The sequence below is a fragment of the Salmo salar genome, chromosome ssa13 (genome assembly GCF_905237065.1).
Source record: "Salmo salar chromosome ssa13, Ssal_v3.1, whole genome shotgun sequence".
Classification (NCBI taxonomy): domain Eukaryota; kingdom Metazoa; phylum Chordata; class Actinopteri; order Salmoniformes; family Salmonidae; genus Salmo; species Salmo salar.
Window position 1 is genome coordinate 60,262,263 of NC_059454.1, and position 108,263 is coordinate 60,370,525.

At 43.1% G+C, this 108,263-nt stretch overlaps 3 protein-coding genes across 15 annotated transcripts; 1 reads left to right on the forward strand and 2 right to left on the reverse strand.

Annotated features, from left to right (window-relative positions):
* The first annotated feature begins 8,611 nt into the window (after positions 1-8,611).
* On the forward strand, positions 8,612-76,751 carry LOC106567524 (transcription factor 7-like 2). 12 transcript variants are annotated; one of them, XM_014136871.2, is made up of 13 exons: positions 8,613-9,017; positions 9,174-9,243; positions 10,017-10,120; positions 51,095-51,218; positions 56,142-56,229; positions 61,541-61,627; positions 62,676-62,795; positions 63,061-63,223; positions 68,167-68,274; positions 69,029-69,076; positions 72,124-72,172; positions 72,756-72,828; positions 74,912-76,751. In XM_014136871.2, the coding sequence occupies exons 1-13, from the start codon at positions 8,835-8,837 to the stop codon at positions 75,159-75,161; spliced, it is 1,467 nt and encodes a 488-aa protein (XP_013992346.2). In that variant the 5' UTR covers positions 8,613-8,834; the 3' UTR covers positions 75,162-76,751. The 12 variants fall into 12 exon arrangements, with proteins under 12 accessions (XP_013992348.2, XP_013992346.2, XP_013992349.2 ...); XM_014136875.2 differs by having other exon boundaries at positions 8,615-9,017; positions 74,889-75,165; XM_014136873.2 differs by lacking the exon at positions 61,541-61,627 and having other exon boundaries at positions 8,612-9,017.
* Positions 76,752-76,814: 63 nt separating this feature from the next.
* LOC106567526 (S-phase kinase-associated protein 1) lies at positions 76,815-83,513 on the reverse strand. The gene is made up of 6 exons (XM_014136881.2): positions 83,206-83,513; positions 82,291-82,387; positions 79,832-79,905; positions 78,634-78,777; positions 77,697-77,837; positions 76,815-77,470 (listed from the first exon to the last, which is right to left on the reverse strand). Exons 2-6 carry the CDS (start codon positions 82,385-82,387, stop codon positions 77,435-77,437), a joined length of 492 nt encoding a protein of 163 aa, XP_013992356.1. The 5' UTR covers positions 83,206-83,513; the 3' UTR covers positions 76,815-77,434.
* An 823-nt stretch (positions 83,514-84,336) lies between these two features.
* LOC106567527 (serine/threonine-protein phosphatase 2A catalytic subunit alpha isoform) lies at positions 84,337-101,947 on the reverse strand. Of its 2 annotated transcripts, none has more exons than XM_014136883.2 (7): positions 101,538-101,947; positions 89,257-89,478; positions 88,761-88,934; positions 86,336-86,425; positions 85,952-86,113; positions 85,630-85,748; positions 84,337-85,082 (listed from the first exon to the last, which is right to left on the reverse strand). In XM_014136883.2, the coding sequence occupies exons 1-7, from the start codon at positions 101,637-101,639 to the stop codon at positions 85,010-85,012; spliced, it is 942 nt and encodes a 313-aa protein (XP_013992358.1). In that variant the 5' UTR covers positions 101,640-101,947; the 3' UTR covers positions 84,337-85,009. The 2 variants fall into 2 exon arrangements, with proteins under 2 accessions (XP_013992358.1, XP_013992359.1); XM_014136884.2 differs by having other exon boundaries at positions 89,257-89,466; positions 101,538-101,836.
* Between the last annotated feature and the right edge of the window lie 6,316 nt (positions 101,948-108,263).

Sequence of the window (108,263 nt, forward strand, 5' to 3'; positions counted from 1 at the left end):
GCGCTTCCAGGGTGCCATCACTTGAAATTATTTTGAGCCAATCAGAAGGCCTGGGAGAATAATGTTTGTTCCCAAGATTGATTCCCAACTAGATGATATACTGTGAGAAGCAGCCCATTCAAATCTATTTCTCACACATATACAGACAAACTCTCACCAAACTCTCACTCTCCCAAATACACAAGTATGGTTTAGGGTTGAGTTTCCCCTGTCATTACAGAGACAAGGTTAGTTGACTATGAATCATACTCTTCAAGGGTCATTGTTTCTTTTCTGCAAGGATATAACTACCACACTATTATCACAACATCATCCTCCAGCTTCCTGTGTAACACGGTCGTAGATTTGCCTCCTGATAGTAGTTCCATGTAGTAACATCCCAGATTAAAGAAAATCTCAGCTACATGAATCCAGACGTCATAAAAATTCAAATACAATGTGAACATTTGCATTTTGATGGGTTGCTGAAAGATATGTCAATCTTTCAATAGGCATCAGCGTACATCATTTTTTTCATCCCTGTTTGAGTTTAAAAAAAGGCAAATCAGTTCAGCACCAGTTGGGACATCCAATCTCTGTTCTCAGTCTCTGAATCAAGTCAAAACCATCAAAGCCTAAAGTTTAGGAATTTAAAGTCGGTTCAATCTCAGAACGTTTCCCGCAGCCTTTCATGGGTTGCCAAACATTTATTTGTTTTGGATTAGTTTAATTAACCCCGCCTTTCCCAGTATCACACAGAATAGCCCCAGTCACAGCGAAAAGATTACAAGGCCCTCCCTCATATATCCAGCTCAACAACCGTATTGTACCGTGCACAGCGGCAAAATATCTAATATCACTGGATAATATTTTGTTTTTGTTTGACAAGTAAATGGCCCTCTGAGCTGACAGTTCCCATGAGCAAAGACCTGTGCCCTTGGTGTCACCGTGGCAAAATGTTCATGATATCTTGACTTTACTGTACTTAAAAGCTCTATAATATAAAGTGTAAGGGCACCAAAGAAACTGTTAAGTATTTTTAGTCCCAAGGCATTGAGTAGATTGGGCTATTCTCATTCAATGTAAAATAAATTAGAGATGATGAAATTATGAATTATAGATATTTTTTGGAGGGAGAATTTTGAGATGATTTCTATAGGTGTCTTGGTAATAAACATATAATCAAACACCACAAACAGTTGTCATAACATTATTGTATTGGAAAGTGGTTCACTATTGAGGAAAAAGGTTGGGGGATTAAAAAAAACACGAAGGCAGACTCATCATTTGAGGCATAGTTCTTTTGGCGTCAATATCTTTTCACATGACAAAAGTCATGATAAAAATGACGTGTGAGTATGTAAAGTATTAGTGTTCTAACTATAGCGAAATGTTGAATAAATACAATTGTTTTTCTATTTCAAACTATATCTCTTTCCATGGGTAAAAAAAATATATCTGTTGCAGGGAATTGGGATCAATCCCAGATGGGAACAAATCATTTTTCAAAATGTGGTAAAATGAATCCCGTGGCTTCTAATATAGCACTATAGCACATGCAAGTTCAGTTTGAGAGAACTTTCCTTTGAATGCTCACAAAGAGACACAGACAAGAACAATAATTAAGACTTTAAAGCACTGTTCCTAAGTAATCATATCAAACCAAAAACAGAACAAATCACATATTTTCTTTGTTTAAATTCGAAAGTTGGCATTGTGCTCTCTGAGCCTGAGCTGTGTTTTTACAGTCATACCATGGGGCAAAAATCAAGTGTTTGTCCATCGGTAGACAAGACCAGGTTGGTAATGTACAGTAGGCTACTGTACAACCAGTTTCCACTAATTCCCTTCTTGTTCCTCAAGGGGTCAGCCTTATTCACTTTGCTGAGTCCTTGGTCCTATCAATTATGAAGTAAGCTCACTGACCAGTTCCGCACAGTACATTGGTACAATAAACGTGTTCTGCAGTTCTAAAAGAAGCAGTAGAATATTGCTCGTATAAACACATGAAATGGTTGACATGTTGACTACTTTGTGCGATGGTGTAATCCATGTGAATAATATGGAACACAACAGAGCTCTTGTTAGCCTACATTGATTAGCACCATTGACACAGCCATGTACAGCACATGTATCTACAGTGGTCTCGTTTCATCACACATCTCATCGTCATTTACTTAGCCTTCGCGCCACTAATTCTGTCCCTGAGTGAGAAGTCAAGTCTGATCCTTGGCTTTCATCACTCCTCAGGCAGCCAATTAGCAACAGCTCTCTTAGTATTTTCCTTGTATTTCCATGGCTTTTGCCAGCTGGTTAAAAAAATCTGGGATGTTTTCTTTCTTTTTTTTCTTTCTGTGCGACACTCCCCACTTTTGACCTTGGCTTCAGAGAGGATGTTTGGAGCCCAGTCTCTCATAAGGCTTGGAAATGAACAAGATCACACAGAGGAGTTTTCACTGTGTTCTTTATGATTCTGTGCTTGTAATAATCTCCCCACACTTTCAATCCATTAACTTGTAAACACTACTGGTGCTGGCAGGATAAAGAGCTGAAAATCCACCCCTTTATTCATCTTCATGCGATTATTCTTTTATGAATGGCTCGTATCCATTGCTTCTTGTGTCGGACAAAATCTGTGCAGAGCACAGGGGACATGTTATACGATTTTCTCTATTCCTTTTCATGTTGATTGATGCTCATGTATGATCTTTGTTGATGTCTTGTCTTGAAGTGAGACCCTGTGAACAGGAGTCTAATGGGGGATGTCCCCCCTGAGGACGGGCATGCGGTCTGCCAAGTCATCTCATTAGCCTAAAGCAGGAATAACAGCAATCAGAACACATGAACAATTGCTTTCTTGCCTCTTGGTATCTTGGCAGGTATCAATTGGTGGCTTCTCTATAGGTCTTGTGAAACATTAATACCCAGATCATTGGTGCGCGTGTGTGTGTGTGTGTGTGTGTGTGTGTCTGTGTGTGTGTGTGTGTGTGTGTGTGTGTGTGTGTGTGTGTGTGTGTGTGTGTGTGTGTGTGTGTGTGTGTGTGTGTGTGTGTGTGTGTGTGTGTGTGAGACTAAGCATGTATCCCCTTGATAGATGTATACATCCTCTACTTTGCCACAACAGTCCACTAACAGCGGAAAAACTGATCCCGGGATCTGCTGTGAACTGTCAACTCAAAAAATCCAACCCGCCCACTCACCACTAGAAAGCGACCACCGTGAACGCACACATTTAATAGCCGTGCCATAAGTCCCGTGAAAGGCCACTCTGATCTTTTTCTATGTATGACATTCATGTGTTTCACTCTCCAAACCAAGAAAAAAGAAACAACGCAATTGCGGAATTATAACTGTCATTATTTCATTCATTGCGACGTATGACGCTGAGGTGAGATGGCTTATTTAGGTGGCTTTCTAAGGGACGTCATATTAATCTCCACGCAGTTTCAGAAACTGAAGTAATAACAAAAGTAAATCATCAGTGTGTGCGGTGTGCGGGCGCGCGTGTGATTTGTGCGGCGATCTAATGAGCCACTTAACTACATTGTAATAACTATATAGCTAAAAAGTGGTCACATATTTTCTTGTTAGTTGTTCTCACTGTACCACTGTTGCCACTCCACTAACATGCTGAAGTACACTAATTCCTTTTGAGTTTCCTGACGTCCGCTGATGCCTGAGGCCCCCCCTGACTTCCATTTATGGTTTGACTGGGGAAGGGAGTCAGGGGGTCCTCAGGCATCAACCTTCAGCTGCCCACCACTGTGGTCAGAGCCTGCTGCTGTCCCACCAGGCACAAGCCCCAGAGCCCTGGCCACACACACACACACACACACACACACACACACACACACACACACACACACACACACACACACACACACACACACACAAGGTAATATATACTGTGCATAAACACACACACATATGACACATGGTCATACATAGAGACGCACACAAATACACATGTAGGAGCTTTATGCACACACAAGCACATAGAGCACACACATTTTCATACACTCATACACAAATGTTTCTTTTCAATGTAAAATGTGACCTAAATCCTGAGGGACAGACTGTAGAGAGAACATATCAAAACCAAATCAGACGTGACTTTGAAGATTGATTAGCAATTGAATGAAGCTCATCTGAGTCAATGGCACTCAAGCAACAATCCAAAGTGTTTATTAGCAGAGACTGATGAGGTTAAATTAGGGCTTTCAGGGTATCTGTGATGTAGTTAGATTGTGCCTGGGTGAAAACGTAATCAGGAAGAGTTATTTAACCACCCACGGAAGACCTTGCTGGACTGTGGTAACAAAACAAATGCTAATATCAGTAAAACCGCTAATATCATGTTAGGTGCCGAGGCAAGGCAGGGCTGACTCACACACTTTAGAGCAAATCCAAGGTACTATTTTGTTAATGAAAATATCTGAAATTGAAGCTCTGCATGTCAGTGATCTTAGTGTACTGTGGTGAAGTTGTGGGGAGGTGCCAAAAAAGCTGCACTTAAAAAAAGGAAAAAAGAATTGCAACATTGGCATGTTAGCATAAGTTCAACAAGTAATGGAATAAATTCAACGAGGGGAAAAGGTGCTGTAGAAAAAAATATCTTTCCACTGAAGCAACTTGCTGCTTGTGCCACATCTTTGTACAAACGTACATCGTTGTTTCAATCTAGTGTGTCTTTAAATAGCAGTGTGTGTGTGTGTGTGTGTGTGTGTGCACAAGCGTGTGTGCGTGCGTACGTACATATGTTTGTGTGAGTGTGCACATATATGTGTGTGTGTGTGTGTGTTTGTGAGTATGTGTGTGTGTGGTGTGCACGCACGCCTGTGTGTGTGGAAGGAGCGAGGAGTGAATGGCTTGGCTCCACATCAAAGGCCCCTGCAAGACTCTGCATTAACGAGGCCCTTTGTTTCCTGCCTCACAGATTACAACAGGTTTCTCCCTCCACTGCAATGGTTCAGGCTCTGCTAGGGAGAGCACAGTAACCTCAGGACCCAGGCTTTTTCCTCAGTAACAGCCAACACTACAGCCCAGTAGAGTAGGGGAGGTTTAGGGTAGAACAGTTATCACAATACCCCACTCATAGAAATGAATAAGGATCATTGTGATTGAACTACTATCCCTACATCTGGTCCATAGCAGATTCACCCGTCCATAAACTTCCCTATCCCTCATTAACTCTGCAACAGCAAATGGCTGCTCCTTCAGCAAACGTTGTGTGATGTGAGACAGTTGGGTTGCGTCCCAAGTGACACCCTATTCCCTATACAGCGTACTACTTCTGACCAAAGCCCTATGGGCCCTGGTCAAATGTAGTGCACTATATAGGGAATAGAATGCCATTTGGAACGTAGAGGTATGGTAGCTCCCATCAGAGAGCATTTTTAATGAGCCAGTCCAGCTCTTTTAACTGTAACATCTTTAGAAGCACATGAGCCAAAGCAGTCGTGAGACAAGATGGAACATCTCCAATAATGGTGTGCTGCTTTCTTCTCCTCAAAAAAGTCCTCCCTTAACTCAAAATGAGGCAGAAGTTTAGCTTACTTTTTACATAGCATTTTACCTGCCTTCTTAACCTTTTTGTGAAATGATTGGTCCAGCATTTAAAGTAACATCACTTTATTGAGCACATTGCATAATCACTGATACATTCCTTATGGCTCCTTTTATGTGTTAATTATCTTCAGTTTGGCTCGGCCTTACAACGTACTCAGAGGGGACATAATGTATCAATAATGTAGACTTCGGAGATGTATTCAAATAGCGTTTGTGTAAAAGTCCTAGATATAACGTCTAAAAACTGTCCTGCATTCTAGAGGAGATAAACAGACAGAAAGGTCATTTTTCAGCAAACTCCAGTTTAGAAAAGGAGAGAGAACTGACCAGGTCACAGCGACAATGTAGTAACCATGTATGCATCCCAAATGGCACCCTATTCCCTGTATAGTGCACCACCTACAGTAGGGAATATGGTGTTATTTGGGATGCATACAATTTACATTAACAATTCACTCATCCAATTGAATTATTGTCATTTACAGGGTTTCACATTCAAGGGTGCTTCATACTTCATTCATACTTGTGTTGAAGGGTGGAATATTTCATGGGGGAAAACCTACATAAAAATGTAGGCTGTCGAAAAGATTTGCTAAGGTTCAGTTTTGCACGTTGAATGTTGCTTGAGAGAACATGTTTTTGGTTGAAGGGAAACCAATAAAGCGCATACAAATGGCTACAGTTAAGAACTGTTTCCTTCGATGTGGCCTAACCTCAATGAAAGGATGTGATTTAATTAGTTTGCTGCTTTAATGTGCCTGAAGTTTATTTAGAAAGCAGAGTATATAATTTTTTTGTAGGAACTGCAATTTATCCTTTGTGCCATAAAAATCTGTGCAAGAGAGAATGGTTTCCCTTGCAAATGATTAAGAAATGGAAAAGGGATTAGTCAAATCCAAGTTTTCACTTGAAACCATTCCATGATTCCAAATTGTTTGAGCTTACTGATATCTGAGAAGGGAAAATGAAAGAACTTTGGATTTTTGTTTGGTATTCGTCTTCTCTATCTAATTTCCCTCTCTGTTCAATATGGACTCTATGCATTTCAGCTGATGTTCAAAGCTTCATTCCGACTTAGACAAAAGTATTACATAAGTGGTTTAAAACATGACGGAAGTTTACAGAAGACTGCTCACAGGACCTTTGACTGGTGTGTAGGGTAGGAGGAGTTTGCACGTTTGGGACTATTCCATTGCTTCAATAGTACCAGTCAAGCTAAATCAAGCGCACCTGAAGTATTTGATAAATGTATTTGACTCGTGTCTGCCCTGCTCAATGACTAAATGTAAATGAAATGTCACTTGATATGTCAACGTACTAGGAATGACATATTACATATAACAAACACGTTTGACGTATGTGAAACTTGAGAAATGTACGTTGCAGGATTCCACATCATTGTAAAGCCACATAATTAGGTTGCTTGTAAAGTGTACAACATCACCACCCCAGACATATTTCGGTCTTAGAAACTTGCTCTAAATTTAACCCCTAAACATTCAAGTGACTAATTAATGTGCCATTAATATTTGCATTGAGTTTGCATGAACTGTTGCCTGAGGTAATATTACCAATTGTACATATTTTTCTCTCGACATGAAGCGCTAGTGTCGGCAGACAGTGATTTTTGTTGTCTGTTTTCTTTCCTTTTTTGGTGTTTCCTGCCCCTAAGACAGAGCAGAGAGTAGAATTTACTGACATCTGACGTCATGTCTCCAATTCCCATAGAGGAGATAAGAGATGGGGATACAGAGGCTGGTGTGTGAGTGAGTAATGCACACACAAACACTGATAAGGAACGATTTGGAGTCCGACAAAGATAGATCTATCATATTAATCAAATCCAAAACTCACACACAGTCAAGTCCAACAAAGGAACGAGTGCATACGCCACCTCAAGGATATTTGAAACCAATGTGAGCACATAGAGAGACACACACACACAAAAAGTGCCAAAGAATCAAGAACTTGTGAAGTAAGCCACATAGTGAAACTGGTTCGATGAAAAACAGCTGTGTATATTTAATCAAAGCGAATAAACAAGGAGTTTAAACAACTCATTTATAATTTAGATTTGCATACATTAAGCAGCTCATTTTAATCTTTTTATTCATATGCATGGCCGATATTGTATAAATATGCAGCTTTATGCAAATACTAGGCACATTTTCTGTTTGTATTTAATTCTATTTCCCAGTTGTGGTTCATCATTTTCATTCAAGGCAACAGATTAAGCCAAATATTAAGTCACAGCATGGGAGCGTATAAATATTTCTCAATTAAAACTCAGAAGACCATGCTACTGTATCAGCATAAAAAATGCGTTGATGTGAAAAAATTGAAAAGACAGATACTTGTTTGACAAGATACCAGACTCCCAGTCTACATCTTTTCCCTTCCAAATTGTGTTTTTCCATCAATCAAAATCCAAGTGCTGTAGAGACTAGCGAGCCATGTCTCTCTTATTGATGAGATTGAGTCTTTTTCAGATGGTTTACAGGGGATGTCCTACATGTCTCTGATGTTCTCACTACATAAATACAAATGTCAAATAAATATTTCTACAACTTCACAAATGTTGGGATAAGATGGTTTTAGGTTTTGTATCTGTATATGATACAGATACAGATACATACTATGAAGGAATCATGTTTTACACTCTACATCCCCGATCTCTGTGTGTGTGTGTGTGTGTGTGTGTGTGTGTGTGTGTGTGTGTGTGTGTGTGTGTGTGTGTGTGTGTGTGTGTGTGTGTGTGTGTGTGTGTGTATTTATATATAACAATATATAACAATGTTACACACTAGATAACGTTGTGGGAAATATCTATCAATGCACAATAATCTGAAAGATTACAAAGTGTCCCCTTTGTTAAAAAAACAAGTAACTCTATCCATGATGAGGTGATAAACGTCATGAATGGGCTAATGCCCAGCGGGTTCTTAGGTGATGTCTCTTTAAGAACTGTACCCTCTGCGGAAACAATTGTACAACCCCCAACAAGTCATTGAATCTGTCAATCACCGGTCGGCGCTCTTTGATGTTGGGAGTCCTCGCCTTGTCTTGAGCTCAAATGCGCTATTTGTTGCTGCCTGGCTGCATTACATTCAACGTGCAGGGCCGCTCCACAGCAGAGCAACTTTTGTTTAGTTTTATACTTTGACCGTATCTGAGTGCAACAAACTTGGGAGGTTTAGGTTAATAGAAAGTTTCGTTTCTTTTTTTTTTTTTCCTAAGGAGCGCACCGCTGATTAGGCTAGGACAATATTTTTTATTTTCAAAGCAACATGCCTCAGCTCAGTAGCGGCGGAGGAGATGATCTCGGAGCGAACGATGAAATGATATCCTTTAAGGATGAAGGCGATCAAGATGAGAAAATTCAAGAAAACGCTTTCACAGAAAGGGACTTAGCTGACCTCAAGTCGTCTCTGGTGAATGAATCCGAGACAAATCAAAGTCCGAACGCAGCGGTAGGTACAAGAGAGATAATTCTTATGCGCTGTTGGCAAGGTCGAAAGTGGTTGTTATTAAGGGGTCTTGGTACGAAACTTTTGTCGCCTGGCCTGTTCAAAGTTATTCTCAGGTTACTAATCTATGTTTACTGTCATTGCTTTGGACACTTTCAGGCGGTCAGACGGGGACAGCAAAACGAACACAGAGGTTATCAAGAGAAACACCGGGAGCATCTTGACGGCGGTAAGAACTAACGTTAACAGGCTCGCGTATTCTCAGACATCAGCTGAGGTGAAATAAGTTTCATGGGATTTCTGACAATATTGTGTGACCATGCATTCCCTGGGCTACATAGGTTATGACGTGGTAATAATGTTTCAAGTAACTTCATTCTGAAAGACCTAACGAAAACCAAAAGCATAAAGTAAGCATAAGCTTAGGTTTAGGTTTATTTCTTGCCCCTATATGGGACCAATTCTGTCAACAACAAAAAAACAAATAGATTTTTGGCTGTGCTGAACCTCACATTTCAGGGCAGGTAAGTTAAACGCTATTTAAAGTTTATAATGAGCTCTAGTTCAGTAGAAATGTTTGAATATGATAAATCACAAAGATTTGTCCACTCATGCGATTACCTAAAAGGGAGTTTTTTTTGGACAGCCTGTAAAGATGCATCACACATTTTGTTACCATCAACAGTCAAGACTTGAGAGATCAGTGGTTAGACCACTGTGGTGTGTGACAAACAACAACAACAGCAAGGCATTGGGGTTTGGCTGTTTTTGTAATGCAAGATTAGGGCTGTCACTTTGTCACACAAATATGTGACAGTAGTAAAACAAGCCTGTAACCTAGAATCTGTCAAAGAACTCTCGGTCATTATTTGTTGAAAATACTTTTGCTTATTATACCAGTTTTAACTCCAGTAGGCAACAACAACAAAAAATGAAAGTCATTTGGACGGTAAGTGAACATGAGTAAACATGTTATCTCACATTTGTTGTCTCACTCCACAGTTTCCAAACATCAAGATGGAGGAATGTATAAAACAGCGTATCCGGGGTACCCGTTTCTCATGCTGCCTGACCCATACATCCCCAACGGATCAGTGTCACCATCTGTAAGTCCACGTCACGTTACCGTCCACATCGCAATGTAGAGTTAATCACTCTGTTGCGTTATAATGGATTGTTATTCTAGGTCTCAGAAGGAGTCAATTTGCGATAACAGGTGCACGATCAGTTAAACATCTATACCTGAAAGTCAAATGCAAGGACAACAAACTGTAAGGAAATTAGAAAGTCTGGAAAAAATGATTCAAAGCCATGTGTACACCAGTAGATTTTGATTGTTGTATTGCCATGGTATTACTCTGATATGAAGTATACATCCGCACCCTTATACAAGTTTGAGTATGGCCTGAATCGGTAGCACATCAAAAAACAAATCTTATTTTGCTCACACATTTGTATGCTTTCTGTGTATCGGTAGCTTATAACATTAACAAGGAACTATGCCTCTTTGATTAGGTGAAGCACATTCTGTTAAATCTGCGAAAACAGAAAAGAAACGCTCATATTAGGCATGACGTTTTCAAAAAGCATACTTTTTTTTCGGGTCATAACGTTTCTGTCATCAACACTCCAAGGGTTCTGAAAGAAACGCTAGCACAATCAGAAGCTCAGGTTTAAACAGGGTTGGGTATGAGGCCTAGTCATGTTGCCACTCAAATTTCCCAAAAGTGTCAAGTGTGTGTGTCTGTGTGTGTGTGAGACATCTAATTGTATACAGACCAAAAACAGTCTTCCATTTGTTAGGCCCTACGTAGTGGCTTTATATGCCTCCAAATGCATCAGATCATTTATAAAATAATTAACACATTTTATTGAGACATTATAAAGTTGTCATTACAAAGTAGACACAATACTCTGAATTATTTTCAGTGTTATGCCCAGAAACGAATGTGTTGCTACCTGTTTCTTCTTATAAATGAATTCCCCCGTTCTATCCTTAAATGCCCCGCAGTGCAAAGCATATAGGTTCTAAAGATTGTTTTGGGAATAAAGAGCACTTTCTTCCTTGTGTGTGTGTGTGTGTGTGTCTCCACGGCTCCACACAATGCTCACTTGTTGCTTCCCTTGTAATTACCCGGCAGCAATAGCAGTACTGTAGCTGCAGATCTATCTACCTGCCACTTCAAAAGGAAGGGAGGATGGTGGAGATGGTGATTATAGCATGGGACATGGCAGTGGGGCGCGAGGGGAAACAGGGCTGTGGATCCCCTCCTGTTTGGTGTACCAGTTCTGATGTTTACGTTGAACAAGGTGATGCCTGTCTTCACCTCGCCTCACCCAGAGGCAGGCACTCTGCTTCTATCTCAGCTCAGGCACTCTGCTTCTATCTCAGCTCAGGCGCTCTATCACCTCATTGTTTTAGCTGGGTTCATTTGTCGGTTTTCACTTGGTTGATGCCTTTCTTTGTTATTTGTTTTGGTAGCAATTTGTGAATTTACCTCCCGGGAAACTATGAAAGAAATATTCTCTTTTCTTTCCATTTATTTTTGTCTGTTGAACTTTTGTTTAGACATGTCAAATGTCCTTGTAAAAACTCTAGACTATCCACAGGGTAACAATTCATTTTGTTAAAATATATAAGACTATTATAAGACTAGTATTCGACTATTGAAAGGAGAATTTGAAACCATTTTGTTACAAAATTTGTACATTTCTTCAATTAGTTGAAAGGCCTCACTAAACAGATTGTCTAATTAGCTGATTCTTCCCCCAGACAGTTGAATCGCACTCCTTTTTTGTTTTGGAATTAATGTTATTAACCCTTCAAAAGAATTTCACTAAAAATCTATTCTCTTTACAGAAATCATTTTACAATGTCTAAAAAGAAAACACATGAGGCTGGAAAGCGTGTTCCTTCTAAGCCCAACGGGTCCTAATACAATTATTACAGCGTCGTTTCATGGGACATGCCAGGGAATTATGTTCTGGCTGTAACATTAATGTAGATATCAGTTGTCCTTCCAGAAAAAGTGTCAAAAGAAGGCGATTTGAGACAATCCCAGATGCTTTACTAGATTCCCCTAGCTTTTCTGCGAACAAAGCTTTTCTCCTGAGTGTGTAGCTGTGACGCCAGAAGGGTTAGGGTGTGTGTAATGCTGTGGATTACCAGAAGACATTGTTTCATTTGAGGGGATCAGTAGAAGAGGGTCGTTTGAAGGAGCCAAACTCCTGCGGATGAAGGGCTCCAAATGAGAGCCACCAGAATACACTCCTCCAGATCTGTGTATTTCTCTCCTCTCTCTCTCCCTCTTCATGGTATCCTCGCCATAATGCACTCCTCCTCATCTCCCCACCCGTCTCTCTCCGCCCTTCGTCTCTCTCTTCTAATCTCCTTTGCGATCACCCCTCTCCTTCCCTTCCTTACCTTCTGTCTCGCTTCCATAAATACACCTGTTTGCTCTCCCCTCTCCTTCATTCCCTCTCCTCTTCTCCTTCTGCTCTCTATCCTCTTTCCTCCCAGGTGGCACTCTCCTCTTTATCTCCCCTCCTCTTTCCTCTCCCTCTCTATCTCCTCTCTTTCTCTCCCTCTCCTCTCTGGCGGCCTTGCATCCCAGCGGGTGGTGAGGCCCCGGGTGGAGGATGTTTCTGGTGGGCTGTGCTCATGGAGGGCAAGAATGTCAGGACAATCATCAGAGCCCAGAGAGCCTGTGATGTGGAAGATGTGGTTCACCGTGTGGATCACAGGCGCTAACATGTCTAGCGGACAGACTGGGGCGGCTGTAAGTCATATCCCACTTACCCTGTTCAATTAGAACGTAACGAACAGTTCATGGCGGACGTGTTCACAGCGTTTCTTCATTGTATTGAATGTCGAGCAAGTGAACATTATTAAAAGGCCAGCTCGTTGTTTCAAATATTTGATAGTGAATTTTCACGAATACTCTTAACTGAGCTTTTTGGTGCGCCGCTTAAATTCCGTCAGTCGACGTTTTGAGTATCGTCATACAGGAAACAGGATACAATCTTAAAAAAAAACTTTACCAGTTCAGCCCTCTCTCTCCGTATCTCTCCCTCTTTCTGTCTGTGGGTGTGCCTCTGCATTGCTTCTGTGCTGAACTATCTGTGCCTTAAGTGTTAGTCCTTCCCCAGATCAAGGGATTCATTACAAGCAAAGCCCAGGATCGCACGTCCCCAGATCACACATCCTTGTCTGGCATTGTGAAGTGCTGTTTACACTGGCTTGTTCAACTAGCCCCTAGTCCCTAGGTAAACAATAGCAGAACACTGACTTAGGCCCTGTAATCCCTGCATACAAGCCCATGGGCTGGGGCTCTGTGCCTCTGACTGACAACGATAAGAAACAGTGGTGCTGGATTATGCTCCTCTAAAGAAAAGCAGCTTTTCCCGGCCCGCTTGTGTGTGCGTGTGTGTGTGCACGTGCGTGTGTGTGTGCGCGTGCGTGCGAACAAACTTCTTGGAAATTTGTGACTGCCCCAAAACGGCTCCTTAGTATGTAATTTAACATTATAAGCATGAGAATATTGAAATGAACAAGGATGATGGTGGCGGTGTGGCAGAGTAGCCGAATAAAATCAAATCTAACTTTATTTGTCACATGCGCCGAATACGCCGAATACCGTGAAATGCTTACTTACAAGCCCTTAACCGACAGTGTGGTCCTAATAGATGTATGGACCGCAGTAGAACATTCAGAGAAAGCCGTGTCAGTCAGAGAATGTTGAGGACAGCAGGAAATGACAGAGAGGCTGCAGATTTAAATACAAATGATGATAAGGGGCCCTCATCCTCAGCTCTTTGAAGTGGTTGGCTATAAAGAAGCATCAAGAGATAATATGTACAAGCCTATTTTAAGAGGCGGAAACATTTAGAAAATATTAGAAACCTGTTGAATCCCCTGAGGCATTATAGGTGTAATTATTCATGCACTTATTTCCTTGTTCCTCCCCACCCCAATTTTGAGTCCATTAAAGAGCTCTCCTGAAAGGTGGATGTTCCAGCATCTGCTGCAGAGGTTTCTCTTTTATGGTCTTCGACTCAAAATCACAGTTTCGATGACTAACATGTTTTATAACTCCACCGCTTTTTACAAGAGTGCTACTCACGAATCTGAGAGTCTCAGTTGGAAATGAGCGTCTCTAATAACCCTTCTCTTTAGTCTACTAGAGGCTTCCGCCATGAGTCGCTCGCTGCTTGGTCCTTCTTTGGGTCCCTGTTTGTATTTGTCTGCGAGGTCTTTACAGGTGGGGGGGGGTGAAGGGATGTTGCACCCTGGTGACTCACTGGCTGGCGGGAGCAAACCAAACGGCGTCTCAATTGCTGTTGTTGACAGCCCAGATGCTCAGCTTCTCAGACTGCAGTTAATAAACTACAGGAAGATGATCATCACACAGGCAGTCACAGCACGGGGGGTTTAAATAGAACGGCTTCCTTCCTAGTCTCCACCTTGCAAGCAGGACTAAATATAGGCCTCAGGAACATGCGGTAACCTGCTTTGTACACCTTTGATGTGTAATTATCGAATCGTTGACTTTTCCAAATTCCAATCCGGGGCTGAGGTACCCCGTGTTACTAGGACACTGTAGTTGTAGACATCTTCATATTGCTTCCTGTTGACCTAACTGGAAATAAATGACAAGGGTGTCAGATAGGTAGCTCGTAGGTTAATGGTCATGTGACATATGGGAAGCAGGTTTTGTATCATTTCTTGTTACTGTACTTCATAGTGCCGTTACATGGCACTTTCATACAGCATCACCTTCCCCAGATGAATCATATTTTAAGTATATACACACAGCCTGTACTTTTTCATCAAAAGAGAGAGAGAGAGAAAAATCCCCCGGCTTATATAACCATAACTTTTGATTCTTGATGTCAGAGGGTGGTATCACTTTGATGTTTCAGGATGATGTTTCTGAAAAAGAGTGATTGCCGGGGAGGAAAAGCAAGAGGAAAGAAGATGAAGGTGGCTGAACAAAACATGCGGGCAACTTTGAGTTGGCCGAGCTCTGTGCTATAGGGGACTGTAGATTAACAGTTAAGGTAGATAGCTAGATAGGGAGGAGACGGTTCGGGTCTGGGATGGGACTCCATGGAGCTGCGGTGTCCAGGCTGGGGACACTGTAACCTGGGTAGAGTGAGTGACAGTCTCCTGGGCCACTTGGCTGATTGACTCAGTTTTAATGGCCTGCCTTCCTGGGCCACAGCTGTCTCATTCTCACCCTGTTGTCTCTGTGTCCCTGGCCAATTGGTATTTGTCAGGCTGGGGTGAGAACTCAGCAGCGTGACCCACCACTGGTGGAGGGCCAGGGGGGAGATGGAGGAGGGTGGTGCCTGGGTGGGGGTGATGGTGGGAAGCTAGGCCCTGGAGGGAGGTGTGAAGTTCAGGCAGGTCACCGTTGTTTTCCTGGGCGCTAGCTAGTAGAACATGACTGACTGAGGCCTCCGTTGTGAATGAACCCGTTGTTCTTGGCCCATCCACTGTGATGTCATCTCATCCACAGCATCTGGACCTGGGTTAGGATAGGAAATCAGTCTTCTGTTTTTCCAGCTATGAAATACCAGTGTGTTGGGTGATGGGGTATGTCTGTTCACAAAACCTGTTTGAGAGCGAGAGAGAGAGAGAGTTGTTATTGTGGGGTTTGTTGTCTTCTCTCAATCAATCACATTTATTTATAAAGCCCTTTTTACATCAGCAGTACAGAAACCCTGCCTAAAACCCCAACGATCAAGCAACGCAGATGTAAAAGCACAGTGGCTAGGAAAAACTCCCAGGAAAGGCAGGAACCTAGGAAGAAACCTAGAGAAGAACCAGGCTCTGAGAGGTGGCCAGTCCTCTTCTCTCTTGTTGACAGGCATTTTATAGATGGGTGGCTGAATGGTGTGTGCATGGCCCTAGATGACAGTTTGCCATGTGCTCTCTCTTTTATCTGGCTCTGTAAGGAACTTTACGACCTGTTTGCGCTCGTGAGTCTTCTGTCTTGCATCCAAACTACTATGTGTGCTCAGAGAAGGGTGGAACTTTCATCTTGATGTGCTTTGTTTGTTCAGGCCTGCTCGGGTGGAATTTTTCCCCATCACATGAAAACTGGGTCCGTTATTACTGTTGCCCTAATCACTGTCATTTCACAGAAGGCCATAGCATCACACAGTGAAGCATGTAACTGAATGCTGCTCGATGTTTCGTCTGAATTGGTTGAGAGGAAAGTCTTAGTGGGTTGAGCTGTGTTGGACACACACGTAATACTGTGTTGCTTGCTTCTACCCAATGTGGATGAGGCGTGTTCTAAATGTGTGTGTCATGGACGTCATTCACAGTATTACAATTATGTGTTTGGGTGTAGGGCCTATCTTATTCTAAATGGTTATAGTTATAACAAATGACTAGAAATGCATATATTACATAAATGAATTCTGTCACATGATTATAAATCACTGTAAATGATTACAAGCTGTTTTGGTGCCTTTCAAGAGGCCACACAGGAACTCAGCCCTCTGTCACAGGTTGTTCTGCCCACTTCTGCTGTGGTCATGTGACGTGCGTCCCCTGCTGGGACAGGCCCAGCCGTGGCGGAGCAGAGTGGCAGAACCACACAGCAGCAGCAGGAGAGAACCAGACCAGAGCTGAGGAGTGGTGGTGGGTGGGTGAGGCTGTGGGTGGAGCTGCTGGTAGATGGGTATCAGATGGGGCAGGATTAGGCCACTGTGATCGCACCCATGTGTGCCTGCCCCATGCGGCTGGGGTGGCTCCACCGGGTCTGGGGCTGGGCACTGGCTCACTCGGGGTGTGGGGCCCAGCCTGGTGGATGGGTGGGGGAGCTGGGCAGTGCTGGTGGGCCGTGGCTTGACCCCAGCAGTGGGAGGTTCAGCCCAAGGTCTTTGCTGCATCCCAAATGGCACCCTGTTCCCCTATATATAGTTTCTACTTTCCACCAGGCTATATAGGGAATAGGGTGGGCGTTTGGGACACACTCCTTGTCCCAGAGCTGCGCTGGGTAGCTGCACTGGCATTGGAAGTTGAAAAATGGAATGGTCTACTTTCAAAGTTACATGTTGAACTGTATTGTGTTGAAGGGGAGGTGGGAAGTGAAATCTGTGGTGACATGCAAGGCTGGTGGATTTCTTGGGTTCAGCCTAGCCATCCAAGAAAGAATAGGCATGTTAGAGTATGTATCAGTAGCATCTAATCAGAACAAATCGAATCACTTTTTATTTGTCACATGCGCTGAATTCAACAGGTGTAGACCTTACAGTGAAATGCTTACTTACAAGGCCTTAACCAACAATGCAGTTTTAAGAAAAAATAAAGTATTAATAAAAAAATAGACAAGTAAAAAATACAAATAAAAATAACAAATAATTAAAGAGCAGCAGTGAAATAACAGTAGCGAGGCTATATACAGGGGGTACTGGTACAGAGTCAATGTGCGGGGGCACCAGTTACTCGAGGTAATTGAGGTAATATGTACATGTAGGTAGAGTTTAAGTGACTATGCATAGATAATAACAGAGAGTAGCAGCGTAAAAGGGGGGGGGGGTGACAATGCAAATAGTCTGGGTAGCCATTTGATTAGCTGTTCGGGAGTCTTATGGCTTGGGGGTAGAAGCTGTTAATAAGAAGCCTTTTGGACCTAGACTTGGCACTCCGGTACCGCTTGCTGTGCGGTAGCAGAGAGAACAGTCTATGACAAGGGTGGCTGGAGTCTTTGACAATTTTTCGGGGCCTTCCTCTCACACCGCCTGGTATAGAGGTCCTGGATGGCAGGAAGCTTGGCCCCAGTGATGTACTGGGCCGTACGCACTACCCTCTGTAGTGCCTTGCGGTCTGAGGCCGGGCAGTGATGCCACGAGTCAGGATGCTCTCGATGGTGCAGCTGTAGAACTTTTTGAGGATCTGAGGACCCATGCCAAATGTTTTCAGTCTCCTGTGGGGGAATAGACTTTGTTGTGCCCTCTTCACGACTGTCTTGGTGTGTTTGGACCATGATAGTTTGTTGGTGATGTGGACACCAAGGAACTTGAAGCTCTCAACCTGCTCCACTACAGCCCCGTCGATGAGAATGGGGTCGTGCTCTGTCCTCTGTTTTCTGTAGTCCACAATCATCTCCTTTGTCTTGATCACATTGAGGGAGAGGTTGTTATCGTGGCACCACACGGTCTCATCGTTGTCGGTGATCAGGCCTACCACTGTTGTGTCATCGGCAAACTTAATGATGGTGTTGTAGTCGTACCTGGCCATGCAGTCGTGGGGGAACAAGGAGTACAGGAGGGGACTAAGCACGCACCCCTGAGGGGCCCCGTGTTGAGGATCAGCGCGGTGGATGTGTTGTTACCTACCCTTACCACCTGGGGCCGGCCCGTCAGTAAGTCCAGGATCCAGTTGCAAAGGAAGGTGTTTAGTCCCGGGGTCTTTAGCTTGGTGATGAGCTTTGAGGGTACTATGGTGTTGAACGCTGAGCTGTAGTCAATGAATAGCATTCTCACATAGGTGTTCCTTTTGTCCAGGTGGGAAAGGGCAGTGTGTAGTGCAATAGAGATTGCATCATCTGTGGATCTGTTGGGGCGGTATGCAAATTGGAGTGGGTCTAGGGTTTTTGGGATAATGGTGTTGATGTGAGCCATGACCAGACTTTCAAAGCACTTCATGGCTACAGACGTGAGTGCTATGGGTCGGTAGTCATTAAGGCAGGTTACCTTAGTGCTCTTGGGCACAGAGACTATGGTGGTCTGCTTGAAACATGTTGGTATTACAGACTCAGTCAGGGACAGGTTGAAAATGTCAGTGAAGACACTTGCCAGTTGGTCAGCGCATGCTCGGAGTACACGTCTGGTAATCCGTCTGGCCCTGGAGCTTTGTGAATGTTGACCTGTTTAAAGGTCTTACTCACATCGGCTGCGGAGAGCGTGATCACACAGTCGTCCAGAACAGCTGATGCTCTCATGCATGCTTCAGTGTTTCTTGCCTGGAACCGAGCATAGAAGTAATTTAGCTCGTCTGGTAGGCTTGTGTCACTGGGCAGCTCATGGCTGTGCTTCCCTTTGTAGTCTGGAATAGTTTGCAAGCCCTGTCACATCCGACGAGCGTCATAGCTGGTGTAGTACGATTCAATCTTAGTCCTGTATTGACGCTTTGCCAGTTTGATGGTTCGTCGGAGGGCATAGCGCGATTTCTTATAAGCTTCCGGGTTAGAGTCCCGCTACTTGAAAGCAGAAGCTCTAGCCTTTAGTTCAGTGTGGATGTTGCCTGTAATCCATGGCTTCTGGTTGGGGTATATACGTACAGTCACTGTGGGGACGAAGTCATCAATGCACTTATTGATGAAGCCAATCACTGATGTGGAGTACTCCTCAATGCTATCAGAAGAATCCCAGAACCTATTCCAGTCTGTGCTCGCAAAACAGTCCTGTAGTTTAACATCTGCTTCATCTGACCATTTCTTTATTGACCGAGTCACTGGTGCTTCCTGCTTTAGTTTTTGCTTGTAAACAGGAATCAGAAGGATAGAATTATGGTCAGATTTGCCAAATGGAGGGCGAGGGAGAGAGCTTTGTACGCGTCTCTGTGTGTGAAGTAAAGCTGGTCTAGAGTTGTTTTTCCTCTGGTTGCACATTTAATATGCTGGTAGAAGGTAAAACGGATTTATGTTTCCCTGCATTAAAGTCCCCGGCCACTAGGAGCACTGCCTCTGGATGAGCATTTTCCTGTTTGCTTATGGCCTTATACAGCTCATTGAGTGCGGTCTTAGTGCCAGCATCGGTTTGTGGTGGTAAATAGACAGCTTCAAAGAATATAGATGAAAACTCTCTTAATAAATAGTGTGGTCTACAGCTTATCATGAGATACTCTACCTCAGGCGAGCAAAACCTCGAGACTTCCTTCCTATTAGATTTCGTGCACCAGCTGTTGTTTACAAATATATACAGACCGCCACCCCTTTTCTTACCGGAGGCGGCTATTCTATCTTGCCGATGCAGCGTAAAACCCGGCACCTGTATGTTGTTCATGTCGTCGTTCAGCCACGACTCGGTGAAACATAAGATATTATAGTTTTTAATGTCCCGTTGGTAGGATATTCGTGATCGTAGTTTGTCTATTTTATTATCCAATGATTGTACGTTGGCTAATAGTACTGATGGAAGAGGCAGATTACCCACTCGCCATCGGATCCTTACAAGGCTCCTCGATATCTCTGTCTCTTTCTCATGCGAATCACGGGGATGTGGGCCTTGTCGGGTGTCTGAAGTAAATCCTTCGTGTCCGACTCGTTAAAGAAAAAAAATCTTCTTCCAATACGAGGTGAATAATCCATGTCCTGATATCTAGAAGCTCGTTTCGGTCATAAGAGACGGTGGCAGAAACATTATATAAAAAATAAGTTACAAATAACGCGAAAAAACACACACATAGCACAATTGGTTGGGAGACTATAAAACGGCAGCCATCTCCTCTGGCGCCATTGTACTAAAGCCATAAGGCCATATGTTTGTGCTTGGCTATGTGTGGGTTCTGGTCGAGAGCAGGCTGGGGACAGTCGGCCCCATACTTACCAACATTAAAATAACTTTATTTGAAAGGTATTTTAGATTCATTTTCATTGAATTATAAACGTTTTCGTGTTTGGAAGAGCATGTGACTGCCCTGTAAATCTTATGGAACAAAATCCCAAAGAGAGAGAGAAAGAGTAAAAGATTCCACTCCCGTGCAGACAGACAAGCAGAACGTTTTGCCCGTTTCCAACTCCAATCACAACATGGAGTCCTGTTGTTCTTCATGGATGGAATTCATTTGTTTGTTTATTTTTCCATCATTGACTCCAAAGGGGAACTCAGCCAGTCATTGTTCAACATTAAGAGCAATGCCCCCTAACATTTTCTTCTCTAACGATCTGATATCCATTACCATGTTCATTTCAAAAAGTTTTTTTTTTTTGTCATCACAATGTTTCTGAAACAATGTTTAGTTCGGGAAAGAAGACAATGAAATTATTGACTGGCTGAATTGTTAGACGGTGGTTTGTTTGAAGCGTTGAGCTGTATCATTCCCGTAGGTCTCGGTCTCAGACATTCCCTGAAAAGTAAGCTGATATGTTTTGTCAGAGCCGATTCTTCGTGTGTGTACTCATCCCTGAGAAAGAGGCCCTGAGATAATGACACACTGCCTACTACAGGCAGGGAGGGCTCCCAAACACACACAGCCGTAAAAAAAAGCAGGTGTGTGAAAGAGGAAGAAAGAGAAACAGAGAGAGAGAAATAAAGAGAGAAATTACGTAACCAAGTTCATTTCTACTCTTTTATTTTTCTTAGATGGGAAAGCACACATGGCACCATAAATAATGGGGCCAATGTGTGACACTGGGATCAACATTTGAAAATGGTTTCAAACAAAATGAAAAAGGATTTTCATGCAGTTCCACATGTCCACTTAGAGGAATAAAAGTGAATATATGCAAATTGGCCCATAACTCCACCTACACAACAGCATAGGCCGAGGACTATGCATCCTTTAAGCAGGGTTCATAAAGACATTGGCAAGTCAAATTCAAGGACTTTCAGGGACTTTTTCAAGCACTTCGTTGTAATTTTCAAGGATGTCAATGTTATACAATTGTATCATTTATATAATTGTACATATAGGGCCTTATATAGAACCCCCCTCCTCCCAAAATGCATGCAAAAAGTGTCAACAAAAAAGTAGGCCATTACCACTTTAATAACATTTTTTTTTAAAGTGGCCTTGCCAATACATTGCTATTCAAATTACATCCTAAAATATGTGAGAATAATGTGGACATTGCCTGACTAAATAGTTTGGATGCATGGAGATTTTTCTGCCTATGTGGCCTGAATCTCACCATCGCTGTTTTTATAATGAGAAAGTGACCCCAGAAAAAACGGTTTCCTTTTTTAATGGAATGATTTGTATGGAAAGCCAAGTTGAAGCCAACAGATGGCCTCATAAAAGGCACTGCATGGTCAATCCGACATCTGCACTGGCCCGTACAGCATTTACTGCTATGCGGCCTCCGCAGAAGTCAGAGCATTCTGGGAGCTGTCATAAGCATCCAATAAATAGGTCTGGTCCGCCCCACTCGAAGTGATTCAGGGCTGATCTCTACACCAACCATGATAAAGGGTTAAACATAGGTTTCAAATCAACATGCGAATTCTATTGAATATAGCTATGGTCCCCCCATATATCATAATGTAATGACATAAACAAAAATGGTGGATTATTATCAATGACTTATCAACAGCTGTAACAAGTTGTCCAGTGTAGGAAATCTTCACTGTTGCCCTAGGAAATAGAAAGACCCACATAGTAGACTAACAGTGAAATGCTTACTTACGGGCCCCGCAGAGAGAGAAAAATTGAAATAATAGACAAATATTAACACGAGTGAGTGAGTGAGTAGGTGGGTGTGGTGGTAATTACCGATGCTGTGCTCCAGCGCTGTGAGTGACGACGTAAAAGCCATTTCATCTCAGAGCCCGAGCCTCTGTTGCTCCTCAGAACTCCACCAGTTAAACAAGAGGTATCCCAGATCCGCCAAGCTCCTCGCTGCCTTTCAAATGTTATGGAATGTGGTTTTCTCTGTGGTTTTCCCCCTATGATCGTCTGGAGCCAACTGGAAACCATTTCACGTCTTAAAATAGGGCTTTGCTTTTTGGGATAGAGAGCAAGGTCTTTGTAGATATCAAACAAGCTGTGGCGGGTAGAAGAAAAAAAAGGAAATCTTGCTTCAAAAAATAGCATCGAGATTTTTAATGGTGGACATGAAAGTTATTAACGTAACGCTCCCCCCATTTCAGCTGGAACCGCAGAGCTCTGTGCCGCGGAGCTGTGCTTTTAGTGCCTGAGCTTAAAGGGAGGTTTTAAGGGAACAACTGTGTGTAGTGGATACGGAAGGGATGCATCCCAATTGGCACCCTATTCCCTACTCAGTGCGCTACTTTTGACCAGAGGCTCTGGTCAAAAGTGGCGCACTGTGTAGGGAATAGGGTGCCAATTGGGATGCAGACTGTGTGCTGTGGATACAGAGGGAGACCCTTTCTGCCTCAGAAGTGATGATGCCTGTTTGAAGTCCCTCCCACCCACCTCTGTCACACCTCCGCTTGTTGCAGTCTGAGTTAAGAAACGTTTTGGTTCACTGTCAGGCTGTCAGACCTAGTTCATGTGCAGGTTTCATAGCATGTAGGTGTGTGTGCATGTGTTCACATGTGGTATATGTGTGTGTGTATGTGTTCATTTGGGTGGGTGTGTGTGTGTGTGTGTGTGTGTGTGTGTGTGTGTGTGTGTGTGTGTGTGTGTGTGTGTGTGTGTGTGGCATTCATTTGGGGTGTGTGTGTGTGTGTGTGTGTGTGTGTGTGTGTGTGTGTGTGTGTGTGTGTGTGTGTGTGTGTGTGTGTGTGTGTGTTCATTTGTGTGTGTGTGGTGTGTGCGCGTGTGTGTGTGTGTGTGTGTGTGTGTGGGCGTGCATGTGTGCATGAATGTGTGCATAGGCATTGTGGTGGCTGGGTTTCTGACATGCATCCTGTATATCAAGGCCAAGTCGAAGTGCTTGTGTGAATACATTGATGGTGATGTGTAGTGTGGTTAGACAACTTGTCTCCTCTTTGTGTTAGTGTGTGTGTGCGTGAACGTATATTCATGTATGCTGGGAAACACGCGACATAGACAGTGAGAGGGCTAGGATAAGGACCGCGTAAAACAAGCCTCTTTCTCCTCTCTCTCATTACCTTATCTGATTTATAGAAGGGGGGAGAGAGAGAGAGAGAGAGAGAGAGAACAGAGCGCTAGCGGAAGGGAGTTAGCAGTAAACATTGAGAAGCAGGTAACCGCGTATGCACCTGGTACACCTCACCGCAAACGACTTCAAACAGTCAGAGGCACCTTCACAGCACCTTAACCATTTCACAGCCATCCACGACAGGCAGCCTTCAAGGAACAGTGCCAACAATGAACGCCTCGATGCCTTAATCAGTTAAGGCAGGGCCACAGCAAAACTTCCTTGTCAAACACTCCCTAACTAACTATCCTACAGGCCTATACAGAGCCCAGCCCTGCACAGTCCAGCCCCACACAGTCCAGCCCTGCACAGTCCAGCCCTGCAAATTACAGCCCTGGAGAGTCCAGCCCTGCACAGCCCAGCCCCACACAGTCCAGCCCTGCACAGTCCAGCCCTGCAAATTACAGCCCTGGAGAGTCCAGCCCTGCACAGCCCAACCCCACACAGTCCAGCCCCGCACAGTCCAGCCCCGCACAGTCCAGCCCCACACAGTCCAGCCCTACACAGTCCAGCCCTGCACAACCCAGCCATACACAGTCTAGCCCAACACAATCCAGCCCAACACAGTCCAGCCCTGCAAATTACAGCCCTGGAGAGTCCAGCCCTGCACAGTCCAGCCCCGCACAGTCCAGCCCCGCACAGTCCAGCCCCGCAGAGTCCAGCCCCGCGCAGTCCAGCCCCGCGCAGCCCAGCCCTACACAGTCCAGCCCTACACAGTCCAGCCCTGCACAACCCAGCCATACACAGTCTAGCCCAACACAATCCAGCCCAACACAGTCCAGCCCTACACAGTCCAGCCCTACACAGTCCAGCCCTACACAGTCCAGCCCTTCACAGCCCAGCCATACACAGTCCAGCCCTGCACAGTCCAGCCCTACACAGTCCAGTCCTGCACAACCCAGCCCTGCACAACCCAGCCCTGCACAACCCAGCCCTGCACAACCCAGCCCTACACAGTCCAGCCCTACACAGTCCAGCCCTTCACAGTCCAGCCCTTCACAGTCCAGCCCTACACAGTCCAGCCCTACACAGTCCAGCCCTACACAGTCCAGCCCTTCACAGCCCAGCCATACACAGTCGTCCTGCACAACCCAGCCATACACAGTCTAGCCCAACACAGTCCAGCCCTACACAGTCCAGCCCTACACAGTCCAGCCCTACACAGTCCAGCCCTTCACAGCCCAGCCATACACAGTCGTCCTGCACAACCCAGCCATACACAGTCTAGCCCAACACAGTCCAGCCCTACACAGTCCAGCCCTACACAGTCCAGACCTACACAGTCCAGCCCTGCACAGTCTAGCCCTACACAGTCCAGCCCTACACAGTCCAGCCCTACACAGTCCAGCCCTACACAGTCCAGCCCTACACAGCCTAGCCATACACAGTCTAGCCCTACACAGCCCAGCCATACACAGTCCAGCCCTACACAGCCTAGCCATACACAGTCTAGCCCTACACAGTCCAGCCATACACAGTCTAGCCCTACACAGCCCAGCCATACACAGTCCAGCCCTACACAGCCCAGCCATACACAGTCCAGCCCTGCACAGTCCAGCCCTACACAGCCCAGCCTAACGCCTCTCTCTGGCCACTCACACTCTCTCATACATCAAACCTTTGATTCTGTGAGTCTCCGTGTCAGAATATTTTCTCCCCGTCTTTTTCCTATCCAAAGATGAAATAAGAAGGTTTAGTTCATGGATTTAACTGATGTTAACTGAGGTAGCAGCAGAAGGAAGAGATGAGAAAAGCCCTTGCCTTAATTGTCTAAGAAAAGTGAGGAGAGGAAACCCCAACTTAATTAGATCTATAATCAATAGCCTAACTGTTAAATGTGCCTGGCTTTGACAATCATCCATATATATCTAAGTATGTTGACATCCCTTCAAATGAGTGGATTTGGCTATTTTAGCCACATCGTTGCTGACATGTATGTGTATCAAATCGAGCACACAGCCATGCAATCTCTATAGACAAACATTGGTAGTAGAATCGCCTTACTGCGGAGCTCAGTGACTTTCAAAGGATGCCACCTTTCCAACAAGTTAGTTCGGAACATTTCTGCCCTGCTAGAGCTGCCCTGGTCAATTGTAAGTGCTGTTATTGTGAAGTGGAAATGTCTAGGAGCAACAACGGCTCAGCCGCGAAGTGGTAGGCCACACAAGCTCACAGAACGGGACCACCGAGTGCTGAAGCGCGTAGCGCTTGCTACACTTACTGCTGGTTGCAACACTCACTACTGAGTTCCAAACTGACTCTGGAAGCAACGTCAGCAAAATAACTGTTCGTCGGGAGCATCATGAAATGGGTTACCATGGCCGAGCAGGCGCACACAAGCCTAAGATCACCATGCGCAATGCCAAGTGTTGGCTGGAGTGGTGTAAAGCTCAGCGCCATTGAACTGGAGCAGTGGAAACATGTTATCTAGAGTGATGAATCACGCTTCACCATCTGGCTGCTAAATGACAAAAATGTAAATTAATTATTTAATCAAACAGTGTGCTTAAAGCATCAGACAAGCTCAGTGAATATAGTTGATTTGATTAAAACACATTTCAGTTGGTCCAATATACACAGGGTACCCTAATATACACAGGGTAGCCCTAATATAGATAGATAGCCCTAATATACACAGGGTACCAGTACAGAGTCGATGTGCAGGAGATCCTCGCACTCTACCTCTTTCTCTGCCTCTTTAGTTTACACAGTTGCCACCATTTCCTCAATGTCCTCTTCCTCCTCCAGAGTAGTACATCAGCGGTACCTTCTTCGGTCTCTTTCCAGGGGTATGAGGTAATTGAGGTAGATATGTACATATAACTAGGAATAAAGACACTCGGAAACAGGATAGATAATAAACACTAGCAGCAGCGTATGTGATCAGTCAAAACATGTTAGTGCAAAAAGGGTCAATGCAGATAGTTAAATAGTTAACCAAATAGCTACCCGGACTAAGTATTTAGCAGTCATATGGTTTGGGATTAGAAGCTGTTCAAGGTCCTGTTGGTTCCAGACTTTGTGCATCGGCACCGCTTGCCATGCGGTAGCAGAGAGAACAGTCTATTATTGGTGGCTGGAGTCTTTGACAGTTTTTTGTGCCTTCCTTTGACACCGCCTGGTATAGAGGTCTTGGATGAAAGGGAGGGCCCATGCCAAATATTTTCAACCTCTTGAGGGGGAAGAGGCATTGTCTTGCCCTCTTCACAACTGTGTTGGTGTGTGTGGACCAAGATAGATTCTTAGTGATGTGGACACCGAGGAACTTGAAGCACTCAACTCGCTCCACTACAGCCCCGTCGATGTAAATCGGGGCGTGCTCGGCTCTCTGTTTCCTATAGTCCACGATCAACTCTTTTGTCTTGCTGAAGTTGAGGGAGAGGTTGTTGTCAAGTCCAATCCAATGTATTTAGAAAGCCCTTTTTACATCAGCAGATGTCACAAAGTGCTTACACAGAAACCCAGCCTAAAACCCCAAAACAGCAAACTATGCAGATGTAGAATCACACTGCCAGGTCTCCTGACCTCCTCCCTGTAGGCCGTCTCATCGTTGTCGGTGAACAGGCCTACCACCGTTGTGTTGTCAGCCAACTTAATAATAGTGTTGGAGTTGTGCTTGGCCACACAGTCATGGGTGAACAGGGAGTACAGGAGGGGACAAAGCACGCACCCCTGAAGGGCCCCCTTGTTGAGGATCAGCGTGGCGGATGTGTTGTTGCCTACCCTCACCACCTGGGGGCGGCCCGTCAGGAAGTCCAGGATCCAGTTGAATAAGGAGGTGTTTAGTCCCAGGGTCCTTAGCTTAGTGATGAGCTTGGAGGGGACTATGGTGTTGAACACGGAGCTGTAGTCTATAAACAGCATTCTCACATAGGTGTTCCTCTTGTCCAAGAGGGCAGTGTGGAGTGCAATACAGAGTTGCTTCGTCTGTGGTTCTGTTGGGGCGGTATGCGAATTGGAGTGGATCCAGGATGTCTGGGATGATGGTGTTGATGTGAGACATGGCCAGCCTTTCAAAGCATTTCATGGCTACAGTAGTAAGTGCTATGGGGGTGATAGTCATTTCGACAGGTCACCTTGACGTTCTTGGGCACAGCGTCTATTTTGGTCTGCTTGAAACATGTTAAAGACACGACGGATGTTTAAAACGCGCTGGGAGAGTGTGTTTACAGGGTCTCAGCATCTGTCACTGAGCCACTGATCTTCATCTGTGAATCCCCCCCAGTTTCTAAATCAGTGAGGATCCTCAGCAGCATCTCTCTCTGAGGAGCAGCAGATGCCCTGGTGACTAAGAGAAAGAGCACTCTGCTGTGTTCCTGGAGGCTTAGGCCGCTCACTGCAGTTGGTTGTTTTTGTCTGAATGGGAGCACAGACAGTGAACGGTCTTTATCAAGTCAAACTGACTGGGAGCACAGACGGTGAACGGTCTTTATCAAGTCAAACTGACTGGGAGCACAGACGGTGAACGGTCTTTATCAAGTCAAACTGACTGGGAGCACAGACGGTGAACGGTCTTTATCAAGTCAAACTGACTGGGAGCACAGACGGTGAACGGTCTTTATCAAGTCAAACTGACTGGGAGCACAGACGGTGAACGGTCTTTATCAAGTCAAACTGACTGGGAGCACAGACGGTGAACGGTCTTTATCAAGTCAAACTGACTGGGAGCACAGACGGTGAACGGTCTTTATCAAGTCAAACTGACTGGGAGCACAGACGGTGAACGGTCTTTATCAAGTCAAACTGACTGGGAGCACAGACGGTGAACGGTCTTTATCAAGTCAAACTGACTGGGAGCACAGACGGTGAACGGTCTTTATCAAGTCAAACTGACTGGGAGCACAGACGGTGAACGGTCTTTATCAAGTCAAACTGACTGGGAGCACAGACAGTGAACGGTCTTTATCAAGTCAAACTGACTGGGAGCACAGAAGTAAGTTGCGTCCCAAATGGCAACCTATTCCCCGCATAGGGTGCCATTTGGAATGCACGGACGATTCCCCGGTGTTTTGCGCTCCGTTTGCTTCATCTCCTTTCCAGAACGTGTCCAACCCGGGAGATTTACAGCAGCTAGTCGTATTAGAATGAAATCATTGTGACTGGGGACCCAGAGCCCCCGCTCCTCTCCTCTCTCTGCGGTCCAAGTCTCAAAGGGACGCCATCGTCTTCCTCCTCCTCCCATCCATCCGGGGGGGGGGGTTGTAGAAAGAGGGCTCCAAGTTAATGCGTCGAATTAGACGTTGCCACTTTGTCTTCATTAAAAGCAGAGAGCTATCCCAGCTCAAGTAGATTTCCCTTCTCATTAATTCAAGCCAACCCAGGGAATACTGTTTTCAATTATACATTCATTAACAAAACATTATGTCAATGTGATACATTTTTGATGAGGGGAAACAAGGGAGATGACTGTTGATGTTTTTTAGGTTAATTTTACCACAGGGAAGGAAGAAAGTCCCAGAAAGTCCCTTATGCCCATAGTACGCTCTGCTTGTAATGCAACGTTTAGAAGTGGATATGATATGTATAGGGTGTGTAAGGTTATTTCACTTAAGTGATATAATAAACTCATGTTCGTTATTACCGCTTAAACAGCCTGATAACTTTTGCAGTGTTTGTTTCAGGCCATATTCTCTTTAGATTCTGGGTTAGTTCTTTATTCACCTTACCAGAGAGAGCTGCCTTCGGGGGAATTGCATGGGCGACATGGAGGAGGACATAATCAAAGTCACGCCGTCAAACGCAGCACATTTTAAACGGACTGAGTTGGATGAGAAAAATATCCCTTGCAAGACTCGCTGTTCCACGGATGCTGTGTGACAGTATTGTGCGGAATGTGCCCGTAGCATAGGGCAGGTCCAAGATGTTGTCTGCGTCCCAAATGGCGCCCTATTCCATATCTGGTGCACTACTTTTGACCAGGGCCCATAGGGTGCCATTTAGGACATGGACAATGTCCTTCCTGCTAACTACCATGTGATGACATACATGAAGGATTTTCCTCTTATAGGACATGTTTTTATGTGATTGTGATCTCTGGTCTTTGTATTACCCAGTGAACGTTACCTTTCGAATGTACAGAATACTGCGCCTGTTTAGGTGTTGCTGCTTGGAAGTTGTGTTAAGATTCCAGGTAGATATTTTTGCCTGCAGCTTGTCTGTGTGTCTCATCGTTTACAGTTGTGTGAGGTTAAACCTGTTGTGGTTTACCATGGAAAATAAAGGCCGGGTCTGTCACTGTGTGTCACGTGAGCAACACAACACAGCAGTTCCTCGACCGGGCACAGTGCGACGGAAACCTTTCAACGGTCCGATCCGCTCTTAGTCTCAGCTGCATTTCCCCTTGCTACTGCGGCTGTCACAAATGGAGCAAAATGTGCAAATACCTATTTTATTTTACCTTGACAGGTGGCTATGTTATTTTAAACCCGGTTGTCAGGTACTTTATCCTATCTTCGACCTTGCTCTTTGTTGTACGTCCATCCCAGCACCCGTGGCCCCTCAGCTCTGAATGAAGAACTGAGTTAAATGCAGTGGATAAAAAATGCTCCCTTCCCCAGAAGGGACAGCGCTAACTCCATGTATAAGAAGGTAACAATGTCAGATGTTAGCATTGTGTGCTGTGGTCACGGTTTTTTTGTTTTGCAGCAGTGGGGGGTCTTCAGTTGCGAAATGGATCAGGTGACGTGAGGAGTGATTGATGGGTCTGTGACAGCAGTCACCACCATCCCCACTCCCCAGCAGCCTCCCTCCCAGCATATCCCAGGTCCCAGGCGCAGTAGCAGGGAGGGAAGCCTGCCTGGAAGGAGTAGACTCGGCCGGCTCTGTAAAGGCAAACACACCCGTCTTTTCCATGTTTCTATTGGAGCGTGATGAAACAAGGCCGATGGACTTATCTCGGCTGCATCTGAGGACCACACTGTGGCCTTAAAGCTGACAAGCTGCTCCTGGTTAGCGTCTTGGCTCCGACGAGCCCCGCGCCAGAAGACGAGAGTCAGGGAGCAATTATGGGATGCAGCAGAGGCAGGGAGGCAGCGCTGCAGGTCCCAGGCAGGGAGGCAGCTGCTGGGGAGCTCACTGGGAGGGAGCGGTGTTCACATGTGCAACCGTACATTTACATTTGCACATTTTCTGCAAAAATGAATCTGACTGTAGGACAAATAAGGTCCATTGTTTTAGCGGGGATGGAGGGAGAGCACAGAGTTGTGCGAGACCATGTTCAAACAGGCCCTCTCAGCAACTTTTTGAGGTTGAGAGAGAGAGAGAGAGAGAGAGAGAGAGAGAGAGAGAGAGAGAGAGAGAGAGAGAGAGAGAGAGAGAGAGAGAGAGAGAGAGAGAGAGAGAGAGAGAGAGAGAGAGAGAGAGAGAGAGAGAGAGCGAGAGCCCTGCATGGCACTTTATTTTGGGGTGAAAATTACACAGTGAGAAGGCTTACTATGTTATTTGTACTGATTATCGATCGCTCAATGCCACCCTTTTGCTAGGCAGCGTCCCAAGAACCGCTGGCGGAGGGCAGTGTCCCATCCAAGCGGCTCTGGGCCTGGAGGAGTGTAACCCAGTGATGACAGTGGTTCTCTGTGATGCTGGACCACATGGGGGCCCCCTGGGGCTGGGAGTGCTGCTCTGTGGTTTTGCCCTCGTTGGGTTGGCTCACTGCCGACGGAGCTCTGTCGACTTCTGGAAGACCGACTGCTCCAGGAGAAGCTGACTGCTTTTAGAAGTGGCCAGTCAGAAAAGTAGGGCACTAAATAGGGAATAGGGTGCCATTTGGGATGCACCCGGCGTGAGTCACTCCTTCTACACAGAACTCGGGGGAGAAGCTGCCCTTTCTGCCTTCACTCACTGGACCAGGCTGAGGTTTCCACCTCGCATAGCCATGATTAGCTGAGTTCCTGAGCTGCTCACAAGCAAAACGCTGCCCATCTGACTCTGTCTCATCTACAGGGTCTTAGCATCTGTCACTGACCCCCCCCCCCAGTTTCTAAATCAGTGAGGATCCTCAGCAGCGTCTCTCTCTCTGAGGACGGAGGGTAGATGTGATAGATGTAGGTTGTCCTCCAATGCAACAGAGACCAGGGTTAAAGACCGACATGCTTTGGATGGCTCTCCTCTGTAGGTCTTTGCCTTTCCAGTGCCCCTAGATAAAAGGGAGAACTTGAACATCTCCTGAAGATTAAAGACACACAGAAATGGAGTGACACGTGCTAATAGTGAACAAAGGCAGGCAAATGGAAAGGTTTTAATTGACGTGTGTGTGTGTGTGGGGACAGACACACACTCACACGTAGACCCTCGTGACGAGCAGCGAGCCCTCAAAATGAGCTGTGTGTCCGGTCGGTGTGTCTCAGTGCCATTGATCTCTTTAATCAATTGATCTGGCTTTCGTTCGCCACTCAAAATGCATTAAGGTGCCACTCCATGCACGTTTTTATGCTATTATTTGGTATCAACATGATGAGGATTTTCTGAGGAGCTCATAGAGTACCTGCAGTGTGTGGATTTTCTTAGTGATGCACCGATATGACATTTTTGGCCGATACCGATATCTCATATTTTCCTTGCCAAAAAAACATACCGATAACCGATATTTAACATTTTAGCGACCTCTAGTACAGTTAAATAGTTGACAAACACACGTGGTCTAAGGCACTGCATCTCAATGCAAGAGGCATCACTACAGTCCCTGGTTCGAATCCAGGCTGTATCACATCCGGTCGTGATTGGGAATCCCATGGGGCAGCGCACAATTGGCCCAGCGTCGTACGGGTTTGCCGGGGTAGGCCATCATTGTAAATAAGAATTTGTTCTTAACTGACTTGGCTAGGTAAATAAAGGTTACACACACACACACACACACACACACACACACACACACACGCACTGACCAAGAAGTTATTTTGTTGGCATTTACGTGTGTCCCCATTAAAAGTAAAACATGATCAAAACCTATTTCTTTCACTTCCTGTGTTGTTTCGTTGTTCTTTTGTTCAGTCGTTTTATTCTCAACCAGGATTTCATCATACTGTACATATCAAGCAAAGTTTCAGCTCTGTCTGTCCGTGGCCTGTCTTCCTCGGTGCGCACTGTCTTGTCCAGCTATGTATGTAACACTTCATGTAAACCATGTTTCTTGTCTGCATCGAAGTAGCGATCTTGTACATAGCATCGAGCATGGTGGTAAAGAGAGAATGCCACCAAATCGCTTGTTCACAGCCTGTGTGGGCAGTTTTGTTGCCGGGGCAAACTATTGTCAAGGGCAACTGTTTCATTCGCAAATGTGGGCCAGTAAAAATATCCACCTCGTCGGGAAAAGGGGCCATCTTCACTCCATAGAAACTAGTCAGCACTAACGTTGCACACTAGCTGCTAGCTAAATGTTTAGCTTAACATTGACGAAGTCAGAATGGGCATGCGCACTCCACTGTCATGTGACAGAATCGGTAGCGTTAGAATTAGGAATTAGAATACGAATACTACACTGAACAAAAATATAAACGCAACATGTAAAGTGTTTGACCCATGTTTCATGAGCTGAAAAAAAATATCCCAAAAATGTTCCATACACACAGAAAGCTTATCTCAAATTTTGTGCACATTTGTTTACATCCCTGTCAGTTTTGTTGAGCAGGCGTTTCAATGCCATGACAGAGGGTATCACATCTGCTACTGGCGCAGTGGATGAGCTTATATCGCGAGTCAGTTGTTCGAATGGAGCTAGCTAGTGTGTTCATGTTTCCAAGTTTCAAACATGTTCTCAAATGCCATTGAAATGGCAACAGCGGTATGACAACTAGCATATTCATGAGCATGCAATACGACTTCCCTCAGTACGAAATCCTTGATGACCCACTGTGCTGTCAGACTCAGCATGCACATGGGGCTGATATCGCTGGTCCAAATGTCAGTCGTGAAGCTAATAGCAGTGACGACATTACTGTGTCACTCCGGTAGGGCAACTTCTGAAAAATAGTCAAAAAATATAAAAATAAAAGTGGCACCGGTGCTCGACCAGTCGGCGAAAACCAGCATCACCCATGACAGAGAGCGGTTGATTGTCAAGGGCAATGAATTCAATTATCTTGCCGTTAATGGATTTTGCCTTTGACTTGTCTCGCTGACATTTCCTTATTCTTTCAAATGACTGCTCAAATGACTTGTTGACTGCTCGATCCCCACAGCAGACATTTTGGGCTAGGTTAGGAATGCTGTGTTGCACGTGTAGCGCAAAATTGTACGCGGCATCATTACGTCATGTACCTGCGTTATATACAAAGACGTTCTCATCTTTCTGTGTTATATAGGTAGGCACGTCAGCTTTGACATCGGTTTTGCACATCGGCATTAAACTAGATATTGGCATTTTTAGCTAATATCGGCTGTTCTGACATGTTCACCGATATATCGTGCATCCCTAGATTTTCTATTCCAAATTAGATTCTGTAATAACAATGGTTGGTTTTGAGAGGTGGTAAAGAAGAAACATAGGCTAGTTGATTTTGAATCCTGCCTTCTTCATAGCCCAGGGCGGCTGTAGATGTTGACAACCTGTTGTTTATTCATTTGTATTTTCTGCTGTAACTAACTTAGTGCGTCAAATACATTTGTAGATTTAGTGACGACATTCTTTATCTCGACTAAGTTCTAAATGATCTTCTCTGGCTTCATTTAGAATTTAGTCAAGATAAATAAAAATAAAAAATGACTGGCTCATGTGCTCACTGGATAGAACAGAGACATCAAATTACAAGGAGACATATGAACTAAGAATGTATTATTTGTGTGTAGTGTCACTTCTACTTTGTGTGTGGTCTGGCTCTTCTCTGTGTTGCTCTGAAGTCTGCTCAATCTCATCACAGTTGTTGCTTTGTGTGAAACACCAAGAACAGAACGGTCTTACCAAATCCCTTGATAATATGGGCTGTTTGATGTCAGGGAATTTCAAGAGATAATATTTTTTTCACAATATAGATCTCATATACTCGAAGGCCTGGCTGTGTCATGTCATTCTCACACACTGTGTCTTTTCTCCTGTATTGTGCCGGATACAGCTTGTGTTGCATCCCTGGAGGAGTGATTGTCTGAAAGGCCTCGGTCGGTTTCCAATGTCTTCACTTCTGCCCCATGTCTTCACTTAACTGAAATCATGAAGGTGGTGATGCTCATCTGACAGATCTCAATACATTTTTTTTTATGGTGCCCACTGCAATTGTTTAGGGGCTTTCCCTGCACTCAACATAGCTCCTAAGTCCTAACTGACACTGGTTATCTTAGCACGAAAGACACTCTACACTGTTGCGAAACTCTCCGTCCCTTGAAGGAAAACCGTTGAAATACTGTACGCATCACTTTGACTAACTTGTCATAAATACTCACCACAATATTCCTCATCTGGAGTGATGTCAGGCAATACTAGTTTTTTTTATAGGAAAAGCCATTGGTAAAATGGGAACAGCATGTCGGTCCCAGCTAGGGGAGTTCTGGCTTGCAAATATACAAGCAATTCCAAAATATTATTTCATAGACAGAACCCACAGGACAAGGCTCCTTCGAGCCATCTTCTTCTTGGTTGAGTTCCAATGATATCTGTGGCCACATCAGAGCGTTGGGCCCTGTGATATCTGAGCCTGGTGGCTTAAATTGGAATGGCTGGTGGACTTAAAGCCTACCATGAGGTCCAGCTCTGGGAGACTGGTCAATGATGTAACGCTCATTCAATAACAAACCATTAGCCTTCCAGGCAGGCACACAACGTCTTTTATAACGGTCCCGTTTCCACAGGGGGGAACGGGCTCTTTCTCTCTCTCTCTCTCTCTTTCTTTCCATCTCGCTCTCTGTCTTTCTTGACTCTCGTCACCGTTCTCTCCTCACTCAAAGGCTTGAACAAACAAACAAACAGCGGGGGTTTGAGTCTCAAATCTATAATTCAAAGCAGTGAACTACTGTGAGGATGTTTCCTAGCAAACCGTCAAGATGCCTCTCAGGATTTGAGCTAAAATCAAGAGTTTTAGGGTTTCCCTATAAGTTTTAAACCTTCAATCAATGTTTATGTAATACATCACGCATCAGCTATAGGGTTTGATTATATATGTAGGCAGAGGTTTAGTCTTATTTTTTAGGTGAGGGAGCGCAACAAAAATAATGTCATAATTTCTCAATCAAAAGTTTGTACCGACAGACTATTGAATTTCAATATAGAATATGCATAAAATGCATCCTCCAATTGCAAAGTCTGACTTTGCCCACACATATTGTCTCAAGAAAAAAAAATGATATTTTGAATACCCTCAAACACAAAGTTAGCCATACCCAATTTCAAAATAGGCCATCATCACTGTCAATAAATCTTCACGTTTTTCCGGTGAAATGTCCAAACTGCATGCCAATCATTTGATCGGAATCAGTTTCATGGGAACATGCATTGAGATCTTCTTGAATTACAGTTTTGCGAGTGATATAAAGCAGATGGTGTTAACAAACTACAAGCCTTTCTTGTACTCCCATTTTGTTTCAATCAAAGCATATATCCTGCCTAGCGACACTCGCTGTTGAGTTTTGGCCGCATGACCAATTTCTGGGGACTATTCAGCTTATGTTAAGAAGTGACTGAGGTGTTTTTGGTGTGACATATTATAGGCCTGCTATGCTACAGGACATGCTGTTATGTTCCGTTCTGTTATGTAAAATACTAATGAATCATTATGTGATCTCGCGAGACTTTGATTCAGCTTTGATCTAACTTTACTAAACGAGCACCATTGTGAGAAGTGATAATCTTCTATTTGTAATAATAATAGATGTAGGACTATTAGGCATAGGGAACAGATCTTGATGATGAGGGTTATTTTAAGCAAATAGAGTGCACTTCGAATTGTGGTGCTGAAAGGACAGCACCGTTACCAAGTGGTCACATATCGTTCTGGGTTCCACTGCGCAAAAGGGATTTTTCTGAACGTCAAGGCAGACACGCGGTGAATTTGGATCCTAGACCTTCTTGGTGTGATAATAAGGTTCATGCGGGAATCAGTTTGTCTGCATACGCAGTAGAGGTGGTACGTTTCTGTCAGCTAAGCAGTCGGACAGTAGGGCGAGTTCAAGTGCGTCGTAGGCCTACTTAAGCCCCAAGTCCATAACAAACTGTTTTGAGGACATCCGTTTTAGCAACCCCTGAAGTTTTCTGTCAGTGGCAGTTCTTGTTATGTCAGATTTGGCCCGCTCAAAGGGCCTCTGCACACACCTACAGTTATTTATAATTCGCGCCCCTGCCAGAGAGAGAAGGGAAGAAACCACCAATTACCTACCTATAGGCTGCTATAGCCTATATATTTATTGAGTTTGTCATTCTATCGTTTTCATGGAATTTTAGTGGTAATTAAATAGAATTTATTTAGAATTTATCCAAATGAATTTTCCAGAAATATTTTGACCTTGAATATTTTGCATTCTCAAATTGAAAAAAGTGAGGGAGCGGCATGCCCGCGCTACAGCAGCGCTACATCCCTGTTGGTAGCACCACTAATAGATTTTGGGGGACAGAGTGGCGCAGCAGTATAACGCACTGCATCGCAGTGCTAGAGGCGTCACTACAGTCCCGGGTTCGATCCCAGGCTGTATCACAACCGGCCGTGATCGGGAGTCCCATAGGGCGGCGCACAATTGACCCCAGGTTAGGGGAGGGTTTGGCCGGGGTAGGCCGTCATTGTAAATAAGACTTTGTTCTTAACTGACTTGCCTAGTTAAATAAAGGTTCAATAAAAATAAAGAAATAGATATGTCCATGTTCTAACTTCAGATGAATCAAGGGGCTTAGGATGTGTCTCAATAGGGGGTTTCCTCACAGGCTTAAGTTGATGTTTAATTAAGTCACATTAAGCTATGATGTAGCAGAACACACACAATCCGCATCTCACCTCCTCTGTCTGTCCGGCAGCAGCAGATCTGCCTCAGAGCAGCGCAGTGCAGGGTGAAGGGGTTTGGCTCTCACTCTCTCACACACACACACACACAGGGTTGAGAGGAGTGAGCCGGCACAGATTTCCACAGAGCGGGCCTCGCAGCCTACCTGCGGACGGCGCACACCGTGCAGGGACGGTAACCATGGGAACGGTATGCCTTGTTCCAGGCGGCCGTAGAGAGGGCCCAGCCCAGCAGGTGGGCTCTGAGATAGGAGAGAGAGGAGCAGCTCGGGGCTGTGTGGAAGAGGGTAGGAGGGAGGGAAGAGGAGGAAGGAGAAGGGGAGGGCATATCCACTGGAATCACTTCAGCCACAGGGGCAAAGAGAATTAATCAGACAGAATAAATTATGACATGAAAGAAGATCATCCACCCCCCTTCTCTGTGCATGCATTAAGCAGCCATGTTTCCCTAATCCCCACTATTTACTACTGCATCTAACTCTGGATGGATAGGGATGATGCATGCAGTTATGGATAGATAGAGGATTTGGGTGTGTATGGACTGTTTGCGCTGGTTTTGAATGGATTGATCCATTTCTCCTGTGTTGAGTTTACCGATAGCCATCGAACTGAGCAGATGGAAAGCAGAATCAGGGACAGCGGAGACTTAATCTGTGTCGTGTCAGTTTCAATGGCTAATCAGTACTAGTTTGTTGTGCTATGAAGAACAGGGAGTTCAGGGCCTAGTTAGACAGCTAGACAGACAGTGTTCACCTTCCTCAACAGTCGGTGCAGGGTGTTGAGAGCTACACTGTAATAAGTCAATGGAGTCTGTCGATAAGAAAGAGGTTTTGTATTGTTTATAAACGATTGAAATAAAATCTAAAAAAAGACAGAAAGAAAGATCTCTCCAGATCTTTCAGACCGATGCTGGAGCAATGTTCTGATTGGTCAGTTGCCTCACGCCTGTTTTGTCCACCAATGATTTGTTCATCTCCACTGGGTAGATGTCTGGCTGGGGAGAACATTCCCCTCCTCCTTCCTTATTTTCCTCTACCATCCTCCCCTCGGGAGGAAGAGGGTCATCTCTAAGGTCAAAGTAGAGGGATAGCTCTCTCAGACGTGATAGATAGATATCAAAGGAATTGTCAACGTCCCATATGCCACCCTATTCCCTTTATAGTGCCATTAGGTTATACATTAGCATGGCTTTGTTTATAAACACGGGAAAGCAGAATTGACCATTTACACTTCATAGGCTGATTCATGGCACGGGTACTTGGGGTGAGGTTTACACAATTCGGTCATCATGCCGTTCTCTGGGGAGGCGTTGAGATGTCTGAACTGAAAGTGACCTCTTGGACTGAAACAGTTACCACTTCTATACGGAACACAGAGCTGACATTCTTATTTGCAATTTTCCGTATACACACACACACACTGTATACCCTATTAGTGGTCTACATGTGTAGTATACATGCAGGTTTTCGACCAAATGTAGTCCATAGCTCAGAGTGTCTTTGAAGCACCCCCCCCCCCTCAGAGACTCTCCTCTCTTCTCCCAGCCCTTTGACGTTCCCACCATTTAACCCATAAGAGTCTAAGCCCAGTCTAAGCTGGGGGAGGGGGGGTTCTACTCAAGCTATATTGAATTGTTTTAAGGTCATACCAAGGATCATTTTTCTATTTGATTTTGAATTTTAAGACCCCTTGAAGTATGAAAAGTAGTATACTGCTATTAGCCCATAAAAACACATTGAATAACAGATTCACAACATGGAACAACAGTCCCCCCCAAAAAACATCAAACGGAAGTTTGTTCTGAAGTGTCTGTCCTATGGTCTGAGAGATACACTACACGACCAAAACATTTAAGTCATTTAGCAGACGCTCTTATCCAGAGCGACTTACAAATTGGTGCATTCACCTTATAATTGCTAGGGACTCTTTTGGAAGAAGCTAGCTAGCTAACGAAGAACAACAAAGAATATCTAGTTAACAGAAGAAAAGAAAGAGAAAATCAGGACAGAAGAAAAAGGATATCAAAGTGAAACAGTTCTCTAAAGACACAGGAGACAATAATACAAGAAACAACACTTCTGTAGCTTGTCAACTATGTGTCTGTCTATCCCTGTTCTCTCCTCTCTGCACAGGCCATACAAACGCTTCACACCGCGTGGCCGCTGCCACTCTAACCTGGTGGTCCCAGCGCGCACGACCCACGTGGAGTTCCAGGTCTCCGGCAGCCTCTGGAACTGCCGGTCTGCAGCCAACAAGGCTGAGTTCATCTCAGCCTATGCTACCCTCCAGTCCCTAGACTTCCTGGCGCTGACGGAAACATGGATTACCACAGATAACACTGCTACTCCTACTGCTCTCTCTTCGTCTGCCCACGTGTTCTCGCATACCCCTAGAGCATCGAGCCAGCGGGGTGGTGGCACTGGAATCCTCATCTCTCCCAAGTGGACATTCTCTCTTTCTCCCCTGACCCATCTGTCTATCTCCTCATTTGAATTCCATGCTGACGGAAATAGCTGGCTAGCTAACCTCGATGGCTGGCTAGCTAACAATTATCAAGCTATGACAAAGACAACTAAGTAGCTAGCTAGGTAACACTGCACTAGTCAAATCGTTCCGTTGTAAAGTATTAGTATCTACAGCGCTGCTAGTCGGTAACGGTTGGCTAGCTGGCAGTGGGTTAATGATGACTAGGTGTGTTGAGTAAGTCTGGCGCCGCGTCGCGGCTGGCTAGCTCACCTCCATAATACTCAAACTCAAACTACACAATTATCTTAGATACAGAGACAGCAAAGACAACTATGTAGCTGGCTAACTAACACTAACACCACACTAATCAAGTCGTTACGTTGTAATGTAATAGTTTCTGCAGTGCTGCTAGTCGGTAGAAGTTGGCTAGCTAGCAGTGATGACTAGCTAGCTAGCAGCTAGCAGTGTTGACTACGTTAGGAGGACGAAGATAGCTAGCCTCGATAATTACTCAATTACTCTAAACTACACAATTATCTTTGATACAAAGACGGCTATGTAGCTAGCTAAGAAGAATTGCTCAGATCAAACAAATCAAGCCGTTGTAATGTAGTGAAGTGTAATATTACCTGTGGAGCGAAGCGTGGACACCTGCTCGTTGAACATCTCATTCCAAAATCATGGGCATTAATATGGAGTTGGTCCACCTTTTGCTGCTGTAACAGCCTCCACTCATCTGGGAAGGCTTTCCACTAGATGTTGGAACATTGCTGCTGGGACTTGCTTCCATTCAGCCACAAGAGCATTAGTGAGGTCGGGCTCTGATGTTAGGCGATTAGGCCTAGCTCGCAGTCGGCGTGCCTGGCTCGCTGTGCAGGCCAGTCAAGTTCTTCCACACCGATCTCGACAAACCATTTCTGTATGGACCTCGCTTTGTGCACGGAGGCATTGTCATGCTGAAACAGGAAAGGGGCTTCCCCAAAATGTTGCCACAAAGTTGGAAGCATAGTGGCGTTCTCCTGGAATCCGTTGGACTGCCAGACGGTGAAGCGTGATTCATCACTCCAGAGAATGCGTTTCCACTGCTCCAGAGTCCAATGGCGGTGTGGTGATCTTAGGCTTGTGTGCGGAAACCCATTTCATGAAGCTCCAAACGAACAGTTCTTGTGCTGACGTTGCTTCCAGAGACAGTTTGGAACTTGGTAGTGTGTTGCAACCGAGGCCAGACGATTTTTACGCACCTAGCGCTTCAGCACTCGGCGGTCCTGTTCTGTGAGCTTGTGTGGCATAACACTTTGCGGCTGAGCTGTTGTTCCTCCTAGACATTTCCGCTTCACAATAACAGCACTTACAGTTGACCAGGGTAGCTCTAGCAGGGCAGAAATTTTACGAACTGACTTGTTGGAAACGTGGCATCCTATGACGGTGCCATGTTGAAAGTCACTGAGCTCTTGAGTAAGGCCATTCTACTGCCAATGTCTGTCTATTAAGATTGCATGGCTGTGTGCTCGATTGTATACACCTGTCAGCAACGGGTGTGAGTGAAATAGACAAATCCACTAATTTGAAGGGGTGTCCACATACAGTACATTCTGAAAGTATTCAGACCCCAATACTTTTTCCACATTTTGTAACATTACAGCCTTATTCTAAAATATATTAAATAGTTTTTTTTCACTCATCAATTTACACACAATACCCCATAATGATAAAGCAAAAACAGTTTTTTTGCAAATGTAATTTTTTTAAATAATAATGACATTTACATAAGTATTCAGACCCTTTACTCAGTACTTTGTTGAAGCACCTTTGGCAGCGATTATAGGCTCGAGTCTTCTTGGGTATGACTCTACAAACTTGGCACACCTGTATTTGGGGAGTTTCTCCCATTATTCTCTACATATCTTCTCAAGCTCTGTCAGGTTGGATGGGGAGCATCGCTGCAAGCCACTCCTGCATTGTCTTGGCTGTCTGCTTAGGGTCGTTGTCCTGTTGGAAGGTGAGCCTTCGTCCCAGTCTGAGGTCCTGAGCAGGTTTTCATCAAAGATGTCTCTGTACTTTGCTCCGTTAATCTTTCCCTCGATCCTGACTAGTCTCCCAACCCCTGCCACTGAAAAACTATACATTTGCAACAAGAAAAATGAACTTTGTCATTATGGGGTATTGTGTGTAGATTGATGAGGAAAACATTGAATTAAATCCATTTCAGAATAAGGCTGTAATTTAACAAAATGTGCAAAAAGGGAAGGGGTCTGAATACTTTCCGAATGCACTGTACTTTAGTATATATAGTGTATAAGAAAGATCAGGAAACATTTTTTTCTGTTTTTTTTACTTGTATTTGACCCATTATTTTTGGCACTAAACAGTCTCCATATACACTTCCATCCAGTTTTTCAACTGGTACCAGGGGACCGTCAGACGAGTCTTGTGAGGCCTGTGGGTGTCCTAGAGCAAAACAACCGACGTACGTGTTCGTGAGAGTCTCACCTTTCCACAGAGGGTGAAATTATGTGTAGCTCAAACTATTTGGGCGCTACAGAAAGGAGTTGGCAGATCGGCTGTACCAACTTAAGACAAGTCCCAAGATGCTTGTGGGGGCCGTAAAGCAAAACAGAGAAAACCATCATCTTCGCGAGAGTCTCATCTTTCCATAGAGGGGTAATAGTAGTTCTGTAGGCCAAACCGTTTGTAAGCTACAGATGGGATTGTGAGTGGACTGATTTTCAGGATGTCTCAAGGTCTGACAAACACCACTCCAGCTCTTGTCACATTTCACCACAGATGCGGAAGTGTGACATAGGCGGATGTGATGGATTGAGATGCATCCAATGCAAAAAACCCACAGATATCTCTAGCTGAAACGGACAGATTTTAATTGGAATTTTTGTATTATGCTAATTTGATTTCAGCGGGGCACGGACATCAATTTTAGGGGATTAACAGGGCAACAGTAAACATTTCGTCCCCAACAAATTATGCACCAATTGAGATATTGCATGTGACTAACACATTTCAATGAATTACTATAGGTCCCTCCTTGGGCCAATCATTGTAACGTTGTAAATGACGCATCTCTATGGCAACACGCATCCTTCACCCAAGTTTTGTCCCAAGTGCTGTCTGAGATCTCGTGTGTGACGAACGAACGGACGGACTGACAGAGACTGATCCACAGTCCCCTCCCCGATATCTTTGTGGGGGACATTAAAGAGTCTACTACGTGTGTAGAGGAGAGGACATCCACTCCGGCAGGGCAGGGCCACACCCCACCCCTGGCAGTGGGACACAGCGACTAGTAGCTATGCTGAGGGAAGGTCTGCCTGTCCGATCAACCTAACTCTCATGTACCAGGCATAGGACTGGTGCCTAAAATCACTCACACCAAACGAAACAGTTCGGGAAGAGTTTGTGCATATATTATCACGACATTTTGTGACGTTTTTGTTAGTTTTGGACTTCGGGTAGGGTTTTGCAGCCTGTTCGAGCACACGTTTTTTCTCAAGGCCTGCGGAAGTTCGGGAGCCGAAGTCTACGCCCCTTCGTCGGTAATTGGTGAACAGTAGGGATTATTCAATAAAGACTATGTTGTCATAGAAACGATATACGACTAGTTTTCATGCAAATTGTATCATTGAGAAATACTGCACCAAACATCTTAGTTGGATGTAAAATCTCCTCGGGCAAAAATGTCAAAAATTAATGATCGATTTCCTGAGTGATCTTAGATTAATTCGGACAATTGAGGAAGTTCGTTTGCCGATTTTTTCCCCCCTCGTTCTTCAAGCAAAGGTATTTTAAGGGAGTATGCGAGCACACTCGTTCGGTTCGCTTAGCCGACATAGGCTAGCCGCCAGCCGAACTGACGCATGCAGACGCCTTAACCCACCATACCGTATCCATAGAAATAGAATCCATTGATCCCATTTCTATGGCCTTATCTCTGCTTATTATCTCACCTTGTTAGAGATCACCCATCTCTCTGTCTTTTCTTTTTTTCTCCCCTCTCACCTCTGCTGTCTTTCCCTCGCTCCTCATCCCCCTTTCTTATTATATTGTCTTTCCTCCAGCACTCTAATGCCAGAGCCCTCGTCTTTCTTGTATTCATCTAGAACAGGGATGACAGTAACCAAGTTTCCATCCAACCTTTTTATGCGAGTAAAGTACATGTCGGATAAAATATATAATGACAGGCCTGTCAGGAAACTTTCCAAATGTCGACAAAACAAAATAAGCGAGACAAGGTAGGATCTTTTTGTGTAAAATTAATTATTCAAGAAATATCGGTGGAAACGCTTTTATACGCAAATATATTATAAACCCAGGGTCGTTACAATATATATAATAACCATCATGTCGAAGTAAACGTGGAGTCACGCGATGACGTGTTGTGTGGTCCTCCCACTACGCCTCGTCAGGAAATCATGCAGATTGTTAGGCTACAGATGAAATCAATTATGAACTTCACAGGGTGGTGAAAGTGCAAAGTGATGAGCTTGATGCTCCTTTCCAATAAATATCGAGGGTCTTATTCTGGTGCCATGATCATCGATGCTTGGCTGCCATTTTACTAATACAAATTATGTCGCTCTTTTGTCCATAATAATCTCATCAAGTAGGCTATACCCGCACTGTATTTGCGAGCTGTTGGCTAGAGCGCACGTGCCAATACCAGTGTGCACACTCGCTATATAATGCAAAACATTTTTGTGAGAAAACGATCCTTATTCGGTACATGGGAATTTAACCTAAAAATATATTTTTATGTGCATTACATCATCACGCACAGCCTTTTATCCCCAAAAATACATTTGATGGAATCACATCTCCGGTGGCGATGCAGATTTTAGAATATTTCCATGAAAATATGTCGCCAATTTAGCTAGTGATACAGTATAGAGGGGGTTTTCATTGACAAGGGAAGCTGTGATCAGTTTGTGAAATCAATAAATCTATTGTGTCACCACAACATAAAGCCTGATGGGAGTTTTTTTTTTAATGTGCTGTGGTATTTCCCGGGGGGGGGGCGCAAATTCTGTTTTCCAAAACCACCTGTGAGTGAAAGCTGTCCCAGCCGCAGTAAAGGTTTCACTATGATTCAATGCTAAATGTATTGTCTGTTCAGCATCATTACTGTCAGACCATTCAACCACTGACTGAAGAGATTTGATTCAAGGGAATCTTTAAGAACATTTCGATGGTGTCTTTTCCTGCAGTGTAGGGGGATTCATAAAAGGTCATGTGGGTTGTAGATGACGAGGATCGCGTCTCAATCCCCATTCCCAACCGTCGCACCCAAAAAGGTCAAAGAGCACAGATGTAGGATCTTAATTTGATCATTCTTTTGCTGCTGGCTTGTAGTGTATTTGAGTTTTAAATATGTAACTTTTTGAGGGACCTGACCAAATTCACAAAGATATGTGTGTTATAGATATGTCATTCTCATTGAAAGCAAGTCTAAAAAGTGGTAGATGTTCTATGTGCGCTATTTCTATGCTTCCCATTCTTAAGTTTCGTTTTGCGTCTTACTTTCGGTTTAGTACACCAGCTTCAAACAGCTGAAAATACAATATTTTTGGTTATGGAAAATATATTTCACAGCGGTTTAGATGGTACGATGATTGATTCTCTACATTATACATGCTTGTTTTGTCACATAAACTGAAATTAGGCCAACTATTAACATTTTTGCAACCAGGACACTGGTAAGTTTGTAATTTCCACATTTACATTTCAGACTTGATTTGCCCTAACAAAAAATCTATTAACCCGTACAAAAATGTCCATTAATTATAATACACATAATAATCCATCATATTTCTTGTCGCTGCAGGATTATTTTCCTGCTGTAGCAAACTGGCTCAAATTAAGATCCTACATCTGTATAAGTCTTGACATTTCAAACAAACAATGAACACCAAAGAATAACCACACACGTCATACTTCTGACTTTCGAGCCACTTTGACAATGCTCTTATTTCAACCGCTTACTGTCTGGTTCTGTGTACAGAACTCCACTAGACAAACAAATATGTCTGGGTCTGTGTGTTAAAAGGTTTATCTATTGTGTTGATAAACCATCAAGAGGAGGAAGTGACGATTTCCACCAGGATTTATGATTCTGTGGTCGTCTCATTTCCCTTAATTCTGCGTCAATATTTTGTATCAATAGTTACGGATGACTAATCTGATGATATAAACAAGAAGACCATTCATTCGCTTTGAAAGCATGATCATTAAAGACCATTCCAGTAGAGCTGAACACATGTTTATTGTGGTCTATTTGTGCTCATTTAGATGGAGATATAATTCCTCTGCAAGTCTGTATATTGAGTTGGCCTGGCCTGGCCTGGCCTGGCCTGGCCTGGCCTGGCCTGGCCTGGCCTGTCTGTCTGTCTGTCTGTCTGTCTGTCCTTCAGCCCCATATATTGTTCAGTTAAAGACAGATTGGCTCAGCAATGGAGCATTCCCATAGTGCTGCTAGGAGGTAACACTTAAGATACAAGATCCCCTATGATCCGCCTCCTGCCCTACCAACACAGCCCAGCATCTGCCCACCAGCATAGCATAGATGTCCACTGTGTTGTGCATTGGCTGTGTGTGTGCGTGCGTGCATGCGCGTGTGTGTGTGGAGGGGGGATTTAGTATTTTAAACATGGCTTCGTTGTTATGTCTGCCCAGGCTTTGATGTTCTCCAAACCTCCAACTAAGTGCCGCTCATTTTGGGTAACTCTGGAGAGGGAGAATCACTTCCAGATTGGGCTTCCTACTCTGTGTGATTGGGTGTTGGGTTATAATGGCAGGGAGTGGCAATGACAGGGGGAAGGGACGCTAGGAGTACCTCTGCCTGACCGTCAGCCACTAGACTTGGGCCCTGGGCACTGGATACACACACATGCAGAACGCATGTACGTACACACACACATTTACACACACACACAGGGTTGGGGAGTAACAGATTACATGTAAGGGATTACAAAAACCCGGTAACTGCAATCCGTTACATTACCAGCAAAACATATTGTAATCAGATTACCGATACTTTAGAAAAACTAGATGATTACTTCGAGGATTACTTTTAAATTCAGAAAGGATGTTTGCGAAAAAAATCTTTGACACTTTTCTGTTTTTTTCAATGACATTCAAATCAGCATTGAAAAAAGGTGCATGTTTAAGTTTGTTCCACCTGAGAGAGTCTGACCAGAAGTCAGAGACCACTATGATGACACACCAAATGTGTTTGATGGATCGCGGGAAAAGCGCAGGAATAGGCTTTTGTAGGTTACAGTCCAAGGTATGTCTTCCAATAGTGCGACTGCTGTCGGCATCAAAAGATTATCCACCTTGAATAAACGCTTGGAGGTAAGGATGACAGCAGTGGTGTAGTCTATGGTGATATGGATATCACTTATTATGGATATCTACATAGCGCATTGATGTAAAATTTGCTCTTGCAACAGCTGCATAGTGTGGATCCCAGCCTATGGAATAAAAGTGACACTTTTATTGCTCAATCTAATTCATGCTGATAATAATATATATTGATTCTTGAAGAATATAACGTATAAATGCCTCATGAGCTTAGTTCAACTGTCACACTCCATGAGAACCCAACATATAAGTTTGTTTTACTCCACTGTTTGTAAACAACGTAAATGCAAACAAACACTGTATAGCCTCAAAACATGGTTTAAATAATCATTTTAAACAACATTTCCTGAGTTTGGGTAATCCAAAAGTTACGTTACTGATTACAATTTTAGACAGGTAACTAGTAACTGTAATGGATTACATTTAGAAAGTAACCTACCCAACCCTGCACACAGACACACACACACACACATGAAACTGCCTCAGTCTTTTTATAGAAACCATAAAGTTAGTCATCCAGAGAACTATTGAAATGATTTCCACCTCTGGCCTGGACCCATATATAAACACACAGCCTGTTCCGGGATCAAAATAATGTGAAAGTTTCAGGTCTCATTTTGAAGACATCCTGTGCCACCTCAAACAACCCTTTCACTCTCTGTGCACTGCAGTCGTGTGGGTTGTTTCCCTACCTTTAGATTCAGGCTCTATACCCCCGTTCACCCAGACCTCCAACCTGTCTCTCACCTTTCAGTCAGTATGTGTTCAATGCGTGTGTGTGTTGGTGGGGGTGGTGAAGGGGGGTATTGTTGAGAGTATGTGCAGGGGGTGCGGGTGGGTGTATGTAGGTAATGTTGAAAATGTATGGGTGTGTGTGTGTTGGTGGGGGGGGGGGTGTTGAGAGAATGTGCGGATGGGGGGTATGTAGGTATTGTTGAAAATGTATGGGTGTGTGGGTAGTGTTGAAAGTGTGTCTGTATGACTAATGCCGCAGCCCCACCACAGCAAGGCTCTGGCTCAGTCTGTCTCAGTGTGGTTCAGTGTGGCTCAGTGTGGCGGTGGTACAGTGGATTGGTAAACAGTCACAACTGTCTCCCATCTCGCTCATCTGTGTACTTGCCTGTCTATGTCTGCAGCCCAGAGGCTCAACCTGGGATTTCACAGGGGGCCACATATAGACTACACTGTATACGGTGGGAACAGGCTCTCTATTGTAATGAATAGTAGATGACATTACAACCAGAGTTGGTTTCTGTACTTAACAGAATGGTAATTCATGGTAACTTGAGATTGATTCACATGGGAAGGGAGTGTTTTACCAGTGGTATTTTATCTGTTCTCCTCATTCATGTAGTGACAATGTTACAAAAATATCAAAACTAGCTTGACTCTGATTTGGATTGGATCTCTTTACTTTACAAAAATCGCTTCTTTTTTCTCACCTACCTGAAAGCCCCAAAGACCATTCAATCGAAATGATTCTACTTCATTCAGCCATGAGACATAACAGAGGGTAGACCTAGAGGAGGAACAGAGAAGTGAGTGTGTTTTAATCTAAATAGAGAGATTAAAGACGTTACTCTCAAAGCACTCTGGCCGTGCTCTAGAAAGGACCCCTAATTTCCGCTTCAAAAAACCCCTACTTAGGTCTGTGAAAACCAAAGAATACATTATGCGCAAAGTGTTTCATCAGCATAGGGAATGAAGCGGCAGAGACAAGGGTCAAGGTGTAGCCTATTGGCCGTCGGGCGGGGGGGAGGCCATCATCCATCATTAATTCCTAGTGATGTCTCAAACACCACTACGTCTTTTATTTAACACCGGATTCCTGTTCAAACACAACCCCGCGACAGATAAAAGGCAATAACAATATGCTAATAGATGTCCTTTTAAGTGAAATTAGATTACTGTAGGAGGAGCACCGTGCGTTTGCCGTACTTTTAAAAGGTTTAATATCTAATTGGAATTTTGTCTTTGATGTTATCGGAGACCGAAGATTGTAGATTGGCGTTATATTGAAGTCTTGCGTTCATTTCACCGCTCTTTAGGTGCATGCGCACTTTCGTGCGTACGTGTGTGTTCGTTTGCACTCGCTCCTATGCGTGTACACACTAGTCTGTCTCTGTTACAACGACAGAATCGCAATTATGTCTAAGTTGTGTGTGGGGGGGGGGTTAAATAGAGGGAGGCTGATAATTATACGTTAAAGGAGTGCGCTCATTTGGTCTCTGCAAGTGTGTGTAAAGGAACACACATAGTGAACCACTTCAAGGACGGCTAATTGCCTTTAGGAAAGGAGAGACATCAAGAAACTGAAATATAAAATTGTGTGGCGGCTCTAATGTTACAAGGAAATGGTACATCAACCTCAGACCTTGAAACGGAACCAGTGGTCCTGCAGGGTTTTTCTGGTCTCTTACAGAGCTAAAGACAAGCGAGAGAGAGAGAGAGGCCTAAAGAGAGAGAGAGAATGAGAGAGAGACCTAAAGAGAAAGAGAGCGAGGGAGAGAGACCTAAAGAGAAAGAGAGAGAGGGAGAAATACCTAAAGAGAAAGAGAGAGAGGGAGAGAGACCTAAAGAGAGAGAGAGCTAAAGAGAGAGAGGGAGAGAGAAAAAGAGAGAGAGATGCCCTGCTCCTGAATATACTGTAGACCACGTGGTTTGTCAGATGCAAAAATACTCCTGAGATCCAGTGTTTGGAGGTTTACGTTTGATGTGATCAGGTGATAGAGGGGAATGTTGAAAGTATGTTTTAATGTGTGTCGGCACGGCGTGGAAGAACTGCCTTAAAGTGATAAGGCATTCGCTTTGTAAAACAGCAGGGGGCAATGTGAAGCAGCAGGGCAAGCCTCTCTCAGTAGTGCTGCTGCTGGAGTCTTCAGAGCTGCGGGGAAAAAATGTAAAACTTTTTCATAAATATGTACATACACATGGAAATCAATGCCTCTGCCAAACCTTCACACACACACACACACACACACACACACACACACACACACACACACACACACACACACACACACACACACACACATTGAACAAATATGAAAGGCTCTGCTATTGCAACTGTGTCCAAGAACGGGTGAATACCTCCAACATGGTAACCACTGTGACATATCATATGTCAAACAGCATGCTGTTAGCATTAGAAATAACTGGATTTCACGTAAGTTATTGAAAGCCATTTGTAAACAGAAACATGAAAGCAAACAAGCTCTCACGCAGCCTCCCTTGATCATCAAAGGCCTATCGATCAAATGTACCCCCACACCCTCCACCCCTCCCCGAATCCCCAGCCAACCCAATCGGAGCAAATGTATTCAGCCTCCAAAGCACATCTGTTTGTTCCAAGCCATGCTTAAAATGACAACCGCCTCTCTTTCTCTCTCATTCTATCTCATTCTCTCTCTCTCTTTCTGTCTCTCTCTCACACTCTCTCTTTCTCTTTCTTTCTTTCGTGCTCTCTTTCTCTTTCTCTCTCTCTCACACACTCTCTTTCTTTTGTGCTCTCTCTCTCTCTCTGTTGCAGTCCAACAAAGTTTCGGTGGTCCAGCAGTCTCACGGGATGCACCCCCTGACGTCCCTGTTGCCGTACAGCAACGACCACTTCAACCCCAGCCCCCCTCACCTGCCCACAGACATGAGCCAGAAAGGTAGGTCACCCAATCATCTCCCTCATCATCATTTCCCTCATTACCATCTCCCTCTTCATCATCATCATCTACCTCATCATCATCATCATCACCCTCATTACCATCTCCCTCATTACCATCTCCCTCATTACCATCTCCCTCATCACCATCTCCCTCATCATCATCTCCCTCTTCATCATCTACCTCATCATCACCCCCCTCATCATCATTTCCCTCATTACTATCTCCCTCTTCATCATCATCATCTACCTCATCACCCCCCTCATCATCATTTCCCTCATTACTATCTCCCTCTTCATCATCATCATCATCTACCTCATCATCATCTCCCTCATCATCATCTCCTTCATCATCATCACCCTCATTACCATCTCCCTCTTCATCATCATTATCACCCCCCTCATCATCATCTCCCTCATTACCATCTTCATCATCATCATCTACCTCATCATCATCTCCCTCATCATCATCACCCTCATTACCATCTCCCTCATCATCATCTCCCTCATTACCATCTCCCTCTTCATCATCACCCTCATTACCATCTCCCTCTTCATCATCATTATCACCCCCCTCATCATCATCTCCCTCATTACCATCTTCATAATCATCATCTACCTCATCATCATCTCCCTCATCACCATCTCCCTCATCATCATCATCTCCATGTCCCTCATGATCATCATCTCCCTCATCACCGTCTCCCTCATCACCGTCTCCCTCATCACCGTCTCCCTCATCACCGTCTCCCTCATCACCATCTCCCTCATCATCATCTCCCTCATCATCATCTCCCTCATAATCGATCTTGAGAAGGACCGTGGACTATTGTATTACTCTGCTGTGGTGACTGACAGGAGAAGTCAGGCCTTCCCACTCATCATCATCTCCCTCATCTTAACTACACTAGCCAGATGAGTGGGAAGGCCTGACTTCTCCTGTCAGTCACCACAGCAGAGTAATACAATAGTCCACGGTCCTTCTCGATTCCCATTTTATATGGTCATTATTTCACCTGAATCTAATTGAAGTAGTACTTCCATCTGAATTTGAACAATCATGAAAGAAGAATATGGTTCCCCTTTCACCATCTACTTGGGCCGATGCCTCTGTGGAGCCTCTCACTTCTCTTAAGTCAGACCTGTACTGTGCCACTGCTATGACCTTACCATGAAAAACTTTAGGCCCTTATTAATAGCATATTACTTGGGTCTGGAGTTTTTTCTGGTCAGTTCACGCAGTCATGGAAAACTCCTGGCTCTGTGTTGTGCTGCTGCCGTCTTTCCCGAACCTCCACACACACACACACACACACACACACACACACACACACACACACACACACACACACACACACACACACACACACACACACACACACACACACACACACACACACCTCCACCCCTGGTTCCTGAGCTGCAGTGGTGGAGCCGTGTGGAGCCGAGCAGCAGCTGCGGCCCAGAGACAGGGGCTACATCCCAAATGACACCCTATTCCTTATAGGCCCTGGTCAAAAGTAGTGCACTATCTGGGAGAAATGGTGCAGCCCAGAGACAGGCCCTTCTTTCCAGTGAGCCTCCGGCGGTTCCACCACCGCACTTGAAGTGGTCCCTTCCCCACGAGGGGCTGCTTGCCACACAACCCCCTCTCAAACACACACACACACACACACACACACACACACACACACACACACACACACACACACACACAGCTGGAAGCAATTAGGGTGACTATCACACAGGGCCATCTCGGCAGCACACAAGGAAGGTTCTGCTTAGCACGCTACTCTTACACAGTCGCTCGCACACTCGGCTTGCATAGTCACTCACAGACCCACACACACCGCGTGCACTCCATCACTCTCCTAAACATCTTCCACGAAGATGCTACTCAAATCCAGAGGGAGAGAGATGACAAACATGTTTGAGTTCGTCTTTATCAATCCAATGGAACTGATTCATTTTCAGTGGGATGAAAATGCCATTTTAACCCAAACACAGCCGGAGTCACACTTTAATTAACAAGCCAATGAAAATGTCATCCTGCATCACTCTGGTGAAGACTGACTCTGGCTGAATAGCAATCAGTGTTGGAGTATGGCTGTAGTTGGTCTTTGGCCAAGACTGGGTCTGTTTGTCAGAGCCGCCGCCTGCGTCGGGGCCTATCTCTGTCCCCTCTGAGAGACGGGCAGGCGCAGAGAGACAAACCCCCTCGCACAGACAGAGCAAGGCAGCAGGCCCCAGCCCAGACAACCTCTCTCAGTTTCCAGCTGGAATTCCCCTGCTCTCCCATTCCTTTTCTAGACTGGGGCTGAGCGGCGGAGCAGCTAGATAACGTGACAATGCCCAGGGGTGACGCGAGGGCTGAGAACCAGTGACTCACCCCATAATGAGAGGTCTGGCCCTACTTGTACACAGCTGATACCTCCTTACCTCAGACACCATCTCACCTCACCCCTCTTACTGTGCTACATCCTCTTACCTCAGACATCATCCCACCTCACCCCTCTTACTGTGCTACATCCTCTTACCTCAGACATCATCTCACCTCACCCCTCTTACTGTGCTACATCCTCTTACCTCAGACACCATCTCACCTCACCCCTCTTACTGTGCTACATCCTCTTACCTCAGACACCATCTCACCTCACCCCTCTTACTGTGCTACATCCTCTTACCTCAGACATCATCCCACCTCACCCCTCTTACTGTGCTACATCCTCTTACCTCAGACATCATCTCACCTCACCCCTCTTACTGTGCTACATCCTCTTACCTCAGACATCATCTCACCTCACCCCTCTTACTGTGCTACATCCTCTTACCTCAGACATCATCTCACCTCACCCCTCTTACTGTGCTACATCCTCTTACCTCAGACATCATCCCACCTCACCCCTCTTACTGTGCTACATCCTCTTACCTCAGACATCATCACACCTCACCCCTCTTACTGTGCTACATCCTCTTACCTCAGACATCATCGCACCTCACCCCTCTTACTGTGCTACATCCTCTTACCTCAGACATCATCTCACCTCACCCCTCTTACTGTGCTACATCCTCTTACCTCAGACATCATCGCACCTCACCCCTCTTACCACAAACCTTGCACTGCAGGCCTACCTCAGTATCAGTATCCTCACATTGATTTCACATAGTACCTCACATTGCAGTGTACAGAGACTGCAGCTGACAATCAGCCGGAGTTTCCAGCAGCTTCTCTGACAATAGTCCCTTCAAGTACTCTCCATCCATGTTCCATTATCCCACTCAGCCGGCCAGTCTGTCTGCATCTCAGTCAACCTGTCAGTCAGTACATTCACTACAGACATTGACTATTAGTCATTCAGTGTCAACCATCATACCAAACGATCAAAGTCACACCATGTTATCACGTTTGTTTACGTGTGCAGCTTTACCTGCGCTAGGGGGAAGTACAGAGTGAAAAATAGAAAAGTACAGGAGAAACGAAAGCTACTGTAATGCACTGTACATTACTCTACAGGTGTTTCTTTCTGGGTCTTTTTTCAGGCACAGCACAAGAGCTACTGTCCAGTCATTTTGGATTCCGATACAATAACAGTTTCTCTTTCTGTGGTTTTGGCTACAGTAACAGGTTGTCAGTATTGAAATGCTATTTTGAGCCGTGTATCCTAAAAATATATAGAGGGGTTATTTGACTACGTTGTTTTATCTTGCAAGAAAGATACAGTTAACTGAACGATCTTGTGTGATATCAATTCACAGATGTTTTTTGTTTTTTTTTAATGTATTTGATGTTTTTCTTTACCGTAAGAAATGTTAAAGAAACAAAACAGTGCAATTACTACATTTTAACCGATAAATAAATCAAAAGTGACATTTCATTTTGAATTTACCTGAATAGATTCAAGTTAAAGTTAAATGTAGGTATTTAAAAAAAAAAAAAGGCTAAGAATTCAAGTTGAGTGCCTCATAAACATATTAAATATCAAGCGGGGTTAAAGTTGTTTCTGTAGACCTCTTATTGTGACGTAACTGTGTTAGGAAAGTAGAGATTGAGACCGCACAGTGGTCTGTACACGAGGGACAGAGGCTTTTTTAGGAGGGAGGGAGGGACGAGAGAGGTACATTCCAGTCCTTCAGATTTGTAAATGATCCAGTCCAGAAACAGGCCTGCAGCAACGGTAAATTACAGTAATCGGCAACATTCTTCTGCAACAAATATAGGTTACCTTCGGGTTGCGCTTAAGTGCTAGGTGTTCGCTGTTGACAAAGGACTTCCTTTGAAAGGCACAGACAAAGCCTTTTTTGTTTTGTTTCGGGACGCTGCACTTTTATGTCGGCCGACTCGATAATGGAAAACGTCCCGTTTTATTAAAACCATTTCGCTGCCTGGCCTAGCGAGCGTCAGTAGGGTGGGTGTCTGTGGCGCGGGGTGAAGTAGTGAGTGGGGTCCTAACCTCACAGGCTTCTGATTGACTGACACATCATGGGAAGGAACTTGTAGCTTGGATCAAGATCCCTCTTTGCCATGAAACAATTGTTGGTGGTGCGATGCAAGCCGCAGGGGCCAGACAGTAAAACTGCTTGCCCTAGGGGAAGACGACGTAAGATCAGAATGTCAAAGTCATGTTCACAGGAAACTGGCTGTTACAAAGGAGTGGAAACAAAGAACATAGTTCACGGCTCTGAGTTTCTTCATTTCACTTGGTAGTGGTTCAACAAGATGCTGGAGGGCTGACTTTAGACCTTAGTTCTCGTACATCGTACATCAACACCCCCTTGACACTCCCAGTAGGGGTGTATGAGAATGGGGGAGGTTGTGCGTTTGACCTGTGTGTGTAATGGTAGGTTCCCAGCCAGGTAATGAGACCCTTGCTGCGTCAGGGGCTCTGAGTTAACAAGCCTGTCTTCTCCTGTGTGTCCCCTCCAGGCATTCACAGGCCCCAGTCCCAGGACATCTCAGGCTTCTACTCCCTACCTCAGGGCGGTGTGGGACAGATGCCCCCCTCCATGGGCTGGTAAGTCTCACGCACACACACACACTCTCTCTTTCGTGCACACACACACACTCACATACTCTCAAGTACACACACACACACACATACTCTCTCGCACACACACACACACCTGGATTACTCACCACTATTACATCAACCAATCCAGTTTCACCTCAGCCACTCAATATTTTTTGCATGGTGTTCTTTAATGGAAGCCTCTCCAACATAATCCAGGTAGAATCAGGAAATCCCCAGGGCAACTCTCTAGGACCCTTACTTTTTTCAATGTTTACTAATGACATACCACTGGCTTTGAGTAAAGCCATGTATGCGGATGACTCAACACTATACACGTCAGCTACTATAGTGACTGAAATGATTGCAACACTTAACAAAGAGCTGCAGTTAGTTTCAGAGTGGATGGCAAGGAATAAGTTAGTCCTAAATATTTCTAAAACTAAAAGCATTGTATTTGAGACAAATCATTCACTAAACCCTAAACCTCAACTAGGTGACTAAAATGCTTGGAATAACCCTGGATTGTAAACTGTCATGGTCAGAACATATTGATACAACAGTCGCTAAGATGGGGAGAAGTCTGTCCATAATAAAGCTCTACTATACCTTTTTACAGCACTATCAACAAGGCAGGCCCTACAGGCTCTAGTTTTGTCGCACCTGGACTACTGTTCAGTCGTGTGGTCAGGTGCCACAAAAAATAACTTAGGAAAATTGCAATTGGCTCAGAACAGGGCAGCACGGCTGGCCCTTGGATGTACACAGAGAGCTAACATTACTAATATCCATGTCAGTCTCTCCTGGCTCAAAGTGGAGGGGAGATTGACTTCATCACTTCTTGTATATAGGAGAGGTATTGACATGTTGAATGCACCGAGCTGTCTGTTTGAACTACGGGCTTACAGCTCAGACACCCATGCATACCCCACAAGACATGCCACAAGAGGTCTCTTCACAGTCCCCAAGTCCAGAACAGACTATGGGAGGCGCACAGTACTACATAGAGCCATGACTACATGGAACTCTATTCCACATCAAGTAACTGATGCAAGCAGTAGAATCATATTTTAAAAAACAGATAAAAAAACACCTTATGGAACAGGTGGGACTGTGGAGCAACACAACACACACAATAACATATGCACTATACACACACGTACACATGGATTTTGTACTGTAGATATGTGGTAGTGGTGGAGTAGGGGCCTGCGGGCACACAGTGTGTTGTGAAATCTGTGAATGTATTGTAATGTTTTTAAAATTGTATAAACTGCCTTAATTTTGCCTTCGCAGCAGCTAATGGGGATCCATAATAAATACAAATGCAAACCACTTCATCCCACGCAGTTAGTAACTCCTATAAAGCTGATTATCGTAACAAATTTGGTGATTGAATAGTTCACTTCCTAAGATACGAACGCCCTGATTCATTGATCATATCTAGCCTAGAGTTCCAGTCTCAAAATGAAACTACTGTCTTCCCTTGCCTTCCCGGCCTCTAAGGCACTATCACAGAAAGAGGATACGATGCCAGAACATGTTTTAACACCCATAATCTCAGACACGCTGTGGCTAACAATCCATCCATTGACTTGAGCTCAACTTTACAAATCCATGTATTAAAAATCTGTAACTGGCAGAATAACTTTGAGCGAATCCCCCAGAACAATTGTGGGCTTATTTTAAATGTGATGGGGATTTGGTTCACCATAATAGAATGACAGCTAATACTACTTCCATTCACATCCATGCTGTGTTTTTTAAAAGCTGGTGGAGGACTTTGGCACTCCCTAGACAGGCTCCGTCCGCACGAGGCAGAGGTCTGCTATTTCTCTGGGCTCTCTCTCTCACTGACTTTTATTTCAAACAGTTAATGGTCACTGGAGTTTCTGTGGCATTGTCAACAAATCGTCTTGTTTACAAACTCGTAATCTTCTTAGTGCGGATTATGCATTTGTTTGGTTTTCTTGTGTCTCTCTTTGTGTGGGGAAAGAGAGAGCAAGGAAAGGAGATGACAAAGAACTGGATGTGACACACTCCAGCCACCGTATGGCACGTGACTGGGGCCTGGGAGGATGTGTATTGTCTTCTTTCCACGTGAAGCTAGGCAGCCCACTGTAGGCACGGCCTAGCAGATTGCAGTAAATTTCGCAGTTAATTTGTTTCAAAGAAGTTCAGATACAGGTTTAAGTAAAAAAATGGATCGAGATTTCTCTATAGTTTGAGTAGTTGGTACTCTTGACATGAGAGGGACAAATCACAAATCTATCGGTATGCAAATACACAGGAAAACCCCATCCGTGCCACAACACAAACAGGAAATGTTCTCTCCCCAGCAGAGGACAGACAGGGCTGTGGAGAGGAGAGGTGTTAGTTGGGTCCTGGATGTGGCTGTTACTCCTAATGGGCCTGTTGGCTGAGATTAGCAAGTGAATCCCTCCCTGAGAGAACCCTCTGGACCTGGGAGCCTCCCTGACACTGAGCCTCCTCTGCCTTCCTTGATCTCAGGGACCTCCTGGGGCTGAGGAGGGCTGGGAAAGGGGGTGCTGCTGCATATCAAAGATTCCTGCCCCCCCTCATACATCCATCCACCACCCTCATGTCATACAGGTGTAGAATCTTAATTTGAACAGTTTCTCACGGTAGGAAAATAATCTGGCAGCAACAGGAAATTTGAATTCTTTTGTGGATTATAATTAATGGACATTTTTGTAGGGGTTGATACATTTTTTTGTTAGGGCAAATCATTACAAACATTAGAAGCCTTTTTAAACCTTGAGTACACTATACACCTATACACAATAGACATGGTCGCCCTGTTCATGGCTCCTAAGAAACTTCTCAGTATTTCGTTTTTTTGTGTGTTATAACATCTGCTAAATAAATGTATGCGATCAATAACATTTTATTGGGTTTGATGTGAAGTTTGCATTTCCTGCTGTGCAAAACAGGGTGATCAAATTAATATCCTACATCTATACATACAGCAGGACCCATAGTGAGGTTAGCAGTGAGGTTAGCAGTGAAGGTAGCCAGAGATACTCTATATAGGGTCATGGAATATTGGTTGACGGTAATTGGCGAGCCAAATGTCACTGTAATAACCGTTTTATTAATAAGGAAACGAAGCTCGTCCCTCAACCGATCAATCTCTCTTGTAGGACGTGGAACTCATATTCAAATTTGAAAAAATAGTTCCACATTTTATATATCGCTGCGCTCTCGTATGACTCTATGAAATAGGAAGAACAACTAGCTAGCTAAATTATTACAAATGTTGTGACAGTGATTTAATAGTTTGCAATTGTGAGAAAATAGAAACAAACCTGTGGCTATCTCCTGCACAAATTCAAGACGTTGGTTGGCAACGTCTGTTGGCACTTTTGAATCAGCTGTGTAGCTAACTGTTAACTTAGGCTCCTGACATAGTTAGCTAGCTAGTTAGCTAGCTTTTCCGTCACAGACATAAAAAGCTTGCTTAGCCTGTTTCAATTACCCTAAAGTTGTTGACATGCAGCCCCACAATTAAGAGGAACCGACTGTTATCAGAAATCAGTTCGTAGATCAGAATGTTTCTCCGCGATCGTTGGGTCAGCTGAGCACAGCAGCTGACTCGGGAGGCTACTGCAATGACTAGTGAATACTCATAATGATGTAAGCATTAGCACTACTAGCTACAGTACCTTGGTAGTTAGCTTTTGTTGGAAGATTCAACATTGTGGGCGCGTTCGAGCAGATCACGTGTCGAGTCGGTGACCAAAGTGTGCTGCATTATGGGGATAAACATTTTCGACTTGCGCCTACATGTTGGCTCCATGAACTTTACCAAAATCATGTGATCAAAGGTCAGGAAGTTTTGACAGCAGTCACCTGCAAGTTTCTGTAGTTGCTCTTCACCACTCCATCCTGCAGCCATCGCCTGCATTGTGGGAGGCTGTATTGTCAACCAATCATTAGGGTGTTTTTGTTTGACCCACGCGAACGTGACCAAAGATGTGACTGGAACAGGAACCAACTTTGCCGCAATACATGTATACAGTGGATATGTACAAATGAATGTGACATTTGAGGCTCTCTCACCAGTTGATTGTACAACGTACGCACATATATTTTCAGTTTGTGAGTGTGTGGGGTTGGAGACATTTCTATTTCGACATTATAAAGAACAACTTTTAGAAACAATAGCAACACTGCCATGTTGCACTCAGCCTTGCTGTTGGAAAACCACACCAGTGTCCGACTTTCGGCTGTCTCCTTGACTTCACTCCTAGTCTTTCCGTTGGTGACGTCACCCGCTCTGTGACGTCACTAGAAGTAGTTAAGGGACAGTTTTTGTGGAGCAATAGATAATGATGTTTCTTGGGTGGCAGTTGGAAATGTGTTCAGAGGGTCCCTGGCTCAAGCCCTGGTTGGGGCGAGGAGAGGGACGGAAACAATACTGTTACATTAGGATGGACTTAACTCCATAACCAGTCATGATCAAGCCCCTCATTAGCTAGCTAGTACACAGACTGAGAACCCAGACTGCCCGTATATACCTATAGCAGGGCTATTCAACCAGGGTCCGCAAAATAAAAAAAAATATATATATATATATATATTTTTTTTTAAGTGTTGTTTTTCCCCCACCAATGTTTTTATGGATATCGCTAGCAATAACAGTATAAACTAATTTTGAATTACATACCTACAGTAGAACATTGGAAAATATATTATTTCTAATGATGTCGACTTTTCTAAACTCCTAATATTGAGGAAAATTACACTTATTGGAACCAATTACACTCACTGGATTATCTGACATAGGCGTTGAAAAGCACCCGCGAATAGGCTACCTGTGCAGCAAGTGCCACTGGCTGCTGGTAAGCTTTCTTGACTTCGACATAATGTTTTGTCAACACATGGCTAACCTTTGTTTAACCAGCAAAACAGCTGCTCTTAGAAAATGTGTTTGGAGTTACCTCTCTAGGTAATAGGCTATGTTAGAGTTTACACTTCCTTGGGGAGGTCAAAATAATGAAAAATGATTTATGTTGATTACTTTGCCTTGCCATGTTCATTCACCTGATGATAAGATGAGACGTGAAATGCATTTGTTTTGTTAACATGATGGAGGTCCCTGGAATGGTATCGAACAGATGGTTTCTATGTGTTCCATGTCATTCTATTTGCTCCGTTCCAGCCATTATTATGAGCCGTCCTCCCCTCAGCAGCCTGCACTGGTCTAAACATATTGTAAGAAGTCAGGCAGTGAGGATTTGGTCAGCAGCCTAGTTGAACCCTGTTGCATCCCTATTTGTCCTCCCAACCACAGGCAAAGTCAGCCTGTCTATCCCCTGTCCTCATGTGGATTCAGACAGCCCTACTCCTCCAGTCTCCCCAACAGCTCTTCCTACCCCAGGTACAGTATAAGCTGAGCCGCTTCAGTCTGGGGAGGGAATCGCAAAAATACATACCCCTTCCAGACCAATGCTTCTACTCCTCCCACCTACCATGTGCCCTTCGCTATTGCCTTGTACAGGTACCTCCGCAATGTGTGTCCTGTCTTTCTGTGTGCCAACTGCTATAAACTACCCTGCAACTGTGTGGGGACAGACATGAAGAGACAACCCGTCTGTTCTCCTGGACAGAAGAGTGAGTGCAGCAGTGTGTCTCCTGTTGCTGTGACAAAGAGAGACGCTATAAACCACTGCAAACTGTCTGCTGTTGACTGTTGTTATTTTAGGCAAAGGCTCAGTCATGAGATCTCTCCTCTGTTACTGTAACTGGTGAGCCAAACATGCTAGCTCAGTTAGCTTCAGAAATAAATCCAAATGGAGACATGGTTCACATTTAAATGTCACCAAACATCTATGTCACACCGCGTTCTCTAATTCCCATCAGTTCAGGGTGAAACTGTAGGATTTGAAATCTTTATTTTACACTAGAAGAATGATCTCTTTGGAATTGTATAAATCAGAAAATACATTTAATGACCAGGTATATAAAATATGAATTCAGGAAATCAAAAACACACATTTCCAACATTGCAACTAAAACGTTCAGTAAAGTTTCAGTAAATGGCACTTTTCATTCCCAATCCAATAATGAATAAATAGATGTCATCAACAATATGAATCTTAAAAAAGAACATACTGAAAAGAAGCCTTTAATGAAACACTAATGAAAACTAGAGCAAGTATATTCATGTTATCTACTGTATCTACAGCGCAGCCTAGCTTTTGTCTGAGTGTGACCACAGCTCCATCTGCTGGCGTTGGATGAGACTTCTCACAGTCTTAACGCTCTGAGAGGACTGCCAGAAAGCACATTCTCTCAGGGCCAACCAACCGTCCGCGTGCTTCAGCGCTTCATGGTCCCGTTGCCATATATAAAGACAAAACATATCGTCTGATGCTTTGGTCTCTTTGTCTCTCTCTCTCGCCCTCCCTCTGTCTCTCCCCTTCTAGGTTCTCTCACTCTCTGATGCTAGGGCCAGGCATGCACTCAACAGGGATCCCCCACCCAGCCATCGTTCCACCTTCAGGCAAACAGGACCATCACGACCATTACGACAGGAACATGTATGCGTAAGTACCCCTATGGTGAACCCCTATTTCTACAATGACTCCTAGTGTTAGACACACGTGTCTGTCAAAGGAGATGTGTGATCTGTGTGTGCTAGCTACATGGCATACAACACTGTAGTATCTCATTGATGCATTGAAAGTGTATCAAAAGCTTAGATGGATGAATAGCGCCTTATTGTTTTGATGTTCTTGTGTACATATTCACCACGGGTGTCCCTGTTGATCTTGTTTGTCTTCCTCTGCTCTGCTCTCCCCCCGCCCTCAGTAAGCCACACCAGGAGCCCAAGCGGGAGAAGGAGCCTAAGAAGCCAGTGATCAAGAAGCCTCTGAATGCTTTCATGCTGTACATGAAGGAGATGAGGGCCAAGGTGATCGCTGAGTGCACGCTGAAGGAGAGCGCTGCCATCAACCAGATACTTGGCAGAAGGGTGAGCAGCAAGCACACACACACACACACTAAAACATACACGCACACACATCCATGAATACTCATGCAGCAAAGAGACTCATTCCCAAATCCCTGATCTCAACCCCTGCTGTTGATTTCACACATGAGAGATGGACTTGAGAGGAATATCTCAGTAATGTGAATTACTACCCTGTGAGTTACCCCCTGCACGACTGACTGCTGCATATGATACCATTGACCAAGATGCAGACATATCTCAATGGGATGAATATCATCAAATCAAATCAAACTTTATTTGTAACATACGCTGAATATAACAAGTGTAGACCTTAGTTGCTTACTTACAAGCCCTTAACAACAGTGCAGTTCAAGAAGAGTTAAGAAAATATTTCCCAAATAAACTAAAAAGGGGGGTCAATGTAATAGTCCGGTGGCCATTTGATTATTTGTTCAGCAGTCTTATGGCTTGGGGGTAGAAGCTGTTAAGGACCCTTTTGGACCTAGACTTGGCGCTCCGGTACCATTTTCCCGTGCGATAGCAGAGTAAATAGTCTATGACTTGGGTGACTGTAGTCTCTGACAATTTTATGGGCTTGACACCGCCTATTATATAGGTCCTGGATTGCAGGAAGCTTGGCCCCAGTTATGTACTGGGCCGTACGCACTACCCTCTGTAGCTCCTTACGGTCAGATGCCGAGCAGTTGCCATACCAGGCGGTGATGCAACCGGTCAGGATGCTCTCGATGGTGCAGCTGTATAACTTTTTGAGGATCTGGGGACCCATACCAAATCTTTTCAGTCTCCTGAGGGGAAAAGGTTTTGTCGTGCCCTCTTCACGACTGTCTTGGTGTGTTTGGACCATGATAGTTTGTTGGTGATGTGGACACCAAGGAACTTGAAACTCCACTACAGCCCCGTTGATGTTAATGGGGGCCTGTTCGGCCCGCCTTTTCCTGTAGTCCACGATCAGCTCCTTTGTCTTACATGATGTTGTCTGTCACAGATCTTTTCACAGTGGCCCTTCATCTATCCAATGTCACTATATCTTGTGAAATGATTAAATAGTATGAATAAGTTGGTAACCCGTTGTATACAAGTGATAATGCCCTCGAAGCCGGTGTTTGGAGTATATCTTGGCACAGTTTGCCAATATATCCTCCAAACACCGGCTTATCGGGCATTATCACTTAATTAGAGTTCTAAGGAGAATAATGAAAGACATTGAAGGCGTGTTCCACAACGCGCTAGCGGAGTAGAACTGACCTTCCACAGAGTTGCATTATTTTCCAGAGAACACATGGAGCCCTGAGTTGATTATCCCTTTTATACCATGGCTATAATTTAACACATTTACCACTAGAAATGTGTTCATTTGCTGTTGGAAATGTGTTCAACATCCACTGAAGTAGCTAGCAAGTTTACTAGATAGCTACAGTAGTTGCCGTGGTAACCAAACAAACAGATGTGGTAACCAAACCATCAGTTCTAGCTTGCTATTATAAAAATCTAATTCAACAATAAATATACTGTTTTCAATTCTACTTTTGCTTTCAAAAGCAGCTCAAACAAAACATCTAAAAATTAACTATAGCTATTGAATTCTAACATGCAAACATATGTTATAAGGGAAAAAATGCACGCTCTAGAATGCACTTCAAGTCGATCAGAAAGGAGTATTCAGCAATGCCATGGTATAATTAAGCAATAAGGCCCGAGGAGGTGTGGTATATGGTCAATATGCCAAGGCTAAGGGCTGTTCTTAGGCTCAACGCAACACAGAGTATACCACAGCCCTTAGCCGTGGTATATTGGCTATATATCACAAACCCCTGAGGTGACTTATTGCTATTATAAACTGGTTACCAACGTAAGCAGGTAGCCTAGTGGTTAGAGTGTTGGGCCAGTAACCAAAAGGTTGCTGGATTGAATCCCCAAGCTGACAAGGTAAAAATCTGTCGTTCTGCCCCTGAGCAAGGCAGTTAACCCACTACTCCCCAGGCGCCAAAGACGTGGATTTTGATTAAGGCACCTCTCCGCACCTCTCTGATCCAGAGGGGTTGGGTTAAATGCGTTAAACACATTTCAGTTGAAGGCATTAAATTGTACAACTGACTAGGTACAGTGCCTTGCAAAAGTATTCACCCCCCTTGGCATGTTTCCTATTTTGTTGCATTACAACCTGTAATTTAAATGGATTTGGATTTCATGTAATGGACAAAATAGTCCAAATAGTCCAAATTGGTGAAGTGAAATGAAAAAAATTACTTGTTTCAAAAAATTAAAAACTGAAAAGAGGTGCGTGCATATGTATTCACCACCTTTGCTATGAAGTCCCTAAATAAGATCTGGTGCAACCATTTACCTTCAGAAGTCACATAATTAGTTAAATAAAGTCCACCTGTGTGCAATCTAAGTGTCACATGATCTGTCACATGATCTCAGTATATATATATATATATATATATATATATATATATACACATGTTCTGAAAGGCCCCAGAGTCTGCAACACCACTAAGCAAGGGGCACCACCAAGCAAGCGGCACCAAGAAGACCAAGGAGCTCTCCAAACAGGTCAGGGACAAAGTTGTGGCGAAGTACAGATCAGGGTTGGGTTATAAAAAAATATCCGAAACTTTGAACATCCCACGGAGCACCATTTAAATCCATTGTAAAAAAATTGAAAGAATATGGCACCACAAACAAACCTGCCAAGAGAGGGCCGCCCACCAAAACTTATAGACCAGGCAAGGAGGGCATTAATCAGAGAGGCAACAAAGACACCAAAGATAACCCTGAAGGAGCTGCAAAGCTCCACAACGGAGATTGGCGTATCTGTCTATAGGACCACTTTAAGCCGTACACTCCACAGAGCTGGGCTTTATGGAAGAGTGGCCAGAAAAAAGCCATTGCTTAAAGAAAAAAATAAGCAAACACATTTGGTGTTCGCCAAAAAGCATGTGGGAGACTCCCCAAACATATGGAATAAGGTACTCTGGTTAGATGAGACAAAAATGTAGCTTTTTGGCCATCAAGGAAAACGCTATATCTGGTGCAAACCCAACAACTCCCATCACCCCGAGAACAACATCGCCACAGTGAAGCATGGTGGTGGCAGTATCATGCTGTGGGGATGTTTTTCATCGGCAGGGACTGCGAAACTGGTCAAAATTGAAGGAATGATGGATGGCAGGGAAATTCTTGACGGAAACCTGTTTCAGTCTTCCAGAGATTTGAGACTGGGATAGAGGTTCACCTTCCAGCAGGACAATGACCCTAAGCATACTGCTAAAGCAACACTTGAGTGGTTTAAAGAGAAACATTTAAATGTCTTGGAATGACCTAGTCAAAGCCCAGACCTCAATCCAATTGAGAATCTGTGGTATGACTTAAAGATTGCTGTACACCAGTGGAACCCATCCAACTTGAAGGAGCTGGAGCAGTTTTGCCTTGAAGAATGTGCCTATATGTGCCAAGCTTATAGAGACATACCCCAAGAGACTTGCAGCTGTAATTACTGCAAAAGGTGGCCCTACAAAGTTTTGACTTTGGGGGGGGGTGAATAGTTAAGTTTTCTGTTTTTTGTCTTATTTTTTGGTTTGTTTCACAATAAAAAAATATTTAGCGTCTTCAAAGGTTGTGTATATCATGTTATACAAACCCCCAAAAAATCAATTTTAATTCCAGGTTGTAAGGCAACAAATAGGAAAAATGCCAAGGGGGTGAATACTTTCGCAAGCCACTGTATCTCCCTATCCCTAATTAGCGCAGTAAAAATAAATGTTTTGTCATACCCATGGTAAATGGTCCTATATACCACGGCTGTCAGCCAATCAGCATTCATGGCTCGACCCACCCAGTTTATAAAACAATATACGGTGCATTCGGAAAGTATTCAGACCCCTTCACTTTTTCCACATTTTGTTACGTTACAGCCTTATTCTGAAATGGATTAAATAAATACAAATCCTCATCAATACCCCATAATGACAAAGCGAAAACAGGTTTTTAGAAAGTTTTGTAAATGTATAAAAAAACTGAAATATCACATTTTCGTAAGTATGCAGACCCTTTGCTATGAGACTCAACATTAAGCTCAGGTGCATCCTGTTTCCATTGATCATCCTTGAGATGTTTCTACAACTTGACTGGATTCCACCTGTGGTAAATTCAATTGATTGAACATGATTTGGAAAGGCACACACCTGTCTATATAACGTCCCACAGTTGACAGTGCATGTCAGAGCAAAAACCAAGTCATGAGGTCGAAGGAATTGACCGTAGAGCTCCGAGACAGGATTGTGTCGAAGCACAGATCTGGGGAAGGGTACCAAAACATTTCTGCAGCATTGAAGATCCCCAAAAACCCAGTGCACTGTAATAAGATAAACGCATTCCCTCATCCCTCCTAGCCTCAACAGTTGTCATTGTGCATGTCATTGTCTAGTCCACGTGTCACAAACTCAAGGCCAGATGCCAGATCCAAATAAAACAACATTGAACTGACTAAAACCAAATCAAACTGTGTTGAAATGATAATGGACCTACATTTCTAGTCTCTTCAATCTGTCCAGCTTGACAACAGTCATCGAAATGAAATCTATACAGTCAGGGAGCATCAAAAATTCAAAAAGCGATGGATAGAGGACTATTTTTTGCTAATGTTGATGGCGAGAAAATATAATCAATTTTAAGTGTGGCCCTCCGGACCTCGATGAAGATTGAATGCGGCCCATGGGGAAAATTAGTTTTACACCCCTGGTCTAGGCTAATGAAAAAAACCTAAATGGTTTCTTTGTTGTGTGTGTGTGTGTGTGTGTGTGTGTGTGTGTGTGTGTGTGTGTGTGTGTGTGTGTGTGTGTGTGTGTGTGTGTGTGTGTGTGTGTGTGTGTGTGTGTGTGTGTGTGTGTGTGTGTGTGTGTGTGTGCGCGGGTGCATTCTTGTGTGTGTCTTCCCTGCAGTGGCACGCTCTGACCCGGGAGGAACAGGCCAAATACTATGAGCTGGCCAGGAAGGAGCGGCAGCTACACATGCAGCTCTACCCCAGCTGGTCCGCCAGAGACAACTACGTAAGGCCCGCCTTTTCCTGGTTACACACGCGCAGCATGATCACCCCACCCTGCCACCTGTCAATCAATGAGGCTAGTGCCTACACATAGTAATATCAACCTATTGTATCTAATCAGATTTATTTGGCGCATTTCCAGAGTTGGTCACGTATCAGTGCAGACATAGTTAGAGAGACTAGTTTACGACCATAGTGTTATAACCAGCGTTATAACCTCTATGACCAGTGTTATAATCTCTTGGCATGCCATTCCTTTAGAGTGGGTTTTGAGAATGAGATGGAGCGTACTGGACATTAGTTGGTCAGACATGGCTGTTCAGCGCTGTTCAGCAAGGTGATTTAATTGGCTGTTGAGTGCTTTGCTGTTAGGGACGCATGACGAGCTCCGCCTTTTGTTACACATAGCATTACACAGTCAGCTGCAAACCTCCCGCTCTCCTCTCATCTCTGTATTACTATAATAGGTTTTTAAATCACTGGTAGTTATATACATGGAGGGCACCTTTGTACTGTTGTAACTGGACCTTAGTATAAGTGCCCTGTCTGTGAAATCTGTAATTAGTAGTGGGCTTGTAGACTGAGTTAAGAAGTAGTGTAGCGAATCCCTTGCTTCAAATACTGTGCAGATGAATATGATGTGTATTAGAGAGACATGTCTCTTAAGAACGTCTCTATGTTATGTGTGTTAGCTTAATGCTGCTTAACTACCCTTCTGTGCTGTGCTCAATTGTGAAGTTGCTGTTGAATTCTTCCAGGAGGCGGGCCTTAGAGAGGGCGCGGGGGAAAAGAATAAAGCTGATTGGGTAGGGCACACATTTTACCCCACTTACCCGCTCTACTAACAGCAGGGTGGCTTTGGCTTGCTCTCCTCCTCAGGCGGTGGGGCGGTGGGGTTCGGACTGTAGAGAGGGAGAGGACAGCTGGGAGCTGGGCTGGAGAGGCTTTCTGGGCTTTGGGGGGGACCATTATTAGGCTATACCCTCCCTTAGGGCAGGCACAGAGGGGTGGAGGTGGCTTATGTTATGTAAGTTAACTGTGTATCTGGATGTGTTTCTATGGGAGGTGGTTTTCCCGGACTACGTAATTGCAAATGTTCGCTCACCCCATATGAAAACAGACAGGATGAGTCTCAAAGGGAGAGAGAGCTCACTTTCTTTCCTTCCTGGAGATCTTTTACACAGCCTATTTTCCTTTCCTTGGCTTGATAAAGTTTGGGGTTTTGTATCATAACACACCATAGGGGCTTGGCTCTCTCATTTCTCTCTGTCTCTTGGCTGTGGATAGTTAGTTAGCTGGTTAGGGTAAAGAGGGTTACGAGCTGGTCGTGGTGGCATTCTCAATGAGGTGAAATGTGCATGAAGCTTTTACTGCTGCATCTGATTTAGTATCAAATCAGATGAATATGATGCAACGTACTGTGGATAATGTTTTTATGTGAACATAAATGTCACTATTTAACACTTGAATGTATGTTTCCATGCATGTTTCTTCATATTTCAAAGATGGAAAAATACAGCCAGAGTCAATATTGTCCCAAAACACATTAGAACTAATGGCAACTCTATAATAATATAATATAATAAAATAGTAACACTTTATAGCAGTGGTATTCAAAGTCGAGGTCGCGACCCCTTGATAAAAAATGGAATGAATTGACCAATTTTAAGGTTGTGCCATTACATTTGGGGTGAGGTGGGGTCGTGAGAAATTCTTTGGGAAAAAATGGGGTCCCCAGAAATTCTGGCTGAAAAAATGGGCTCGCCCGCTGAAAAAGTTTGAATACCAATGCTTTATTGTGACCGTATAGATAACACTTTATTTGGATAGTCCCAAGCAGATGGTTGGTAGAGTTCAGTAGATACTACCAACAATAATAATAATAATAATCATCCATTTATTTTATATACAGCTTTTAATTACAAGTCAAATCTTAAAGTCGTTTAAAAACAAAATAATTTAAAAAAACAATTTAACAAAACAAATTTAGGGATTTGGCATTTCTTGGGCGAAGCTCTTCCACAACTTTAGATGAAAGGCAGTTCAGAAATGTAGTATCTTGAGAGGAGGGAGCATAGCTGGTACAGCCAGGCAGGGAGATGGAGACATCTGACAGACAGGCCACAGAGCTCTTCATCAGCCCCCTCGTCATACTCAACAGTCACAGCTCTTCCTCCTCCCGTAGGTACACTCTTGGAAAAAAGGGTTTCAAAAGGGTTCTTCGGCTGTCCCCATAGGAAAACCCTTTTTGATTCCAGATAGAACCATTTTTGGTTCAATGTAGAACCCTCTGTGAAAAGGGTTCTACATGGAACCCAAAACGCTACTATTTGGAACCAAAGGGGTTCTACCTGGAACCAACAAGGGTTCCTTCAAAGGGTTCTCCTATGGGGACAGCGGAAGAACCGATTTGGGTTCTAGATAGCACCTTTTTTTCTAAGAGTGTAAGATGGATCGTCCACAACTGAAGTGTAGCACCCACCTGCGTGATGCTTCGGCACTGTAAAAGCACCAGTAAGACCACCTCACCTCAGCAGGGGTTCAGAAAAGCCCTCAACAAAACGAGCTTCTAGGAACTGGGGCAGGGGGTCAAAAATCATTTTAGCTAGCTAGCCAAATAATCAGCTAGCTTGCCATAATCAGTCCTGCAATTCCATGGGTCAGCACCAGCTATTTCAGTTAATCAATTTTTTATTTATTTAACTAGGCAAGTCAGTTAAGATCAAATTCTTATTTACAATGACGGCCTAGGAACAGTGGGTTAACTGCCTTGTTCAGGGGCAGAACAACAGATTTTCACCTTGGGGATTCGAACTTGCAACCTTTCGGTTACTAGTCCAACGCCCTAACCACTAGGCTACCTGCTGCCCCATCTATCAACAAGTTATCAAAAACCCCAAAAAGTTTGATTCAAATATGCAATGAAAAACACTTAAAAACAATAAAACATGTACAATATTTACAGAGCTCTCTGCCTAGGCTACCTCACGGCGCCATGGCAACCACGGAATGCAGCAACTTAATAATAAATGTTATTATAATATTATTGTTATTATATATATATTATATTATTATTATTTATTAATTCATTAATTAATTAACATAAGATGTTCAATAACTGTTATCAAAATATCCACTAACAATAACCCTCAACTTAGCAAACAGTTGCTTATCAACAGATAGTTTGTTAGCAGACGTTTTTATCCAAAGCGACTTAGTCATGCATACATTTTACATATGGGTGGTCGAGGGAATCGAACCCACTCTGACGTTACAAGCATCACACTCTACCAACTGAGATACAAAGGACCACTAGTTCTGCTACAGTCTAACCCCTTCCCAGACACAAGCTAGAAAACCAGGGTAGTCATGTGATCTGTTAGCAAAACAGGAAGTGAAAGTCCACCTACGCAGTCGTGGGGTTTTCTTCCGCAAGCCGTAACCACACCCACACACAATGCTTTAGGGAGCAGTGAGGGTAGACGAGTCTAGGCATCCAAGAGCTGTTCCCACATCCTCTCCCCAATATGAGACTTTAGACTTTATTACTCTCTTCATGAGAACAACCCCAACCATACTATTAAGGCCCCACTGTATAGCCCATGGAGTTTACAGCAATATTACTGTCGATCATTTGAGTTCTTTCCCTTCTCTTCTCTTCTACTGTCATCGTGAATTGTGGCCTGAGTGATCATGCAGTGCCCTCAGATCCCCATTCCACGACTTGTGAATATAAAGATGTGGTTCTCACATGGTCTTCACTGAGATGTCACTGACAGATACTGTCCCGGTGGTGTATAGGACCCCGTCCCCCCTACTGACTCTCTGTGTGTCTGGTCGTGTGTTCCAACAGGGCAAGAAGAAGAGAAGAAAAAGAGAGAAGCAGCAGGACTCCACCACAGGTAATGTCCAATTATCAACCTTCAACATCCTCTCAGGCCAAACCACCACGCTTCAATACAATATACCAAAACTTCGAGCCCTATTCTAGCGTTTGAAACAACTTCACTGGTCGGCTATCCTCTACTCGGACTGGGTCTCTGCTACTCTAACTAGCAGAGTTTGAACGCATGGCAGACTTCCCACTTGAAGTGTTCCTCTCTTCCCTAGTGTCCTCAACGCCTGTTGTGAATGGAGCTCCTGCTCCCTCTACTCTGTTCTGGCTGCAGTTATGGGTTGTTGTTGTTGACTCCTGCTCAGTAATTGGGCACTAACAGTCTGGTTTGATGGCTTTCTGATTCACCATCTCTGTCAATGCGTCAACGTCTGCCCTGACCTCTTTATCTGATCTGCTCTCTCTCTCTCTCTCTCTCTCTCTCTCTCTCTCTCTCTCTCTCTCTCTCTCTCTCTCTCTCTCTCTCTCTCTCTCTCTCTCTCTCTCTCTCTCTCTCTCTCTCTCTCTCTCTCTCTCACCCTATCTCTCTTTCTTCATCTCTCCCTCTCTTCCCTTACTTCTTTCCTATGCGCATGTTGCCTTGTGCTCAGACCCTGGCTCTCCTAAGAAATGCAGAGCTCGCTTCGGCCTCAACCAACAAACGGACTGGTGTGGTCCCTGCAGGTGTGTATCTCTCGCCCTCTCGCTCTGCTACCCCTCTCTCCCTCCTCTGTGAGCGTGCCTCAGCCCACTGCTGTGCTCTGCTCTGCATGCACTCATCTCACTAACCCTGTGACCCACGTCGCCTCAGACAGGTAGAGAACCCCAGCGTACTGGGGTGTCAGGAGGCTGTATTGGAAACTAAAGCTGCTTTGCTGGCTGGTGATGGGGTGGGTGTCTCAGGGATTTGTGGGTGAAGAGGTGGGGATGATGGGTGATGATGATCAAAGGAAAATGGGCGAAAGGTCCTATAGGTCTGAGGGGAGGAAAGGGTTTCGCACATATTGTTGAAGTCAGAAGTTTACATACACTTAGGTTGGAGTCGTTAAAACTTGTTTTTCAACCACTCCACAAATATCTTCCAGAAAATGAAGTCATGGCTTTAGAAGCTTCTGATAGGCTAATTCACATAATGTGAGTCAATTGGAGGTGTACCTGTGGATGTATTTCAAGGCCTACCTTTCCTCAGTGCCTCTTTGCTTGACATCATATCAAAAATCAGTCAAGACCTATAAATGGTAGACCTCCACAAGTTGTTCATCCATTCAAACGCCTGAAGGTACCTCTCTGTACAAATAATAGTATGCAAGTAACTGGGACCATGCAGCTCTAGAAAATCACTAGAGATCCTTTGTGCAAATCCAGCAAAACCTTTAAATCTGAAAACAGGTATTCAATTGACTAACTCACCAAAAACCCCAACCCAAGTGCAAAATGGCTTAAAGGACAACAAAGTCAAGGTATTGGAGTGCCCATCACAAAGCCCTGACCTCAATCCTATAGAACATTTGCGGGCAGAACTGAAAAAGCGTGTGCGAACAAGGAGGCCTACAAACCTGACTCAGTTACACCAGCTATGTCAGGAGGACTGGGCCAAAATTCCTTATTGTGGGAAGCTTGTGGAATGCTACCCAAAACGTTTGACCCAAGTTAAACAATTTAAAGGCAATGCTACCAAATACTAATTGAGTGTATGTAAACTTCTGACCCACTGGGAATGTGATGAAAGAAATAAAAGCTGAAATAAGTCATTCTCTCTGCTATTATTCTGACATTTCACATTCATAAAATAAAGTGGTGATCCTAACTGACCTAAGACAGGGAATTTTTACTAGGATTAAATGTCAGGAATTGTGAAACTGAGTTTAAATGTATTTGGCTAAGGTGTATGTAAACTTCCGACTTCAACTGTAGATGTTCTCTGCGTAAAACAGATACTTCTCGGTTATGCTATTGGTAGAAATGACAAAGCAGGCATTTTTTATTTATTTACAATGGATGGATGATCAGTCAGTGCCTTTTTTTTACCAACTCAATCTCTTCTCCTTTATTCCTTCACACATCTGCACACTCAAAGTCACATCAGTGTAGAGGTACCTGCCCTGCCTTCCCCACCATGCCGTCACATCATGGAAATCTCCTGACCACTGTGCGTGTTGTATGTGTGTTGTGCTGCAAGAGAACAAAGGGAGGTGAATGTGGTTAGAGCGAATCCTGATCACCGCAGATGAACGCACACACAGACACACACCAAACAATCTCGCACATGCACCGCCGCTCTGCACTTTGATGCCATTTCTCATGCTCATCTGCCTTCAACTTTCTCCATTCATGCGGTCAGGCAGTGCAGCTTTTGATAGTGAACTCTGACATTTAGAATCGCTCTCTCTTCCTCCCCATCTCTAAATATTTCCTCGCACCTTCTCTTGCGCAGGCACTAAGTGACTCATGTTGGGTTCTGGTAATAATCATGGGATAAGGCGTGCCACTTTGGTTTTAAAGAAGAGGCAAACAACCTTTGTTCATTTTCAATTTAGCTTAGAAAACAACATTTCTAATGATCACGAGAACAACCACAAAAATTATTCATGATTTGAAGGAAATGGTGGTGGATGATCTATGAAAACATATTTGATGGTATTCAATGGATTTGCTCTTTTGGGGTCTTCAAACTCAATTCAATCATGTTGAAAACAGTAAAAAGTTCATTTTGGTGACGCTTTGCATCCACGCTTTATTCACAGATAACTCTCTTGACTGTTCCTAGGAGGAAAAAGAAGTGCATTCGGTACCTTCAAGGAGGATGGTGCGCCAGCCCCACTTCTTCCGATGGAAGCGCTATAGACTCGCCCCCCTCCCCGGTCGACGGCGTCCCCCCCTCAGCACCCCTCCCTGCCCAGCTCGCCCCTCGCCTGCTTCCCCCTCACACATCCCTCTGCACCCCCGGCCCAGCAAACAACACACACCCCTTATCCTCTCAAAACCCAAGACCACAGAACTCTCTCTCAAAGCTTTAATAGAATCATCCCAACAGCACGACAATCTCAATCATCATCATCATGACTGTACCCTGCCCAAGTCTCACTAGCCAGCCTCACCTGTCCTGTCCCCTCTCACACTTCCTCGCACCATCCCAACACACCGTCAGATAGACAGACAAAGCCCAACGTCATCAGGACCAAACAAGGAGTGGGGAGCAAAACGCTGGAGGAAGACCTTCACCACAAACATCCAAAAACAATGACAGAGCATTGTGTCTGGGAGAGGATGCCATTCACATCAATATGACTAACTGACTCCTGACTGATTTACTCAGTGCTCATGTCATTTTAACATTGCCGGGATGATAACTGCTTCTCTTCCTCTCTGCCTAAAATCAAATTGATTCCATTTCCAAAGATTTTTACAGAGGAGTACTGTACTCCTCCTTTTCATAAGACTTTCAGACGTGTCAAAGGAACCTTTTCCAGAATAGATAGTATTTATATTGATTAATGATGTCGTATAAGGTTGAAGCTTCAAGGTAGAAGTGACAGTGTTTTTCACTGTGTAGACATGTTCTCGTCTCCCCTCGGAGAGACTCATCTCTATGTTATATTCATTTGTTTTAGGCACTTCCTGCTTGTCAGTCAAATTCTTGCTAGATACATTATTTTGATGTAGGTTTCTCACAGAGAATTAAAACATCATTGGTGTTTGTTCATAAGGATGCAGTTTGGGAGATTAATTTGTTTCCTGGTGTCAAAAAGCCTCCATTATATAATAAAAAATGAAATTCAGCAGTCCTAAACTGCCTCTGTCTGACTGAACATTCTGGAAACCGGGGTTTCTTAAACTATGGGTCAGGACCCAAAGTGGGCCCTGGGATGTTAGTGGGTCGCGAGTTATGAGAATACATCTACATTCATACACTATTTCTTCTTAATTTGGTTCAATGGAGGACGATTTGAGGCACAAGAGGACTGTTAATTTCTCATTTGGGTCTCAAGCTGAAAAAGATTAAAGAACCCTGCTGTAAACTAAAGACCAAATGAGTACTATATTTTATTGTTGTAAAGTTTGTTGAATTCCCTACATACATTTTAAGTTTTGTTATGTAAAAAATGAGCTTTTTTTTTTCAAAGTTGTTTCTTTAGTCTCTAATTTCAGTTTTCCACTAAAAGCAGTATCATTTTTTATTTTACACCCGTCTTCTCACAGAAAACACATTTTGTGCAGAAGTTTTGCATTAGCTTTTCCTTTCATTGAAGTTATCACAGCTGTGTCAATCATTTGTGTGTTCATGTTCCACCTAAGTGTACCAAAAATACATGTGAAAAACAATGGCTTTAATTTACTGCTTGCAAGTGTCAAACCCTGCTTACTTTGGAGATACTGTAGGCTGTGTACAGCAAGGCTTTTCTGTTTGTTCAATTAATGTCTAGTCCATCAGAGGGTGCTCTAATGCTAACACACATCTTAGATTTGGGGACTGCTCATATCAGAAGAATGACCATACATAAAAAAAGGTGTGTACTGATGTCTGTCTTTTCTATTTTTTACACATTGAAAGACTTCTGCCTTTGTGCTCATTTTTGTTTGATGTATTAAAGTATTTTGAAAATCTGGATCAGTTTCCTCACTATTTCACATTAGATGTACAATCACAAACAGCAGCAGACAGACACACATTATTTTAAGTAATTTATTAACTCCTGGAATTCAATGGTTGTTAACCCTAAATGTCATCTTCAGAGCAGAACTGAGGAAATATTCCAATAGTACTAAGCTAGGTAAACACCCTAAGTTGAGTGACAAACAGATCGCACACATCTACGTCTTCGACAAGCACTCCCAATCCACAGGACATTTTGACATGTTTATCCCCACTTCAAATCTCCTACGACAGCTTGTCTCCTTATCATGACTTTAAGAAGACAGCACAGAAGAGGCTGCATTTACAAAATTCTGCACTGCGCTATCATTTCAGTCAAAAAAAGCTATTTATTCAGTTGACTCAAAAAGAAAAGAAAAAGATATTCGGTAAAAAAAGACAACTATAGCTATTGAAAAAAGGAGTTAAATTGTAAAGACCAGACTATGCATCTCATGTGAATATGTGAAGTAACATTTGTAAAAACATGAAATAGCTTTTTGTATTACTTTGCACAAGCAATAGAAATGGTCATGCTATGGAGTACATGGGGGGCACTCTAATAGATTAAATGTAATATTAACACGTATGAACAGCGCAGTGCAACCAGTTAATGGAACAATCCTTTCAGTGTGTTAGTGTTGGCATGATCCTCCTTCATTTCTCTTCACACCACTGGTTCTCCTTGCGTACCTGGGGGGAAATGGAAAAGCAGCGCACACTGTCACATGGCTCAAATGTATATTAACACAAGGCAGCTCCGTATTCAGGACTGCGGTTCTGCCCTAAATAACACCTTGTTCATTTTAGTGTACTACTTTTGACCAGGACCTATAGGGCTCCTCAAAAAAAGGTAGTGCACTGTGACTGTATAGGGTGCCATGTGGGACATCCTGAAAACCACAGAAGACCATATTACCTGGGCTTCCTCCTCCTCTGTGAAGTCATTTTTGATATTGAACGTCTTCCTGATCTCCTCTGGGGTCTTGCCTTTTATCATGTTGGCCACCGTCTTGCAGGTGACATCTAGCAGTCCTTTGATGTCCAAGTAGTTTGCGGCCTAAACATTAAAAAAATATATCATAATAATAATAATAATAATGAGGATGAAAAGAAAACAACTGCAAATACTGCCTTTCAAGTGAACTACTGCAGCCCTGGGCTTAGGCCGAGTAAACAGGTCTCAGGAGCTGGGAAAAACCTACTGCTCAAATGACAGACTTGTGTTACAGTTCCTAGAAGCCCTGAGCGCTACCAGAACATATTGCACAAATCACTGCACAAGAGCCATGCAAGGCTGCTTGTTTAACTTCATATGCACATAGCTGATACTTCCTGAACCGCTTACACACAGGAAGAGAAAACGCAGCCGTCTCCATGTGTTTCTATGCAAAGCCGGTGGCAGATTTGCCTCCCACCTCGGCGGCAGCTGCACAGGGAGGGACGGAACATGCTCAGGGAATTTCTCTGACGCTCAAGTTCAAATATTTGCCACATGTGCCTCCCCTCGGTGACCAATCGAATTACAGGGGGTTGGATCCCTTTTTCTGGGGTGTTTCATTGGATAATCCATCAGAGAGGAGGCATTTTGTACCACCAGAGTTTAAGATTTTGGATAAACTGTCGGAAACTTTGCTGCTTTATTGGCTGTGTGTAAGGCTCTTTAGTAATGAACTACTACGACCTCCAGTTATAACTTCATTACATTTTATTAAGCACCTACTCGCTTAACTGGTGCTGTATGTTCAGCTAAGCCATTGCCTAAATTCAAGACCTGAGACACTTCCACTTTGTATGTGTGCAGGTGTCAAACTGTTTCTGTGAGTGAGTGGCAGGGGGGGGTGGTAGGCACACACCAGAATGAGTTCGAAGAGGGTCCCTTGGTCCACTTTGAGGAATTCCTGGTCCCAGACGGGAATGTCGTCCGTCCTCTTCTCCTTGTTCTCGTCATCCTCGGGGGGAGGGGGGTCGTCTTTATGGTGGGTGCACCACTGGATCACCTGGGAGGGAGGAAACGGGAGTGAGAAAGGAAACAACATGAAAAGGAACAACTATTCCTGGCACACAGTCCGTGAATCAACAGTCGGACACGCCAGGGCATCCATCTCCCACGGAGTCCCGTTTCAGAGGCCTAACTTGACGACCGAGGTCAGAGCACACATGACGTTTTCTGTTTAGAGCTGTATGCTTCTGGCAGAGAGACACATGCTATTCTACAGATGTAAGAAACAACAAAAAACCTGACGTTAATTAAGTCAGGCAGAAAATGTATAATTGTCTGACCATGCAAACATTTCCCCAAACAAAATGTAATTCATTAGCCACATGGATACAGTTGCTGAACAAAGCAGCAGAAACAACATCAGCTTGTCCCTCAGTTGGAGACACGCACAAGAGAGCATGGAACAATTCAACTGGGAGATGGAATAACAAAATCCCTTCACACAGTATAAATCCAATTAACACCGTCTACACCTTCAGCAGGCAATCACACCATTTGATTTGTAGAGATTCGGACAAGCACAGATGACTAGTTGCATTTGTTGGTTTACACTCCTCAAATCATCCATTGACCACATGAACATTGTAGACTGTACCCCTAAGGCCAACTATCCCAACCGTCTGTCCTTGAGCAAGGCTGCACCTGTAAGTCGCTCTGGATAAGAGTGTCTGCTAAATAATGTAATGATGAATGTAATGATCGAGCATGGACCCTCACAGTGCCTCCCACATAGGTACGGATCCCTGTTACAGGTTTGGGACAGTCATTCTGCCTACACTTACATTGGTTTAAATTGTGCCCAAATGTTCCACTTCCTGGAAAATCATCTAGGAGAAAAGGCTAAGAAGGGTTTGGGTTGAATTGTGCCACTATGGATAGAATTGATGTGTAACTAAACTGATAAAAGTGGAAGTAGACATAAGATAGCCCCAGCTCTGGTTGGGAGGAGGCACTTTACCTAAGGTTATCAATGTCCAACTTCCAACAGTTTGCCTTTCCCTCAGTCCATTGCACCAGATATGGAATAACTGTCAGACAGTGAGTCCACTTGCCTTCTTGAGGATGGCTGCATTCACATTCGGGAGGGGGACTGGATCATCATCTCCTTCATCATCCATACCCAAATCTGTCAAAGACAACCATTAGACAAGTGCACAAAGATACTGCCAGACGGTTTTGATAGCTGCACTTTAAATCAAATTGTATTTGTCGCACGCGCCGAATACAACTGGTGTAGACGTTCCCACGAAATGCTTACTTACAAGCCCTTAACCAACAACGCAGTTCAAGAAATAGAGTTCAGAAAATATTTACTAAATAAATCAAGGTAAAAGAACATTCCGTAACAATAACGAGGCTATATACAGGGGGTACGGTACCGAGTCAATGTGCTGGGGTACAGGTTAGTCAAGGTAATTTGTACATGTAGGTCAGGGTAGATGTTTAAGACGTACTAGTGGCTATGTAGACTACATAAAAGATTCTCAACCTTATGTAGGGTGTCCACCCACTCTGCCCAGAGTTGGTGGAAACGCACTTTGGCGATGAAATATCCCTTCCTTATATTAAATAATACATATTAGCAAGACAAATATGATTCTTCATGTTCTGAATCATTCAGTGGGGTCTTTCCTAAAATATCATTCAATCCAAAAAGTTGGATTTTGTAATCTAATACACCCAATAATAATAATAATAATAATAAAACCAATAAGAGCTCTGTTGACAGAATGGCACACTTTCTCCCAGTGACCTTTGACAGTTGGTTTTGACCAGAGGCTTCCCCTTGAAAGCACGTCGCTTTATGGAAATTTCAAATAGAGATCTCTGCGTGCCCTCGATCAAAATCAATGAGGGAGTCATTTCTCCTGCTGAATTCATTGTTGGTGAAAACCCTACGTTAGGATTTTACATGATGTGGTGGTAGTGTGCAAAGTTCTTTCCGTGGGTTGCAAAAAGCTAAATTAGCATGACACAAGTTGCATTAAATATAAAATGTTTTGAAAATAAAACGCTTGGTATACGCCCAGTGCTCCTTTAACATTTTACAGAGACATGCTTGTTTGTGAGAAATCTTCAAATAACAAGAATTTTGCATTTTGCATTATATAGAGTGTCTAATCAAAAATGCATCTTTTGACCAATGGGTAAAATAATATGTTAATTTTGTAGATGATCCTCTATGAAAACCAATGGTCCAAACCTCATGTCTATATCCAATCAGATAAAATGTTATTGGTCACATGCACCGAATACAACAGGCATAAACTTTACAGTGAAATGCTTACTTACGAGCCCATTCCCAACAATACAATTAAAAAAGCAAATATTTGCACCAAAAAAAAGGAAACAGTAACAAAGAATAACGAGGCTATATACAAGGAGTACCAGTACCAAGTCAATGTGCATGGGAACGAGGTAGTTGAGGTAATACAGTATGTACATGTGGGTAGGCAATCAGGATATATAATAAACAGAGTAGCAGCAGCGTATGTGAAGTGTGAAAGTGGTTCTATGTGTGAGAGTGTGTGTGTGTGGCGTCAATATGCTTGTGTATGTTTTGTGTGTGAGCGTATGTAGTGTGTGTGTGTGTGTTGGAGTGTCAGTGTAGTATGTGTGAGTGTGTGGGTAGAGGTGAGTGTGCATAGAGCCAGTGCAAGGGAGTCAGTGCAAAACAATTCAGATAAATAATAAAGGAGGTCAATGTAAACTGTCCAGGTGGCCATTTGATTAACTGTTCAGCAGTCTTAAGGGTAGAAGCTGTTCGGGTGCCTTTAGGTCCCAGACGGTACCACTTGCTGTGCGATAGCAGAGAAAAGAGTATGACTTGGGTGGCTGGAGTCTGACTATTTTTAGAGCCTTCCTCTGACACCACCTGGTATAGAAGTCCTGGATGGCAGGGAACTCGGCCCCAGTGATGTACTGGGCCATACTCACTACCCTCTGTATTGCCTTGCAGTCAGATGACAAGCAGTTGCCATACCAAGCGGTGATGTAGCCAGTCAAGATGCTCTCATTGGCCAAATCTTTTCAGCCTCCGTTCAAAACATATTGGGAGTTTTTACCCTTGTTGGATGGTCAAAATTAGCACAACTAAATCAATGGAGGCCAGAGAAGAAAAATAAGTTGTAAAAAAACCCTGAAAAACAGCATTGTCAGCTAGGCTGGATGCTGTGTGAGAATTATGGCTACCTGACAGGGTCACCATTGAACTCTTCATCTTTCTTCTCAAATCCAGAGGATATAAAACAATATAGAGGTAAGATATATATCGATTTGAGACATGACATGTGGTATTTTCATATTTTTGTATACACTGTTAAAACTCCAATAACCTTTGATGGGATTATGGTAGTTTCATGGGGTTTGGACCATTGTTTTTTTTAGAGGAGTAACAACATAATTAACATGTTTTACCCACTGGTCAAAATATGCGTTTTGATTTTAACACCCTACTCATGTTACAACCACATGATCACAACAGAGTACATTACTACACATAGCTACATACCTTCCAGCATTGTCTTTATTGTAACAGACTGCTTTGCTATCTCCACATCCACCTCAAAGATCTCTCCATCTGAGCTTTGCAGTTTAATTGTGGGCATCTGTAAAACAGGAAAACGTTTGTCAGTTTCAGGCTTCGCGTTAAATAGCGGGGTAATGACATATTGGGCCATAAACTACATGTTATATAGGGTGACAGGCGAGCCCTGTATTCGGCTTACTGACAAGGTAACAGTTACGCTACGTTGGCTAACGTTAAGGTGCCTAGTTGGTAAGCCATTTCCAATCCTAGTTAGATAACGTTACATGTTTTTGTAACGTTACAAGTAACGCCAGTTATTAGCTACCCAAACACTTGCCAGCCAAGTTCATGTTTCGGTAGACAGGCAAGTTAGTTAACTAAGTAGTTCTACCTAGCTACGTTACCAGTTCACGCAACTGACTGTATAACGTTAGCTGTAGAGTTAGCGTGTGAAGCTAGCTAACGTTATCAAGCTAGCTAACGTTAATAAGCTAACTCAACATAGCTATCTAGCTTCGATTCCAGTCTGTTTCATGAACTAGGTACAGTAGTTAGCATTAACTTGCTTGGTTACTACCTAACACATACAGCCTGAGTAACTGTAAACAAACAGGATATCTGAAACAGGCATATGCTGAAATAAGATGTTAGATTCAATACTGGCGCTACACTTAAAGTAGCAATAATTTCAGGTAACAGTAAGCTAACTAGTTAGCTACGTTAACCTTAGCCTGCTGTGCTAGCTGACGACTAGCTAACGACGTCGTCAGCAAGGCCTCGTCTTAGCAACCATATTCAAGTAATTTATATTTTCATTTAGATATAGGAATACTGCATTTAAAACACAAATTATTTCACCAAGACATGCAACTAAATCGTATATAAATGGTTACTTACTGTGAATGTTTTAAAGCAAATCTAGAGATAAAATGTTAAACGTCAACAGGGCCAGACCGAAGCACAGGCAATCACTGGAACTGTGCTAGCTACGCTTTGTCAAATGGAGCAGGTAGTCTTGTGATATGCCTGTGAGTGATTTTCCCCATTGACATTAAGACAGAATTTCACGTAATATTTATTAACAGGATTGTCTTCTAATGCTATTATTGTAATATTTGGTGCATTCTGTTAATTTTTGCGTCCAAAATATATACAATTATAGTATTATCTGCGCATGTTGCTCTTCATGACGTGTACTGCTCAGGTTCTGTCAATTTGTCCCAGCACAAAAACAAATTACCGTAATTGTTTTACTCTCTTTGTGCATTCATATTGTTGGCCAAGATGTTAGTATTTTTATTAATGCCATGACAGTAATTGTTTAATGTAAATATGCCTACACTTTGTTGTTGTCTTACTTGAATAGTAGGCCTATGAAGTATTGCATATAACATGTAAAATATTATTCGCATATAACATGTGGCTATAAATATTATGTAAAATATTTTTCACAACAATGATCACTGATTCACAATCACACCTTTACCTTGACAAATATTCCGAGTTGTAATTTTGAGTCCTGCCGTGAGATGGCACTCTTTCCACATTATTTGTATATCATTATTTCCATGTATATTCTTCACTTATAATAATATTTAGGTGGATGCTTAATATTTGCATTATATTCATGTGTGAATTGGAAATGTGTTTTTTTGCATATACCAACTCCCCCTAAGACACCCTCAGAGTAGGGTCCCGGCCAAGATCTGTCATTATCAATGAAGCAATTTTATTATTATTTTTTTCACCTTTATTTAAAAACAGATAGACCAGTTGAGAACAAGTTCTCATTTACAACTGCGACCTGTATAACACCGTTTTTGCTTTCTCATTATGGGATATTGTGTGTAGATTGAGGAAATTTGTTTATTTAACTAATTTTAGAATAAGGCTGTAACAAAATGTGGAAAAAGTTAAGGGGTCTGAATACTTTCCCAAGGCACTGTACATAATCCTAAGCCTTGGTTAAAAGTCCATCAGTAGTGTCAGATGACGTAAAGTCAAATGAATAAACCAACACATCACAAGTCAAGGAGCAACTTTCATCTTTATTATTGAACTGGATCCTTCTATACAGAAACTAAATAATCATGAGTAGTGAGTGTGTGACCATTTACACAATGGTATTTTTCAAATCGGTCTGCCATACACAATTGAATGGGCGTCTGTTTAAGCAAGTTTGTCCTCAAATGTATACCGGTGAGATTAACCCATCAAAAAGCTGCTGACAGAATCTAAAATAAAACATTCTGTAGAATGAAACAGCCAACTTCTGACTTATGTTAAAATGTTCTTAGAATTAAAAAAAAAAAAAAAAAAGTGCAAACAGTGATTTTTTTTTTTACATCAGAAAATGTGGGGACTCACATAAATAAGCCATGCTACAGTGGATTGAAAACGTTTCAATTTACACAACTTGGTTCCCGCGCTCACCTTGAGATTTAAGACCGAGTAGAGCTAGTGGAGTAAGGAATTGGGGTTGCGATCTTGGGCATTATACTCTTCAGCATTTTGTAATGAATATATGGCACACAACTTTTGGTCCATGTACACAGACATTTTCTGATTGCTTAAATAGCATTTTGTGTGAATACAATTATGTAGATTGATGTTTTGCCATGTTCCCCCCCTCCCATGGTGTTGGATGCTAAAGGTACTTTCATAAATCATGGCAATACTGGACAGTACAAGGGGTGAGGTTTTACAGGAAGTAGTCTGGGGTGCGACGGGTGACATGAGGTTCCCCTCTACGAGGCGCCGGGTCAAACTGCAGGCTGGAAAAGAGAAACACATATCACACTTCTTGTTTTTCATCAAACATCCTGTTGAGAGTTGATGGAACATCATTACATATACAGTTCTCACTCACTACTCATTGTGTATTTATTACTACGCATTTTACTTATTTCTCTGCATTGTTGGGAAGGGCCTGTTTTATTAAAAAATATATATATATTTTACCTTTATTTAACTAGGCAAGTCAGTTAAGAACAAATTCTTATTTACAATGACGGCCTAGGAACAGTGGGTTTACTACCTTGTTCAGGGGCAGAACGACAGATTTTCACCTTGTCAGCTCGGGGATTCGATCTTGCAACCTTTCGTTTACTAGTCCAACGCTCTAACCACTAGGCTACCTGCCACCCCAGTAAGCATTTCACTGTAAGTCTACACCTGTTGTTTACGAAGCATGTGACAAATAAAATTGTATTTAATTCATCATTCTCCAGAAATAAGAGTCCCTTGATGGTAGTTCATCAAATGAAGGAGGAAACACTTCTAAGGGTTGGTCATGTATGGAATGGTAATCAATATGCTTACAAGGAGTATTTCAGGGTGTCGTCTAGTTCCATGATAGCTGCCTGGTTACCACAACGGTAACAGTAATTTGGTGCACTGAATATTGTTACCACGTTTCGCTCGTGGCACCAGTTATAACCCTGTAGAAGAAAACAGGAAAGCAGCAAATTAGTAGTGAATGCAGACACCTGAGACATGTATACAGACACAACATTTGACATATTCAACCTGAATGAGGGAGCTAACATGAAATGCATTCCAAAATGGTTTCACACTCATACACTTCACATCATGGTCACCTTTTGAGATTTCAAGCATGGAGAATCAGCGACAGACAGCTTACCTCCATAACCAGCTGATGAGCTCTGGACACCAGAGTAAGGCGGTTGGCATGGTTGAATGTCTCAGATATGTCCTGGCCAAAGGTGTAGCCAGCCCCCCTGGGGGAGATGCCCCAGCCCCCACGGTCATCTGGGTCTGACCACAGCAGGTCACACATGGGGCCCTGGAGAGGAGGAGATGCATGTAAGAAGTAATAAAGATACGGATAAAGATCCAAAATGATGAGTAGGATGGAAAGTTGCCTCAATAAGCTTTTGCGTTTTTCCACCTAATGGTTGAGGTTAGGGGCAAATAAACTGATCCTAGACCTGTGCCTACAAGCTATCTGCCAAGCAACAATGAGACAGCAGAGCATGCTCAGAAGCAGGGTTGTTGAGCCATGTACCTCGTGTGGAACTTCCTGCAATCGGTCCAGCGCTCGGATGTGGTCCAACGTATCTATGGACGGTGACAGGCCCCCGTGAAGACAGAATATCTTAGAAGGGAAAGAAAACAGAAATGTTACTTGAGAATTTCAATATTGGTTTTGACTCGGAGTAACAGTTTGACAGAGACATAAGACATGAGTGAACATGTATTTACAGCAGCAGGTAAAGCACAGATCGTTTCCATGTAAAAGGAACCATGAGCACCAACATGTTCATAGGAGCATATCAAACTGGGTGTCAAATGAAAGCTATGGGTCTACATCTTTGGGAAATGCAAGCAGATACATTTTTTAGATGGAAAATGGCTGAAAAATGTAACGGCTTTGATTTCTGCAGATGCCAGGTGCACCAGTTTGTGTCAAGAACTGCTACGCTGCTGAAATTCATGCTCAATAGTTTCTCGTGTGTATCAAGAATGGTCCTCCACCCAAAGGACATCCAGCCAACTTGACACAACTGTGGGAAGCATTGGAGTCAACACGGGCCAGCATCCCTGTGGAACGCGTTCAACATCTTGTAAAACCCACGCCCCAACGAATTGAGGCTGTTCTGAGGGAAAAAGTGGGGTTGCAACTCAATATTAGGAAGGTGTCCTTAATGTTTTGTAAACTCAATGTATTTGGCGCAATTTAGCAATTATCTGTAATGGCTAAGATAAATTAGGCATTGTTGCATTATGTTGCCGTAGTTCTAAATGTGCACATATTTCTTCCCTTGTGTTCTAAATTACATATATTTTTTTATTTGAGTACTCAAAAGAAAATCACACAAGTACTCACAGTACAAAAATGTCAAATGCCCATCTCTAACCTACGTCCATGGATGTGATTTCAATGTCCACAGAGGTCCTTTTTTTGGCCAGATATGGCCTTGATTTGGCCCAAACAAAGGCGTCCACGATTGGTTCAGATTTGGTCCGGTCACCAATCATAGACGCCTATGTTTCACAAGTTTGGACAGCACAGTGAAGCGCAATAAAAAAAAATAAAAAAATAGAACAAAAGAGCAGAGTATAGTTCAGTACAGTAGAACACAGTATAATGTACTGTACTAGTACTCCACTGTGATGAACTCTACTGTGATGTGCTTTACTCTACTGTGCTGCCCAAACTTGTAAAATACAGACGTCTATGATTGGTTCAGATTTGGTCTGGACCAACCAAATGTGGTCTTGTTTGGGGGCGGAGCTCATTAGAATAATAGCCAGTGTGTAGAATAATACCCATATACAGGGATCTACATTTATATTTTTCATTGGTAGCACTATTTTCCTATTGAGGATGGATTACATTGAAAATGGTACTTTGTCTTTAAAAACGTCAAGTATGTGATGACAACCAGCAAGAGATAGGTCATTGCTATGTTCATTGATCTCCTGAAGAAGCTATCCCTTTCTTTCTCTGCCTTCAAAATGTTTGGATATACTGGTACGGTTACCGGGTTGGTAGCTAGCTAGCCAACGAGGTAACGTGACTGGACAAAGTGTAAACGAATGGTTATCGACGTCGACACGCCAGTAGTTTTAGAACAGAGCACGACATGGTTTATGAATGTAAACTACGGTCCCGGAGATCCGTTTTAGGAAGATAAAAAAAAATGTTGCGCTGGTAATATGGGTCAGGAATTTTTGACGTGGTTGGGCAAGAAGCAAACTGTTCGCTGTAGTTACGGTGCAACCATGACGCTGACTTCATCTGCAGCCCTCGGAAACAACCGGACAGCGAAACGTTACCATTACAACAATTCTGGGAGAGCTGTTTTCACAGTGCTCCCTAAATAAAACTCCTGGTCGCACAGCAAAATGTTTTGTCACACTATAGAGCCCTGCCCATATATGCAAAGGATGATATTGCATATTTCTATCTTTGTGTACCTATTTAGTATACATCATGAAGCGAATGACATTCCTATCCACAATTATACTATGCATTTCTGTGTAGTACAGAACAGGGACCCATGATGTAAATCCACTTCACTTACTGTAGTTGAAACTGTAGTTTCAAACTCATGGTGTCATGCCATAGCTGATATTCTTTCTGCAGACACCTTTGAATCTTAATTCGGAGTAGATATTTAATAGACTTCTTCGAAAATGTGGTCCCATCATTGTTTTATTAAATAAAAAATAAAAAAAGAGATTATACCGTAATTCTGTTACTAAACTTTGTATCTGCACAGTTCCTGTAAATGTGTTCTTGTGAAATTTGTGTAAATTGTTCAAACGACTCCTTATGCATATAGTTGTATGGTTTGTTAAACTTTGAAACCAATGGTTTTTGTTTGGCATATATTTTACAAATAACCATTTTAGTCTCAGTGTAATTCCATTACTGTGGAATTGCACCATAGAAGACTCAACTACAAAAATGCAAAACCTCTTACCTGAGTATCTACCAAGGCAGTGAGGGGAAGGTAATCGAAGAGGTCTGTGAAGTATTTCCATACGTTTGCATTGCCGTACTTCCTTAGACACTCGTCATAGAAGCCGTACACTTGTGTGATCTGTCTGCTTTCGTGGTTCCCCCGAAGGATTGTGATGCGTTCACGGTACCGAACCTGTGATCAATATTAAAAATACAGGGAATTACAAAACAGCACTGTTCAATGGAGACTAGGGCATTCTGTAAATGAATGTGTCTCAGCATTACATTGCTTTTGCATCACAAGGCCCCCCGTGTATAACTAACCATTCAGCGCTCTCATTAGTCAAGTTAAAAAGTGAACGGTCATTCAAAACATTCAGGGGCGGTTTCCCTGACACAGATTAAGCCTAGTCCTGAAGTGAAAAACATTTGATGGAGATTCTTCATTGAGTTTGCTTTTTAATTCCAGGACTAGGCTTCATCTGTGTTCCCAGTGTACAACTAAAACAACTTGCCTTAAGTGCTACAAGTAGCGTGACGGTTTCTACAGAGTAGTAGCCTCGGTCCACGTAGTCTCCCATGAACAGGTAGTTTGTGTCTGGAGACTTCCCTCCGATTCTGAAGAGCTCCATTAGGTCGTGGAACTGGCCGTGGACATCTCCACACACTGTGACTGGACATCGGACCTCCTGCACATTGGACTCCTTGGTCAGGATCTCCTTCGCCTGGACAAAAGGCTGTGTTGTATGTTATGAAGTTTTGTGTTTTGGGCTACATTGCATTACGTTTCAGTCCCCTCTCTTCCCAACTGTCATCTTCCCAAGACATAAATAGACAAATGACATTTGGCAAGCTAGTTGAATGCCAAAGCAGTTCCTAGAAACCATGTGTAGGGCAGCTCTAAGGACAGTGCTGCCTGCTGGGCGCAACGCCGGTGGTGTTATAGAGGAAAACAGTCCACTACTGTTCTCTAATGAATGAGTGATTGCATCTTAGGCTATATGTTGTCAATCTCTCCCTCTCTCTCAAAAAACATCAGTGTTAGTTTTTGATACAGCTTCTAGGCTAAACAAAATTGTCCACACACACACACACACACACACACACGCACGCACACACACACGCACGCACACACACACGCACACACACGTCTCCAGACCGTTCCATAGGCACTTGTTGACACAATGATGCGAAACACCTCTCAACCTTTACAAAAAGGAAGGGCCTAAAACCAGGAGAGATGCTCATGAGGTGTGTGGCTGGGATGATAAATGTTGGCAGTACTACACTAGGGGTTTAAGTGATTGTAAGGAGCTTTTAGAGCATAAATCCCATGTTGAGAGTAGAGCAGGAGTGTGTCACTGGGTTTGTGCCTGTGGGTCAAGATGAGAGAGAAATAACTTCCAGGCGGTAATTTATTGGGCCTATATAGGGCTGTTGTGGTGACCGTATTACCGCCAAACCGGCGGTGAAGGCAGTCAAATTCCACATGACTGTTTAGTCATGGTAATTAGGCTTCTCCAAGCTCTGATGCTGCTGCTGGTGGTCATTAGTAGCCTACCTAACATGCTAACTTCCTGGTACTCAGCACTCGTCTCTCTAAATCACTCTGACGTCAATGCAAATGTAATCAAAAATCTAATCAAACACTTCATGAGATCCCATGAGCTCATGTTGCGCAACATTTCAAAAGGCTATGCAATTGCGTGAGAAAACAGAGTGATGGCCTCTACTAAAAAGAGGATCCCATCAGCTTTCTATAGGCTAGGCCTACTATATTTAATTCTCAACTTTCCTAATATTAGGCACATTGCTTATCTTTACAACAGGAGTATAGCCTACCTGGCTGGCATGAAAATGGACCACGGGAAAAGCGGCCTCCGTTCGCTATTTAAGTGCATAGATTACATGTATTTCTTCCTGCTGCCCCTGTTTCGATACAGGTGCATGATAATGGTCCATTCTAAATTTAAAAAACATGATTTAGTATAATTGAAGACAAGATTAAATCAAGAATAGTCTGATGGGTGACAATATTAGCCTATCACTTGAGTTAGATATTATCACTTGTGAATGACGCCCAGCATAAGAAACAATTACTTTTTTTGGGCGACTTGTTCGAATCAGTCGCACAGCTCATGTAGCCTAACCCATAGGTCTAGATGTTTTAATAATGTTTGTATCACAACTAAAGTGGCTAAATAACTTCTTAAAATGAAGCACATTAATCCACTTTACAAGGGGTGTAGAGTCTAACTGGCATACATAAGCAGCGCGTGAGTTTCAAGTTTGGGGAAAATCATTTTCACCATAAAAATGCACCTTTATAATAAAAGCATTACACGCATAATTGAATTTTGTGGTCACTTTTGATAATGTTTTCCGCTAATGGAACATTCATGCTTATAGCCTACTACCACCATCTGCGCTTATAATGTGAAGAAATAGTCTAATAGTTTAGCAACATTTCAAGCTAAATGTTCTGATCTGTTGCGTCAGCCACATTGCGTAAAAAAGTTTTTTGATGCTAGTGGTTGTATTGATTTGGGATCTATCGCATCCCACAACTGTCCCAGACTGTTTGGAATATCTATTTCTCGCACAGAATAGGTCAACTTTTATACTATGGGGGATAGTAGATTGACATAGGCTAGTGCTTTTGCTGTTCATTAGGCCTATTCATCTTGATGGCTGACGAAAAGTAAAATGTGGACAGTTCATCCAATATCTTCAATATGCACCTCGGAATTGGATAAGGATGCTCGCAGTTTCTGACGGCAAACCGTGTGAGTGTGATGCTTCAGATTGCGCAGCACACTCGGGGAGAAGGGCACGAGAGGCACTGATTTTTTGGGGGTGATTTACAGCCACAAAGGGGATGCCACCATGAAATTTGAGGCATTATCACGTGCTTATCAAATTGTGAATGAGACTATTTGAGTGTGTACAGTCTGCCCAAAAAACAAAGCGGAGCTCATGCCCTTCAAGCTACTTTTTTTCAAATCAGTCTCATCATTCAGCCTTACAATGTATTAAAAATCAAAACATATGGCCCATTGTTTGTAGAACAACTAAAGTTACATTAATAACTAAATGAAGCGTATAGGAATACCTTTGTTAACCACTCACAGAATAGCCACGTGCGCACTCCCTTAAATCGTTGATAAAATATTTATATTTTATTCAGCTTTGTTCAATTGTACTCGTCATACTATAAAACAATATAAAACAATGCCACGAAATTATAAGCAAATCTTGTCTGCTAAATAAACTAGTGTAGCCCACAGCCGTTTGGCATAGCCACATCAGGACAACTCAGTATGCTATTCTTTCCTGAAATGGACTACATTTTCTTAATATCATGCTTTAGACCTGTCTAAAATAAATAATGGATTTATTGTGAAGGTGTCGGCTATATTACATGGATTTATAAGATACTTTTTTGAAATGGCTTGTAGGCTGTGTGTGGAAGCCAGCAGATGCTAAATGTGTTTGTTAATTAACAGTCAATTACCGTGATACCGACAGTTGTTTGCATTAACACATTTAAAATGTGTTAATGTTGCATAGGCTTACATTCGAGTCATGTTAAAAAAAAAAATTGTAAAAAATCTGAGCGGTAGATGTCAGCTTGCATCGACTCAGAAAGTGATCTTGACTTGAAAAGGTTGACCACTGTTCTAGAGTTTTCCTTGTTAACACTATCAAAATGTTCCTTTAATGTTGCAATTGAATCAAGGCAATAATTAGCCACTTTCAATGAAACATACCGAAACAAAACAAACTAGAAAATAGATTTTGTTGTAGGCAGAACGCATCCGAGTAGGATTCTATTGCATTGACACGCATGACTCAACCCGTACTCTACACAGACTGGTGCAGCATAACCAATCAGAGTTGCAGTAGGCCTATATACAAATAGACCAATGCCATATATGGATATGTCCCTTTGAACTGGACTGTTTACAGCATGAGCGGTTGTGAGTAGATTTGTTTCGAGATCAAAGCGAGAGTTGCATGTAGCCACATGTGCACATTTTGTTCATACCCTTTGCTACTTATGGAGCAAAAGCCAGTCAGGAAAATAGCTTTTTTTTGTCCTAAAGGGGCAGTGTTGAATTTTGAGACAGGCTAAATAGCCAATAGGCAGAGGGTAGCATAATTTGTCTGATTCTCTGTAATAAATGGTATGGGAATAATAATAATAATGCATTTTATTTTGTAAAGTGGTTTCTTGCATCAAACACCATTTTCAGTCGGATAAACAGGTTATGTCAAGCATGTTTAAGTTTCATGGAATGTAGGCCTACATTGAACACCACACATTGGCTGCTACTGTAGGATGAATGACAGAACAGCTATTTCCATGTTAAAATACTATTTCCATGTTTTGATGGTAGGCCACTGTTTTGATCATAATGTAGGTCTACCAGTCATAGTCTACTTGGCCACTGTTAAAACTAACTTAAAGCAGGTACAGCCTCAGTGTTCACAGTAAATGCGGGCTGGAAGTTTCACAACGTTCAAGTTCACGCTCAGCAGACCTGAAATTTGCTCAGTGCTGAAAAAAAATATGTGGGGAATATTTCTGGTCAGTCTACGTCATGGAAAGAGCAGATGTTTTTAATGTTTTATATACTCAGTGTTTATTGAATGGATGACTTAGCAGGTTACATAAATTGCTCACCCCTCATAACCGCACCTACTACAGAAATGCTTGTCCAGCGTCAGCTAGAAACCGTTGGCCTAGAATGTTGACTCTCTGAAATCAAACTACTTAACAACATGGTGAATGTCACCATCTTTGCACCAGTAGATCACATTTAACCAACTGACTCTACCTTCAACCTTCCAAGGTGTCGATAGGGTACTATGTCATCACTCACAACAATGTTCTCAGAACAAAACACTATAACCATCACACGGGGGCAATCAGTAAATCAGAATCCAGTGATACGAGTTTGATTCTCTTGTTGACCGCTCTGAGTAATACACAAGCAAACGTCTAGCTGAAAGTCTGAGTCTGGTTTGCATGTGACGTTTTGTTGTTTCAGAGCTCCTGCTTCTCTGGGATCGTAACACTGAAGTCTCCTGGTGTAAGAATACGTTTTAAATACAAGAAAACAACGGCTTTTCAATGTGTTATGAGTGTGTTGCTGTGATGTAACGGCTTGCTTTTCTCCCTCTCCCCCATTCTTTCATTTGTATCCCAAGACAGAGGCTATTCCACCGGTGTTATATTGAGTCACAGAACCCAGCAACAATGTGGTGGTGATGCAACTCAGAATCATTCACATCTAAGGCTATTTTTACACTCGTTGCGCATGCTGCTGAACACATTACCAAAATTCACAGGGGATGGATGCATCAGACATCTCTGAGAAAATATGTGTGCTCTCAAACCACACACACACCACTAGCATTATGCTTAGGCCTACCAAGCATTTGACAACTCAGAGTTTGACTTGATGAAGTGACAAAACCCCTTTACTTTAAACAAATTAGAGTGAATTCCTTCTAACCACCTGATTTTGACTTAGATTGAACTCCACAGGCTAATAGAACGTGATCGCCGACACCTTGTAGCTTAGTATTACATATTTTGCAATGATGGGCAATTCTAGCCAAGTACCATATCCATCCGTGCCGTAATCCCGGCCTCTAAGGCATCTCAGGACAATAAATCACCTGTTTGTAAACAAGACAAAACAAGAACATGAGTAGATACACTGTTGTAGAACAGACAGTATTCAAGCAACCTAGTGAAAAGGGCATCAAGGAAGATTGAGGTTAAATCCCTGCTCAGACCGTTGGTGGTGTACTGATGATGTGATAAAGGGAAACTTCTAACAGACCCTTTTCTGGCCCCGTCCCATGACCGTTCTCCAGTTTAGGATGTGAGGCGTGTGTTTTACAAAGGATCTTAGAGAGTACGGTTCAGGGCCGACCCTCCCATTAGGCAGGATTAGGTGGCTGCCTAAAGCGGAAGATTGAAGAGGGCAGCATTTTCCCAACTAAACTGGCCAAGAAAAACCTCCAACAACACATAAAACCCTCGCATAATTCTGCCCCAAAAATAAAGAAAACTTCTCGCCCAGTGGCATATCTGCTACGAAGATGAACGCTGATGCCGCCCCATGATATGCAGTGCCCATTTTGCTAAAGGCAGGGGCGCAAAATGTGTATCTTGTCCATGCTCAGCACACCTCTCCATGGTGCTGTTGGAGAGACTGTGCTGTTGCGCTCCACTAATACTCCATCAAATTATGTAACCTAGAGTGTAGTCAGAAAGTATTCAGACCCCTTCCCCTTTTCCACATTTTGTTATGTTACAGCCTTATTCTAAAATTGATTCAATTAAATAAATCCATCAATCGACACAATACCCCATAATGACAAAGCAAAAACTGTTTCAGACATTTTTGCAGATGTAATAAAAATAAAAAAACAGAAACACGTAAGAAGTTGTGCGTGGAGCCTCGAGACAGGATTGTGTTGAGGCACAGATCTGGGGAAGGACACCAAACAATAATTTGCAGCATTGAAGGTCCCCAAGAACATAGAGGACTCCATTCTTAAATGGATGAAGTTTGGAACTACAAAGACTTTTCCTAAAACTGGCCACCCGGCCAAACTGAACAATCGGGGGAGAAGGGCCTTGGTCAGGGATGTGACCAAGAACCCGATGGTCACTCTGTCAAAGTTCCAGAGTTCCTCTGTGGAGATGGGAGAACCTTCCAGAAGGACAACCATCTCTGCAGCACTCCACCAATCAGGCCTTCATGGTAGAGTGGCCTGACGGAAGCCACTCCTCAGTAAAAGGCACATGACAGACTACTTGGAGTTTGAGATTCCTTTAGGTGCCTTTTGGCAGAACATCAGAAACGAAGATTCCCTGGTCTGATGAAACCAAGATTGATCACTTTGGCCTGAATGCCAAGCGTCACATCTGGAGGAAACCCAGCACCATCCCTACAGTGAAACATGGTGGTGGCAGCATCCTGCTGTGGGGATGTTTTTCAGTGGCAGGGACTGGGAGACTAGTCAGGATGTAGGGAACTAGGACAACAGCCCTTAGCACACAGCCAAGACAACGCAGGAGTGGCTTCAGGACAAGTCTCTGAATGTCCTAGAGTGGCCCAGCCAGAGCCTGGACTTGAACATGATATAACAACTCTGGCGAGACCTGAAGATAGCTGTGCAGCGACGCTCCCTTGACAGAGCTTGAGAGGATCTGCAGAGAAGAGTGGGGAAAAACTCCAAATACAGGTGTGCCCAGCTTGTAGCGTCATACCCAAGAAGACTCAAGGCTGTAATGGCTGCCAAAGATGCTTCAACAAAGTACCGAGTAAAGGGTCTGAATACTGATCTAAATGTGATATTTCCGTATAATTTAAAAAAAATACATTTGCTAACATTTAAAAAAAAAAAAAAAACATGTTGCTTTGTCATTATGGGGTATTGTGTGTAGATTGACAAAAAACTATTTAATTCATTTTAGAATAAGGCTGTAACGTAACAAAATGTGGAAAAAGTCAAGGGGTCTGAATACTTTCCGAATGCACTGTATGTATGTATGTATGTATGTATGTATAGTATGTGAAGTCAAAAGTTTACAAAACACCTTTGCCAAATACATTTAAGCTCAGTTTTCCGCAATTCCTGACATTTAATCCTCATAAAAATGTCCTGTCTTATGTCAGTTTTATTTATTTCATCACATTCCCAGTGGGTCAGAAGTGTACATACACTCAATTAGTATTTGGTAGTATTGCCTTTAAATTGTTTAACTTGGGTCAAACGTTTTGGGTAGCCTTCCACAATAAGTTGGCTTCTTCTTCATTGCTGAGCGGCCTTTCAGGTTATGTCGATATAGGACTCATTTTACTATGGGTATAGATACTTTTGTACCTTTTTCCTCCAGCAACTTCACAAGGTCCTTTGCTGTTGTTCTGGGATTGATTTGCACTTTTCGCACCAAAGTATGTTCATCTCTAGGAGACAGAACGCGTCTCCTTCCTGAGCGGTATGACGGCTGCGTGGTCCCATGGTGTTTATGCTTGCGTATTATTGTTTGTACAGATGAACGTGGTACCTTCAGGCGTTTGAAAATTGCTCCCAAGGATGAACCAGACTTGTGGAGGTCTAGTCTGAGATCTTGGCTGATTTCTTTTGATTTTCCCATGATGTCAAGCAAAGAGGCACTGAGTTTGAAGGTAGACCTTGAAGTACATCCACAGGTACACTTCCAATTGACTCAAATGATGTCAATTAGTTTATCAGAAGCTTCTAAAGCCATGTCATTTTCTGGAATTTTCCAAGCTGTTTAAAGGCACAGTCAACTTAGTGTATGTAAACTTCTGACCCACTGGAATTGTGATACAGTGAATTATAAAAGTGAAATAATCTGTCACGCACAATGTAGATGTCCTATCCAACTTGCCAAAACTATAGTTTGTTAACAAGATATTTGTGGAGTGGTTGAAAAACGAGTTTTAATGACCCCAACCTAAGTGTATGTAAACTTACGACTTCAACTGTATGCATGCATGCATTGTAGAAATAGCATATAGCCTCTGTCGACTTTTCTGTAGCCTACAGGGCAACCAAATTTATGACAATGTCATGACACACACTTTTTACATAATTCCTGTTTCCGATCAAATAGCCTAAATGACGCCTTAACAATAAAAACTTTATTTGACGTGAATATGAATTAACATGTTAACAAACACACCATATCATAAAAACATGACAGGTCAAAGTAAATGGACAATAGCCAATCTATGGAATGAAATTAGGCTACTCCCGACCGCTGTCCCGGAGTTTCACTCAGTGGGCAAAATTTATATTAGAATTAGTGATTTCAAGTTTGTAGACCTATTTGTCAATTTCTGATCATGGCAAAGAAGAAAAAAAGGCTACGAAATGCCTTTTCCAAGATAATGCAATGCCTGAAACTTGGGTAGCTGACATAGGATTGAGCGTGACCTTCACTTTTGGGGAAGCTAAGAATATATCCTACCATTTCTAAACGATCTGTGATCCAGTTATTATTTTCATATTCGCAGAACAGTTTCATTTCAATAACATTTTCATTTCTAAAAATCATTGTCACATGGTTACAAAAATGACAGAGGCTCAGCTTATTATTAGTGGTGTTCAGAAATCAGACATGCCCAAATGGGCACTTTCCTACATTTGCACGCAGCATGGCAGGTAGTCTACTTTATGCATGCTAAAAGGGGTCTACACAAAATACGCAAAACAGGGCCGACGGAACATAGTGCAGCGTTGCAATGTTCTTTATCATCACAAAAGGGGCGGCTCCTTGTAAGACGCTCAGTCATTCAAGTTTTTTTTCTACCTGGAAATTGATACCTGACATATCATTCCTTGCAAAGACTGAGGGGGCAGTATTGAGTGAGTTTTGCAATGGAAGTCCCACCCGTGTCTACGTCACGTATTTTCCGGTATCCCTTGTGGTATAAACACTGAAGAGATGGATGGACGTTCTGCTACTTCGCTACTACTACTTGCAAGCTTCCTTTTTAACTTTATTTTGAGCTTTTCTAAGCGCAATTATGTCTTTTTGAGGAGCGTCTGTGCAAACAGGTGAGACAGGGGAACCTTTACAAGCCTTCGATACGGTTGTATTCAGACAAGCTTGCAAAAGACAGCAGCTGGAGGGAGATATCATGTAATTTGAACAAGTCTACAGGTGGTTCGTCGCCCCTTAATTCATCATCTCCCCAGCCTGGTTCATCCCCTCTCCGGCCCCTCTCCCCATCTTACCAACACTCAACGCACTCCATCAACCACCATCTCCCAAACCCAGCTTCAATGGCCGGAAGAGGAAGAACGTGGAGGATCCTTTTGACACTGACATTATGCAGCAGGTGCATGACTTAAGGAAACAGCAGCAGTGTTCAGCAAAGGCCGTCTATGACGGCATGGTACCATGGATGGTGTCTATTCCTGCTGATCAAGGTCGTTTGTCAGGGACAAGACAATGTACTCTCACTGGACCATCGATCAGTGCTCAGTCCGCTCTTGAGTGAGCCCCCAAAAATTGATGCTTGCTTTTCTTCTTCACACTTTAGGATGGGGTTTTTGTTATTTTATTATTTGGTGCATTTTTTATTATATTTAGTAATTCACATGTTACTGGTGTTTACTTTCTATTGTTTCCTCTCATCACACTTTTCACCTGTGTTTTACATTAAACTATTTCCCTAAATAAATATCTAAAAAGGTCTGCAAAATGTAATTGTCTGGTTATTTATACTTCTGGCATAAAATATTACTGTTCTGAATCAGTTACTCAGTAAATGTGTACTGCTTTGTACCTGAGCTATGTAGATGAAGTTAATATCTTGGAGGTCTGTCCTTATTGTCTACAGCTGGACACTCATTTTCACTCATGTACCAAAGCAGGAAAGTCCGCTACACAACACAAGGTTAGGTAAATCTCTTGAGGGTCTAGCCACCAAAGAATATGACAAACTAAAACAACAGGGATGAAGTGACTGTCATTATGGTAGTCTGTGATTTGTAAAGTGAGAATAAGAAAAATAGCAAAACCAAGTGTGTGGCTCACATGATAAACAGTCATCCACCAGTGGAAAAGAACATACTTCGTGTGCACATGTTTTCCAAACCACATTCACTGTAGGGTGCTGCTACACGTGACAGCAGCATCGTGGAAAGACACTTGACCAGCTGGTGTGAAGTAGTCCTTGAGGTTGTTGCTGCTTGTCTATAGCAACTCTGGTTGCCCTTTATGTCGACATGTTTCTTCGTTCCAGGAAGCTGGATTCCCCTTGTACCAGCTGTCTCCATCTCCTGGATGCAAGTCCCCAGTCGGTGTGCAGTGGTGAACAAATGTGAAGTGGAGGGGCAAGCCACTGAAACAAGTCGTCAAATCTGGCAACAGACATCGAAAGTATTACATGCATTTCCTCGTCAATGCTTCGCATAGGTTGGACAAGAAACTTGTATTGGCCATCATCCCCCTTGTATTTTTCAGTGGATTAACAATTTTCTCCAGGGTTTTTTCCCTCCTCCTGAGTAGTAAGAGCAGTCCAAGCTCTTGCTGTTCAAACTTCCGCAATTGCAATTCATAGAGAGACATGTTTGATTCTGCGGCACAAAAAATAATAAAAAAGTAGCGTTGTAAAGCACAGAACACCGGACTACCCTGACATGTAGCTAGCTAGCATTTGTAAACAGACACCAGATACAGAAGTTCAAATGTCATCGCGAGCTAGTCAAAAAGAGGGCCTTCACCCCTCTTGCTTGGTAAGGTATTCTGGCTCCCCAAGCCCCCTAGTGGATATACACGATACAAGTTGGACATCCTCTCTGGGAAAGAAACCAGACATACTCATTGCTCACATGGAGCGCACCAAACATAATAAATAAATAAATATATATAATTTTTCTATAACAAAACTCGTAAATGGTGATATGAAATAAACCAAAACTTGTTTTTCACTAGTGTGAACTCCGCAAAGAACATTTCCACTCCGAGAATCATAACTAAATACTAATGAATATAGAATTAACAAACGTATGTAACCAAATGATGGGGATTCACGGTAAATGTACTACTGGTGACATATAATGGGGAATTAATAAAAAAATAAAATTATCAAAACGCAAACAATTCACACAATGAAACAATAAATGCTAAAGAATTGGTGGGAGACCGCTGAGCGGCTTCTGGAGAGCGTCGAGTCTAGAGCCTCACCACCCACCCTTCCCTCCTTGTCTCAACATTTCAAATTATACTCAAGACATATTTTAGATGCTTTTCACTGACAGCCACCACTCAATAATCAGTTAGGCCTATTGTCACGCGTGCTGCCCAAACTGCGGACTTTCCAACTAGGCATAGGCCTACTCACTTGTGACTTTACTATACACAGCTATTTTTTTAAAGAAGCTAATGATCCTCTGTGGCTAAGTCATGTTCTCTTATGAAGTATTTTGAATTTCGTAATTTATTTCTGTAAAGACTGGAGTAATTATAATTTTGGCAAATTTATTTCAATTTACTTGATAATGCGCTGCCGATGGCATCTGATATTCAGAGCTTGAATAGCCAAAATCCAAAATCCGAAATCTTTGTCAGGTATCAGGACTAAAGCTACTGCAACTACCACATGGATAGGCATTAATTAAAGTGCATTGTGGGCCGTGGAGTCTAGGCGACTGTTCTACTTTGCAGTGATAGGAAGGCTGCAATTTTTTTTGACAGCACATCGGCCAGACCGGGCCTGGTATGGTTTGACTGGATTTCCAACAAATTGTGCCAGTACTATACAGACATGTTATGGTTTGTCATTTAGATGTTCCGGACAAGCATGTTTATATGAATGAATGAATGAATGTCTCCAAAATGAACAATAAACATTGCTGCAGTAAAATGTTAAACCGGGTTTACAGCTCAGCAGAATGAGAAGTTCAATGTGACGTACAAAATCGGCGCCATTTTAAGAATGTCTGGGGCGAGTGTAAGCGTAGAAAAGCCGCATTCGAATTGTTCTACAATGTGCACGCCATGTGTGTTACTATTTATGTAAGGTTGACGAGAAGTTTTAATACTGTAGGCTACATGAGAAAGTAAGCTATGGAAATATAAATGCCTGCTCTTGAAACTAGACAGGATTTTGTATTCTACTTGGCAAGTAGTAGGTGCTGACAGACAAGCTCCGCAACATGTTTCACCCCCTGAATGTTACTGTATACAAACATTTTGAGATGGAAAGTTATTCGTTTCCGTACACCATACCTTTTCGCACAGAGTTTTGACTTGGCTCTCCGACAGCTGTTTGCATTCGGTGATTTGTTCGATCCATAGGTCGATCTCTTTCGTAAAACACTTCTCATCCATTTCTGGTTGTTTATTTCGGGTAATTCAATGGCACAACAATTGGCGCTATTTACCCAAATACTCGTAATCCTCCGCAAACTTTTCAACCCGGTCCCTATTGCTGACTAGGAAATGTATAGACGTCAGTTGCGCCTGTCCCACCCGAGGTTGTGATCCACTCCGACACAAATACCAAAGTCACGTTCGACTAGATGGGATACAGCTTTTGTCAAGATTGGACTTTTCGTGGCAGGTTAGTCGGTCTTGACTAGAAAGGATGCAGCTTTTGTCAGATTTGACTTCGCAGCAGGTTAGGAGAATTGGGTTAGCTACAATTAAGACAATAAAAACTTTGTACGCTAATTTGACAAAAACGGTATACTTTCTAGACATGACCATGAAAGTACCACCTACTTTCTGGTGCAATGCTGCGTTCATGTCCTATCGAAGCTATCGGAAGTTACTATAGTTCCGACTGGGATTTTTCACTTGACCTACCCTTCAAATACGAATTACAAATGGGGAAACTGAGATTTTGTTGTCTAGTTGTGACGTTCCACTTCTGACCTTTTTACCTTTCAAATAAAAGATGACAACAAATCCGTTTTTGACAACTACATTATAGCCATGTTATCTTATGTTGTTTCTTGCAATAGCCCTCTGGACTTTAAAGAGTATTTCTCTCAAAACTGTGATTCCTAAAAGAAGTGTCTGAGATTTGGTCAAAATTTGGTCAAGATTTGTCCAAAATCCTAAATGAATCAGAAATTACCAGGGTTAGCTATATACCATATGGACTCCTTATTCATGTCCTAACAGTGAGATAGATATCTGGAGGATAAAATCCTGAAAAGTAGAATGGGAAAAAAAGTACATTTGTCAAACTGTTGAAGTTATAGATGATCTCTTTCCACCAAAGTTTGTACAAAAAATATATTGTTATCATTTATTTTCAGTCAAATGTTGGTTAGGGTCATGACCCATCCAATGTCAGGACTGGGTTAAGAATTCACATCACCTCTCAATGGTAGTATTGTTCCCTCCAAAACCTGAAGAAAAAAAACATTGCAATTAAGAGTTACTTTGACCTCAATTGAGTAAGGCCTCCTAGGGAGTTAATAGCAACAATGGGAAATATAATACATGCCTGTCCCTATGCAAATCGTTGTCACAATATTATTTCCCTGGTCTGTGAAATTGGATGATGGTAATGATGGTATTCTGGAGTCTTCTTCCCTTCCTCTGCTCCTTCCTCGAGTGCTTTAATTTACATTTAGAAACCATACTTAATCTGCACAGAGAAAACCGCACGTTGTTTACACATAGGGTAACGTTACACATTACATTTACATAGAAGAGTAAAATATTCAGTATCAAACAGCATGTTGTCAGCACAGTTGAGATTACTTATCAGATTTTCAGAATCAAACATGGTCTTCTTTAGAATATACTTCTCTGATCTGATATATTTTTCAGTAAGCAGAAAGGATTGTTTAGGAGGTTAACAGATATTGCCGTCTTCTAAGTATTAAACCTAGAAGAAACAGAATTCATTTGAATGTAATATATATTCCTCCATGCAAGCTACTCCTCTCCCTTTCTCCGTGTGTGTGTCTGTGTGTGTGTGTGTGTGTGTGTGTGTGTGTGTGTGTGTGTGTGTGTGTGTGTGTTCCAGCACTGTCTATTTTGCCCAGCTGGAGCACTATCCATGACAAAAACATAACCCTTGTCCTCAATCACCACCGCCATCTCCCTCATGTTCCCTCCACACTGAATTTCCATAAAAAATGACAAGTCCGGCACAGAGGCCCAGACACACAGACCACATCATCAACGTTTTGATTAGCATTTCAATTCCACGAAAACATGCAGGATTGGTTATCATAAATTCATTCTGCTCGATGGCTTTGTCTTTGCGATGACAAACCACCAGAACAAAGGGCTGAGGAGGTCAGTGGGAAGGCACATTGAATACTACTGATCAGTCAGTATTTTGATTTACTTCATTACCATAGAAAGTATAAACAGAGTTTATATTTATGAAATAGAGATTACAATCTGCCATGCCAACAAGAAAAAAACTTTGACACCAGCCAATCAAATTCAGTCTATGACCATTCTGGGAGATCAATATCTCATTGTTGAAAGACATGTTGCCAACAATTGTTTACAGACAGATTATTTCACTTATAATTCACTGTATCACAATTCCAGTGGGTCAGAAGTTTACATACACTAAGTTGACTGTGCCTTTAAATAGCCTGGAAAATTCCAGAAAATGATGTCATGGCTTTAGAAGCTTCTGATAGTCTAATTGACATCATTTGAGTCAATTGGAGGTGTACCTGGGATGTATGTCAAGGCCGACCTTCAAACTCTGTGTCTCTTTGCTTGACATCATGGTAAAATCAAAAAGAAATCAGCCAAGACCTCAGAAAAAAATATTGTAGACCTCCCCAAGTCTGGTTCATCCTTGGGAGCAATTTCCAAACACCTGAAGGTACCACGTTCATCTGTACAAACAATAGTACGCAAGTATAAACACCATGGGACCACACAGCCGTCATACCGCTCAGGAAGGAGACGCGTTCTGTCTCTTAGAGATGAACGTACTTCGGTGCGAAAAGTGCAAATCAATCACAGAACAACAGCAAAGAACCTTTTGAAGATGCTGGAGGAAAAAAGGTAGAAAAGTATCTATATCCACAGTAAAACGAGTCCTATATCAACATAGCCTGAAAGGCTGCTCAGCAAGGAAGAAGCCACTGCTCCAAAACCGCCATAAAAAACCCAGACTATGGTTTGCACCTGCACATGGGGACAAAGATTGTACTTTTGGGAAATGTCCTCTGGTCTCATGAAACAAAAATACAACTGTTTGGCCATAATGACCATCGTTATGTTTGGAGGAAAAAGGGGGAGGCTTGCAAGCCAAAGAACACCATCCCAACCGTGAAGCACGGGGGTGGCAGCATCATGTTGTGGGGTGCTTTGCTACAGGAGGGACTGGTGCACTTCACAAAATAGATGGCATCATGAGGATGGAAATTTCTGTGGATATATTGAAGCAACATCTCAACACATTAGTCAGGAAGTTAAAGCTTGGTCGCAAATGGGTCTTCCAAATGGACAATGACCCCAAGCATACTTCCAAAGTTGTGGCAAAATGGCTTAAAGACAACAAAGTCAAGGTATTGGAGTGGCCATCACAAAGCCCTGACCTCAATCCCATAGAAAATTTGTGGGCAGAACTGAAAAAGCGTGTGCGAGCAAGGAGGCCTACAAACCTGACTCAGTTACACCAGCTCTCTCAGGAAGAATGGGCCAAAATTCACCCAACTTATTGTGGGAAGCTTGTGGAAGGCTACCCGAAACATTTGACCCAAGTTAAACAATTTAAAGGCAATGCTACTAAATACTAATTGAGTGTATGTAAAACTTCTGACCCACTGGGAATGTGATGAAAGAAATAAAGCTGAAATAAATAATTCTCTCCTATTATTCTGACATTTCACATTCTTAAAATAAAGTGTTGATCCTAACTGACCTAAGACAGGGAATTTTTACTCTCATTAAATGTCAGGAATTGTGAGAAACTGAGTTTAAATGTATTTGGCTAAGGTGTATGTAAACTTCCGACTTCAACTGTATTTTGGATTATTAATAATTTCTGACATTACAACATCTCATCTCATCCACTCACACAAACACAATCTTTCTGATTATGGAGCCCTGCTTTGTGTTTTCCCCCGAGATGGGCATCGTTCCATGATTGGCAGAGATAACCACATTATTTGGTATCCTCGTGTGACAAGAGGACATTCAGTATAACTGCGTCTCAAATGGCACCTTCCTCCCAAAATAGTGCACGACTTTTGTCCTGGTCAAAATAAGTGCACTATAAAGAGAATAGGGTGCCATTTGGGAGATAACATATAATGACAGAGGCCTGGCCAGCGGCTTGTTTGGACGGTTTTAGAACAACAAGAAGCTGGGTTGTTTTGGACACTCCCTGCACCAGACCCTCAGGAGGCATTTACACGTAACTCAATACAAAAGAGCTGTGGGTGTAACGGTCGTCGTACGTAATGGACCAAGGCGCAGCGGGTTGAGTGCTCATCTTAACTTTATTTGAACACTTAATTAACAAAACAAGAAAACAACAGAACGAACAGTGCATGTAAACACACAGCAGAACAACAACTTCCCACAAAGGGACAAGTGAAAACAGGCTACCTAAGTATGACTCCCAATCAGAAACAACGATGAACAGCTGTTCCTGATTGAAAGCCATACCAGGCCAACAAAGAAATACACAACATAGAAAACCATAGAAATACAAAACAAGAACATTACCCAAAAACCCCGGAACACATAAATCAAACACCCCTCTTACATAAATACATATCCCATTAACCCCCGAACCACATAAAACAAATACCCCCTGCCACGTCCTGACCAAACTACAATAACCAATAACCCCTTATACTGGTCAGGACGTGACAGTGGGCCTAATCATAGAGTAACATTATTCCGGTCACATGTCTGTCCTGGTGCCACGAGCTGCTGCGACACCCCATTAAGTATGAACTAGGCACATTAACGTTCTTCAATAAGTCAATGGATGTTTATCTCTGACCTTTTGTGATAAAGGTTATTTGAATAATACAGGTGCAATTGAATAATACAGGTGCTACAGCACCTACCTCTCTTTTCATTCTCGTTCAGTGCTCATAGGGTTTGGTTTTGGGCCAATTTCTTTTGGATTTCAATTAAATCAGACAGATTTATTTTGGAAATGATGCGTATTCAAGTCTGGGATCAGATTCAATTTGGGGGTTTGATTTACCGTGGGCGTGTGTTTTCCCAATCCTCTAACAGTAATGGCTAAGATTTGGTGAGGGTATGATGATCCTGGATCTGAGAAAAAGGACAACTTCTACCCAGAGCTTCCCAGTCAATCACGAAGTAGAAAGACCAGTAGGATAGACAGAGGTACAGCAACAATGACAACGCAGTTTACCATCTGTAGACTTCAGCTCTATCTGGTGGCCATACACAGGAAGTCCAGGGAAGCGGACATCTCTCACATCTCAAATCAAATTGTATTTGTCACATGCGCCGCATACAACAGGTGTAGACCTTACCGTGAAATGCTTACTTACAAGCCCTTAACCAACAATGCAGTTCAAGAAATAGAGTTAATCAAATATTTATTAAATAAACTAAAGTCAAAAAAATTGAATCAATCAAAAAGTAACACAATAAATGTACATAACAATAACGAGGCTAAAAACAGGGGGTACTGGTACTGAGTCATTGTGCAGGGGTACAAGGTGACTGCATCTCTCACTGACTTTAATTTATTTTTAGCCAGACTGAACATCTCAACCTGCAAGTTATTATGGCTGTCACTCTGCAATACAACCAAAAACAACAATCATAAACATAAACACTAACATTAACACACATGCAATATCTTCATGTTCTAATCAACAGACAACAAGTCAAGTATACATTCATTAAATATAATCACCTACTTATTGAATTCACAGTCATCTATTTGTCCGTAACTGTACTATCATGACCTACATACACACTTGTCAGGGAAAAACAACAACATTTATTTACAAAGTAAAGGTGATAAAATACTATGTTGAACACCAGAAAATGTTGATAGTTGTTTGCTACCATATTGTATAACCTTGTATATATGTAATGTAAGCTATGACATTTTTATTGTGTCCATTGACTTAATATTGCGGTCACCATTGCATTCCACGTGCTTTAGCACTGTCTTCCATGTGGTTTAGCCTGATGCCAGAAAGGTTTTAAACATATAAGACACTATGTTCTGAAAATACTGGGCGAGATGTTAGGAAAACCACAACATTACTGTGGGGTGAATAAGGGCATCCCTTCGGGAATAGAAACAATGACAGAAAACTTGGCAGCGCCACAATGCTTGTTGTATTCACAGACACCTCACCAACATGCTGTTACTGACATAGGCTTGGGCCAGATGTCAAGCATGTTGTATAATAGGTTTAGTGTTTCATCTTTTTTGTTAATTTACTTGCTTGTTTTTTTCCATGTTTGCTTATATGTCCCCTTTACATGAACTGCTCACACCTGCCCTTACATACCTGAGACGGGGCAAAAGTCAGCTGACTGCTCCCAATGGCCAGGTAAGAAGGGCTCGGCAGCCTCTTAACCCTATCAGTCCTACAAACACGGACACAAGTATGAGCATCTCTGACTTGGTATACCCTACCAAAACATACTTTACCAGGATGAAATGTCAGTGTGCCTTGCAAAAGTATTCATACCCATAGGATTTCTTCACATTTTATTGTGTTACAAAGTGGGATAAAAAAAAAAAAGGATACAGTTGAAGTCGGAAGTTAACATACACTTAGGTTGTTTTTCAACCACTCTACAAGTTTCTTGTTAACAAACTATAGTTTTGGGAAGTTTGGTTAGGACATCTACTTTGTGCATGACACAAGTCATTTTTCCAACAATTGTTTACAGACAGATTATTTCACTTATAATTCACCGTATCACAATTCAAGTGGATCAGAAGTTTACAAACACTAAGTTGACTGTGCCTTTAAACAGCCTGGAAAATTCCAGAAAATGATG

What these genes read in the sequence shown, in the direction of transcription:
- LOC106567524 (XM_014136871.2), top strand. Translation starts at nt 8,835, where the DNA reads ATGCCTCAGCTCAGTAGCGGCGGAGGAGATGATCTCGGAGCGAACGAT. An exon ending in CCGGGAGCATCTTGACGGCG is followed by an intron (nt 9,244 to 10,016) that starts GTAAGAACTAAC and finishes CTCACTCCACAG; the next exon opens with TTTCCAAACATCAAGATGGA. An exon ending in GCAGCAGGACTCCACCACAG is followed by an intron (nt 72,173 to 72,755) that starts GTAATGTCCAAT and finishes CCTTGTGCTCAG; the next exon opens with ACCCTGGCTCTCCTAAGAAA.
- LOC106567526 (XM_014136881.2), bottom strand. Translation starts at nt 82,387, where the DNA reads ATGCCCACAATTAAACTGCAAAGCTCAGATGGAGAGATCTTTGAGGTG. An exon ending in CCCTCTTCGAACTCATTCTG is followed by an intron (nt 77,838 to 78,633) that starts GTGTGTGCCTAC and finishes TTTAATGTTTAG; the next exon opens with GCCGCAAACTACTTGGACAT. An exon ending in CAGAGGAGGAGGAAGCCCAG is followed by an intron (nt 77,471 to 77,696) that starts GTAATATGGTCT and finishes ATTTCCCCCCAG; the next exon opens with GTACGCAAGGAGAACCAGTG.
- LOC106567527 (XM_014136883.2), bottom strand. Translation starts at nt 101,639, where the DNA reads ATGGATGAGAAGTGTTTTACGAAAGAGATCGACCTATGGATCGAACAA. An exon ending in CGCTACTTGTAGCACTTAAG is followed by an intron (nt 88,935 to 89,256) that starts GCAAGTTGTTTT and finishes TATTGATCACAG; the next exon opens with GTTCGGTACCGTGAACGCAT. An exon ending in GACACCCTGAAATACTCCTT is followed by an intron (nt 85,083 to 85,629) that starts GTAAGCATATTG and finishes TCTCTTTTCCAG; the next exon opens with CCTGCAGTTTGACCCGGCGC.